Below are 144,179 nucleotides of genomic sequence, written 5' to 3'. Positions count from 1 at the left end.
CAGTGTCACAAAACGACCAGAAACTGTAGTTCGCATCACAACTGCTGTTAACTAAGCTAATATCTAGCTAGGATGCTAGAGAAATGAAAAATACAAGTAGGCCCCTAGGCTTACTTAATTTTATCCAAAATATTTTGAACTTCGTGGATTAGTCTGCAGGTCGCACAAAATTGTTCGGCGGGCCGCATGCGGCCCGTGGGCCGCGAGTTTGAGACCCCTGCAATATGGCATTGTGCTTCTTCAAAGCCAGCAAGGAAAAGAATTCTCACAGTTTGGGCCATATAATCTTATCTAATCTAACCATTCACAAATAACCTGATTGCACTGTCACCTTTGCCATACTCTGTGAGTTAGAAGTCAAGGATCCTGATCACACTCAAAGGGAAGAGTTTACACAAGGTCATGAATACCAGCAGGTAGGAATCATGGGACCACCACAGAATCTGCCTACTTCATATTACTAATACTCTTTCTTCTATCCCACAGTTTTAATCCCATAAGAATCATATTATTCTTTCTCTTAGGCCACCAGGAAGCCCAAAAACAACATTTTGACTCAGCTTTAGAAACTACATAAGGCCGCCTGACCAGTGGTGGCACAGTGGATAGAGCATCACTCTGGGACATTGAGGTCCCAGATTCAAAACCGTATGGTCGCTGACTTGAGCCCAAAAGACACTGGCTTGAAGCCCAAGGTCACTGGTTTGAGCCCAAGGTCACGGCCCTGAGTAAGGGGTCACTGGCTCAGCTGGAGCCCCTTAGTCAAGGCATATATGAGACAGCCATCAATGAATAACTAAAGCGATGCAACTATGAGTTGATACTTCTTACCTCTCTCCCTTCCTGTCTCTGTCTATCTCTCTCTCACTCGCTTAAAAAAAAAAAAAAAGGAAAGAAAAAGAAAAAAGAAAGAAACTATATAAGGCCAAAAAGTCTATGTATCTGCAGTGTCAACATCTCCCTCACTCAAATTGACCTTCCTTATAAAAATGTGTTAACTGTTGTCATTAATTTATTCCTTTTATCCATTTATTTTTAAGTATGTTCTTATAATTCCAGCAAATGCTCCACAAAATGAGACATGGAATCAATTATTGTACCAAAAGGACATTGTTAAAAAGAGTAGCTCAGCTCTGAAAAATCGTGAAGTCACACGCTGCTTCAGCTTTTCTGGTTTTCTCCATTAGAGTTGCAGATATCCCATAGGTGCAAACACATTCTGCCCCTCACGTTGATGCCATTACTGATCTCCTTAATTTTAGTAGAAGTCATGCCATTCAGTTACTAAACTTAGTACAACTTTCACTTAACAGAAACGTCCTTTCCCTTTTGACTTGTACAAGGTCTTTTCTGAAACCTATACTAAGAAAAATAATGCAAGAAATATGATCACATCGGGGATTAGAAATTGTAAGATAGTGCTTCAGCTTATAATATGCATTCTGTAAAAATGTGCATGATTTAAAGCAATGGAGGAAAGCATTACTTTGAACTGACATCAATAACATCAAAAACATTTTAGAAAACTATCCCTTAATTTTGATCAATATTGGTGCACAACTTTTAAAAGCCTTCTGTGTTAACAGTATCAAGCACATTTCCATCTCATGTTCCTCATGTGTTTTATTCAGATCACAGGACTAACACACCATTAGAATAATTAACATCTTTGAAGTCACCTATAATTTTTATGTCAGCTTCCTGTCAGCGGTTTGTATTTCCCAGGGAATAATAATTTTACACTAGGAGAAAACGAGAAAAATTTTAAAGTATGTTTTCATCTTGTATTTTTCTAACCTAAAAAAATAAATAAATAAGGCCCTGGCCGGTTGGCTCAATGGTAGAGCGTCGGTCTGGCATGCAGAAGTCCCAGGTTCGATTCCCAGCCAGGGCACACAGGAGAAGTGCCCATCTGCTTCTCCACCCCTCCCCCTCTCCTTTCTCTCTGTCTCTCTCTTCCCCTCCCGCGAGGCTCCATTGGAGCAAAGATAGCCCGGGCGCTGGGGATGGCTCCTTGGCCTCTGCCCCAGGCGCTAGAGTGGCTCTGGTCGCAACAGAGCGACGCCCTGGAGGGGCAGAGCGTCGCCCCCTGGTGGGCGTACTGGGTGGATCCCGGTCGGGCACATGCGGGAGTCTGTCTGACTGTCTCTCCCTGTTTCCAGCTTCAGAAAAATACAATAAATAAATAAATAATAAATAAATAAATAAATAAATAAGTGTACTAATTCTTATCTGTTGTTAACTTTACTCTCTCATGGAATTAAATGGTACTCCTTGACATTTCGTGCCAGAAAAGCTGTGTTTGCTAATGGTGACTACAATCTTCTCTTTGCAGATTCTTCTGTTGCGTGGGTTGTCCAACACCCTTTACATAGGAGCAGATTAAAAAAGATTTCAATTCTCTCTTTTTTTGGTTAATGACAGCTTCTTAATAGCCACTTCCTAGCACCATTTCTCCAGTGTGACACAAGTACCCTGATTTATATATAATAAGGTAGGTTGGTCGAACATTTAGTAATATGTATAGAGTGTTCTTTAGAATGTCCCTGTGATTTTAAGAGGCAAGAGTTATGTGCATGCTAAATCTAGATGTCTTTCAAAAAGGAAAAAGGACACCACAAACCTGCCTCCGAGGGCCAGTGTGCTGTGCAGGGGATGGGAGGGCGTGGTCCAATATAAACCCAGACGTGCCTGCTGTGGAAAGTTCATCTCACTGCCTGCACTTCACAAGGAACTATTTGTCAGCAGATTGCTTTCTGTTCATTATAACTCTCAGATTCAGGAAGGAGAACTGGCCAAACCAGTAATATAAATGCATTGTACACTCTACCCTCCCTCTTTATGATTAATTCTACCAGTGGTACAAATTTGCATGAATGAATGTCAGTGTGTTTTCTGCCCTGAACATTTCCTGCTGGCTTCAGTTCAGCCCTGCTGACATTTATTACAAATAATAGCTAAATATTCCTGATTTAAGAGCTGCAGTGGCCCCACATCTGAAGGTGATGTCTATAATAAAAGCAGACAGGACAAGCTTATAACAAATACTAATCAGATTGTGTTTGCACACACAATGTAAGCCTCACAGATATACCCGCAAAATGTAATGGTTGTTTTTAAAATGCAGCTACTAGAAGTCACAGTTCAAGAACATATTGTTCACTTTATTTCTTTTTCATTTCCCTTTTTCCTCCATCTCCCTAAAGTACTAAAGGTTTCTGTGCACAATCAAGATTGAATATTATCCTCTTTTTTATCTGGAAAAATGGGACACTAACCACAGAAGACTGGCTGTGTCCTTTTATTCATCTTTTGTTACTCCTTCTAAACAAAGGGCATTGTCCCCTGATAAATTCTATTTTCTCCCTCCTATTCGAAGATAGTTTACACACCAGCTATGGTGATTCTCACACAATGCAGTGACTGGCAAAGATACAAAATAACTTTCAAAGTTCTTTCAACCTGTTGACCCTGGTGTGCCTTCTGAAAGATATAAACTAGCCTTCAACACCTCTCACAATTGATAAAGGAGACCATAAAACCTGAGATTACAAAAAGAAGACACACAGTGCCTACTAAAGGCAGGTTTTAAAAGCCTTTGGGAATAAAAGGAGCTTTTCTCTTTATCCTACCCAAACTTGTACAAGCGTCTGTATTAAAATCGAAGGAGGTCAAGTTAGCCTTGTCTTTCCCTTGACATTTAAACTCTTGGGAGTTTTATTCACTTGGCATTAATTGTGAATAATTTTCTGAAAATATACCTTTTTTCTATTTTTGCAGTTTTCTTTCCAGAGTGGAACTGTGCAGAAAATTGTAATGAGAGGTGCAGCCAGCAGAATTTTAAAAAATATTCCATTGAGATATATTATTATTTGATTGGCATTACTGCAGTGCATAAATGGACTGTGCCACATTTGGAAGCAAAAGTCTTAATTACAAATTGTTGGAAAACCTTCCACAATGATAAATCCAAAAAATATACAACTTGAAGTTTAAGCATCATGGACTGAGGCATAAGCAAAGGGTTGAATACTTTTGTGTGAGGCCCAACATCATGTCCTACTCTACAGAACCACCTTGGGGTGTTTCCCAGTCATAGATTCTCAGTCCAGCCCTCCTCTGATTCCTCCAGCATTCCACTGGTCAAAAGGGCCGTGAACATGGGTTTGGGGCCTACTAGTGTTTTTTCCCAAACTCTGTATGTCTACCACTACTACCTGAATGCAGATTCAACAATTTTTTTTTAATCTTGAAAAGAAAGATATTTAAATTGTCCACCTCACTACATTGGTTTGGCACAGTTTCCCAAGCAAAATTTGTTTGTTGACTATGATCTTCAAAAGAACTAGAAAGTTAGGCAAATTGTATCTACTTTTGCCAAGAATGGAAATTATCCTCATTTTACAGATGAGAAAACTGAAGCCACAGAAGTGGAAGTGACTTGCTGAAAGTCACACAGTGAATTAGGGCAGAATATGTACTGTCCTGCCTTAAGTCCTGGGTCAGTGCCTCCTCCATCGCACTGTTCTCCATTCACCCCCATCTCACTTGTTCTCTTCTGATTCCTGAGAACCAATCACTCGTTTCATCTGTCCTGAGCTGCAAAGTTTAGTCTGTGAATTCACTGGATTCTCAATCTATAAGATTCATGTGTCATTTTATCTATGTGCTATGTGGCTACCCATCACTTGATAGTGCAATTGATTTTTTTAATATACTCTTTTTCCTTCTAGATGAGAAAGCTTGCTTAGAAGGACAAAGAAAGAGTTCATATGAACAACTTCATAGCTAAATGTAACCTTTTCGTGGCCTTTAGTAGTCAGGCGTTCAGGAACAAAATTGTTGAACTTTGTGTCTTTTTTCCTTATAGCACTATTTTTCTACCAATTTTTTCACTAACAGTTATGCCTCTTCCAGACATCCAGTTCATTTATCTAGTACATTGTGTTCAAATTTCTCTGTCTCCCAGCATTTGCCTTGACATATATTCTGCTTGACCTAAATATCTGTTATGGTTCTGGGTACAATCTGCTTTAACAACTGTGCCTTTCCTCTACCCCATTTCAGTTCTTTTCAGATACTGCTCCTTCTTTGAGCTTTGTCCTGACTCTCAGCCAGATGATATCTTTCTACTGAAAGCATGTAATGCCCTTCTTGTCACTTCTATTGTCAGAGCATTTAATACTGACCACGCTGTACTACAGCTACATACACTACATGCCCTCCAGGGGTCCCCAAACTACGGCCTGCAGGCCACAAGCGGCCCCCTGAGGCCATTTATCCGGCCCCCACCGCACTTCTGGAAGGGGCACCTCTTTCATTGGTGGTCAGTGAGAGGAGCATAGTTCCCTTTGAAATACTGGTCAGTTTGTTGATTTAAATTTACTTGTTCTTTATTTTAAATGTTATATTTGTTCCCGTTTTGTTTTTTTACTTTAAAATAAGATATGTGCAGTGTGAATAGGGATTTGTTCATAGTTTTTTTTATAGTCCGGCCCTCCAACGGTCTGAGGGACAGTGAACTGGCCCCCTGTGTAAAAGGTTTGGGGACCCCTGCCCTAGACCCTTGGTCAGCAAACTGTGGCTCGCGAGCCACATGCGGCTCTTTGGCCCCTTGAGTGTTTAGCAAAGGCCAGCTTAGGAGTACCCTAATTAAGTTAATAACATGTACCTACCTATATAGTTTAAGTTTAAAAAATTTGGCTCTCAAAAGAAATTTCAATCGTTGTACTGTTGATATTTGGCTCTGTTGACTAATGAGTTTGCCGACTACTACTCTAGACCATATCTTTTATGATCCATCCTATACTACATAGCACATACCTTACTCTTCATTGCAAAAAAAAATGTATATAGTTATAAAAATATATATAATGTTATTAAAATGTTATATATAAAGTTATGAAATATTAAATATAAAGTATATACATATACTTTAATCCTTAGCAAAATAAGTTTCTTCCATCATAAAAACAATATATCTTTACAACTCTGTGAAAGCTAAAATAAAATATAGGTTATTTCAATGTTCTAAGAGCTATATGAAAACTGAATAGAAAACAAAATGGATTTTATATTCTAGCACATTGCACCTAATATTGTATCTAGCTGTGTATCCAATACCAAAGGTTAAATAGGGAAACAGAAATCATTAACAGGCAATCAACCAAAAGACTAATCCATTTGGGGGCTGCAAGTCCCAATCTAAGCCCAAAAGCCCAAGAACCAGGAGCTGATGTCCAATCTCCCAGTGCAGGAGAAGAAGGACATCTCAGCTCAAACAGAGAAAGCAAACTAATTCTTTGTCTTTTTGTTCTATTTGGGCACTCAATAGATAGGATGATTCCCATTCAGAGTGGGAAGAGCCATCAGCTTTATTCAGTACAGTGATTCAAATACTAATCTCGTCTAAAAACACCATCACAGACACAGTCAAAAATAGTATTTACCACCTTGCTGGGCAATCCTTAGCCTAGTCAAGTCAATGCATAAAGTTAACCATCACAGAAGGAAAAGTATTAAGATATTTCAAAGCTTAGCATCTTTAGCCAGGGTCAGAATTCTAAAAAAATTATAAAGAGCTGAGAACATTCCAACAAAGGAATCAAAATAAATTCCACTGGGGTAATTTCTAAAGTCTGGGTACAGAAAACCATAACCTAGAACTAGAGGTCAAATATTGATAGGCAAATGGAAAAGAAAGAAAAGTACACAGCCATGAGACAAAAAGAAAGATTGTGTCAGCAAGGGCCCAAAGTCAAGCTGCACTGGGTACGGGGTCTGGCCCCACGCTCTGTGAGCATTTCCTTTCGTGGCTACACTGTGAGACGTCAGATGCTAGAAAAACCTCTGTAAAGTCCGTTTCTGTCCTCATACTTACCCAAGGAAATGCTACTGCTTTGAACCTAAAAAAAGTAACATGAATTTTTAAGAGGCAACCCACCTTACTATGGACAATCACTCAAACTTTAAAACATCTGGGAATCTCATTTAAATGCAGATTATCACTCAGTAAATTAGGGAATGGCCTGAACATCTTTATTTCTAGCCAAACAACCATGCTGCAGACTGTCTCCTAGGTCAAACTTTGAGTAAGAAAGCTCTCTGCAATACCTAAACTGAAGCTAAAAGCAGAGTAGTAGTGTTTTAAAATCACAATGTAATGTTTAAATTAAGTAATGTCCATATGTAACTTACAAATAGACTATATAATTTGTTATGCTATTTGTAATAACATGTTATAGCACTGCAGACCACAGAATATATATTGTTACATTCCCTTGCCAACATACAACAAAAATTTTAAAGCATTTGTTTTCTATATTTATCTCTTGCCTCTGTCTGCTTATATTCTTTTTAATAGGTTCCAAATGAGAAATGTTCATTTAACAGATTTTAATTACCTGAAATCCTTTTTTCCTTATTGATTACCAAGAACAAAGTAGCTTTTTGCATTAACCTTTAAAAATGTCCAATTTAATTTATGAATACAATATTTTTTCAGCTCAGTGTGTAGAGATGATGCATACAATTTCATACTGCCATTATAAAAAAGATCATTTTAATTACCCCACAGAAATGTGCCTGGGAAAGGAGAATTGTGAGAGTTCGTGAACAGAACTGCCCAACAATTTTTCAGAAGAACATCCGGCATCCACAAAGCAATTGTACCTGTGGTAGATAAAACACTCTCTCAACTGCTAGGGAAATTTGTTTTGACATCACATTAGGATTAAGTCAGTTATACAATATTCCATAATGGCTGCCTTTATTTTGTATTTTTGAAAACAAAAGCCTGATTTTCTGGATTCTTGCTAACAGACTAGACATTGGCATAAAGCCTGGAGACATCTCAGCAAGAGGAAGGGGGCTGCTGGTGATGAAGTCATCCTGAGCATTTGAATCCAGGGCTTCCATTATTCCAAATGTGGTAGCTATTCTGGGAAGCTTCGAGGTCACACAAACAACACTGGTTGATTGCAGTCACTTCTCTGGTGCCTTCAGCAAGTGTTTGCTCCTTTTTACATTTTCTGGGCTTTGAAATTCACATAACAACTTTCTCCCAAACCAATCAGAAGGCTTTCATGCAAGCCATTCTGCAAAGCACAAAATCAGGGGGAAAAGAAGCTAAATCAAACTCAGATGAAAAAGCAGTGATAAGAAGCCTTCAACAAAGTCCACATAGGGAATCAAACCTGCTTTTAAACAAAAATATTGACATAGCAATTTAAAATAAACACCAGCTTCATATGCTAAAACTTTATTACTGGCTCACAGGACTGTCAATGTAAGGAACACATTCTTCTCTGAAACACTGCCAAAGGCAAACCTCTTAAAAACCAAACATTGTAACATGTTCTTAAGTAGCTTGCCATCATGTCTATTGTTACATTTGGTATAACATAGCGTCTGCATGTTCATTAAACCTACATTTTGCTATTAAGGTACATATGTTTTGTTTCTTCAAATGTCTGAAAGCCAGGTGGAATGAGTCAATGGTTCTGGTGACATTGAGCATTTCTACAACAATGCTGAATTCTAGCTCAGTATTTTCCATAGTCTGCCTATTATATAGGAAATGGAATTGCCAATATGACCTTTTGTGTAAAGCTGTAAAAGCTCAGATCTTAGCGAATACTAGCTATGTCGCTGCTGTGGTACATGAAGCAGATGCCTACAATTATCCTGTTAAAAAGATTCATTGTAAAAGACCCTTCAAATAAAGCACTGCTACCGATAATTGCACATTAATTGGATTCACTCCTCTCTGAAGATCTAGCAGTGCATGGCCCTCTGATTTGCTGCCTCCCAGAACACACTGAATGCTAAAAATATTGAGGGGCCTCTTGTTCTTCCATTGCTTTTAAATCTTTAAGTAATGTGCCTATAGAAATAAGTCCAGTGATTCTGTCTTGACATTCAGTATTTCTTTAAATGTTTAAGAAGCTAAATAAAAATGAATTTCACTACAACTTGGGACTGCTAATACTTAAGGATAGGAAGCAGATACAGAGTAAGGAGGCTGACCTAAAGTTAAAATGGTAAGTTTCAGTTCACTGGAACCTTGAAATTGTAAGCACTTGGGTGACTGAAATGTTAGGTGTCAAGTAGCTGAGCAAAATATAGATTTTACAAATAAATCCCAAAAATGCTAGAGTTGTGTGACCTTCCCCAATTTCCGTCTCTCAGTAGAGCAACATACAACTCTCACTGTGATGTTAGGAAGAGCTAATTAGCTAAAAGCTACATCTGGGGTGAAAGGGCGATGGGAAGACAAAACAAGGATTGCTTTAAATTGCTCTATGTGTCTACTGGAGAGGGGTTTGGGAAGATTGCTTAAAGTGCAAAAGCTCTTTCTGATATTTCTGACAGTTAAAGTACCTTAAATTAGAATGCACTCCTATATAACACAATAAGGAAGAAAACAATTGCTGGGCAGCAGTGATGGTTATGGGACGGTTCGTCTTTGCTCTAAAAGTCCATGCAACTTGAATTTTTTTTTAAACTTAGAAAAATTAAAGACAGTATATGAACTCTTCATGTGTAACCAGTCCCTACCCACCTATATACCCAGTCTCCCACATAAACCACCACTAGCTCTGTTGCATCTTTCACTGCTTCTCTTCTCATTGTTTCAGGACAGTAAGGTTTAGCAGGATCTGTTTCTTTACGACTTACCCTAGAGAGAAGAAAGGGCAAGAATGAAGATGGAGAGGTGTGACTATTTGAGGAACTTATGATTCACCTCTCAGAACACTGAAGTCAAAAGGAGTCTGAGGACCTTTAGTCACTAACAAGTGTGCGTTTTGGACAACTTGCTTAATCTTTTTTTACTTCATTTCCTCACATGTAAAATGCTTGTCTGTGTCCAGTTTTGAATTCCCTATGGGAACTACAAGAGTCCCACTTCTGTGTCTCTTGTTGGTGTTTTTAAACACCAGAATTCCTCTTCTTTCCTCTGTAGTGTTCATTGACAAAAGGAAATTTGGGGTGTATTACATCTATCTTTCTAAGGTATGCTTTATTCAGAAATTTTCATCTGTAAGCCCATGAGTAATACTCAAAAAATAACTTTGCAGTTTCAATAAATCTAAAAAAGAAAAAAGAAAAAAATGAAGTATTTCCAAACATTGAAAGCATCTCCGATACCAGATGGAACCCCATAACACAAAATCTTCAAAGACGGCCAAAATCTGGGAAGACTTCAAAAGAACCGAGTAGAAGATCCAAAGTGATTTAAGTGATTCTAAGGAATTTATGTCTGAACCACAAGTCTTAATTTATGGTTAAACATCTTAACTATATGTCAAGTAAACAGAATAAAAGAATCTATAGGGATTGAAAAACCAAAACCAAGAGCCTGCTGGGTAAAAGTACTGTCCGAGATACTGAAAGATGGATAAACATAATGTGGGCGCTGCCAGCAGGATATGCCTGCTTTGTTAAAAACAAAAACCAGAAAACACCTCGAGCCCTGAGCTGCTTGCACACCACAGACACCCTGGTGCAATTAGGATTACAGTGATGTGAGCAAAATGAACTCAGTTAATCAAATCAGTTTACTGAAAGGACTAAATAGGATAGTCTGAGTTGAAAACCATCAATCCAGTCCAGACAAAAATCAGAAAAAAATGGTCAAGGTGTGAAAGCAAATCATTGGTTGGTTAATTTAACATTCCACTTTGAACCGAAGTGGGATCTGGCTTAATTGTATTTCTTTAAAAATATTAAGAGAGATGGGGGAAAATGAATGACAAAGATGAATATAGAAATTATATCAGGCCCTGGCCAGTTGGCTCAGTGGTAGAGCATCGGCCTGGCGTGCAGAAGTCCCAGGTTCGATTCCCGGCCAGGGAACACAGGAGAAGTGCCCATCTGCTTCTCCACCCCTCCCCCTCTCCTTCCTCTCTGTCTCTCTCTTCCCCTCCCGCAGCGAGGCTCCATTGGAGCAAGGATGGCCCGGGTGCTGGGGATGGCTCCTTGGCCTCTGCCCCAGGCGCTAGAATGGCTCTGGTCGCAACAGAGCGATGCCCCGGAGGGGCAGAGCATCGCCCCCTGGTGGGCAGAGCGTCGCCCCCTGGTAGGCGTGCCAGGTGGATCCCGGTCGGGCGCATGTGGGAGTCTGTCTGACTGTCTCTCCCCGTTTCCAGCTTCAGAAAAATAAAAAATAAAAATAAAAAATAAAAAATAGAAATTATATCAACTCTAAAGTAAAAGAAAAATAATTGAATTAATGATTTCTAAATGTCTTTTTTGCAGTAATTTAAATGTTTTTTTATTATATATCAAAAGATCAGAAACTAGAGAAAATGAGTTCAGATCATCCAAACACTACAAATAATTCCAGAATTATACATGAAATAACATATCTTGAAGTACATTTATCCAAAGTCCTATTTAAATTATTTCTATTCCAAAATTGTAAGAATTTAAATGCCAAATTTAGTGCAAGGTTTGAGAATGAATAAGACACGTTTATAGTTACATGAACATACGCATACTTCCACAAACTGACATTTCTTTCTTGTGATCACTTAGGTCACTAAGTGGTATTCAAAATATGTAAAACACAATGGTATTTTTCAACAGTTACATAATTGTATATTTTGGTACTTTCTTTAAAAATAGATTAAATTATATCTGATCCATATACTTGACCCCAAATTTCCAATTAACTTTATGTTGTATGTTAGGGGTGGGTCCAGGGAAAAATTGCTTTATGAAATATAAATTAAAGCCCTGGCCATCGGCTCAGTGGGTAGAGCACTGGCCCAGCATATGAACATCCTGGGTTTGATTCCCAGTCAGGGCACACAGAGGAAGTGACCATCTGCTTCTCTCCCCTTTCTCTCTCTCATCCTTTCTGCAGTCAGTGGCTCCACTGGTCCGCATGTGGCCCTGGGTGCTGAGGATAGCTCAGTTGGTTTAAGTGCATCAGCCTCAGGTGTTAAAAATAGCTCAGTACTTCAGCATCTGCCCCAGATGGGGTTGCCTGGTGGATCTTGGTCGGGGTGCACCTGGGAGTCTGCCTCACTAGCTCCTCTATTCTCACCTAAAATGTATTTCTTTTTAAAAAATACAAATTGAAGATGACCACAGTTGCATTGCAATTAAGTTTTCATGTTTAAAGTTTCATTAACTATAAATATCTCTAGATATTATCCCTATGTCTCACCCTTGTATTTCCTTTAACTGAGACAGCATCACTCACTTCTAAAAATTCCTATAGTAATTTGGAAAGGTTGTAGTTAAAATGCTTCATTTCCAGGTGTTCAAATAGTATTTCCTGTGGACTTATTATGAGGCAAAGCCAGTGAGTAAAACTGCAAGATTGTTTTAAACTAAACCCTAACTTAGGTGAAGTATATTCGTTGATGGTAACTTGAGTTTTCCATGGCAAAATATCAGTACTATTCCCACACGCTGCTTATATACACCTATCAAGTTGTACTTAGTGCATAATGTAAAAATACTATGAATAACATTTATATCACAGTACCTTTAGAATAAATGGTTTTGAGACGCTGATTCTCCAAAAACATACACAGAAATTAATGTTTTAGTATCTTATGAGTGCCTTTATTGCAAAGACTGTACATAACTGACTATTCCCAGTGATAAAACTGAGAACTGAAAACTGTCTTACACACTGTATAGTGCAAAACAGCAAAGACACAATGCACACATACTGCCATTCTTCTTTCCTAAATCCAAAGCAGTCAGCTTTTGTTTCTGCTGAGCCTAGGCGTGGTCTCCAGTGCTCACCCACAAAGTACTCCCAGATGTCCTGCCAACTGATCTCAGTTGGCACAAAAAATGAAGCATATTTGCTAACACTACTTCAGTCTAGCATCCCAATGAACAAATATAATAATAAAATAAAATAAACTGAAGTAAGGAGAACATAAGTAATTCCCTATTTTGCTATTTCATTAGTTTTGCAGTATAGCTAAGATTAAAACAGATTTCAAGCTCTTATAGCTATATCTTGTTGCCTTAGAGAAGGTTTTTAATATAAGAGATAGGAGACTTGAAATTAGAATATTTTTAATTTAAAAATCTCATTGCTTTATTTTCCTCACATTGCAGCTGCTGATTTTCATATACATAATGTGTTATTTTTTCTGCTGCCTCTCTTTGTAAGCCAAAAACACTTCTTAAGAAAAGCACGTCAGTCCTCATCTTTAGAAAAGAAAAACACGTTATTGAAGAAGTTATAGTTTGTGACAAACAGACTTCAAAAATTGATGGGGCCAGTCAGTCTTGAATATAATTTCTCCTACCCAGCACAGCTCAGGTTTGCTTTTCAACTGACCCAAAGATTCTGGGGCAGTCCGCCTCCACATGAAGATATCCTAATCAGTTGCTCTGATGTCTAATAAAGTCCATCACCCATCTTCATGCTACATAAATCAACCTCATTGTCACTCAGACAAGACCAGAATTCCCTTCCAAGGAGTTGGGTGCCAACCAGCTGACACTTGGGCTCTAGCTCCATTCTTTCTCCACACACATTCTTCTCCCCCTTCCAGCCCTGACACCCAAGCATGATAGAACTCAGACCTTACAACTTTTAAGCAAGATAAGAAGCTGCTTGTTTCCCTTACCATTGAGTCACCCACCCATTTAATAAATAGTTATTCAGTACCTACTATGTGACAAGTGGTATTCTAGGAGCTAAGATTAAGACTATAAAAACTGTGACATTACTCAACAAAGTCAAAACCCTGAATCAGTCAGTTTATTCTGTCATTTAAATTGTAGCATGTAAATATACAACATGTCAGGTGTTGTTTAGGGCTGAAGAGAAACATAAAGGAGGGGCGGGGTATAGGGAGTTATGGGGGAGGCTCACAGTTCTATATAGGCTGATGGGAAGGACTGACTGGAAACCCAATATTTGATCAAAGAACTCAAAAAAGTAAAATAGTAGCAAAACCAAGCTATCTATATATGGGTTAAAAAAAAAAGGCCTTGGCATAGACATAGTACTTACAGCCACAAGAATGAAAAGAACAACTGGGAATTATACTCCAAATTATAAAGATCGTGGCAGTGAAGAGAGACTAAGGAGGACTCTCTTAGTGATATGGGAGACCAAGATAAAGTGGCATCCTAGAAATCAGTTAAAAAAAAGTGTTACAGGAAATGAGAAAGTGTTTAACTGTGTAAAGTGACACTGAGAGCTGAGTGAGACAAGGTCTAAGAATTGATGATTCCATTTAGCCACATGAAAGTCAGGTATACTTTATGGGAGCTATTTCAAGGTCATCAAGTGGGCTCGACGATGAATGGAGACAAAGAGCATACAGTATGTAGAGGACAGCCATTTATAAGAATATTACTCTAAAGAAGAAAAAAGAAGTAGAGTAAAAGGAATTTTAGGGATTTTGTTATTGTTTATAAGATGGGAAGTTTATATGTCTACAAAAATTTATTAAATTATACTTGACCCCAAATTTCCAATTTATTTTATGTGGTATGTTGGGGGTGGGTCCAAGGAAGAATTGATCTAAGAAATACAAAATAATCTGGTAAAAAGCAAGACATGATGAAGCAAGACAGAAAGAACTGTTAGCGCAATGCCTTTGATTAACCAGAAAAGACTGAGTCCTAAGAGCAAATGGTGAGGGTAGGAGGGAGATGATGGATGTTGCCGTAACTAGTCAGACACATTTTCTCCATAGTGAAGGGTAAAAGGTAGAATTTATGGGTATAGATGCAGAGGTTTGAATGATGTAATGACAGAAGGATAGAGAAATGCTGTTCTGGTTACTTCTGTAACATAATACTTCTGTGAAATAAAATAAAAGCTATAGTTTAAAATGAGAAGGAAGGAATACTGAAGGTTAGAAAAGAAAAAAGAATTTCTCTTCTCTGCCTACTAAACAACTGGAACCAACCATCCCCTTGCCCACTTTAATAGAAAAATGTAGGGAACTATATCCACTCTCTGCTAATTATCCACACCACTGCTCCCTTACATAATCAAGCTGAGTGTGTGTTCCAGAAAGACAGGCAAAGGGTTAGCTTATTACTTTCACCTTGAAGATAGTTTTCAAAACTCACTCAGCTCACACTCATGTTATATACTCTTTCTCTGCCTTCCATCCTCTACCATGTCCTAATTGTAACTACATCATTCTAAGGCTTTCTCTGACTTCATTCAGGATATATGCATCTTTCTAAGACAAATACAAAGTTCCTCATACATGCATTCACTTGGAAATGGAGAGAGGGATGTTACTCACTGTCCTTTAGTCCTTCCAACTCATTTTCTTTAAACCTCATCTTTATCTCCTTAGTCCCCTAATCCCTTCTCATTGTAAGTTATGGTCTGATAACTATGCCATGGAATTTTAAAGACTGAGAATATCTTAAAAAGTGTAAATGATACCATAACATAAAATCTGCAGTAGTGAAATAAGCAATTGCTATTTTCATGGCATCATATTGAGACATAAAGGTAAAGCCCTTCACATCCAAAACTCTTTCCAACACATGGCCTCAGCATGTTTCATTTCTCTGGGAAAGAGGAGTGAACGAACAGGAGGACAGACGGAGCTGTCCTGGGATGCGTCTGGAACCTCTAAGTTCTCCCTACAACAGGTAAAATATCTGATGTACATACTACTAAAACCTTTTCTGACCAGGGTGTCCCAAGAATAGAAATCTAATGGAGTAGCAAGTTACACTTTGCTTAAGGTGTGAGAGTCACCAAATAGAAAGAGCACAAATTATTTCTGCCGAAATTCTGCTGACTTCCAATGCAGACAGAAAGCCAGGGCTTAGAGAGCTCAGAAAATGAGAGGGTTCTCTTTTCCTTAGACTGTCTTAGGAGGAGCCATACAACTCTGCGACTTATTTGACATTTATTATCGTAAATGACTTAGCCTGGTTGCCTAAATCCTAGCTGACACATTACTCAAGTGGTGAGAGAGAGCATTCAGGGGATGGTGGAGTGAAAGCAGAGGGCATTCACTGTAGGGCAGAGTTGGTATGTTTGACCCTTGGTGGCAGGATTTGAGGAAACATGAAAACAGAGGTACCAAGAGGAAATAAATACAAGTAGAAGGGAACCAAAAGAAAAGCAATAAGAGGAGCCACAGGAAGTGAAATAGAAGAACTAAAAAAAAAAGGTGGTGTTACAGTAACAGAAAAAATTAGCTTAGATCCTCCCCTACATTAAATGACAGAATAAATGTCTAATTGATTAGATAATTAAATGCAAAACAACCCTAGAAAAAAATTAATATATTTTTCAATATCTTTTTGGGCATCACATTTTAAAAATAAAAATGACATAATATATCACTAAAATGGGCTGAATTATTTACTTAAAGAAAATGTAAAATGTCTAACACCAGACATAAAATGAAAAGGCAAATAATTTTTTATCTGTGTCCTTCTCTCCTTCCCTTTTTATCCTGCAAAATGCTGTCCAAAAACTAAGACTTTCCAGGCAATGTAGGTAACAGAATAGGGGTACAGGTGGTCTATTGGGCCAGTGAAAAGCTAGAGCATTTTTGGCTGAGAAGGGCATCCTCTAGGAAGCAGGAAAGGAGAAAGCTCAAACAGGCTGCCTAGCAAAGCTGCCTGAACCCAAATGGGAAGAGAAGATAATGTCCTCATGAAGGTGCAGCCTGCCACAAGGTGTTCAAACCTGAGAAGAATTAGGAAGACATCCATATGGGTGGGAGGCAAAAATGATAAGGTGGGAGATTGATTACAGAGAGATTGACCTAATAAGCAAATATGTCCAGCATAAAGGGAATTATGTTTGTCATGGTGGAGAAAATAATAACAAATATAGAAAAAGAAACCCGGAATGAACTGTATGATGTGGGAGTATAATTAAATGTAACAGTGTGAACTCATTGATTTCATAATATACAGGTACATGAATGAACATAGATATGCTTTGTGCATGTATGTGTATGTGTATACTTACCTTTCTCCACTGAGAACACTGTGAATAGCAACAGCCCCAACACCAATCAGTACACTAAGTACCCAGATTTTGTTTTCTGAAGAGGCAAGCTAAAATATTTATAGCAACCACTTAGGATGTTAAAATGATGGACAATTTTTAATCTTTGCTTTCTTTCAAGTTTCTAATACTTTTATAATGATAGTTAATTGTTTTATGGGACCAGCAAAAGCAGTACTGAGAGGGAAGTTCATAGCATTACAGATATACATTAAGACGAAAAAGCTCAAATAAACAACTCTGCATCTAAAAGAACTAGAAAAAGACCAACAAATAAAGCCCAGAGGAAGTAGAAGGAAGGAAATAATAAAAATCAGAGTGGAAATAAATGACATATTGTCTAAAAAAAAAATAGATCAATGAAACCAAGAGATGGTTTTTTGAAAAGGTAAACAAGATTGATGAACCTTTAACCAGACTCATCAAGAGTAAAACAGATAGGACTCACATAAATAAAATTAGAAATGAAAGTGGAGAAGTAACAATTGACACAACAGAAATACAAAGGATTGTAAGAAAATACTATGAATATCTGTATGCCAAAAAATTGAAAAACCTAGGCAAAATGGATAAATTCCTAGAAACATATAATCTTCCAAAACTCAATTGTGAAGAATCAAGAAAACTTAAACAGATCGATTACAACAAATGAAATTGAAACAGTTATCAAAAAAACTCCCAGCAAACAAAAGTCCTGGACCAGACGGCTTCACAGGGGAATTTTACCAAATATTCAAAGAAGAACTATCACCTATCCTTCTCAAGCTATTTCAAAAAATTCAAGAGGAGGGAAGATTCCAAACTCATTTTATGAGGCAAGCATAATCCTCACTCCAAAACCAGGTAAAGACACCACAAAGAAAAAAAAAACTACAGACCAATATCCCTGATGAACTTCGATGCTAAAATTTTCAACAAAATATTAGCAAACTGGATCCAGCAATACATGAAAAAAATCATACATCATGATCAAGTGGGATTTATTCTGGGGAGGCAAGGCTGGTACAATATTCACAAATCAATCAATGTGATTCATCACATAAACAAAAGGAAAGAGAAAAATTACATGATAATATCAATAGATACAGAAAAAGCATTTGATAAAATGCAGCACTCATTTATGATCAAAACTCTCAGCAAAGTGGGAATACAGGGAACATACCTCAACATGATAAAGGCCATCTATGACAAACCCACAGCCAACCTCATACTCAATGGGCAAAAATTAAAAGCAATCCCCTTAAGATCAGGAACAAAGCAGAGATGTCCCCTTTCACAACTCTTTAAAAAATCTTTCACTAATTAAAAATGGAACTCTTATTCAACATAGTTTTGGAAGTCCTAGCTACAGCAATCAGACAAGAAGAAGAAATAAAAGGCATCCAAATTGGAAAAGAAGAAGTAAAACTATCATTATTTGCTGATGACATGATACTGTACATAGAAAACCCTAAAGTCTCGGTTAAAAAACTACTGACCTGATAAATGAATTTGGTAAGGTAGCAGGATATAAAATTAATATTCAGAAATCAGTCGCATTTTTAAACAACAGCCATTTTATTATGTCATGATATTTTTTTTATTTATTCATGTTTAGAGAGGAGAGACAGAGGGAGAGAGAGAAGGGGGTAGGAGCTGGAAGCATCAACTTCCATATGTGCCCTGACCAGGCAAGCCCAGGGTTTTGAACCGGCGACCTCAGCATTTCCAAGTTGACGCTTAATCCACTGCGCCACCACAGGTCAGGCAATCAGTCACATTTTTATACACCAACAATAAACTGTCTGAAAGAGAAATTAAGGACAAAATCCCCTTCACTACTGCAACAAAAAAAATAAAGTACCCAGGAGTAAATTTAACCAATGAGAAAAAGGATTTGTACACGAAAAATTATAAAACATTGATAAAAAGAAATCAAGGAAGATACAAACATGAGGAAGCATATACCATGTTCATGGATAAGAAGAATAAACATCATTAAAATGTCTATATTACTCAAAGCAATCTTTAAATTCAATGCAAGTCCTATTAAAATACCAATGGTATACTTCAAAGATATAGAACACATATTCCAAAAATTTATATGGAACCAAAAAAGAACACAAATAGCCTCAGCAATCTTGAAAATGAAGAATAAAGTGGGAAGTATCATATTTCCTGATATTAAGTTAGTTATACTACAAGGCCATTGTACTCAGAACATCTTGGTACAAGCATAAGAACAGGCATATAGATCAATGGAACAGAACAGAGAACCCAGAAATAAACCCACACCTTTATGGTCAATTGATATTTGACAAAGGAGGTAAGAGCATACAGTGGATTAAAGACAGTCTCTTTAATAAATGGTTTTGGGAAAATTGGACAGGTAAATGCAAAGAAATGAAACTAGAGCACCAACTTACACCATTCACAAAAATAAACTCAAAATGGATAAAAGACTTAAATGTAATTCATGAAAATATAAACATTTTGGAAGAAAACATAGGCTATAAACTCTCCGATATCTCTCATAGTAATATTTTTGCTGATTTATCTCTACGTGTAAGTGAAATAAAGAACAGGATGAACAAATGGGACTATATTAAACTAAAAAGCTTTCGCACAGCAAAAGACACCATGAACAAAATAAAAAGACAACCCACACAATGGGAGAACATATTTGCTAATACGTCTGATACGGGGTTAATAACCAAAATTTTTAAAGAATTTCTAAAACTCGGCCTGACCGAGGCAGTGGTGCAGTGGATAGAGCACTGAACTGGGATGTAGAGGACCCAGGTTCAAGACCCTGAGGTCACCAGCTTGAGCGTGGGCTCATCTGGTTTGAGCAAGGCTCACCAGCTTGAACTAAAGGTTGCTGGCTCGAACAAGGAGTCAGTCGGTCTGTTATAGCCCCCCGGTCAAGGCACATATGAGAAAGCAATCAATGAACAACTAAGGAGCCACAATGAAGAATTGATCTTTCTCATCTCTCTCCCTTCCTGTCTGTCTGTCCCTATCTGTCCCTCTCTCTGACTCTCTCTGTCTCTGCCACACACACACACACACACACACACACACACACACAAAGAATTTCTAAAACTAAACACCAGGAAGGTAAACAATCCAATTAAAAAATGGGCAAAAGAACTGAACAGACACTTCTCCAAAGAGGAAAAACAGCCTGACCAGGCAGTGGCGCAGTGGATAGAGCATCAGACTGGGACGCAGAGGACTCAGGTTTGAGACCCCAAGGTTGCAGGCTTGAGTGCGGGATCATCTGGTTTGAGCAAAGCTCACCAGCTTGGACCCAAGGTTGCTGGCTCAAGCAAGGGGTCACTCAGTCTGCTGTAGCCACCTCCCCCCCCCCCCCCGTGGTCAAGGCTCATATGAGAAAGCAATCAATGAACAACTAAGGTGCTGCAATGAAGAATTGATACTTCTCATCTCTCTCCTTTCCTGTCTGTCGGTCCCTATCTGTCCCTCTCTCTGACTCTCTCTGTCTCTGTCACAAAAATAAAATAAAAATAAAAAAGAGGACATACAAATGGCCAAAAGGCATATAAAAAAGTGTTCAACCTCACTAATCATCAGAGAAATGTAAATTAAAACCACAATGAGATGCCACCTCACATCTGTCAGAATTTCGCTCATTAACAAAACAACACACAATAAGTGCTGGCAAGGGTGTGGAGAAAAGGGAACCCTCCTGAATTGCTGGTGGGAATGCAGATTTGTGCAGCCTCTGTGGAGAACTGTATAGGGTTTCCTCAAAAATATAAAAATGGAATTGCCTTTTGACCCAGCTATCCCACTTTTAGGAATATATCCTAAGAATAAAAAATCACTGATTCAAAAGGAGAAATTCACCCCCATGTTTATGGCAGCATTGTTTACAATAGCCAAGATCTGGAAATAGCCCAAGGATCCGTCAGTGGACGAGTAGGTTAAAAAGCAGTGGTACATATACACAATGGAATACTACACAGCTGTGAAAAAGAAGGAAATCTTTCCTTTTGTGACAGCATGGATGAACCTGGAGATTATTATGTTAAGTGAAATAAGCCAGGCAGAAAAAGAAAAATATCATATGATCTCACATATATGTGGAATCTAATGAACAAAGTAAACTGAGGAATGGAATAGAGGCAGAGGTGGGGTCACAGGGAGCAGAGGGACAGCAGTCAGAGGGAAGGGGGAGGGAATGAGATCAGAGAAGGTGAAAGGATTAGTGAAACTATATGTACATAACACAGAGATACAGATAACAGGACAACAAATCCTAGAGGGAAGCAGGAGGGATTTAGTGGGAGGGGGGTAAAGTTGGTATAAAAAAGGACATAGGGGTGGGAGTGAGGGAGTTATATTCAGTGAGACACTTAAATTCATGTAAACGCAATAAATAAAAAATTATAAAAAATAAAATATTTAAAACAAATTTTTTAAGAAAAAAGAATAGGATGTAAAGGTTCTACGGCCTATTCTGTGGACTATGTCCCCTTCACAGGACTCCTTGTCCTTGTCCTCCCTACTGCTGCAGCTGGAAAGCAAAAACATCCCATTTGCCAGCTTGATTTGAGGTCAAGTAGGGCCGTGTCAGTTCAGGCCACAGAAGTAGACAGAAGTTCCTAGATGTTTTTAATATGAATGCAAAGCCTACTAGGAACTAGCCTACTAGTTCTTTTTTTTTTTTTTTTTTTTTTTTTTTTTTTTTTTTTTTTTTAATGTGCCTTGAACGCGGGCCTTCAGCAGACCGAGTAACCCGTTGCTTGAGCCAGTGACATTGGGCTCAAGCTGGCGAGCTTTTGCTCAAACCAGATGAGCCCTCGCTCAAGCTGGCGACCTCGGGGTCTCCAACCTGGGTCTTCCACATTCCAGTCCGACTCTCTATCCACTGCGCCACCGCCTGGTCAGGCTCTTTTTCTTTTTTTCTTTTTTTTCTTTTTTTTACTAGTTCTTTTGCTCACTGGCTTCTCTCCCTGTAGGTTCAGCTGCCAGCTTCTGAGCCTGAGTCTGTAAGCAAAAGCACAAAGGTCCACATGCTGAAGAGAGCCGCATGGGAAAACGGAAAGCAATGGCATCTCTGGAGTCCTTCTGAGCTGTGGTACCAGCTCCGGACATCTCACCCCTGAGTTTTCTTGTGTCATGAAACCAATAAGCTCTCATGGGTTTAAAATGCTGTTTAGGCCTGACCTGTGGTGGTGCAGTGGATAAAGCGTCGACCTGGAAATGCTGAGGTCGCCGGTTCAAAACCCTGGGCTTGCCTGGTCAAGGCACATATGGGAGTTGATGCTTCCAGCTCCTCCCTCCTTCTCTCTCTCTGTCTCTCTCTTCTCTCTCTCTCTCTCTCTCTCTCTGTCTCTTTCTCTCCCTCTCTCTCTCATCTCTAAAAATGAATAAATTTTAAAAAAGGCAAATGTATAAAAAAATAAAATAAAATGCTGTTTATGACAGAATAGGCACACTGATGCAGATATTTAAATAAAGAGCAAAGGAGAATAGTAGAAGAACTTACACTGTGTAAACAAAAGGTTTGGGCTATGGTATCACATGACCTTCATCGCTGAGCTGAGCATAACAATATTGATGCAGTCATTGCAGGATTATAGACTTTGCATGTGCCTTCTAGCAAACAGGACACAGTCTCTCAAACATCACTTCTTCCTTTCAGTGAGAACTATCTAAACCTCCTAAAATATGTCACTAAATTTAATAACACTTGCAACTCATCTCTTACAAACACAAATTTAACCTTCTGCTATCTATTAAATACAACTCAAAATTCTATGATTTTTTCCTGAGACTATGAAGTGAATTAGTAAACATTATGGACCTAGCCTTATTCATTGCTTCTTGAATCATTCAGGTTCTAACTAACCTCACATTAATTAGAACCTGGAAGGCCAGGACAGGACTAGGGAATATCAATCTGTATCCTTAGGTAGTAGTTGAACAAACATGTAAGTAAAATTTCATTCTTTGACTGGGGCATAACCCAAAGGGACCTCTTGTGAGCAAAAATTCATTCAAGTCTTATATTAACTAAAATTATATATATGTCAACACCTGGTCTGAGAGAAGATATTTGCAATAGTGGTAATTGGCAAAGAATATAGCCAAAGAATATTTAAAGAACTTATACAAATCAATAAGGAAAAAAAAAAAAACAGAAAAACCCAGTAAAAGGTGGACAAAAATAATGAACACTTAACCAAAAAGAGTATCTAAAGGAGAAGAAAACATTTAAAATTACAAAATTTTTTAAGGAAAAGTAAATTTAAAAACACAATAAAAAGTCACTTCATACTCACTAGAATGACTGAAATTAAAAAGATGGAAAATTCTGTTAAAAATCTGGAGCAACCAAAACTAATATAGTATTAATTCGAATATAAATTGCACAATCACTTTGGAAAACTGTATTTTCTACAGCTAAACATATATAAACCCTTGACCCAACAACTCGGCAGAATGTTCTGTCATATCACAATAATTTGTAATAGTCCAAAACTGTAAACTAGCCAAATGCTCTCAAAGAAAAGAATGTATAATATAAACAAATGAAGTATATTCACACAAAAACTATACAGCAAGGAGAATGAACAGTCTATACCAGGGGTCGGGAACGTTTTTGGCTGAGAGAGCCATGAACGCCACATATTTTAAAATGTAATTCCATGAGAGCCATACAACAACCCGTGTACGTTATGCATTATCCAATAAAAATTTGGTGCTTTCCTGGAGAACAGCTGTGATTGGCTCCAACCACCTACAACCATGAAAATGAGTGGTAGGAAATGAATGGATTGTAATACATGAGAATGTTTTATATTTTTAACGTTATTTTTTTTATTAAAGATTTGTCTGTGAGCCAGATGCAGCCATCAAAAGAGCCACATCTGGCTCACGAGCCATAGGTTCCTGACCCCTGGTCTATACCAATACACAAAAAAAATATTGTTTTCTTCCAAACATAATGCTGAGTGAAAGAAGCCAGACACAGCAGACTACATACTGTACAGTTTCATGTCTATAAAGTTTAGAAACAGGTGAAACTAATCTGTCCTGTAAGAAGTCAGGAGAGAGTGCTTACTCTTGGTGGAATGAGGTTGAGACTGGATCAGTGGCCTGGGAGGCTGGAGATGCTGCTAGTGTTTTATTTCTTGATGGGATGTTGGTTGCTATCAGAGAAAATTTACCAGCTCTACACTTACGTTCACTTTTCTCTACGTATATTTTACTTTAATACACAGATATAGAGTTAAAAATGAATATAGACTTTGAGTGCTTCTTTGTAATTTGTCTATGTTTAGTATTTTTTAATTTAGAATTTTTCCCCCTTTGGTTAATCAAGGAAAAGTTAGTATTATAGAGAGGACAGGTTTATACATCAGCCTTTGTTTCACTTAGCAGCAACCACCTGTTCTTTGAGGTGTCTGTTCTCCAGCTTGAGGAGCATGGAAAGCAGTTCCCATTCCTGTCACCATGAGATCAAAGCTCTTCAGCAAAACTCAGATCCCATTCTCCTCAGTCTTATTTTCGGTTACTCTTCCAGTTAATAGTCTATCCATCTCAAATAGTTGCATATCCCATTTCTTCAATTCCCCAATTCTTTACTTATCTCTATTACCTGGAACCTAAGACATAGTGAGTACTCAATAATAATATTTATTAAAATAAAAATATGGCATTTAATTGAATTTCAGCATTAGCAGCTACTGTATATAATAATCCTTCACCCTGGCTGGTTAACTCAGTGGTAGAGCATTGGCCCGGCGTGTGGAAATCCCAGGTTTGATTCCCAGTCAGAAGCACCCATTTTCTTCTCTACCCTTTCCGCTCTACTTTCTCTCTGTCTCTCTCTTCCCCTTCTGCAGCCAAGACTCCATTGGAGCAAAGTTGGCCTGGGCACTGAGGATGGCTCCATGGCCTCTGCCTCAGGCGCTAGAATGGCTCAGGTTGCAACAGAGCAACACCTCAGATGGGCAGACTATTGCCTTCTAGTGGGCATGCTGGGTGGATTCCAGTTGGGTACATGTGGGAGTTTGTCCCTCTGCCTCCTGGCTTCTTACTTCAGAAAAACACACACAAAATAAATAAATAAAAATTTTTAAATGATCCTTCTTTCAATCACAGAAGTTCCTAGGAGCAATTCTTTTGGGGGATCTGGTACACCACAAATGCCAAATGCTTTTCCACAACAATCAGAGAGCAAGAAGCACCCCCTACTATATCATGCTCTCAGATGTCAGCATTTAATGTGATACTGTGATGAACTAAGTTGGACAAAGCTTACTCACCAGCTATGACGGACACATTCTACACATCCCCAAACCTTTATACACATACACACACACACACACACACACACAAATGTATTCATTTTTTTTTTTTAAAGAAGTGATTAGCAGACATGAAAAGGCAAAATAGCTTACTGGTAGAATGTGCACTTTGAGGCCAGACATTTTTGAGATCACGTGCTGGTTCTACCTATCTATCCCCAGAATGGAAATTCTTTTGAGTTTGACATATTTTGTCTTCTGATTTCACTGCTGTATTTCCAGCATCTAGACTAGGTCATTAGGCACGTAATTGGCACTTAATGATTTTTGCTGAGTAACTATATCAGACTAGCAGCATCAAGAATTGACATTCATATAGTCTTGGTTGGGTAGCTCAGTTGGTTAGAGCATTGTCTCAATATACAAGGTTGTCAGTTTGATCCCTGGTCTGGGCACATACAAAGAATCAACCAATGAATGTATAAATAAGTGGAACAACAAGTTGATGTCTCTCTATCTATCTATCTATCTATCTATCTAAAATTAATAAATAACAAAAAATTAAAAATAAATTTAAAAATAATTGATAGTCATATCTCTCTTCCATGCACTGAGCCCTTGACATCCCCAGACCAATGATGTTAAAGGTGCTATGCAAATTGGCTCCCTTATGAAGACAGAACATACAGGAAAATATATAGCACTGTGTCACCAACAAAATGCAAATAGTGGTCACAAACTTCCACATACTATACAATTTCCAGATTAAAAGTGAAAAACTACTCAATAGATTAGGCAATATGGTTTTCAGAATAACCCTTCAAAGTTTACTAAAACTAAACACAACAAGGATTACATTTTCCTTTTTTACCAGAAACCTTCTCATTTGGAGACAATAATAAATGAAGTGATACTAATAGAAATATTTATCTAGTCACGCATATGTGGAGAGGAAACCAGAGCATTGGCTTTGGCATCAGATGGACCTAAATTTTAATCCAGCTCCAGCACTTAGTAGTATAAATGATCTTGGAAAAGTTTCACCTGCAAAAAAAAGAAGATAATTATGTACCTCATGTGTTTTATTATGAGGAGTAAAAAGAGATAATACCTTAAAGTTTTTAGTACAATGAATACATAGTAAAAAGTTCTTAATAAATGTCATCTGTTATTAAAATATCTTCTTGGTAAATATTATGTTGAAATTTTCACTTGGTTTAAATTTTTCTTCATATTTTTATAGAAATACGGCAGTACTTATACTTCCTGGAGTTTCTAAATCCTTTATTTTAAAAAATCAGAAGCTTATTTCATTTGCGGGTCAAACTTGCATATGAGGTCATCATCCAATCTTCATCTATTATGTAGAGCAAAATTGTTTTCCCAAAGTGATCTACCTTTAATCCAGTCATAAAGAGTTAGCTGTTCCCAGTTTTAATTGACAAATCTAATTACTGTGATGAGTTTATTTATAGTCACTATTCAATATCTATTGATAGTTTCTTGACCTTGAAGAATATCATCCAATTAACATGGCAATATGTGTTAATGGATTTTTAAATTACTTCACATGGGCTAAAAGGTAAAAGGAAAAAGGGAAATTCATTTTCAGAAAGAAGAATCGAAAGTTATGGAAACAAGCCTTATGTGTATGTCACTGAATATGCAATACTAAGAGTTTCCTTTGCATTCACTTGATATTATGGTAAGTGAAAGTTATTTTATTGATTGGTAGTATAAGTTTTGGAAATATTTTCAGGGACTCAGTCTCTAAACCAGGGGTCAAGAAACTAAGGCTCGTGAGCCAGATGTGGCTCTTCTGATGGCTGCATCTGGCTCGGACAAGTCTTTAATAAAAAAAATAATGTTAAAAATATAAAACATTCTCATGTATTACAATCCACTCATTTCCTACTGCTCATGTTCATGGTTGTGGGTGGCTGGAGCCAATCACAGCTGTCCTCCAGGACAACAAATTTTTATTGGATAATGCGTAATGTACATGGGTTGTTGTATGGCTTTCATGAAATTACATTTTAAAATATGTGGCATTCATGGCTCCCTCAGCCAAAAAGGTTCCCGACCCCTGCTCTAAACTCAGATAACAAAATGCCTGCTTTACTCCAAGAAGAGAGTTGTAGTGTTTTTTAAATTTGTTAACTTTTAGCTCATTCTTTCCTAATGTAAAGTTAGTGGGTGATTGATTAATAAGGTTCATCAATTCCCTGAAATACATGAAAAACAGGGAACCAACCATTCTTAGAAAACTGAAGGGGAATGATTGTGGTCACACTAGTGAGCCCTGGAGAAGAGCAGCTGCCATTCAGTCACGTGCCCTTCCCATTCTCCACATTTACTTCGTCCCGCGTTTCAGGCCTAATTTTAGACACAAAGTTGTAATCCTAGACCATCAGAACTGTCAGGAACCCTAGATACTGTTCTCCCAATTCATCATTTACAGGAAAAGTGCTGAGGAATTGAGAAATAAAGTGACTTATCCTTAGTCAAGTGATTCATGCTTTTTCTTTCTCTGTATTAATTACTCTATTACACCATCAGCCTCTCTGAAACAGGGGCCTTGTATCAGGGTGTCATATGGCCTGAATTTTGTCCCCTCCAAAATTCATATCTTGAAATCCCAAACTGCAGTAACTTAGAATGTGACTGTATTATGGGATAGGGGCTTTAGGAGTAGTTAAGAAGTTTAAACAAGTTTAGAAGGTTGGGGCGCTAATTCTATATGACTGGTGTCTTTATAAGAAGAGGAAGAGACTCCAGGGATGCGTATGCATAGAGGAAAACCCAGGTGAGAACACAGGGAGAAGACAGTCCATCTCCAAGCCGAGGAGAGAGTCCTCAGCAGAAACCTAACCTGCCAGCCCCTTGATCTTGGACTTCTAACCTCCAGAACTGTGAGAAAATAACTTTCTGTTGTTAAACCACCCAATCTGTGACGTTTTGTTCCGCAGCCCTAGCAGACCATACAGGGAGTTTGTCTTGGCACACGGCACAGTAACTGGCACAGAGTAGGTGTTCAACTTACAAAAAAGGAAAGAAGTCTTTTACGGATAGAAATTAGTGTCTAAGAAACAAAAACCAAAAATGTGTAGGCCTTTTCTTTTCCACTGTAGCAAATGTTATGACACTTCTCAATTCTAAAACCTGGTTACCACTTGGCTTTTTTATGTGCCTTGCACCTAAACCTTTCATGTTTATTTATTATTATACAACTGCAGGACACTAATTTTATGGTTCATGGTCTCAAATCTACATATTTGAAATCAGCAGTTAGATCTGAAGAGAGAAAAATAGACTTTAACACCTGTGAAATTCTTATTTGCTTCAAGCAGTTTATTAAGAAGTATTTTGTATATTGAACAAAAGTAGCTTAGCCAGGCTACATCTCAAGAATTTGCACAGTTACCACAAATTATTTTGCTTTGATAGCTTATCTTTTAAGGATAAGGAAGGGGAGGTATGAGAAAAAGACTTAACTATTTGCTTTTTCTTTGGAAATATATATTTACTTCCGAGCCAATACATAAGAAAGGAAATTGTGCCTCTGGAGTTTAAGAAATGCTCATTTTCTTGGCATAAGATAAATTGGAATGGACTATTGCATTGAGACCATCTCTAGTAGTGTAAAGTGTAGCAAACTGATACTCAGGGAGGCTCACTGTGCGTAAAGAGGCTTCAGTCAAATGCACTCAAGCACAATTCTAAAATTGTTCTTTATTATTCTGAAAGGTGCTAGGTAATAACCTATTTTAAACCATATATTTTAATACTTTACTATTTCCATCTGGAACAAGGGTTAGGGGAGGCTGCCTTCAGAGCTAGTGGAGATACAGATGACAAGAGAAGACCTTGCCAGGGAATCTGGAAAGGCAAGCCTTGGCTGGCTAGCAATCACATGGACATAGACTTGTCAAGTCTGTCTGAAAAGCATTCATGGCTCATCCCTTAATCCAGGGGTCTCAAACTCAACTCAGCATGTGGGCCGCAGAGCAAGATCACAGCTGTTTGGCAGGCCGCACTAGGTCTACAAAAGGCAACTGTTACGCAACACTTTTCTCACTGCAGTTGAAAACAAAAAAAAAAATCAGTACAACAAGCACAATCCGGGCCGCATGCGGCCCGCGGGCTGCGAGTTTGAGACCCCTGCCTTAATCCTTCCTGATTCTGTGACCCTGTGGATGCTATAAGTTCCTCGCTGAGGAAAAATAATATCTCTAATGCAGTTATCTGAATCTTTTGATGCAATTATGGTCAGTGATTCATTTATTGTGGCAGTTGTAGGAACATTATCTTATCCTGTCGCCTAATGCCATTGAACAATTCAAAGGGAAAAACAGTGTGTATACATGTGCACGTGTGTGTGCATATTTGTATGTTTGTGTGTATATCTGAGTATGTGTGTGTGCACATGTATCTATCTGTGTTGGAGATAATGGGTAAGGAGAAAGAGAGACGTGATTAATCCTGAAATTTAAATATTCTCAGATTTGTTTATGAATTTCATTCATTTCTACCTCAGAACTCAACATATTACATTCAACCTCAGAACATCACAAATTACTACAATTGATAATTGAGTAATGCTTGTTTTGTTACTGAATCTACTTGTATACCAATTATAGTTCAACTTTTACCCATTTAACTTTTTCCAACCTTCCTTAACATATTTTGTTCTACCTACAAAAATCCTATCTACATTCTGGCCCTGAGCTGGTTGGATCAATGGTAGAGTGTCAGCCCGGTGTATGGATGTCCCAGGTTTTATTCCCAGTAAGGCCACACAAGAAACGCAACCATTTGCTTATCCACCCTTCCTCCTCCCCTTCTCTGTCTTCCACTCCTGCATGCAGCCATGGCTCAATTGGTTCGAGCACATCAACCGGGGTGCTGAGGATGGCTCTGTGGAGCCTCCACCTCAGGTGCTAAAAATAGCTTAATTGCAAGCATGGCCCCAGATGGGCAGAGCATTGGCCCCAGATGGGGGTTGCTGGGTGGATCCTGGTCAGGGTGCATGTGGATGTCTGTCTCTCTGTCTCCCCTCCTCTCACTTAAAAAGGAAGAAAAAATAATCCTATCCTCTTTCTAAGACCCAAGTAAATTCTTTTTTTTTAAATCTTAAACAGAGTTTCTTATCCAAGGGAGTCTTTTGTTAGAGCCTGCACAGGTTACAATCTCAGGTTCACAAACCTGACAGGCAACATGAGTGAGTGAATAAGTATCAATGCTTGGTATCTATGTATGTTTCTCACTTTGCTCACAATTGATTTAGACATTAGTAAAATAATTTTCCTCCTAACTCCAACACAAGAAAAAAGTCATGAAGTAGGATGATAAAGAGCCCCTGACAGACAACATTTGTGTGGAAATAAAAGAGTGGGGAGACTGTGGCAAGAAGAGCGGTGCCACTTCTAAAGCGAGCAGCAGCTGCTCAGCTGCAAACGCTCTGTCCCCATAAGAAGGTGGGCATTAGATATGCAAATCTTCAAGGGAGCCAAAATCTAAATATTTATGTAAAACTCCTCAGTTTTTAAGTCCTGGCAATTAATTTTAAAAAAAATTTAGTACACAGAAACTTTTTTAAACAACATACAGGCAAAACAGTGTGTCCCAAATATCTAAGGGACAGATTTATCCCAAGCCACAATTTTGCCGCCTCTGGAATACATATTCATCTAACATGTACTACCTATGTCATGTCTTATTACTGTCTAAAATAGAAGAGTCGTGTAGTATACCATATTTCCCCATGTATAAGATGCAACCTTTTTGAAAATTTTGGGGTCTAAAAACTGGGTGCATCTTATACAGTGGTTGTAGTTTTTTACTTGCATTTCCCGCATTTTCGTGCTTGATGAGGAGTTGTATAAATTTTATGATGAATAAAACTTGAGTTCAATAACTTTAATATTTTATTTTGTGTGTGTGTGTGTTTGTGACAGAGACAGAGAGAGAGAGACAGAGAGAGGAACAGATTGGGACAGACAGGAAGGGAGAGGCACGAGAAACATCAATTCTTCATTGTGGCACCTTAGTTGTTCATTGATTGCTTTCTCATATGTGCCTTGACCAGGGGGCTACAGCAGACCAATTGACCCCTTGCTCAAGCCAGTGACCTTGGGTTCAAGTTGGTGACTGTGCTCAAACCAGATGAACCCGTGCTCAAGTCAGCGACCGTGGGGTTTTGAACCTGGGTCCTCTGCGTCCCAGGCCAATGCTCTATCCACTGCGCCACTGCCTGGTTAGGTTCAATAACTTTATGTAATAAATTATTTTTTTAAATTTCGGGCCCCAAAATTAAGGTGCGTCTAATACATGGGGAAATAAAATATAGTACATGATCTGTAGCCAAACTGTCCAGGTTTAAATTCTATTCCACCATTCACTCATTGTGTAGCCCTGGACAAGTTACCAAAACACTCTGTGCCTCAGTTTGCTTCTTTGTAAAATGCAGATAATAATAGGGTTGTTATCAAGATTAAATACGGTCCCACTGATATAGCAATTAGAAACCCTAAGTCACTCACTATGATTATTATTAAATATTATATTATAATTTGTTATATTTGTTTGACACCTCTCCCACTAAATTGTAAATGGCTTGAAGATATCTTTTTATGCCACATGAGACTTATTTTAGTGTTTCTTTTCTTTAGAGAAGCATCTCAGTATTTTTAAGTCAAAATGTAGTAGAAATTTCAAAAGAAATTAACTGGAAATCAAGGTTACTACTTGTCCTTGCTTTTGTTCTATATATTTAAATCTACTGTAAGGCCAGCACATAGCACCAGTCCATGTCAATTTGTTCCACGATCAGTTATGATGAATGTTTTCCAAATCCCAGACGTATAATTTTCTCTTTGATATATTCTACTCAGTCTGTAATACAACAGACAGGAACTATTCATGTCCTTTTCTTTTCACCTTTTGAAAAGACTAGGAGAGAGTTAGGGTGAGATAGAACAGTAGGAACATGTAGGGCAGCCTTGTATGGCTGGAGCCCCTGGGTCTTTCTCACCTGCCTTTACTGAAATTGACAGAGGTTACATCACAAAAACCTGACAGGGTGCTTGTAAAAATGGAATCATTATTATCCTCATTCTTTTCTTCCACTATAATCCTTGTTCTCTTTCAAAATAAAGAGTAGGTTCTAGAAAGAGAGTTACAAAATGGAACCCCCATATTTCACAGCATGAAATTCAGAATTCTGAGACGGATATCACAAATAGAGTTTTATACTATAAACTAAGATAATGGCTGTACCTCAGAACTTTAGGAGGTAGGCTTTAAGCACATAAAGTTAAAGGCATGTCTAAGTCCAATCTAAACTTCTCTCCTCCCCAAATTATACTTAAAATGTCAAACATAACCAACAGGAACCATGTGTCACTAAGCAATCAAAAACCTTCCCCTACTTCCTAATGGATTCAAAGTAGCTGCAGTGGAATAGAGCCAGAGAAAGTGAAATTATAAGCTGGTTTAAAATGTACTGATATTAATATCAAGGTGTTTCAGAGGAGATTTTGAATTAAAACAGTAGTCATGAGTCCTGGACCACTTCATTGTATAGGACACTTGGGTTATATGTAAATTTAGATAGAGGGTGGGTGGTGGGAAAGAATGTAGAAAATATGGATTTCAGAAGGAAATAAGGGTTCTATAAAAAGCCAAATGAATCATGAGAGTTTAATGAAGAATTGCATAAATCATGTAGCAAAACCTGTCTTGAAAATTTGACTTCAGCAAAGGTGAAATTTGAGGGAAATTAACCATACCAGACAGCACTCATCATTTTCTTCAAATACATATTCACTGACTGCTTACTCTGTTCCAGGCATTGGGCTTGGATTTAGAGAGAACAGTGCAAATGAGACATGGTATCTGCCCTTGAGGGTGTGTCCATGTGTTGGGGGTAAGCTTACAGAAAAGGAAACAGGGAAGGAGGAAAAGAAGGCAGCAACAAATGAACAAATAAGAAAAACAACCAGCCAAAAACTCACAGAGAACAGTATGGTGGTTACCAGAGGGAAGGGGGTGGGACGTGGTAAAGGGTAAAGGGCTCTTGGGCAAATATATATATGGTGATAGAAAATTTGACTTTACAAGGCAGGCACACAATGTAATATACAGATCATGTATCATAGATTTGTACATTTGAAATCTATATAATCTTATTAACCATATTCACACCAATTAATTTAATTAAAAAATAAAAATATAAAATTTATTTATAAAAGATTTAGATCCACTTAAAGATCATGTAGGGGTGTAAAGTGATGGGGCCCCTATGCTGACTACCTGGCATTAGGAGTTTCCAATGAAACAAAAATTTTGTCAACAAAAAAGGAAAAAATATAAAAGTCTAGTTAGAAGAGAAAAGGGGCATTGATGGAGAAATAATCAGAGACATTTATTTGTAGAATTTGTAGAGCGCTCACATCTCCTCTTTTCCCTTCACTCCTTTGAGAGAGTAGGTGGATATCTTACAGTCAGTTCACTATACAGCTAGCTGTTTGCTGAGCACCAGGGCCTGCAAGCTATTGAGAATAGGGCAAAGATTGCTCTCTTTACTTCTGCCTGAGCTGAGGCTCCTTGGCAGGGGCTCCGGGCTTTGTAAGGGTACAGAGCAGGCTGCAGAACTGGTCTCAGGCAAAGCTACATGGTCACCAGAGGAGCTCACAGAGAGACCATCCATGAGGGGGTTTGAGGGGGGAATAAGGTGGCACTGACCCCTTTGGATTTCTGAAGTTAAGGGGTTACAAAGAGAATGCCCTCTAGACAATGTCCACCTCAAGCGTCACATCAGGAAACCAGCATTTAGAGACCAGCTGTACCAAATCCTTCCAGGAAGCCAGTGTTAAACAGAGAAGAGGCAATGGCCAAACATAGAGATGCCCCAACTCCTCATGAAAAGCAGGCACATCCTCACATGAGCAGCCAGTCTTACCTATACCCCAAACTTCAGCAAACACAGGTGAAATGGAATGCAGGCCACTACCCTTCCATTGAAAGTAGACATTGACCATAATAAATATTGAATGTGACCTGAAAATTTTTTTCCTGAATATATAGAGATACTTCTGTAATGATCAAGCTTCTCTACTATCTAGCTTTATCAGTAGGTATAGAACAAAAAATAATGTTGACAAGATATTGGAAAAAATTTTACTACTACATATTTGTATGTTGCTGAGTTGGGACAGTTCAATGCACTGCTATTATAATTATTTCAAAGTAGTGTGTGGAGGGGGCTAGAAGGAAAAAGGGTGTGTGGAGGGAGCAGAATTAAAAACTGAAGCCAGTCAGCCATGACCAAGTTGAGTAAATCAGTGGTCCCCAACCCCCGGGCCGCAGACCGGTACCAGTCCGTGGGCCATTTGGTACCGGTCCGCAGAGAAAGAATAAATAACTTACATTATTTCTGTTTTATTTATATTTAAGTCTGAATGATGTTTTATTTTTAAAAAATGACTAAATTCTCTCTGTTACATCTGTCTAAAACTCACTCTTGACTCTTGTCTCGGTCACTTGATACATTTATCCATCCCACCCTAAAGGCCAGTCCGTGAAAATATTTTCTGACATTAAACCAGTCCATGGCCCAAAAAAGGTTGAGGACCACTGGAGTAAATCTTACCTAACAGAATAGATTTCATCTGGTACTTGAGTTATTTCAATTCCAATTAAAAAAATTTTAATAAAACATTTTTGTGAATCCTAAATAAATCTGTGGTTCAATGTTCTTCCTAGAAAAAAATTTTATTATACCTGAAACTTGTATCTATTTCAGTACAATCCTCATAACATTTAAACTAAATTTTTTAAGTGAGAGCTACTCAAATTTTGACTGGCATGTTGTGTATCCATGTACTGCTAATAATAATCATTAACTTTAATAACAGCAATAATTTCCAACACACAATGTGTCTTCCCTCTGAAAAACTCAAAATAATTTCACATTTACTATGTTATTTGTTCACAGGTATCCCTGTGAGGACTGGAAAGGAACAAGATGTATATTGATTGTGCTACAGAAAAAGACTTAGTGAGGTTAAGCATTAGATCAAGATCACTGAGCTAGTCTGTGGCAGACCCATGATAGATATTGCTAAGGGTAAATACATAAACTAGAGTTGAGCTCAACCCAGATTTGATTAAGCCCCACATCTCTGGAACAGATACACTGGACCTCCTTAACAGAGTCATGAAGTCTTTACCCCGAGTAGACTTCAATCTTTCTTTCTAAAGAAGCCTTAAATCATTCCATCAAGCCTTTTCATTTTCTTCTCTTTAAGCTTCTAGGGTTGTGGTGCCTTTCTGGTCTGCATCAAGCTAGATGTTTTGGCAAAGACATTGAGGAATTTTGCTCCCCGGGATCTCTAACTTTAAATAGCTGTCTGACAATAAATATTTCTAAAATTGAAAAAAAAATTTATTACACAACATTTGAAGATCACAAAGTTCCCATAATATGTGACCATTGTAAAATTACTGTTAACACTATTTTAGTCAAAAATATATCAAGTTGGCATTTGATTGACGAATATAAATTGATTTTGCCTTTTTTGTGACCCAAATTGCCCACATTGCACACTGGCCGCTTCAGATACCTGCTTTAGGCTAACATTATTGGTTTCTCGGAGCTATTACCAACACCTCCTACAGTATGTCTTCGCTTCCAGTTATTGCCCACTATTCACAAAATCTACACTTTCAACTCAATTATTTTGCCACTTGCCTCATTTTTATTTCTATGATTAAGTATGAACAATTTTAGCCAAGAGCTAAATTTTCTAAAATATAGCACAGATTCTTTGAATACAAATTTTAGCAAGAGTTTGGGTATGTTGGCAATGGAGTTTTCTACCAATTACAATGAGTTCTAAAAAAAAAAAGGAACATCTAGTTGGCTTTATTTACAGAAATAAACTCTTTCAAATCCTTGCCATAGAGTCAATGGGTTTCCTCAATAAAAAAATTAAGCTTGCCAAGTTTCCAAGAATTTTTAAGGCCACTCTCTCCAAACAACTGTTGTCTCCCTGTGGTGGCATCAGTGTAGGGTACAGGGGATAACTGAAGTCTGTGGAGCACCATCTTCCACTGATACAAAAGTAGGGGCCAGCAAAGAAGCTGGCCCCTATTTATAAGTTGTGATAATCAAGAATTTCACTGTCTCCACTGGGGTGAGCAACCAAGTTATCTTTGGTAACGTTAGACAGTCAAGAAGCAGTGTCACATTCTAACTTAATTTATGGGAAGCTGACTTTATCTCCTTATATATTATTCCTTACGAAATGTCCTCTATTTTTCTTCTAAAATGAATGTAAAGAAGTAGCATATAGGGAAGGTTATAAGAGTTCCACTTTCTAGTTCTTGTTCATCCTTCATTCAGTGAGAAGCAGTCTCTTTATCAGCACAATGGAGACAATATCTCTCTTGAGGAGCTGTAAAAATAAATAAAATAATGCAAAAGTGTTTGGTATACTATCAAGAACCACTCAAACAATTCACACATATAGGACTGATTTTTTTTTCAAAGCACTTTAGCTAGGAGTACATTTACTCTCTTTTCTCAAGGAGTGAACAGCACTTTTGAAACCTTAGTAAATGTCAAGGTTATAAAGGTACAATACCATTTGTAAAGTTCAGCTTAAAGGTAAACAGGGCAGCTTATTAGCATCCCCAAGAGCTGCAAGTTAATTTTAACCTAATAAATATTCTGGAAATAAGTATAAGATAGACCCTTATGCCAAAGAAACTTATCCTTTAAACTAATGTCATACTCCACTGGTTTCTAGGCTTGCTGTTAGTTTATTCTTTTTGCAAACTTTGATAGCACCACTATCTGCAGTGATAGCATTTATCTAGTATACAAGTGAGCTTTGAAGTCAGCTTAGATTCAAATTCCTCCTCCCCACATATTAGTTCTGTGATGGGAAAACTATATAACCTTCTATGCCTCAATTTCTTTAACTATAAGATAGAAAAATGATAATGCCTGCTTCATAGGACTGTTATGAAGACTAAATAAAATAAATATAAAACACTTAGCATTTGATATATAGCAACAAGCCACAAATTTTAGCTATTAATATTAGTAATTATTATTATTATTGCAAATAATCATTATCTATATTGTTAGAATATATTTATGCATTAGGAATCTTCTTAATTACTTTAATATTGAATGACTTAATATATAACCATGAGCTGCTCTGGAAGGGACTAAGATGTTTCAGTACAGAAAAATGTAAACAGAACAATTTTTCATCCCCAGTTTGCTTTGAATAAGCATAAGTTAGTTAGAATAATTTCTTATATGCCTTTTTCTTTTTCTATTGTCAAGTATAATTGTCCAGTGCAGTAGAATTTTCAGAAACTTTCATGCATTAAGGTAGGATTTTTGAGGTGCTTTGTATAAACAAGAAAGTTATAAAATATATAAAGTTTAGAAGAGCCAGGAATTGTAAACATGTTAACAATTGTATATGGACAAGTCACACAGGACTTTTGAACACAATGACTGCATTCTAAGTTACAAGTGACAGCAATCATAAGGCACCCATTTTCTATAATTTACAGGCTTCAAGTTATGTAAAAGCATGGTATCTCTTCCTAAGTGCAACACTCCCAAGTGCAATCACACACATCAGGTGGAATAATAAATAATCAATATGTTTGGAGAGAAGTATTCTGTTCCTTCTTCAGAAAATAAAAGGGAATCAAAATGGTTTCCTAAATTTCCAGGTCTAGAAATAGTACCCATTGGCTAAATAATGTGTGCCTTCTAGAGCACAAAGCTGAGTTCTGAAGAAGGAAAAAAAGAATAGATCTGAACATTATTTTTCCAGTTATATTTACTTTGTTGGGTTTTTTTGTGTATTATTATAAAGTAAAACAATAAAGAACATAAAAAGCAGATCTTTCTTGATAATTGTTTTGGACTGGCTCTTCCAGTAACTATTAATACATTGATCTTTTCCACTTCAGTGATATTCCATGATAAATGTGAGGAGTTCCACGTGTGGAGGGGAGTAGTGAAGTGAATTAGGAGACATCAGTGGAGCATCTGTGCTCTCCTCGGAGGGTTATCAGTTACACTGCAGAACCCTTAGGATCCAGAGCAATTTGCTTATTTGGAGGCAGTTTAGGAAGGACTGACACTATTGGAAGTTAGAAGACCTGATTTGGGAAGACACCTGAAAAGTAGCCCCTCATCAAAAAATCTGATCTACACAGGGACTAAAATTCCACCAAAATAAAGTTAGATAGTTGAGATAAGGGACTTAATTTCAGTGGAATTTCAGAATTTGGCAACACTCAAATGGAAGTGGAAAAGCCATATTTTAGCCATTTCCAACTATTACTATACCAACATAAATTAGTATATAAGATTCATTCACTTAGCAAAACTCAATTGATAAGGATAGCAAGTAATTAAGTTTGGAACAAGAGGGAGATGAAAGTGTGGGCGGGTGAGAGGGAGGGGTTAGCTCCAAAACAGAGTTGCCTACTGAGAAGGGAAAATCAAGGTTTGACTATCTGAGAAGGGGAATTAGAGCTAAAGCAGATAATGAGTACTGAAAGGATGAAATGCCTGCTTTCTAATTCTGGTAATGTTTGAAGAAATATAGTCGTCCCTTGCCATATCACAGTTCACTTTTTGCGGTCTCACTATATCGCTGATTTTTAAATTGTATGTATCTAATTTTGAATAGCAGATTTTTCACTATATTGTAAGATTTTGTGGTAAATGGGTATTTTTATATATTTAATTTTTAATTATTTTTACAGAAAATAAGCATTTTCTAGCCTTAAAAGTTAAAAACAATATAAAATACAAATAAAAACATATTTAAAATATTAAATTTGGAGAGGGAAGATGGCAGCAGAGTAGGCAGACAAACAGAATCCCAGCTCTCAGCACCAAACTGGAATACAAATCAATTTAGAAACAATCAGCATGAAAAACCAACTCTGGACTACAAGAACAGCTCTCAAAAATCAAGGAGCAAAGAAGAAGCCACAACAAACCTGGTAGGGAGTGCTTGAATCTCCCCTGCTAACAGGAACAGAGGGGGGTGGTGAGGCTAAGAGCGCAGAGGGGCTCTCACTCCAGGGAAAAGAGCAGAAAATACTGCTCACAGCCACTTGCCTGGCGACCAGAGAGAGAGGTGTGTTGAAAGGACTGGCTTGTATTCCAAGAGGAAAAGGGAGAAAGAGGGACAGAGGAATGCAAGGACGTGTGGAGGGCAGTAGTAAAGTGAGGGGCAGAGGGTGAGGGTAAGGGGCAGAGGAATGCAGAGGACAACCTAAGCAGCTGACGCACTCAGTGCTGGAGGCAGCCATAGCTGGGGGAGGAACTGATCCTTCCACATAACACGAGATAAAAATGCTTCTGGGTCATACATCTCCAGACATCTCTCCAGCTCCAATCAGTGCAACAAGACAAAGCTGAAAACAAGAAGTGGGGAGGAGGGGCAGTAATTCAGGTCTCCATGGAGATCTGAGATACACCTCCCCATACTGAAGCTGAGAAAAACCCTGCCCCCAGAGAGATTATCTGCTAGAAGAAGCCTTCAGAGTCTCAGGTTACACCCAGCCCATTCCTGGATATAGTTTCAAGGAAGCCCCCTGCTGAGATCAGAAAACAAGAGTATCACCAGTTAAAAAAACAAACAAATCAAGACTTCAAAGCAGCCCAAATCCGAAAGTAGATTACAAATAATAGCTGATGCAAACCCAAGAAGACCTAGAAAAATAACATAAGTGAAAACTGGAGGCAGACAACACCAAGCATAGACTCAATGAGCTCTACAAACAAAACACAGACATAATGAGAAGACAAAGAAGTACAATCCAAATGAAACCACAAGAGAAACCTTCAGGAGATGAACTGAGTGATATGGAAATAACCAAACTTCCAGATGCAGAGTTCAAAATAATGATTGTAAGAATGCTTAGGGATCTTAGAACAACAATGGATGGTCATTATGAACACCTAAATAAAAAAATAGCAAGTATAAAAAAGGATATTGAAATATTAAAAAAGAATCAGTCAGAGATGACAAATAAAATATCAGAAATGAAGACCACAATAGAAGGAATTAAAAACAGGATGGAGAGCTGAAGAGCTGAGGATCGAATCAGTGAGTTGGAGGACAACTCGAATGAAGACAAGAAAGCAGAGAATAAAAAAGAAAAGAGACTCAAAAAGTCTGAGGAAACTCTTAGAGAGCTCTGTGACAACATGAAGAGAAATAACATCCGCATCATAGAGGTTCCTGAAGAAGAAGAGAAAGAACAAGGGATAGAGACTTTGTTCAATCATATCATAGCTGAAAACTTCCCTAAATTAATGCAGGAGAAACTCTCACAAGTTCAAGGAGCACAGAGAACTCCATTAAAGAGAAACCCAAAGAAACCTACACCAAGACACATCATAATTAAAATACCAAAGCTAAGTGATAAAGAGAAAATATTAAAGGTGCAAGAGAAAAAAAAGCTATCACCTACAAAGGAGCCCTCATAAGGATGATGTCTGACTTCTCAACAGAAACACTTGAGGCCAGGAGGGAATGGTAAGAAATATTCAAAGTAAAGCAGAACACGAACCTACAGCCAAGACTATTTTATCCAACAAGGCTATCATTTAAAATTGAAGGAGAAATAAAAAGCTTCCCAGACAAAAAAAAACACTCAAGGAATTCATTACAACCTAACCAATGCTGCAGGAAATGTTAAGGGGCATGGTGTAAACAGATTAAAGTGAGAAAAGAATATAGCAAAAGAGGAATACAGCTTTAAAGAATAAAATGGCAATAAACAACTACATGTCAATAATAACCCTAAATGTAAATGGATTAAATGATCCAATCAAAAGACATAGGGTAGCTGCATGGATAAAAAAACAGGACCCATACATATGCTGTCTATAAGTGACACACCTTAAAACAAAAGATGCACATAGATTGAAGGCAAAAGGATGGAAAAAAAACATTTCAAGAAAATGGAAATGAAAAGAAAGCGAGGGTATCAATACTTATATCAGACAAAATGGACTTTAAAACAAAGGATATAGTAAGAGATAAAGAAGGCCACTACATTATGTTAAAGGGAGTAATTCAACAGGAAGATATAACTATTATAAATATCTATGCACCTAATATAGGAGCACCTAAATATATCATATAAAGCAGACTTTGATAGATATAAAGGGCGAGATCAACAGCAATACTATAATAGTAGGGGATTTCAATACCCCACTAACATCACTAGATAGATCCTCAAGAAAGAAAATTAACAAAGAAACAGCAGACTTAAAGGACACACTAGATCAATTCGATTTAATAGATATCTTTAGAACCTTTCACCCTAAAGCAGCAGAATATACATTCTTTTCACGTGCTCATGGTACATTCTCTAGGATAGACCACATGTTAGGGCACAAAAGTGCTCTCAACAAATTTAAGAAGATTGAAATCATATCAAGCACTTTCTCTGATCACAATGGCATGAAACTAGAAATGAACCAAAGCAGAAAAGCTCAAAAATTCTCAAACACATGGAAACTAAATAGCAGGTTCTTAAATAATGAATGAATTAAGAATCAAATCAAAGAAGAAATAAAAAAATTCCTAGAAACAAATGACAATGAGCATACAACTCAAAATTTATGGGACACAGCAAAAGCAGTCCTGAGAGGTAAGTTCATAGTACTACAGGCACACTTCAAAAAACTAGAAAAAGCTCAAATAAACAACTTAACCCTGCATCTAAAATAACTAGAAAAAGAACAGCAAGTAAAGTCCAAATGTAGTAGAAGGAAGGAAATATTAAAGATCAGAGCAGAAATAAATGATATAGAGGCTAAAGAAACAATACAGAGGATCAATGAAACTAGGAGCTGGTTCTTTAAAAAGGTAAACAAGATTGATGAACCTTTAAGTAGACTCACCAAGAAAAAGAGAGAGAGGACTCAAATAAATAAAATTAGAAATGAGAGAGGAGAAATAACAACTGACACAACAGAAATACAAAATATTGTAAAAAATACTACGAAGAACTGTATGTTAAAAAGCTAGACAACCTAGATGAAATGGACAAATTCCTTGAAACATACAATCTTCCAAAAATCAATCTGGAAGAATCAGAAAACCTAAACAGACCGATTACACCAAATGAGATAGAAACAGTTATCAAAAAACTCCGAATGAAGAAAAGTCCGGGGCCCGATGGCTTCACAACGAAATTCTACCAAATATTCAAAGAAGAACTAACTCCTATCCTTCTCAAACTATTTCAAAAAATTCAAGAGGAAGGAAGACTTCCAAGCTTCTTTTATGAGGCGAGCATAATTCTGATTCCAAAACCAGGCAAAGACAACACAAAGAAAGAAAATTATACGCCAATATCCCTGATGAATAGAGATGCTATAATCCTCAACATAATATTAGCAAACCTGATCCAACAATACATGGAAAAATCATACACCATAATCAAGTGGGATATATTCTGGGGAGGCAAGGCTGGTACAATATTTTCAAATCAATCAATGTGATTCAACACATAAACTAAAGGAAGGAGAAAAACCACATGATAATTTCAATAGATGCAGAAAAAGCATTTGATAAAATCCAGCACCCATTCATGATCAAAACTCTCAGCAAAGTGGGAATACAGGGAACATACCTCAACATGATAAAGGCCATCTATGACAAACCCACAACCAACATTATACTCAATGGGCAAAAATTAAAAGCAATACCCTTAAGATCAGGAATAAGGCAAGGGTGCTCCCTTTCACCACTCTTATTCAACACAGTCCTGGAAGTCCTAGCCACAGCAATCAGACAAGAAGAAGAAATAGAAGGCATTCAAGTTGGAAAAGAAGAAGAAGAAGTAAAACTATGATTATTTGTAGATGATATGATATTGTATATAGAAAACCCTAAAGTCTCAATCAAAAAACTACTGGACCTGATAAATGAATTTGACAAGGTGGCAGGATATAAAATTAATACTCAGAAATCAGAGGCATTTTTATATGCCAACAATGAACAGTCAGAAAGAGAAATTAAGAAAACAATCCCCTTCACTATTACAACCAAAAAAATAAAGTACCTAAGAGTAAATTTAACCAAGGAGACTAAAGACTTTTATTCAGAAAATTATAAAACATTGATAAAAGAAATCAGGGAAGATACAAACAAGTGGAAGCATATACCATGTTCATGGTTAGGAAGAATAAACATCATTAAAATGTCTATATTACCCAAAGCAATCTATAAATTCAATGCAATACCAATGACATACTTCAAAGATATAGAACACATATTACAAAAATTTATATGGAACCAAAAGAGAACACGAATAGCCTCAGCAATCTTAAAAAAGAAGAATAAAGTGGGAGGTATCATACTTCCTGATATCAAGTTATACTACAAGGCCATTGTACTAAAAATATCCTGGTACTGGCATAAGAACAGGCAATATAGATCAATGGAACAGAACAGAGAACCCAGAAATAAACCCACAGCTCTATGGACAACTGATATTTGACAAAGGAGGTAAGAAAATACAATGGAGTAAAGACAGCCTCTTTAATAAATGGTGTTGGGAAAATTGGACAGCTACCTGCAAAAAAATGAAACTAGATCACCAACTTACACCTTTCACAAAAATAAACTCAAAATGGATAAAAGACTTAAATGTAAGTCGTGAAACCATAAGCATCTTAAAAGAAAACATAGGCAGTAAGCTCTCTGACCTCTATTTGCTGATTTATCTCCAAGGGGAAGTGAAATAAAAGACAGGATAAACAAATGGCACTATATCAAACTAAAAAGCTTTTGCACAGCTAAAGACAATAAGAACAGAATAAAAAGACAAACTACACAATGGGAGAACATATTTATAAAGAACTTGTAAATCTCGATCCCAGGAAGACAATCAATCCAATCAAAAAATGAAAAAAAGAAATGAATAGACACTTCTCCAAAGAGGACATACAGATGACCAATAGGCATATGAAAAAATGCTCAACATCACTAATCGTTAGAGAAATGCAAATTAAAACTACAATGAGATATCATCTCACAGCGGTCAGAATGGTGTTCATCAACAAAATAACACAGAATAAGTGCTGGCGATGTGGAGAAATGGGAACCCTCCTGCACTGCTGGTGGGAATGCAGACTGATGCAGCCACTGTGAAAAACAGTATGGAGATTCCTCAAAAAATTTAAAATCAAACTGCCTTTTGACTCAGCTATCCCACTTTTAGGAATATACCCAAAGAACACCATAGAACGGCTCCAAAAGGAGAAATGCACCCCCATGTTTATGGCAGCATTGTTCACAATAGTGAAGATCTGGAAACAGTCCAAGTGTCCGTCAGTGGACGAGTGGATTAAAAAGCTTTGGTACATATATACTATGGAATAGTACTCAGTCGTAAGAAATGATGACATCAGATCATTTACAACAACATGGATAGACCTGGATAACATTATACTGAGCGAAATAAGTAAATCAGAAAAAAGTAAGAACTATATGATTCCATACATAGGTGGGACATAAAAATGAGACTCAGAGACATGAACAAGAGTATGGGGGTTAATTATAGGGTGGGGGGAGAAGAGGGAGGGGGTTGGGGGAGGGGAGGGGCACAAAGAAAATCAGTTAGAAGGTGATGGAAGACAATTGGACTTTGGGTGATGGGAATGCAGCATAATCAAATGTCAAAATAACCTAGAGATGTTTTCTCTGAACATATGTACCCTGATTTATCAATGTCACCCCATTAAAATTAATTTAAAAAAAAGCTTTGGTACATATATACTATGGAATACTACTCAGCCATACTAAATGATAACATGGGATCATTTACAATAACATGGTTGGACCTTGATAACATTATTTGGAGTGAAATAAGTAAATCAGAGAAAGCTAAGAACTATATGAATCCATACATAGATGGGACATAGAAATGAGACTCAGAGACACAGACAAGAATGTGATGGTAACAGGGATGGGGGGGGATGGGGCAGGGAAGGAGAGAGCAGCAGTGGGGGGCGAGGAGGAGCACAAAGAAAACCAGATAGAAGGTGACAGAAGACAATTTGACTTTGGGTGAGGGGTATGCAACGTAATCAAATGTCAAAATAATCTGGAGATGTTTTCTCTCAACATATGTACCCTGATTTATCAATGTCACTACATTAAATTTAATAAAAAAATATATTAAATTGAAACAAAACCTTAAAATATTCATAAATAATAAAATAATGTCGCTACTTCACGGATTTTCGCCTATTGCAGGAGGTTCTGGAACCTAACCTTCATGATAGACAAGGAACCACTGGAGTCTTGGCCTTAAATTAGCATTCCATGCATTCACTCACTCCACAATTTATTAAGTACCTAATTATGTTCCAGGCACTGTGGTGGGCACTTGGAATACCAGCATGTGTAGGAAATTGTGAGAAGGAGGTATACAATTTTCTTTCTTACTTGACTAGTTCTTTTAAAAGACTTAGCCATAAGAAAAGAATGTGTTCCTGGTTGTATTTTCAAAACTGAGAAAATTTTTGGCTCAAAATTAATATTTGAGGGAAAAAATAGTATTTTGCCAACTGATTTTTTTTTATTGTTTCCTTTGTGTCTGCCAACCATATCACATGGAGGCCCTGTAACAGGGTGGGGATGGGCGTAGAGGATATACAAAACAGCTCAGTCTATCTGATGCCACACAGCAGCAGAACAGGCTAAACAGAGATGACCAATGGACAGCCCTCTGAAGGCAGTAGCTATTGATCTGGTACAGTCCTATCCCATACTAAGTTATAAGTAGTACCTGTTTTCTCCTATATATTGCAGGTGAGAGTGCTGTCTTCTTAGTCCTGATATTTTCTCTGTGATATGGGAGAACAATTGGTGTGACATCAAATGGTGTGACATCTCTGGCTTTTTCCTGTCACTATTCCTAGAGACACAGATAGAATGATGCCTCTGAAATTGGTTAAATTTGCAAAGAAAAAACCAGAAAGCTCCTTTTCCTCCACTGGAAAAGCTTCTTCATGACAAACGTCTCTCTTGGTCCAGCTCCCATTGACCAGGCCTGATCTAACATTAACTGTGATGAGGTGGGAAATTCTCCTTAACACCGTGCTTCCATTAACAGGCCCACATCCTCCACCTCAGTTTTCATTTCTTTCTGCCCCATCTGAGACTCCTTTGTTTTATTTCTCAGTTTACTGGCTCCTTATTTTGGGCCTTACTGACACACACAAGTCTGCAGTTAAGCCTGTTAAACACAAGTGTTGAGTAAACTGTGCTTTAGGAAGTTAATGTCTCCATTTTGGAAAAGAAATGGCCAGCGCAGGCTGTAGAAATGTAAAGGATATCAGGTGGCCTAGGGTGAGCTGTGTGGAGGATCAAAGCAACAGTTCAACAAAAGAAATTCCTGGAGGTAGAGAAAATAACAAACTCTCCACGGGAATTTTCTGAAGTACATGGGGAAGAAATAGGACTTGACAACATGGGTTCAGATCATAAATGGAAGGTGGTTGGCCCTGTATAAGGGTAGAATTGGGGCTGACCTGGGTTAAATGGGCCTCATTTTCCTCCAGTGTCAGTATCTGGGACAATGGGTGTGTGCCAATGGTTAAATCTACTTATTGCCTCTTAGCTTCAAATCCACCTTTCCTTCTCTATTGGAAGATACTGAAGCCAGGCCCCTACAGACTGTGGTTCTCCTTTGCCCTCTGACCAACAGAGGGCACTGAGGGGCCTGGAACTGGAAGAGGAAGAAGCAACTAACTTGGTGCATTTTTGTTTTCTGTGTAGAGGTATCAGAGAGAAGACTGAAATAACGTGGGGACATTGTGATCCCCACAGCATTCTCTGCAGCATTTACCACGTCCAGGCTGGCCTCTGGGTTCTGTGAGGAAGCCCCAGGGTTCTTCTTCACGCCAGCAGCAGAAAGTATGTTGTTGGAGCAGCTATGCTTTCCATTCTAAGGTAGTAATCTCAGCCTTATGGAGGCAGCCCTCTAAATCCCTAAATTCCTTCCTGGTCCACTTACCCATACTTTTAAGTTTTCTTTACCCCTTACCACCTTTTACCTACTTAAGAATTATTAAATTTTCCCTGTTCAAAATATTAGTGTGATTTATAGTTTCTGACTCAATCTTAACTGATATAAAGTCACATTTATAGTAACAGTCCAAAGTTTTGAGTAACTTTTCTCCATTTATTTATATAGAATGTCCAGCCCTACCAATTCCACAACACTGCCACAATCACATAGTTCTGAGAGCTCACAGAGTGACTTCCACAGACTTATGAAAAAAGTACCCTCCAAGTGGCATTTCATTGGCATCAACATCGATAGATGCAGAGAGCATCACACAGCAGGGAACCATGGTTCCCCGGGGGCCACCACTGCGCCTTCATAGAACTAAGGCTTGAGTTCCACGGCAAAGCACAGAAAGAGTTCTGTTTCATTTCACTCAGGGAAAAGATTCACAAAACAATGATGGTGGGATCCTTGTGTTTTGCAAAGATTTTAGGGAAACTGTTCTTTATGATTTTTGTTTTACAGTGCTCTCATATTTAATCTCCATAGGAGACATTCACATACACAACAAGGAGCTGAACAAGTGATGGACGTATTAAGCTTGAAGTTGGCACTGATCTTCTGTGACTAAGAGGTGGCTAAGGTTCACTCATTATAACACACTTATCCTTTTTCCCTCAAGACAAATTCATCTAAAAGTTCTCACAATGCACAGGGAAAATGCCCGCCCCACCAGTTTTCCAGACAAATTACGTTATATTTACATCTCTCGTAGAATCCTTCCATATATAGAAAATGTACAGAGATGTAATGCAGAGTAGCATAGCTTAACAGTTCAGTATAAGTGGAATATAAAATGATAGAGGAGAGGAGAGGCAGTAGCACAAGATAAGGTCATTTAACTAAAAAGAGCTTGTTTATGAATGCTAAACAACTCACACTTACCTTGAGGACAAGGAGAAGCAATGTATATTTCCTATAAATAGAATCGGATTCAGAGGTAGATTGGGATAGGACAAAAGAGGTGGATTAATTTAAAAGAGGAGAATCCCTTACCTCTCATCTGTCTTTCTAAAGAACAGACTACCAATAGAATATGGGCCAATATTGATAAAATACATTAAATTCTTCTTAGAAAAACTGTCCTCTAACATAAAACATGATAGAGGAAGGAGCTATTCTTACTTAATCTGATTTTTAAAATATAACATTAAATACAACCTCTATGTTTACAAAGAACAATGAATTTGATTTTCAATAGATGCAATTCACAGGTTCCTCATCAATTTTTAAGAAAAATGACTAGACCTTCCAAAGATGACATATGAAAATTCAATATATAGAAAAATAAAAATAGGAAGCCATTGTTAAATATAATTGTATGAATTACTTTCATGAATGAAATTGAAATAATCTTTCTGGATATGCTAGTTCACTATATTTCCTAAGATGCATTAAATGACTGATGTCTTTTTTATAACAGTCACATGATCTGTCTTTCCTCCCCGCATCCTGGGGTGAGAATACACTGAGTTTGAAAGGGGGGGCCCTAATGCTTAAAGTTCATCTTAAATTCATTCCTAGAGTCAGGCATTATATATATATATATATATATATATATATATATATATATATATTTAGAGAATGACTTTAAAATTTCAAAATGATCATTTAAATGTATTTGAGGTATAAGGTTACAAACTCTAATAAGATATTATAAATATTATCTCTAAGTTACAGCTTTGTACAATTTGAACCACACATGCTGTTGAGTCTAAGAGGATATGATCAGACTTTGCATTAACCTCTGAAATCTATGAGAGAAATAATCAAGATCACTTTCCTTATTAATAAATGATCAGGGACAGCCTGACCTGTGGTGGCGCAGTGGATAAAGCTTCGACCTGGAATGCTGAGGTCGCTAGTTCAAAACCCTGGGCTTGCCTGGTCAAGGCACATATGGGAGTTGATGCTTCCTGCTCCTCCCTTCTCTCTCTCTCTCTCTCTCTCTTTCTCTCTCTCCTCTCTAAAAAAATGAATAAATAAATGTTTTTAAAAAATAAATAAATAAATAAATGATCAGGGACAATATTCATACCTCAACACGTATGTGCATATGTGCTTTAAATATAGCACTAGTTTTATATAACCCTAAATAAATATCAATCAGAATGCCTGAGTGCCAACTAGGGAAGAGCCCATTTCATATAATATTTTGCATATTTCAAAAAACTAATCTATATACCAGTGGTCCCCATCCTCCGGGCCATGGACCAGTAGCGGTCCATGGGCCATTTGGTACTGGTCCGCAGAGAAAGAATAAATAACTTACATTATTTCCGTTTTATTTATATTTAAGTCTGAATGACCAGATTCCCTCTGTTACATCCGTCTAAGACTCACTCTTGATGCTTGTCTCGGTCATGTGATACATTTATTCGTCCCACCATAAAGGCTGGTCTGTGAAAATATTTTCTGACATTAAACTGGTCCGTGGCCCAAAAAAGGTTGGAAATCACTGCTCTATATCATAAATCTGAACATACAGTAAAATAAATTTTTTGAGGATAACAAGATACCATTTAAAATGCTGTCTTACAATAGTCTACCTAAGCATATAAGGTACACACTGCAATTTCTCAGAATAAACTACTAATTTTGCTTTATATCTAAAAAAATAAAAAAGGAAATGGCATTTTTAAGACCCAGCTGCATAGACTTTATGATAAATATGCAACATATGAGAAATATGCAACATTTGTCTTTACTCCATCATTAAGCATTTCTGTGACAAGTTGGGTATTTCGGCCCATTACAGGTGTTTGTGTGTGTGTCTAATGCTTGCTCATGCCCTTTCTGACATCCAGAAAGACTAATCTTTTCTTTTCTTTTTCAAATTTCTCATTAACCATATTGTTAAAAACTCAAAACTCTTTTTAATGATAAGAAGACAAAACCTTGATCAAAACTCTCACTCCACCACCAGTAGCTCTTCCCTCAGCCTGCCTTAAAATAAGCGGGGAGGGGTCAGAATTAATATGTTTTTCATTGGCAAATATATAATCTTAATTACTTTTGCTCACCCCACCTTCTTTACACTTTCAAATCACTTCTAATTCAGGAAAAGATTACTCCTTATTTTATACCAGGGCTTACCACTTCAAAAACCTCATCTTCTCAAAGTGAACTATTCTCTTCATATACCTTTCATTGCTATATACAAGATAAAACATTTCATTGGGATGGCTTTATCCAGTTTCAGATCACTTGCTGAAAAGATATTCACCCAACAGCTCATTGAAATCAATGTCTCAAGTGGATTCCTAGTGTTTAGCTGTTAAATAACACAGGTAATAGGACCACACTCTGATCTCTAGACTCCCTAGTACATCACACTCACTGAGAAGCTTAGCATGACATTTTTCTGTAAACTGTTGAAGTCTGGCAAACCTGTTCACTAGAAGATTTCATGGTTCTTTTCCAAATATTTGACAAGAAATAATATTCTCTATGTAAAAAAAAAAAATCCATATGGAAGTACATCATCAATGTAACAGCAGAATTGTGGCTCCTTCATTCATTATGTATTCAGTGCTTTCTTTATGTATTTCACTGCCACTGAGATCATGACCAAGCATCAATACTTGTTAACACATTTTCAATATTTATAAGCTAAGGGCTTAAATCCAAGTGTTATTAATAATGGTCCTGCTACTCCATTCATACTCACCAGCATCTCAATTATACTACCAAGAGGCAGCCTTAGGAATTTATGCAAGCTAACAGTTTTTTTTTTTTAAAAATCTAACTTAAGTCTGCTTTAGAGTTAGGATTGCCATATGTCTCACTCATACTATTGTCTGTCTCCCTTGAAATATATACTTACTCTAGAAAGGGTTTTATTTGCCACATAACAGAATGTGTAAACAGGTGGCTGAGTTCAAAATTATACTTGGATAGTGATCACACCAAAGTTAAATAGAAAATAGTATTGCCAGCCAATATAAATAGCAGTGATTAGTAAATAAGATAAATGTCAAAAATCCATGCTTTTCTAAACAAAGATGAGTGAGAAATTGTACATATTTACTATAAATATTCAGCAATGTATTAGCCCATTTCACTGAACACTGAATAGAATTTATGTATTTTGTTAAAATAAATGTGATGACAAGTAAAAAAATGGTTGTTCAAATGATAATTTCCCATTAATAATGCATATACACAAAAAGACTAATATAAAAATTTATTTAAGAAGAAAGTGAATATTAGATGTATTTTTGTAAGTATGTCTAATCATGATTTGATTTGTAAGAATTTAAAAGATGGATACAGGCCTACTGTCCTGAAGGAGAAAAGATTTCTCCTTTAAATATGCTACTGCAAGAAAAGTTCAATTAATAATAACAGAAATGGAAGGATGAACCCTGGTTACCTGAGAGTTTACTAGAAAACATAAGTTTTAAATTTTTTCTACTTGTTCTTGAAGAATCTTTTAACAATAGTAAGCTGTTTTATTAATATAGAGTAGAAATCATTTTACTACGGAAGTCTAGTCGATTTATGTTCCTAATGTATTACTTAAGTTTTTACTGACTAAAGTTTAGATAGGCACTTGAATACTAGTTAGTCTTATGCCCAAATTGGAAGGGTTACTGTAGTTCATATGTATAGTTTTAATTATTCAATAATAACATATTGCTGTCATGACAGGTTCTCATTAACAAGCATCTGCCAAGTGAATTCTCTTTTTATGTTTGTTCTAGAAATTCAATTAAATAGTAGAATCAGAAGAACCACAGTTCCAATTGGATGTTTTTATGTTCTATTTCACCTTACCTTCATCCACATGCACAAGTCTTAGTTCATCCTGCAAACTAAATGTGTTCTCTAAATAATAGATACATAAGGAATATGTCCAAAACAAAACAAAGATGAAGGTGATATTGCTGCTTGCTTGACAATAGTGCTTAAATTGTGATGCAGATTAGTGAATATGCTAGAAATGAGTACCAAACAAGTACAGTACAAATATTGATCGACGTATGACCTATGTAACTTACGACCATTCAACTTTACAACCACAATCACTAGCCACAACTGCTCCGCGTCTGGCAGCACAAGCGTTGCCCAGCTGGGCATGCGACAGTGCGGACCAGCTTCCAGCAGCACTACCATCTCCGCGTGCACCATTTCAACTGTTATCCCAGACTTGGTACAGCAATTTGTGTTTTGTGTCTTGGATATTTTTCATCAAACCCCTCCCAAGATGTCTACCTAAAGGAAATTGTCTTTCAAATATTAAACCAGTTGTACTGGTAATGCAGTGTTTTACTTAAACCTGACAAATGTAAAAATAAGAAACAAAATGGTGTAGAGATGATACAAATGAACAAAGAAAATTATGATATATAATAATAATGAAAGAAAATTATGATAAAATATGACTTAAAGATTTTTATAACATCATTTCATAGTACTATACATATAGCCTACTCAACTTACGACCATATCGTGTTATGACCGGCCTGTCGGAACCAATCGTGGCCGTAAGTCGAGCACTAGCTGTAGTACCTTAAGATACAAGTTTAATTTATTCTGTAACCGAGTTCATAAGTCAGTCAACTCATATATCAAACAAATTTCTCCCATTTAAAATAACTGAAATAGACTTAATCTGTACCAGTCCTGTGAGACATCCCCAAAACATCCTAAATTATGAAAAAAGACAAGTTTTTAATTAAGAAACACATGTATACATTACCAATGCATAACAAAATATATTAAATAAAAGAAAAACATGTTATTTAGTACTGTATTCTTACCTTGGAGACAGACGAGTGCCGCTAGCTAACGGAAGTGAATAGCAGAGGAGGAGGGAGGGAGGAGGGGATGCAGGCACTGTATACATGTAAACTAAAATTGCACCTCCTTAACATTAAATGTAAACTAAAACCACATTTTCTTTACACAAAACTAAAACTGCACTTTCTTTACTTAAAATGAAACCACAAAAACTTAATTGTAAAAAAAAAATGCACTTTTTTTAAATTAAATTTAATGCAGTGCCATTGATAAATCAGGATACATATGTTGAGAGAAAACATTTCCAGATTATTTTGACATTTGATTGTGCTGTATACCCCTCACCCAAAGTCAAATTGTCTTTTGTCATCTTCTATCTGGTTTTCTTTGTGCCCCTCCCCTCCCCCACCACTTAACTGTAAACTTAACCTAAGCTTAACATTACATATTTTTCATGTAATCATCACGTATTTTCGCCTTTTTGGCTGCACTTTTGGCACTTTCACTTGCAGGACTTTTGAATAAAAATCTATCCAAAGAGGTTTGCTTTTGCCTGCCTTTTAAAATGTTACGGGAATGTGACAAACAAGTGTCATTAAAAAGTGCTGAAGCACTACCAGTTGAAACTTTTTCTGGGTGTTTCTTTTCAATGAAACTTGAAAGCTTCTCCCCCCTTGCCAGCATGTCTTTAATTTCACTTGTAGAAATCACTTCCTCTGACTCTACCTCCTCCTCACTACTAATCTCTTGCAGAAGCTCCACATGTTGCATCATCTGTAGCTCCTGCAACTCCTCGGTTGAGAGTTCCTCCTCATGTTCCTCAATGAGCTCATTTACGTCACCCTCATCTACCTCCAGACCCATCGACTTTCCGAGGGACACAATCTCCTCCAACGCTTCTACCTCGGTCTCAGTCTCTGGTTCGAATCCTTCGAAGTCCCTGTCTGCAACAACATCAGGCCATAACATTTTCCATGCCAAGTTCAAGGTTCTTCTTGTAACCTCTTGCCATGCCAAGTCAATAATGCATAAACATATCATGAAGTTGTAGTGATCTTTCCAAAATTCTCAAAGGGTTAGATTTGTATTCTCAGTCACCTCAAAGCAGCGGTGGAATAAGTGCTTTGTGTAAAGCTTTTTAAAGTTGGAAATGACCTGCTGATCCATAGGTTGTAAGATTGAAGTCGTGTTGGGTGGGAGGTAGAGGACTTTCATGAATTTGAACTCATCGAGAATGTCATCCTCAAGACCACGTGGGTGGGCTGAAGCATTTTCAAGGATTAGTAATGCTTTCATCGGGAGTTTATTTTCTTGAAGATATTTCTTCACTGCAGGACCAAAAACGAGATTTACCCATTCAATAAAAAACTGCCGCAGCCCTGGCCAGTTGGCTCAGCAGTAGAGCGTCGGCCTGGCATGTGGGGGACCCGGGTTCGATTCCCGGGCAGGGCACATAGGAGAAGCGCCCATTTGCTTCTCCAATCCCCCCCCCTCCTTCCTCTCTGTCTCTCTCTTCCCCTCCCACAGCCAAGGCTCCATTGGAGCAAAGATGGCCCGGGTGCTGGGGATGGCTCCTTGGCCTCTGCCCCAGGTGCTAGAGTGGCTCTAGTCACAGCAGAGCGACACCCCAGAGGGGCAGAGCATCGCCCCTTGGTGGGCAGAGTGTCGCCCGTGGTGGGCGTGCCAGGTGGATCCCGGTCGGGCGCATGCGGGAGTCTGTCTGTCTCTCCCCGTTTCCAGCTTCAGAAAAATACAAAAAAAAAAAAAAAGAAAGAAAAACTGCCGCATAACCCATGCCCTAGCATTGGCGCACCACATAACGTACAGTTTTTTTTTAAGAATCTTGTGAATCTTAAAGGCTTCAAGATTTTCGGAATGATATACTAGCAGTGGTTTTACTTTATAGTCATAGCAGTGGCTTTACTTTGTAGTCACCACTAGCATTTGCACACAATGCAAGTGTTAGATGGTCCTTCATGGGTTTATGGCCTCGCAGCTTCTTCTCTGTGGTGATGAAAGTCCTCAGGGGCACTTTTTTCCAAAATAATCCTGTTTCATCACAGTTGAACACTTGTTGTGGGATGTAGCCTTCCTTTGTGATAAGCACAGCAAAACAAATGATGTACTCCTTAGTTGCCTTAACGTCAGCACTCGCAGCTTCACCATGCCTCACCACCGAGTGGATGCCAGATCTCTTCTTGAAATTTTCAGACCAGCCCTGACTTGCCTTAAACGTATCTTCTGCTGCCTCTTTTGAGGTTGATGGTTTTTTCTTCTTCTAGTTGCTATAAATTATACATGCCTTTTTGCATATTACAGTCTCCGTCACTGTATATCCTGCCAGCTCTTTCTCTTTCACCCACACCAGCAGAAGTTTCTCCATTTCTTCATGGATATTTGTCCTTAATTGGGACAGAATTGTAGTTCCTTTCACTAGATTTGCACTGTAGATGTATTGTGGTCATACAGCCTTTCCAGTTCAATCACTCATACATCATGCTCATGTTTTTCTTTTATTTCTTGCTTTAATTCTATCGACATCATTCTCTTCTTTTTCTCACCACTGTCCTTTACACTCACTTTCTTCAGCCTAATGATAGCACACAAAAAAAGTTAGTAAAAAATGCAAAAATGATGCAAGAACAAGTACAGCACACAAGATTCAACTTGATTCTGTGGGTAACACGTGAGAAAGAACGAGATGCTGGTGTTGTGCTGCTGATACTGGACCCCTGTGCCCATGCGCCAACTAGCAGCAGCTTCCAGAATCATGACTCATATCTCAGAATTTCGCTTGGATCTCGAACAAAAATATGGACTGAGTCACAGCTCATATGTTAAAAAATTCGTATGTTGGTCTGCTCATATCTCAAGGTACCTCAGTATTAAGCCACCCTTTTTTGCTCAATTTATGGTCTCTCTCTCTCTCTCTCTCTCTCTCAGACATACACAGAGTGTGATTATCATATAGCAAATGATTGCAGATAGGGTATATTTAATCCTCACATTTTGATAGTTAATATACTTATTACTATTGCTTAGAAACAGCCAAATATTTCAACACCACACCCCAAAACCTCAAATCTACAGTCCTCATAACAATCAGGAAATACAGTGTTTTACTGAAAAGCTGAAGGCAACAAAAATAGAGGTAAAAAGCTGTGTACAAAAGATCATACACTTTTTTTTTTAATTTACTGAGAGGAGGGGAGACAGAGACAGACTCCTATATGCACCCTGAATGGGATCTACCTGTCAAGCCCATGAGGGGGCAATGCTCTGCCCATTTGGGGCCCTTGCTCCGGTACAACTAGAGCTATTATTTTTTAGTGCTTGAGGGGAGGCCTGAGAGCCATCCTCAGCGCCTGGGGCCAACTCACTCTAATTGAGTCATGGTTGCAGGAGAGGAGGTGAGGAGAAGAGAGGGAGAGAGAGGGAGAGAGAAAGGGAAGTGAGAGGAGGATGGGTGGAGAAGCAGATGGGTGCTTCTCCTGTGTGCCCTGACCAGGAATCGAACTGGGGACATCCACACACTGGGCTGACACACTAGCACTGAGCCAACCGGCCAGGGCTAAAAATCATACTCTTATATTTTAAAATTCATGTTTTTAAATATCACCAATTGAGTACTAATTCTTACTTCAGGAAAAATTCTGCTAAGTATAGATATGTTTCTTCTATTCCATAGTAGATTAAAAGAAGAGAATGAGAGAAGAGGGAAAGCATACATTTAACACAGTCAGTAAAACAAGCTGATTAAACACACACACACACACACACACATGTATAGTGGAGTATCAAAAAATCACTATATATCAATATATTAAGTGCAATAATAAAGAATTCCAGTGGTGGTTTAGCCAAAGGAGATAATAACCCAAAGTCTCCAAAACTCCTAAGAATATCTCTTATACAGCATACACTAATGTTCTGTCACCTGTAAGTGACTTAATTTGGCTTATTATCTTTAATGGAGTTAGAGAAATGAGTGATTTTTAGAGAAACTCTTCTGAACAACATGATTTAAAAATAAAATCTGAAAATAGAGCCTCGCTACAAAATTCATTTATGAAGAATACTGCATTCACTGATGATCACTATTCATTAATTGCTGTATAAACTCAATAAACTTTAATATCACATATAAATACAAGAGGACCTAAAACCTTATGTACACACTTTGCATCAGAGACTATTCTCTAGAAACTAAGAAAACAAAAGGATATATTAATATCTTTGGGCCTATCTAGAATAGGAAAGAGATCTATGCTAAGCAAATAATCAGCCTGATTAATGAACACCAAACTAATGAGGTTGGGTTGTTTTTGAAGTAAAAAAATGGAGCATGAGGAAAACAAATTACAAGAAAAGAGAAGATGAAATAACTGGCATCAAAATGTGGCATAAAAAAGCAATGAAATAGAGAAAAAGAAGACCCATATTACATGAAATTCATTTTACATAAAAGAAAATAACTGAAGGTTAGGTAGAAAGAAGGGGCTAAGATCCCATATCTTAGGAGGACAGGAAACAATCAGAAATCAGGCTCTTCCTAATTAGAAGGCTGCAGGGCTCCAGGAAATCTGAACTAAGAAGAAAGGACTGCTATCACTCTGACCTAAAGATCAGTCTTCAGACCTTATCTGAGAAACAGAAAATTACCGCCAATAAATACTCCAGCCAAAGTAAAAATGTTCTGCATATCTGTTGAAAACCATATAACCCTAAGTCTGACTAGTATGATTTTTGGAACAGTCAAAAAAATTAAACTGCTGTAAAATAATGGACTCATCAATAACCTTGTCCTAAGTATTAGAAATCGGACTGTAAAACTGGAAGATGATTAAAGTATTCTCCTTAATCTTTCTCCCAACTATAATCATTTCTTTCCTTTCCTTTTGTCCTTTGTGTGGAGGACAAAGCCTGTCAAAATTCATGCCTGGAACACAAACACAACCATCTTTCCTCCAGGTCTCAACCCAACTATAGATCCATCATTTCAAATGACAATTCCATAGAAAATCAATATCCTGAAAGGAAGATTGCTTCCACTACTGCTGTGTGGACTGTGGGTACAGTGGTGAATTCAAGAAAGCAGACCCATTTGTAGCTAGTGCTCATTCCAGCAGGATTGATTGCAGGTAACTTCCTCAGAGAGGAAGTGGAAGAGCTATTCATTTTTTCTTCTCTTTTCAACTTACTCCTCTCTTCCGGATCAAATGACAACGGACCTAAATTATACATAGCAGCAGGACATAAACACCCTGGCCCACTCAAAATGCTAAATAATAACTCAACTTGTTTAAAGATTGATGTTCTTACCGTTCAACATCTTTTTTCATATTGCACATTACTAACAGTGGATGCAGCTCACTGATGCTACATCTCAGGATATTCTATCAAAAAAAGTGTACAGATGCCCCAACTCACAAAGCTTCTTTGAGCATTGCAATCAAGCACAACCAAAAAACCTTAAAAGTTTAAAACTTCAGATTATTTTTCCCACTTCCAACATTTTAAACTGATTTTTAAAATATTTTTTAATTATTTATTTTATTTTTTCCTAACTATGGGTAATGCATGATAATTGAAGATAGAATTGAGATTCAGAAGGGAAAAAGAAAAAATACAGGTACTATAAGTCCATCTCCCAAAGATAATCATGTTTATATACTAATCTATTTCCTTTTAATCTTTTTTCTATACAATTGTTTTACATAGTTAATCTCACACTGAGGATGCAACTTTGTCATTTATAAAACCTTTTAAAACAAACATCCCGCTTGACCAGGCAGTGGCACAGTGTATAGAGCATCAGGCTGGGATGTGGAGGACCCAGGTTCAAAACACTGAGGTCACCAACTTGAACGTGGGTTCATCTGGTTTGAGCAAACTCAACCAGCTTGGACCCAAGGTCGCTGGCTTGAGCAAGGGGTCACTCAGTCTGCTGTAGCCCCACGGTCAAGGTATATATGAGAAAGCAATCAATGAACAACTAAAGTGCTGCAATGAAAAACTGATGCTTCTCATCTCTCTCCCTTCCTGTCTGTCTGTCCCTCCCTCTGACTCTGTTTCTGTCAAAAAGAAAAAATCCCCCATTATAAGGGACAATGATCATATCATATTTCAGGGTTGTATAACTTGTTTTGCACAACCACCACAATCTATGTAAGTTTATCCAATATAGTATTTTGTTATTAGACATAACTCTGAGGTAAACACTAGGATGTATTTCAAAGATCTTAGACACACAGGATAAATCATTTTCTAAAAGGATTGCTGATGTGCTTTTTAAGGTACATATTTCCAATTTTAGCTTTTTTTTTTTTTTTTTTTTTTTTTTTTACATAGGCAGAGATAGACAGGGACAGACAGATAGGAATGAAGAGAGAGATGAGAAGCATCAATCATTAGTTTTTCGTTGCGCGTTGCGACTTCTTAGTTGTTCATTGATTGCTTTCTCATATGTGCCTTGACTGTGGGCCTTCAGCAGACCGAGTAACCCCTTGCTGGGGCCAGCGACCTTGGGTCCAAGCTCGTGAGCTTTTTGCTCAAGCCAGATGAGCCCGCGCTCAAGCTGGTTGACCTCGGGGTCTCGAACCTGGGTCCTTCCGCATCCCAGTCCGATGCTCTATCCACTGCGCCACCACCTGGTCAGGCTCCAATTTTAGCTTTTAATGTTTGTTATATTGATTTCAGGGAGAGTAAGGGAGCGAACAAGAGAGAGACAGGAACATCTGTATGTGTCCTGACCAGGGATCGAACTAGCAACCTCTGTGCTTGAGACAATGTCCTAACCAACTGAGCTATCTGACCAGGGCGATACATATTTTTTAAATGAACCTATTTTTGCTGGTCCCTGGTGTAGATCATCAAAACTGTCCACATATCTTTATGTCAGTGCATGAATTGTTTTTTCTAAGAAGAGTTAAAATGGAGGATGGTTCTGTATTACTGAGTAAATTGGCCAAAGAGCAAAGTGACCAGCAGTTGAAGTCTGTCTTATGGAAGATGAATCATCAGGCTCCCTAATACTAAGGATATTAATATTAAGTGCATGGTACACATCAGCCACAAAGACATGTTTGTACTTTATATGTACTTTCATTTAAACAATTTTTATATTTGAAAAAGAGGCTGAATAGGGTTAAGTATTAATGATGACACAACAGCCAAGAGCCATGGATTTGAGTTTTGGCTCTAACAAGCTCCATGGCCTTAGACAAGTCAGAACATCCCTCTGAATAGTAACATCCTCTGTGAACAACTTAGTTGGGAAAATTAATCTAACTTTCTGTGACATGTAAAAATTCTGTCATTCTCTGTCCTGATTTATATGTACCAGGATAAAATTTGTAAATTCTTCCCCTTGTTTTTCTTACTGTTCTCTGCCCATATAACCAAGATATTCATTGTCAAAGGTGGAAAGTAGAATATAGATCAAAGCAAATAATTCAAGTGGATTTTTATGCACATTGCATAGATATTGGTCTGAAAGTCAAAGTTCTTTCCATTTGCAAGCCCAGCCACTCACAAAGTGAAAATATCTGCTACAATTCTAAACCTCTGGCTTTGCTCATCAGAAGCAAAGAGGGACCTACAACAAAGGTTTGTAGCATTGCTTTTCAAAGTGCCCTCAAAGGCCCACAGGTAGGTCATGAAATCAATTTCCTGGGCCTAGACTAGTAGTGCCCTCGCCCCAATTAAATAGAATGCAGTGCGCTGCAGAGTAATTTCTGCGGTTGATATGAAAATGGGTTTATCACAATAGCTTTCTATCACATAACTTAAAAAAACATCAGTTTAGAGTATAAACCACCTGGGGGGGGACGAATATGCTTATGTACCATATTTTTCACTCCATAAGATGCACCTGACCATAAGACACTTTTAGGGTTTTAAGGAGGAAAATAAGAAAAAAAAAATGTTCTGAACCAAATGGTGTGTTAAAAATACTTAATAAAATACCGTATTTTTCGTTCTGTAAGATGCACAGGCATTCTCCCCTCCACATTGGGGGGGGGGTGCATCTGATGAAGTGAAAAATACGGTAAATCCAGTCTTCCAGAACATCTGTGTGTGTGTGTGTGTGTGAAAGAACGCAGGGAGGCTTGGGGAGGGAAGCTAAGTGCAGCTGCTGCGGCCGGTTCTTCCTTCTCCCACAGAAGGCTTAAAACCCATAGAAGGGAAGTCTATAAAAACAACAAACTTCTCAGAACAGGAAGGTGAAAAATCTGCACTTCTTGTCTGAATTTTAGTTAGATGCAGCCTGGCAATGTGACACTTGCAAAAGTGAAGCTGCCGCTTTTGAGATAATTGACAGGACAGTAGACACAGAACTATCTTGAATAGCATGTGCACTTCACCGCCCTCTGTTAAATCCTGGAGGATACAGAGAGAATTTGAAAAGCCTCTCCTGCCCAATGGAGGCACAGAGGCAAGGTGAAAATAACAGATGGCACATTATTCCAGGACTGAACACAGCAGACAGGAACTCAGCCCCCAGGCCCTGCCTCCGATGGCAGGAAGATGTGAGGGCCCCTAAGAACCTAGAACATCTGGAAAGACGGCAGGAGAGAAGGCTTAAAGCGCCTGAGCTCATCCAGAAGGAACAGCTTTAAACTGGAAGTTTCCTTGATTTGGCAAAATTGCTTCCATCAAGTGGAAATGAGGGCTTAGAATACATGTAAAATTTATTCAAACAAAATAAGAAAATTTACATTTGTAATTTTTTCTCATTACGTATCCCTATTACATTAGATTTTAAACACTTTTCAAAGCATAAAATATCCTGTTGTTTTTAAATCACTTTTAATCCTTGGGCCAGTGTCTTTCACATAAGTGTTGTTCATTCAATGCTGCTTTCAGGGTTTCCCAACATTTTTATTGGAATGGCATATATAAAAACGAATTACTATTGTGTGCTGGCTGAAGTGGGAGAGGGGGACCTGCTCAGAGTCTGGCCATCACAGGGCCCACCAGTGCATCTGAAGATGAAGGGAACCAATCAATAATTGCACGATCATTTCAACTCAACTCCTATTGCTTTACTAAATACAATTTGCACAGTGGGTTAAACTGCTTTGTGTGAGACCTACCATGCTACCATATGTATAATGCTGAATTTACAAAGCACACACAAACACTGTTAGCAATATCTACAGGTTCTTGTTTATTGAGGCAGTCAGGCCTTTCAATGTCTTGTAAACATTTAGAAAACTTCACAAGTTTCTGCAGTGATCCCTGTGTATCAGCGTATCAGGTCCATAATACCACATAGAATACCCATGCTGAAGAGGTTAACTCAGTATGAACCATTATTTCTTCAATGTTTCATAAATAATCAATACTTCCGTTCTCAGCAGTGGCTCTATGAACAAGCCCCTGGTATACGGAAATGCTAAAGGCCCTGTTGCAAATAGCTTATATATTATTTTTTCTATTGCTTCTAAATACCATGATGATTCTTCCTGTTTTGAAGTGTGCTTTTATTGCACTCACGATTGTTTTATTACTCTAAAAAGCCACTTGAGTCATTTCTAAGTCTTAAAAGTTTATTTTAGAAGTGACCACATTGATTCTCTTGATCTCTGGTAAATAAATAATGTTCATTTTTAATGACCTATTATTTTTCCAGGAGGTCAGCAAAATTTTCAAATAACTCTTCTTGTTGAAATTCATGTTGATCAACTACAAATAAAAATACAATATAGAACTTTATCTACACATAATAAAACTATGCCACCATGAATTAGATAGTAGAATAATTTTATTGTAGAAGTTGTCTTCTCCAATTGCCACAGCAGGAGATAAGATCAAAGAGGGCATGAGTTTCTTTCAAAAATTAGTCAAGAATTCAGCCATATAGATTTACTGATTTCAACTGTATATTTAAAATACTGTGAAAATAATTTTAGTTATTTTTTTGGAGGTGAATCTTTTACTGGACACATATAATTTACAAGGTCTAATTCCAGCATCACCTTCTCCACAAAGCCTTCCCTGAACCTTCCCAAGAAATTGACTTGTCCCTTCTTGACTCCAGCAGCACAGTATCAGGACAGCTAGCATCAATAACATGTGTACTTATAAAATAATTCAAGAAAAGAGAGCATTCACATCCAAACAGAAGAAATATCAAAATATCTTGCATTATTCAATGAAAGTCATGGATATATTTATAGGCTCCTTTTTTTATCATTTATATATTTTTAAATCTGTTCCAAAGAGAATCAGAAAAGTAATATTGTTCAAATTAATAGAAACAGCAAAGTGCTTTAGCCACCATGGTGTTAAATCTCTCATTTTAAGACCTTACTTCATAAATATTTTATTTATTAATATATACACCAACGCAGTAATCTATATATGCATGTGTGAATTCATAGCAATGAGGCATGTTCTTTTGTACAAAGTAGAATTGCACTTTACTTGTCAACATTAAAATGCCTGTTCTAAACAATAAAGTCATTCGTAATGAAAAGTGTATTTCTACAAAACAAGAAATACATTGACAATGCATGACAGCATTTTTATAACCCTTGAGTAAATACATCAGTTCCACACGAGGTTATTTATTTTTATTTCTCCTCCCCTCTCTTTTCCATAACAATGAGTTTAATTTTCATTGCCACCAATGTACAAGGCTGGATAATCCCAATGCATAAATTATAAAATGTATGTTAAGGGCTTAGCATAGTGGCTAGCTCCCTCTAAGGGATCAATAAAGAAGTCTTACTTTGGTTGCATGTGTCAGAAATCTATTTAAAACTGCCTAAAAAAAAAAAATTAATTATCCAAAGGAATTAGTTTATTTTGTGGAAACCAAAGACTTGTTAGACAACTAGGTTATGGGAAAAACAAAGGAGAACCTGAATTTAAGGGGATAACGGTAACACAAGCTTAACATATCAGGCCACTCAGCTCTTTCTCTCGGCTCTCATCAGCCTCATTCTGCCTAGGTGTACAGGCCTTTCCAACATACATTTATCATGTCAACCAGCAATCCCGCACCTGCATATATGCTCAAGTGAAATTAAAACTTAGATCACAGCCTGACCAGGCAGTGGCACAGTGGATAGAGCATTGGACTAGGATGCAGAGGACCCAGGTTTGAAACCCCATGGTATCTGGCTTAAAGCACAAGGTCACCTGCTTGAGCATGTGCTCATCTGCTTTGAGCAAAGCTCACTAGCTTGAGCCCAAGGTCGCTGGCTTAAGCAAGGGGTCACTCGGTCTGCTGAAACCCCTCAGTCAAGGCACATACAAGAAAGCAATAAATGAACAACTAATGTGCCACAATGAAGAATTAATGGTTCTCATCCCCCTCCCTTCCTGTTTGTCCCTATCTGTTCCTCTCTCTGCCTCTCTCTGTCTCTGTCACAAAAAATAAATAAAACTGAGATCACAGAAAAACTTCATAAGTGGATTATAAGAGATTTAGTCATAATTAACTAAAACTGCAAAAAATGTCTCTCAACTGAAGAATAAAGAAATAAACTGTGGTACATACACATGCTGGAATATTATTCAGTAATCAACAATAAAGGAAAAACTATAATAAATGCAATAGCATGTATGCATTTTAAATATATTTCACTAAATGAGAGAACTCAGACTCAAAAGGCTACATACTCTATGGTTCATTTATATGAAGTTCTATAAATGCAAACTATAGAAACAAAATAAATCGGTGGTTAGCAAGGATTGGTGTGGAGGAAATTATTAACTACAATGGAGTATAGAGGAATTTTGGTGATGGAAGTGCTGGAACTGTTTCCATATCCTGATTGTGGTGATATTTACAAGATTTTATGCATTACTTAAAATCCATAAGATTGCACACTAAAATGGGGGAATTTTACTTTATGTAAATTATACCTTAGAAATTTTTTAAAAAGAAATTACAAAAATGGCTTAGAAGGAAGAAAATGATAGGTATTGAAGAGATAAAATACTGAAGATATTGTTGCAAAGAAAATCTAAAATATAGATTACAGGGGTCCCTGAAATAAAAAACCAAAGCAAGGGGACAGAAAAATATTCAACTCTGGCCCTGGCTGGCTTACTCAGTGGATAGTGCATTGGCCCCATGTGCAAACGTCCCATCCCCTGTCAGGGCACACAGAGACGTGACCATCTGTTTCTCTCCCCCCTCACTCTCTTCCTTCTCTCCCTCTTCACCTCATCAGTGGCTCGATTGGTTCAAGCATCAGCCCTGGACGCTGAGGATAGCTTGTTGGTCAGTGTGTCAGCCTCAGGTACTAAAACTGGGATTGCTGGGTGGATACCCATCGGGGCATATGCAAGAGTCTGTCTCACTATCTCCCTCTTCTCATCTAAAAAATAATCTAAAATCTAATTTTCAAAAACACCTTTTTGAATCAAAGATTTGGAACTATACTAAAGAAGACACATATACTTGACAATTTAGACTCAGAACTATTATTAAGCACTCTAGAAAAATTACTAATTTTTTTTATACTTTTATTGATTTCAGAGAGGAAGGGGGAGACAGAGAGAGAGAGAGACAAATATTGATTTGTTGTTCCACTCGTTCATGCCATCTTTGGTTGATTCTTGTATGTGCCCTGACCCAGGATCAAACTTGCAACCTCAGAATGATGCTCTAATGAGCTACCCAGCTAGGGCTATAAAATTACTAGATTTGAAAGAAAAAAATGTTGGGCCAATAAAAAAAACATTTATTTATTTAAAAATTTTACTTATTGATTTTTAGAGAGAAGAGAGAGAGAGAGACGGGAGGAGGAGCAGGAAGCATCAACTCATAGTTGCTTCTCGTATGTGCCTTGACTGGGCAAGCCTGAGGTTTTGAACCAGCGACATCAGCATTCCAAGTCGGTGCACTATCTACTATGCAACCACAGGTCAGGCAAAAAAGAAAAAGCAAGTTATTTTTTAAGAAAAATAAAATTAGCCTGACCAGGAGGTGGCACAGTGGATAGAGCATCAGACTGGGACGCAGAGGACCCAGGTTCGAAACCCCAAGGTCACCAGATTGAGTGCGGGCTTATCTGGTTTGAGCAAGGCTCACCAGCTTGAGCCCATGGTCACTGGCTTGAGCAAGGGGTCACTCATTCTGCTGTAGTACCCCACTCCCAGGATCAAGGCACATATGAGAAAGCAATCAATGAGCAACTAAGTACCGCAACAAAGAACTGATGCTTCTCATTTCTTTCCCTTTCTGTCTGTCTCTATCTGTCCCTCTCTCTGTCTTTCTCTGTCTCTGTCACACAAAAAAAGAAGAAAATTAGATTATCATCAAACTTTGACCGCAATGCTTTATGCCAGAAGAAAATGTAATAATATATTTAAGAATCTCAATGACAGAATATGTGAGTCAAGGATTTCCTATCCAATAAAACTGGGTTTCAAATATAAAGGGCATGAAACAAATCATTATCAGCATTTAAGAATTCAGAAATGCTCTCAAGCACTTCCTAAGGAATCTACTAAGGAAACATTCTGGCAATTAAAATAGTTATAGAAATATTGACTTAAGCACTGATGGTGAGCATTGTGTTTATAATTACACTTAGAACTAAAACTAAATGAATTAAAAGGAAAATAACATAGTATGCATTGTTATACAGTCAGACCTTACAAATATAGTTCACTAAAAAATGAGCAAGGAATGAGGATCAAAAAAATCACTTTTACAGTCTTCCATAAATATATCAATATTGGTCATACTAGTATTATTCTGAGACTGTTAAATGTATAATTCAGTTTGAACGAAATAAATTATGGCATAATTTTTTCATCTCCTATGCTCTTGAGAAAAAGTTAAATAAAAACCCTAGGGCACTTAAATTACTTTGAAAATATTGATATAAACTCAAAAAGCATATTATCTTTGGAAAAATATATATTTAATGATACATATATATATTTCTGTGTGTTTCTCATTTCTGTCTACATATTTAATTTTATTAAAATGCCTTGGCCCTGGCCAGTTGGCTCAGTGGTAGAGCGTCAGCCCAGTGTGTGGAAGTCCTGGATTTGATTCCCGGTCAGAACACACAGGAGAAGTACCCATCTGCTTTTCCACCCTTCCACCTCTCCTTTCTCTCTATCTCTCTCTTCCCCTCCTGCAGCCAACGCTCCACTGAAGCAAAGTTGGCCTGGGCGCTGAGAATGGCTCTCCGCCTCAGGTACTACAATGGCTCCAGCTGCAACAGAGCAATGCCCCAGATGGGCAGAGCATCACCCCCTGGTGGGCATGACAGGTGGATCCCAGTCAGGCACATGCAGGAGTCTGTCTCTCTTTCTCCCTGCTTCTCACTTCAGAAAAAAAAAGATGCCTAGAAACAATGACCAACCCAAAATAAATAAGCATCCCTAACATCCAGATTTTAGTCTTGTAATCCAACTTTCCATTAAATAATCCAGTTTGATTTCTTGGAAAAAGGGTGAGTCAGGAAATATATACAAGATCAGCCTGGAAGACCTTGTCAAATCACATAGAAAGTAAGTAATCAAAAACTACTAGAGTCCTGTCAAATCACTCATGAGCCAAATGGGAGAGGCTCCCACTGGCTAAAAATAAAACAATTTGAGCTCTAATTAGATAATAATGCCAATGGATTAAAACACATTTAAATCTATAAATTCACAATGATAGGGAAAAAAGCCAACAGGTTTCAAAAAATGAATGAAAATCAACTCAATGTCTTAGAAACTGGTAAATTAAGAGAAATAATTAATCATCTATTCTGATCTCCTTATATGAATTGTACCACTAAGTAATCACATACTAGATGAGGATAACCATTTCTTCATAAGATTATTCCAGCTGATAAATGAAATAAAATACAAGAATTAGAAAAGCACCATTTTCACACCACTAATGAAAAGGCATTCATTCACATGATAAGGCTGCTGACAGTGTAATAAAAACAGAGAGCAGGAGAAAGTGAGAGAAGAGAAATTGAGAGAAAACCAGGCATTATGTGTCGCCTCATGAAAAACCACCACAACCAATAGATTTGCAAAAGATATCAAATCCATTATGCCTTTGGAACCAACTGCCGATTTGTAAGAAGTTAGAGGGCAGAGAAATATGTTAAATGGTATAGCACTCTATGAAATTACCAATCCAGACTGAGAAACTGTAAATTAAGTCATCTAGATTCCATATCTTCTTTATCCAATTCTCTATACAGGGACACTTAGGTTGTTTCCATGTCCTGGCCACTGTGAATAATGCTGCAATGAACGTGGGGGTGCATGTGTGTTTACATAACAGTGTTTTTGAGTTTTGGGGGTAAATACCCTGTAAAGGGATTGCTGAGTCATATGGTAATTCTATTCTTAATTTTTTGAGGAACCACCATACTTTATTCCATAATGGTTGTACCAATTTGCATTCCCTTCAACAGTGAATGAGGGTTCCTTTTTCCTCCACAGCCTCTCCAATACTTGTTATTACCTGTCTTGTTGATAACAGCCAATCTAACAGGTATGAGGTGGTATCTCATTGTAGTTCTGATTACCATTTCTCAAGTAGCTAGTGAAGATGAGCATCTTTTCATATAGCTGTTGGTTATTTGAATGTCCTCTTAGGAGAAGTGTCTGTTCAGGTCCTCTCCCCATTTTTTAATTGAATTGTTTGCCTGTTTGTTGCTGAGCTTTGTGAGTTCTTTATATATTTTGGATATTAACCCCTTATTGGAGCTGTTGCCTATAAATATCATCTCCCATTTAATTGGCTGCCTATTTGTTTGGTTGTCAGTTTCTTTTGCTGTGCAGAAGCTTTTCAGTTTGATATAGTCTCATTCATTAATTTTTGCCTTTACTTCCCTTGCCTTTGGGGTCAAATTCATAAATTGTTCTTTATGGTCAAGGTCCATGAGTTTAGTACCTATGTTTTCTTCTATGTAATTTATTGTTTGGATCTTATATTGGTATTTGATCCATTTTGAATTAATTTTTGTGCAAAGGGGATAGACTGTAGTCAAGTTTCCTTCTTTTGCATGTGGCTTTTCAATTTTCCTAGCACCATTTATTGAAGAGGTTTTCTTATCTCCATTGTGTGTTTTTGGCTCCTTTTTCAAAGATGACTGAAATCTATGTACTCTTATTAATATATGTCACCATGTTAAAATTTATCTTCTAAATAAAATTTAACAATTTAAAAGAAAAGTCATCTAGGTTCTTCAACAAAATAATTCCAAATTAAAAAGATATGGAGAGAAATTCTATACAGTATTGAAAAATATAAAAGGCATAGCCAATATATAAACAATGTGCACAACTGTGGTTTAAGAATGCACACTTGAGTAATAAATTGGTGAAGAAATTCAATGAAGTGATTAGCATAAAAAATTGAATATCTAATTCATATGGTAAAACTGAAAAAAAGACTATAAAACAGTTAAATAAGATATAGCTTACATTGGGGGTTAAGCAAAAAGGAACACTTATTAAGATAGTCATAAAATCCATAAAACACGAAAGAAAATATTGACATATATGTTAATAAAAGGGAAAAAATCTTGAAGACAAAATATACCATAACTAATTTTTTAAATGACAGACTAAGTAATGTATTTGCATTTTACTTACATGGCAAAGTATTATTACCCCTTACATACAAAGGTTTATATACCAAAATAAAACACAATTCATTTAATAGAAAAAAAACAGTAAAAATCATGAATAACATGAATAGGTGACAGAAATATATATATATTCCATATAGAAAATAATGCTCAACCTTACTAGATATCATAAAAATGCAAATTTAATAACATTCACAATTTTTAACATAGTGGATTCATAAAAACTTAGAAAAATGAATAGTCAATGTTTGAGAGTATGCAGGTATACAGGTACTGTCATAGAATGTGTTTTCTTCCTGAAAATCTTCTAAATGAATATAACAATTTGTGAACCTACATGAAATATTTCCTTCACAATTTTCAGCTTTTCATAGGTGAACTCATTGGTTCAGTCTTCTTAATTGTTAATTAAATATTCATCTATGATTATTCTACTATTCAGCCCATTTATTGAATTTTTTATTTTGGTGATCTCTAATTAGATGTTTGATTTTTCTTTAATAGTCTATTATTTCTCCTGGCTACATTAGCTTCTTTTATCTGTTTAAGGATTATCCATTATACCTGTTCTTTAGTTCTGTTTTCTCTGTTGTTATTCTTACAGATTCATGAATCTGGCTATCATTAAATGCTTGGTAATATTCAGTTGATGCCTAATCTTGTTATAGCTGTGTTGTGGTCTGAGGCTTCTCATACTTAATGACCTCCTTTCTATCTTTCTTTTGCAACAAACAATACTGGAATAAACAACCTTACACATCCTCACACACCTTTCCTCTTGTAGAATGGATTCGCATAAGTGGGTAAAATTAAATTTTAAGTGTAATAGATAATTGTCAGATTATATTACTTGCAAGTTGGCATAATTTGCACACACCCTGGCTATCTTAGGTAGCCTCATTTCCCAATATCAGTGCCACCTTTAATGATATTTTTTTCAAAGTACATTTTGGATCTAAGTACTGCTGGTGCAGTATGAATTAGATATTATCTTGTTCATAGCTGTACTTAGTAAATACTCGTTATTTAGCTGAATAAATAAGTTGAGCTTCTGAGTCCCTGTTACCCTGCTCTACTTTTTGCCACACAGTAATATTTGCCTTCTAGCATACTATGTAATATACTTCTTTACTATATTTATTATTTAAAATCTGTCCTCCCCACTGAAACAAGCTCCTCAGGAGCTGGAATCTATTTTGTTCACTGATATCACAAAATGCCTAGAACACTGGCATTTAATTGGCAACCAATAAATATTCATTGAATGACTATATGAATGACCATATAGAATAGTCAGTTAGTATCTTAGTTAGGACTTTAAAATATTTTTCCTTATAAAATATTTTGAAAAGTACTTTTTATAGAGGTATGCTCTTCCTCTAACAAATATTAATTCCTATAATTATGTATACTTGCCAAGCTGATTAAACAACAACCCACTATGGAAAGAAAATCAATAGAACATAATTTCTTCTTGGAATCCATTCAGGAAGTACCATATAAACCACCAGCAGAAACAAGAGAACATGTGCTCTTCTAAAATTGGCTTTTGAGTGCGAACCCTGAGGACACTGTCTTAGAGAAAGGCTCCACTTTAGTCATAATCAATTTATCAAGCCTATTAGGTGATCTGGAAGTAATAACAGGATAACATTAACTTAGATAAATTAAATATTGTTTGACATTTTAATATACCAAACATCAAATAATATAATTTTAAATAAAGTTAACTTAATGTTTGCCAATAAGATACTTTCTTATTTTTAAAAACAGTATCTGCACTCCACAGAGCACTTGAAGTCTTCATTGGAGCCTCAAAGACCCTGGGAATGAGGAGGAAAAAATATTATCACACTCATTTCAAGAACCAGAAAACTGAGTCTAAGAACAGTTAAGTGACTGATAGGAAAAAAAGGAAGTGAGCACTTGAATACATACGACTATGAACTCAGAGTTTTCTGAAAAAGCAATATATTCAACAAAAAGCAAATATTGGGAATTAAGAGTAGATTTCTATTCTGACTCTAATTATTAGCTATGGAAATACCAATGACTAAATTATTTTCTCTAAGCCTCAATTCAACATCTTTTTGTTTGCCAGGAGGCAGAAAAAGATAAGGAAATAGTCATGCATCAAAGAAAATCTATTATCCAATTACCTATAGGTTGAATATATACTAAGGTTTGTAATTTATATTGTTAGTTCATGAGGTTTCTCTGGAAAAAGACACTGTTCTCTATTTTCCTTCTGTTAGCAAGATGCCCCTAAGTCTAAGAATTCACCGTTATGTAATTTATCCTTCTGCCACCATCCAACAGGACTGTTAAAGCTGGGCCAACCACTTGGCACTGAGCTGTGAAACTGCTAGCAGGATACGTCTGTTGTTCTATCTTTATTATCTTTCCTCTCTTCGAATGCATCTGTGGCCAATGATAGAACTTTCATGTGGCCTGACCAGGTGGTGGAGCAGTGGATAGAGCATCAGACTGGGACGCGGAGGATCCAAGTTCGAAACCCCGAGGTTGCCAGCTTGAGCGTAGACTCATCCAGATTGAGCAGGGGCTCACCAGCTTAAACACAGGGTCACTGGCTTGAGTTTGGGATTATAAACATGACCTCGTGGTCACTGGCTTGAAGCCTGAGGTTACTGGCTTGAGCAAGGGGTCACTCGCTATGCTGTAGCCCCCCAGTCAAGGCACATATGAGAAAGCAATGAATGAACAACTAAGAAGCCTAAGGAGCTACACCAAAGAATTGGTGCTTCTCATCTCCCTTCCTGCCTGTCTGTCCCTATATGTCCCTCTCTGTCTCTGTCACACATACAAAAAAAAAAACTTTCATGTCATTCCTCTTCTACCCCTACACATACCTCCAGTCTCTAAGCATTCAATTTTTTTTGAGTTATATAAGGATTAATCTTGGTAATTAATCAGGCTAGAAAACAAACTCTTTTTCTTCCTATATTCCCCTTCTGCCCTCTATGGATAGTAGGTTTCTTAACATTCTGTTATTCCCTAAAGATCATTGGCTCTGATCAGTTTAGCAAACACTGCCTAAGTGCCTTCTATGGTGGCAACACTAAGGTGGCAGAAATAGAAAGATAAGTAGAGCATAATCTCTATCCTTAGGAAATTATAGTTTATTAGGGAGAGAGATAATTAAAGGAATCATATTGATATGATTTGATGTATACAGCAGTTAAAGATCAGCTCAAGGTTTTATGGAAACAGAGAAGAGGAGCAATTAACCACTCTAAAGATGGAAATCATGTTAATAAAAGGCTACAAGAAAAATAAAATTTGATCAGGCAGCACGAGTAGGAATTAGCAGGTGAAGAAGAGTGTTACAGGTGTGGGAATAATATGAGTAATTGCATCGAAGCAGGATGCCAAGGATTCTGCTCAGGATACAAGCAGTTGGTTATTTCTAGGGCATAAAATATGCTTGAGTTTTGGACATGTGCATTCAAGGTGCTCCAGGAAAGATTAAGTAGAAATGTTTATCAGAAAGCTTAGGAGAAAAGTCCTGAATAAATATTTGATAGCCATCAATAGTATAATAAGATGAAGACAAGCATAATGGAGAAAATCAAATAAGGTAAGGAGGAGAGAGAGCATTGTTATTTTATATAACCTGGTCAGGAAGTGCTTCACTTTTCAGGTGATTTGTGAGCAGAGATCTAAAGTAAGTCAGAAATAAGTCATATAAATATCTCATGATAGAGCTTTCGGGGAAGAAACAGTAAGTGGAAAGGCCCTAAATTAAGAATGTGCTTGGATAGTTTGAGGAACAAGAGAGTCAGTAGGAATGAAGAATATTAGAGGTCGAGATGGTGAAAAAAAAGCAATGTTAGAGAGACAGCAAGAGAAAGCCATAGTGACCATTACATAGACTTCATTACATGGATTTCATTCTGAATGTTAGAAGTCAGAAGTTTAGATTGGAAAGTAATATGATTTATGCTTTAATAAACCTCTGTATGTTGTCTATGGAATCTACTATATGGAGCAAGAGCAAAAACAGACTGTTTTTCTTCTGGGGGGACTGTATCATTAATTCATGAGAAAATAATGATAATTTAAAGAGGTATTAAGAAAAGGTAGGATTCTGGGTATGTTTTGAAAGTAAAACTCACAGGATATTTTGAGTTTTGATATATGGAAAAGGATAAAGGTTCAAAATATAATGAAAAGTCTCATATAAGAAGGATCAATCAATGAGAAATGAAAATAAGGTAAGAATGATGACACAGAGCAAAGGAAGTATACTTGTTTAAAGAAAGTTGAGAGAAGAAGACTAGCAATATTGTCTTAAGCAATAGAGTCAAAAAAAGATTAAAATATCTATTGAACTTAACAATTTTGAAAATGTTACTCTTTGCTAAATCAGTTTCAATGAAGTGGAAAAGGAGAAATCAGATTGGAACAAGTTGGAAGGTAAATAGAGCCCAAGGAACGAGAGATAGCATTAAATGTTATCATTTCAAAATTTGACAGAGGGGAAAGAACAGGGTTATAGTTGCTGGGTATCTGAGTGAAAAGAAGATTTAATCAGTCATGTGACATGATTCAGAACCAGGAAGATCCAAGATAATCTCTTCTAATCCAGAGTTTCAAGGACATTGCAGTGGAATGGGTCATTTCTACTTCCCAATCATCAAGATTTAAATTTTCCTTGAAAGGTGTGTCAAGGAGAGAACTCCAGAAGAACAACAACTCTTCAGCAGTCAACCAGACAGAGCATAATGGATCCAGGAAGTCACCAAAGCATCAGCTAAACTGTCCCTGAGAAAATGACACATTCATTAAACTTGTATGGCATTTTATTCAGTTATTCAGTTGTACTAATACTGGTTTAATAACTTCACCTGATAAATCATTGGCTTCAATTTTTGCTAAGCAGATAAAAATGTTAAATTCTATTAACATCTAATAAGCACACATCTTACTTTTCACTTATTTAAATGAAATTTATACAGATTAAAATATTGAATTATAGTGGTCTCCAGAAGAAGTTAATATTTTTCAACTTTTAATGAAGTACAACCCCCTAAAGTTCCACATATTAACTTGGATTTTAAAAATTCCTTTTCACTAAGAACAAACAGAATAGTCATAAAACTTTGAAATTGGAAGAAGTTTTTGAGACATCAAGTTCATACACTTTCACTTATAAATAAGAAAACAGCACAGGAAATTGTCTTGGTCAAGCTAAGATTACATAAATACCAATAAAAACAAGATGAAAATCTCGATTTCTGGATTTCAGTACAGTTTTCTTTTTACTACTGGAACCAATAATTGAGTTGTTGCTGAAAAAAGTACTGAGATATCATCACCAAAATTAAATATCTAAACTGTAGTGATTCTCTATAGCCATTGTTCTAAGTCTCGACATAAATTATTTCATTCAATCCTCATAGCAACTCTAAGAGACAGGTATTATTATTATCACATTTTATAGGTGGAGAAACTAAGCATTAAAGAGACTGCGTGACTTTTCCAAAGCCACTCAGGTAGCAAGTGGCAAAGCTGGAATAGAATACCAAGCACTTAGCAGTCTGCTTATTTCCTGATGCAAGCTAATTTGTTCTCACGATTTAATTCAAAAAGCATTGATTAAATGCTACTATCAGCAAGACACTATATTAGGAATTGAATAAGATATATAAAAGAGAGAGCTTAAAGACCTATTGAAAAAGAGAGATGAATACACCATTAACTGTAATGCAGAAAGAGGGGTGGTGGGTGGTAAAAAGAAAAGTGTATAGTAGAAAAAGCAATTTCAGGACTGGGAGTGGACATGCAAATGGCCAAATACTACCTTAGAACCTGTTAAGATCTGCTTTAAACAAATCTATTACCAGCAGGGCCCAATGGATACAGAAACATTTCCTTTTAATATTCTTATATGCTTGTCATCCAATGCAGCTTTTCTACCCTACCATACTCAACATGGCCACTTCTAGCTGTAGTTAACATGCAAGGCATTTTTTGAATGCCCATGGTGCAGAGGGTAAAGAGCATACAGAAAATAAATCATCTGTGCAAAAGCTCTCTTAATATATCAAAGAATCTTTACAGAAAGTTAGAGTCTCCATAAAATAATCCACTTACATTTACTGTCCACTTAAGTGGCAACTTCTAAATTTATGAGTTAGCTGCTTGCTGAAAAGTCATATAACTTGCTAAGTGTTAATTTCTTAGATGACCCTGGTCTGGTAAGAAAACTACAAACAGACTAAGACACTAACTCCTGCCAAATATATCCCATTTCTGGATTCTTACACAGCCAACCCAGACCACTCAAGAATCATTTGACTCCTCCATGGAATTCTTTAACAAATGATTAAATTATGATTTATTGAAGATAAGAAAACATATCTATGATTTTTCTTTCAGACTTCAATTTTTAGCTGTATTTTCCTCCCATTGAATGTGTTTTATTTTTAAATATCCAACCTGTTTTTAAAAAGTCTAAAGAAAAACTGTTTTCTCCACGTTTTTATTATAAACATTACTATTGTAAGCTAATTTGTACGGACGTGAAGTATGACTGTCTGGGCGGTAAAAATACTATTAAGTTTTCTTTTTATTTCAGGTGTGACCTATTAGCATCCACTTAAACAATTTGACTGTTTTTCTTAGTATAGGACAAGGGGATTTTGCATCCCTTCCCAGTGAACAGAGTTCTGACTACTAGAAAGAAAAGAACACAGGAAAATTGTGGGCATATGCTGCTTGGCCAAACAGCTCCGAAATCTCTCAGAAATACAAGAGGGCCTGAAGCACCAACATTACTGTTGGTCGAACTGTCCTCATTTGCATACGGTGGTCATGACTTGTGTCTTATCTATATAACACCTGGCTCAGATACTTAATGCTTTAATGAAATTATTATTTTCTTAAATTTAGTTTTAAAAACATCCTACCTCTATTGCAAATTAAAAAATCAATATTATGTGCTGTAAAAAAAATGTCATAAACATCTAGCCAGATGAAGTTGCTTGCCAAGGCCTGCTTTCCAAGTATTAAATAGGGAGATCAGTAAGTGTTAGTAAGCTATTAAGGACACATTAGAACCACGGTGAGGGTTTTTTCTCCTTATTCTAATTAGAAAAAATAATTTCAAAGATGGTACCTCTCTTTCTGTGGCTCAGTGTTCTTAATGTAGTGCCTGTGTAGCTTCTAAAATCATCTCAAGTACCTCCAAGCAGCCAAGTAGCACTCTGAGAAACACTGTTGTAAATAATCCAGAATTTCATCAACACAAACCCTGTCACTTCTAATTGATCCTGAATTTAGTATCGCTGTTGTCATTCACAATCTTATCCAAGCTCTCTCTTCCCTCTCCTCCCACACACAAAGTCTACATTGAGTTTGTCTCAGAGCAGGACTAGTTCCATAGTCTGGAAACTGTTCAATGGCTCCACCACAGACTAGCAGTGAGCATTACCTAGCAATTTTCTGGCTCAATTTCCATATTAAAAAAATAACTGTGGGCCTCATAATACTCACAGCTCCTCTAGATTTACTTTTTTACTTTAGTTGCTTTCAAATACTTAGTCATTTCTTACAAATAATGAAATGCCTAAAAAGCCTGTCTTCTTTGAATTTATGCTATCTTGAATTTCATTAATTCCTAAAAATGTTTTTAATGTTTATTTTATTGATTTTAGAGAGAAAAAAGGGAGAGAGAGAGAAGACAGGGACATGGATCTGTTCCTGTATGTGCCCTGACCAGGGATCAAACTGGCCACTTCTGCACTTTGGGACGATTCTCTAATCAACCAAGCTATCTGTCCAGGGGTGAACCTTATCACTTCTAAATAAGTTGTTCTCCTTCATTTTTTACATTAGTAACTCTACAATTTTACTTAGAAACATGTTCACATTCTAAGCTCAGGAACAACTAAATGATTCATTATAATTTCTATAAATGCTAACTTTGAATACAATATTTTTCTTATCCATAATATTCTCAAATTATAAATATAAATTTCCCACATGGTATATTTTCTACTAAAAATAGTCAAACAATACCAGCAAAATACATTCTTCCTTTTTGAAACACATAGCAAGAAGAGCTATGTGACCTTATAAAGAAATGTTAGCAGTTAGATTAAGATGTTATGTTCTATCTTTATTGTTATCCCTTTCCCAATTCTCCTAGTTTTTAAAAAATCAAATTTAGCATCATTGAAAATTAGAACTAATCAGCATCAATATAAAAAAATGAGTCAGTGGCCAGGGTTAGTTGTGGTGCATGCACTTGTAATTTTTCACACAACAAAACTTCTGCCAGAGTATTTTCTAAACACTGCACGTGATCAAATGGTTTTTCACTCATTTTATGGGCTTTTAACAGCTTACCATGATTTAACTTACAGCTATTGTTTCTAATACAGTTGGGCACTGACCTTGATGACCCACCAGATCATCCAGAATACAAAACAAAGGACAGATACTGGTCAACTGCTAGCTGGAAAGTCCCTGAGTGACCAGGTCATAAGTGACCTAAAAGTCCTTGGCAAAAATAAAGTAAAAGATTAATGGGAAGACAAAGAAAATCTTCAGTGAATGCCACAATAAAACTAGCTGTTTTACAGAGATATTAAACACAACACTCAGCCACATTGGCACAGAGCTCTACACTGGGGTCTCAACAACTTTCAGGCAACTTAGATATTCTTACACTAATTAATAAATGGTGCCTATAGCTGACTGAGACAATGATTTGAATTGGACATCAAATATACATTGTAGTGAGATGACCTGCATATTGGTAATTTATTAAAATGTTCTCAAACTGAGATGTTTTTACATAGGGAAAAACTGTAAGCAAGAGGCAATTAGATGATTAATATGGCATTCTTATAGTGAACCATTGCAGCAACTCATGGTATTCACCCAGGTATCTCTTTAAGGTCTTATTTGTGAAAGGTTGTGATAAAACTTTAATCTATTTAATCTTGAAAGCTTTTTGCATTTTCTTATGCCTTTGTTTGCTTTCAAGAATTTATTTTCATTTTAACTTTAGTCTGGTTATATCTCCTGCCTCTTCTTTGATCCACAAGGTTCAACCTTTCTTATTATTATTAATCTGCAGTGTCTACAACAGTAGTAGTCAACCTGGTCCCTACCACCCACTAGTGGGCATTCCAGCTTTCATGGTGAGCGGTAGTGGAGCAACCAAAGTATAAATAAAAAGATAAATTTAATTGTAGTAAGTTGTTTTATAAAGATTTATTCTGCCAAACTTAGCCAAAATTCAACACAAAGTACTTGGTAAGTAATTATTATTATATGCTTTAACTTGCTGTAACTCTGCTTTATAAATTTTATAAAGTAAAGTTACTTCCCTACTTTATAAATCACCATTACTGTGGAACCTGGTTTATAGTGTGTGTGTGGGGGGGGAGGAATAAAAGGGATTCTGTCTCCTTTTTATCAAAATATATAATATAGTCATCTTAAAAAGGTTATACATGAATAAACATAATGAAAATACAGCTTACTGGGGAAGAAAAAGTTATACATACATATGTGTGTATGATTACCCAATGATCATTTTATTTGTTAGACTGAAAAACTGGTACCTGCGTAAGAGTTGTTCCATATTAAGCAGCAGTTTCACCTGGGATTTAGAACATTGATTCTGTCAGTTACACTACCCTACAGGTGACAGCATTTTGTCTCAAGAAGCCCAAGCATTTCAACATTACTTCTTACAAAAGTGGAGGCAAACATTTTCAACTTTGCTGTAAGAACTATAAACTAACTTTGCAATGGCTGTCTTAGAACTCTGTATAGAATTACAATAGTTTAGACCAGCTTTGTACAATCACGGGCATTTCTTATAGTAGGTATTGCAAACACAAACACCCAGGATCTATTTGTGCTTTCGAAGGGCCCCCCCAAATTATTTATCATTGGCTCCAAAACCATAAATAAATAAATATTTAAATAATGTCCACACAAAAGTATGTCAACTGCTATTCAACGCATATACAAATTTAAAATTTTAAATCTTAAGAGCAGTAAAAACAACTGTTTTAAAATAAAATTATCTTAAAATTTTACCTCAAAAAATCAATTTAATGAGATGCATTCAAGTAGGTACATTAAAATCAGAATGTGATATAATAAGGAATAGAGTCTCCCTAAGTAAGCATGCCTACGACATATGCTGTGATCACTACAGATCTTCATTTAATATCAGCAAGGCAGTAATTAGAGATTGTAAAACACAGAGAATTTTGTAAAGCAAGAAAAAGTTTGAATCAGAATGAGTTGTAAGCTGGAAATTATTTTCTCACAGAGATTAAATCAGATAAATTAGGATTTCCCAAAAATCTTAACCTGTGGGGGAAAAAATCTCAGGAGCCTTGAGTCTTATTATAATTGGTCTTATCTCATTTCTGAAAAAATGCAAGTAGAACTACTATAGTCTAATAATTAAATATGGTTTATACTGTCACAAAATTATCATAGGTATCAATATATACGTGATAGTTTTTTCTTTTCATTGTCAACAATTTAAACATGCCAAAAATATATCATCGCAGAGACACTCAGAAAACGTTCCCATACACTAGCAATTATTTTATATTTGGTTTATTTAACAATTTGGAATGTATAGCAATGACCCCACATCTGAGAATATTCAGAGCAGAGAATTCTCAGTAAAATGTTATGGACTTTCAAGGATCAGACTTATACACTACCTTATCTCAAACCACCACATCCTATTACAGTTCCACACCTTGTTAAAGGCCCCAAACAAACTTGAATTTGAAATCAAGCACCCCAGTGTTACAAGCTAGCCTGTTTGTTCACAATAAAAATTCCATGGAGAGAAACTGCTCTCACTTTCTCACTCTGAAATGTGACTGCGTCTGCTCGGTAATTTTCCATCAAATGTGCAAGCTACATCTTGAGAGTGAAACACCGTTTCTCATTTACCTCTTCAATAAATTGAAAATATTCCATCTATATAACTGGGCATTCATTTTACTTAAATAAAACCAGGGCTGATCTCTGTGGTTTTGTTTCTGTATCTAAACATTTCCTCATAAAACACACACACACATAACAACAACAACAAAACATTGATTTCTTAGCTCACAGGTCTTTATAGGAAAATTTTTTACATGCTACCTGTATCTAAAAGTGATATGCTACCTGTGGTGGCGCAGTGGATAAAGCGTCAACCTGGAAACACTGAGGTTGCTGGTTCGAAACCCTGGGCTTGCCTGGTCAAGGCACATATGGGAGTTGATGCTTCCAGCTTCTCTCCCCTTCTCTCTCTCTCTCTCTCCTCTCTATAATGAATAAATAAAAGTGATATGCTGGTAATATGTTACATACTATTTGAGTTACACTAAGCCAAGTCACATTTAGTGGCTAGCTTTCTTGGTGACCAGTGATCTTATTTGAGTTACACTAAGCCAAGTCACATTTAGTGGCTAGCTTTCTTGGTGACCAGTGATCTTATTTGAGTTACACTAAGCCAGTCACATTTAGTGGCTAGCTTTCTTGGTGACCAGTGATCCGCTTGTTGAGAATACAAGTTGTAATAATGGACACAATTTAAAGCCATGAACTGAGTATGAGGATTAGTGAATCAATGCTTTTGAGGTCTGCTGGGGACTTAAAGTTTTTTTGTTTGTTTGTTTTTGTATTTTTGCTGAAGTGATAAGCAGGGAGGCAGAGAGACAGACTCCCACATGTGCCCAAACGGGATCTACCCAGCATGCCCACCAGGGGGTTATGCTCTGCCCATCTGGGGCATTACTCCATTGTAACTGGAGCCATTCTAGCACCTGAGGCAGAGGCCATGGAGCCATCCTCAGTGCCTGGGCCAACCCAATGGATCCTTGGCTGAGGGAGGGGAAGAAAGAGATAGAGAGAAAGAAGAGGGGGAGGGGTGGAGATGCAGATGGATGCTTCTCCTGAGTACCCGGGCCAGGAATCGAACCTGAAACTTCCACATGCCAGGCCGATGCTCTACCACTGAGCCAACCAGCCAGGGTGGGACTGAAAGTTTTTCATTAAAGTAAAACATGCCTATTAGTAAAAATGGAAATGAATAATTTAAAGGTTTAAATCACCACAATGACTTATGTCACAAAGTTTTCAAAACTGAGGCTACCATCATCCCCTCCATATGAGTTACTGTGGTGCATTATGAATGCAAAGCTCATCCTACTTATAAGTCAATTAGAAGTAGTATTAGGGGTAAAGTTCACTCTGAACTGAAAGTCCTTGTACATGGAATTTTTCTTTGTCAAACAATCAGTGGCTCCAATTTCCCCAACTGCTAATACCTTGCTCTAGTACAACAGCAGGTTGGATGATAATTAATAACAAAGGCATTTAATCTTCAAGGCTTCCACATAATAAACTTCAGTTAACTGTAAATGGTCCTAATGACCTAAAATCTTCCAAAACCTCTTGGAAAAAAGATAAAAAGGAATATATAAAGTTTAACAAAGTTTACATACAAAAAAGAAGAATCTAGATGTTATCATTTCCTGGCTAGATCTCACTACTTAGAAACAGGTAAAAAGAAGTCCCATATGAAAGAATAAAAGATCATAATTATTCTGTTTATTTATAAAGAAACATTAATACTTTCAAACTGCAGAAGTGCTGGAAGTGAAAGTAATACGGCAGGTTTGCACTCAGGGGCCACAAGAGCCCTGCTCTCCCACCTGCATAAGGTACTTGGATTCTCTGTTACTCAGGTTTCCCGTCTGTAAAAGGGAGCAAGATAAAGTAGACAACAATTATAAAATTTTTGCACTGTGCAACCTGAAATTTTGTGGGTGCTCATAAACATTCATTACTTTACATCTCACAATAATTATACAAGATTAATAAAACATTTTCAATAACTATTTGACAATTCTACTTGAATAACATAAAACAATCTCATATAACTTAAAATAATTTTGGTTTTTGGAAGTCAATTTTATGTGACTAAGCATTTCTGATGGTCTAGAAATTGCTTGCTGTCAAAATAGATTAAATAAATTTTCTTCCTTATATCAAAATGTTCAAATTCAGCATGGCAGGATATCCTTTGCAGTCAGAAACAGCTATGTTCAAACCCTCGTTTTGCACTAAAAACATGCTCAAGTCATTTAAGGGGTTTGAACTCCAGTTTCTTCATCTGTTAAACTGAAGTGATACAGCTTTTTAAAGTAAGTAAATAAATAAAAATTGTGTGTATGTGTGTGAAAAATTATATATATATATACACACACGCGTATATAAATCGGGCAAGTTCTCTCACAAATAATTCAACCTTATTTTAATTATTATTCAAAAATAATAATTATTTATTTTGAAAGGGTGAGAGAGTGAGAGAGACAGGAACTTTGAGCTGCTTCTGTAGGTGCTCTGGCCGAGGATCAAACTTGTGATACCTGTGCTTCTTGACGATGCTCTAACCAACCAAGCTCTCCGGCCAGGGCATCAGTTCTTAAATGTCACCTCCTCAAAGAGGCTTTCCCTGGCCAGTCTATCCTAGTGATCACCTAAATCTGACTTACATCATTTTTTATTTAAATGTACTAGGGTGACATTGGTTAATAAGATTACATATATAGGTTTCAAGTGTACAGTCCTATGATACATCATCTGTATATTGACTGCATTTTGTGTTCTCACAGCACTTTTTATCCTTTTATTTTGTTTTGTTTTATTTTGCTGTTATTATCTTTTTCAAGTACATAGTCACTAGTTTAATAAACTTATTTAGTTTGGAATACATCACTGCACTACTAACAGCTAAAATACTACCTGACCTATAACAAATGCTCATTAACTGATTACCAAAAGGATGACTCCTGATGCCCATTACATATAATAAAAATGCTGCCATGGCCAGCTTGCTCAGTGGGTAGAGCATCCACCTGGCATATGGACATCCCAGGTTTGATTCCCAGTCAGGGCACACAGGAGAAGCGATTATCTGCTTCTCTACCCTTCCCTCTCCCCCTCCCCCCCCCCTTTTCCCCTCCATGGCTCAACTGAATTGAGCATTGGCCTCAGGTGCTAAGGATAGCTTGTTGGTCCAAGCATCAGCATCAGGCACTAAAAATAGCTTAGGTGATTCGAGTATTGACCACAGACAGGGGTTGCTGGGTGGATCCCAGTTGGGGTACATGTGGGAGTCTGTCTCATTATCTCCCCTTCTCTCACTTAAAAAGAAAAGAAAGGGAAAGAAAATGAAGGAAAGGAAAGGGAAGGGAAGGGAAGGGAAGGGAAGGGAAGGGAAGGGAAGGGAAAGAAAAGAAAAGGCTAAGCACTTTCAAAAACATATACTGCTTATCTAAACATTCTTCAGCAAGATATGGTTCCATGTTTCTTTACAAACTGCATTAACCTCAAAAGAACACAGTTAATGAGGTACTTACCTTTGGCCCAGCCCACCTAAGGCCATCAGAGAAAGTAAAGGGAGCCACTTATCTAGGAAGATAATAACAAGAACAGATTCCTGTTAGAATTGAAAATACACATAAGCCTCATAAAGTGAAAGTCTGAAAGGACAATGCCAGATAGTAAATCTATGTTTTAGCAGATCTGACAGATAACAAGCTTTTGTTAGATGCTAGAAGTAGACGACAATATCATCATGTAGTTCTTAGTGATCCAGTATGATGAGAAGCTGGAGAGTACCACTTCTGAACTAGTTAAAAAAAAAAAAGAAAAAAGAGAAAGAAAGAAAGAAAGAAAGAAAGAAAGAAAGAGAATTTTGACACTATAGTACAGTTTGCACTTCAAGAATTTATTTTTCTATATAGAAAAATAACTTATTATGTATCCAAATAACCATATATCCCCAATATTTTTGTAGTTATTTCTGAGTCATACATCTGTCACAGCCTCTTCATATGCACCTAGAACATTGTATGCCTACATTTTCTGGGAGCACACAAAAAGCTAGGCGAGGCCATTTGATTCTGACATCCAGAATTAATGTCCATTTTTCTCCCATTTCTATTATCTGTTTTTTTGTTTTCTAACCCCCAATTGACTATTTAAACTTGCCTCAAGCCTTACCTTTATTTCACTTTCTTTGGACACCATTTTATTTTTTCATATTTAGTATGTCTGGTTCTCTCCCACAAAAGACAAACTTTCCTGATTTCTAACACATTGAAGGAGAGGGAAACTTCAGATTTCTTTAATAGACATCAAAGAAATGTAAATCACACAGCGTTTTGTGGGGTATCAGATATGTAACACTGCTTCCTTTGGCCATTGATAGCCTTTCTATAATAACTGTAACAATTCTCAGTTAACCTGAGAATTTCCTTCTGTGATGATATTCTTTGTTTTATCTCACCTTTCACATGGCCAGCTTTCTGAGGACAAGAACCATGTTTTACTCAACTTGAAAGCTTTTGCAACACTTAACACATGATACTTTTAAATGACATCAAATTAACTGAATTGAATTAAATTCTGGATAAATGAGAATTTTTTGTAGCATATTAATGTCAAGTTTTAACTTTAAGACTCCTATTTTATAGATGTTTTGTTTTAATTAGTCTTATACTTTATTTAATAGCTGTTGCCTAGCTGGGAAAACCAAACCTGAATACTAATATATGCAAAATAACAAAATGTTGCATCCAAGTTGATCCTGGTGGTACATGCTAGAATCAGGAAGATTAGAAAAGGCAACGGGGCCAATTCCCAGACCTACTTCCTGAATAACAATTCCAGCGGTTTAGACATACATCCCTGATAAAAAAAAAAACCTCTGGTAGATGTACAGACAATTATAAACAAAGGAGTTTGGGAAATGAAGATACCATATAGAGACATTGTGAGACTCACATGTTCTTTGTTTTGAGAAAGAACATCATAAACTGGAAAGGGCCGTCAATTGTTCATTGTCGTCATCACCATCACTGTCAGTAAGAACTGTCTGGTAGCTGCTGAGGGAGAAAGATTTCGAGGTCAGCCTCCAGGGATGCACTGGACCTAGGACAGGTCTGATTTATAAAACACCTCATGACTCTTCACTTACTCACTTTGATTTATCTTCAGTTGTTTACCAATTTTTTTCAACTCAGTCCAGTTTTTAAAAATCACCACTCTTGACCTGATTTATAAAATCCTCCTCTTTAAATCTCATTTCAATTTTAAATCCATTCAGTTGCTTCTAACTTGAATTACTCTTGTTAATTTAAAAATTCATAAAAGAGGACATATACATCTATTACACTATCCATATGGTAGATTAATGTGGGGCTGGTATGATTCAAGCCCTCAGAGTACATTAAATAGTATCACTCACAGTTTAATCTGAAAATATAAAAATGTTTATTATATTCAAAATACTTTGATAACTGTTATTTTGCTACAATATGAAACTTCACAAGATTCTATTTGGCCTTATGCCATAATTCTTAATTAATACGCTTAGGTTCCACAACATGGTTCAGAAACAATGGTAAGTCATTATGCTACACAGTGATTTCTGAATTAATTTCTAAGCACCAGCAGCAATTCTGCTATTACGAGCTGCATTTAGATCATAAATTATTCTGTGGGCCCTGTTGCCTGTGCCAAATAAATGTGAAGTCACTAATATGCATAAAGATGTCAATTTGGCAGTAATATTTAGAGCACAAAGAACAAAATTATTACCTCCTCTTGGTCAGAACCCTTCTGTAGCTGAAAATGAGGATGAAAAACTAGCCAAATGGTCCCTGAAACACATTTGTTGAAAACCTGCTTCATCTTTAGCAGACACCTGAGAAGAAACTAGTTAACAGCTTGACAGATCCGAGACAGGGACAAGCATCTTTCTTTGGCACTATTTTAAATTGCTGCATGGGAGGGTGAATCAGTGAAACTGGGGTCAGGAGGGAAAACGGGAATAATTGCTTGTTAGAAAAGAAGAGAAGGACAATAGAAATACTAAAGAAAATGTTTGACTTCCAAATATATATTTAAAGTAAACCTTTATTGAATTCACATACTTAATAACTTTATTTTGTAAAAAAGAAAAAAAAACCTTCTAGGAAATAAATATATGTGGCATATATGTGTCTAGAAATCAAAATAAAGCATTTTAAAAGTGATGTTAAGCATTAGGAGTCTGTTCAAGAAATAGCTTAATCCACAACTCTTGAGATAATAGGGTTTTAAGGAACAGGAAATGTTTTCTGAATATCAGTTTGATATAAAATAGCCAGACCTTAAGTAAATATGGTGACAGCAACCCTGTAGCATAGGGGTCAGCAAACATGTTTGGTAAAGGCCCAGATAGTAAATATTTTAGGCTTTGGTGACCCCAAAGTCTCTGTCACACTCACCTCTGCTGTTGTAATGCAAAAGCGGACACAGACAATATATAAACAAGTGGGTATGGTTTTATTCCAATAAAATTTATTTACAAAAACAGGCAGCCTATTAGAATGGTCAATGTTTATAACACTGACATCACCATATGCTGGAGAGGATGTGCAGCAGTAGAAACTCCCATTCATTGCTGGTGGGAACGCATATTGATACAGCCACGTTGGAGAACAGATTGGTAGTGTTTTATAAAACTAAACATACTGCTGCCTTATAATCCAACAATCATGCTCCTTAGTATTTACCCAAAGGAGTTGAAAACCTATGTCTACACAGTAACCTGCATACAGATGTTTACAGCAACTTTATTCATAATCACCAAAATTTAGAAGCAATAATATATTCTTCAGTAGTGAAGGATAAATAAACTGTGGTACATTCAGACAATGGAAAAATATATAGTGTTAAAAAGAACTGAGCTATCAAGCCATGAAAAGACATGGAGGAACCTTAAAGGCATACTACTAAGTGAAAGAAGCCAGTCTAAAAGGGCACCATCTATAGTACATGATTCCAACTATACGACGATACGGAAAAGGCTAGATGATGGAGACAGAAACAAGACCAGCGGCTGCTGGGGTGGGGCCATGAGAGATGAGCAGGCAAAGCACAAAAGGATTTTAGGGAACTGTACAATACTATAGTGGTGGATACATGTCATTATGCGTTGGACAGAATCCACAGGATGTACAACAAACACCAAGAGTAAACCCTAATGTCAACTACAGAGCCTGGGCAGTAACGCTACGTCACCATAAGCTGCTGTTTGATTGTAACAAACCTAACTCTGTGGCGTGGGCGGGTTGATACCGGAGGGGACTGCTGCCTGTGCGGGTGTAGGGGGCACGGGGGAAACCTCTACCTTATGCACCACAGTGCTATAAACCAGAAACTATTCGAAAACATAGTCTGGTAAGTTAAAAAGAAAAAAGAAGAAAAGGCAGTTAACTGGACCTGGCCCGCAAGTTTGATGATCCTGCTTTTGTATATTAATCTTGGATCAGGAAACAGAAGACAAGTTCTTGCTGCTTCTGGGAACCACAGATATCTCTCTTCTTCCAGTTTGGGGACTTTCACTTTAGTCACAAGAAAATCTTCCTCTGTCTTATTATTTTGCTTTTAGAGACACTCCATTTCTCTTCTATTGCCAAGACACCGATTTTAACCCTCCATGGTGACTTCAGCTTTGGAAATCCTCCCTAGACTGGAAAGTGCTACGGGGCAGTTCTGCTCTGCATCAGACGATTATTATTATTTTTTTTTTTTTGGTATTTTTCTGAAGCTGGAAACGGGGAGAGACAGACAGACTCCCGCATGCGCCCGACCGGGATCCACCCGGCACGCCCACCAGGGGAGATGCTCTGCCCACCAGGGGGCGATGCTCTGCCCCTCCTGGGCGTCGCTCTGCCGCGACCAGAGCCACTCTAGTGCCTGGCGCAGTGGCCAAGGAGCCATCCCCAGCGCCCGGGCCATCTTTGCTCCAATGGAGCCTTGGCTGCGGGAGGGGAAGAGAGAGACAGAGAGGAAGGAGGGGAGGAAGGAGGGGGGGTGGAGAAGCAAATGGGCGCTTCTCCTATGTGCCCTGGCCGGGAATCGAACCCGGGTCCCCTGCACGCCAGGCCGATGCTCTACCGCTGAGCCAACCGGCCAGAGCCGCATCAGACGATTATTAAGTAGTCACTGCAGCTCTCTGTTCTTATCTGCACCACAGCAATCATGGTAATACCCATCACAAAGGGGTGCTATGTGAATTAAAGGAACTACCACCTAAAGTGTCTAGTAAAGTCCCAAAGATAATCAAATATTTTTAGCTAATATTTTTATACATTTGCTGTTCTAGAAACCCTCTCTAAGCAAAGGAAGCACCTAATATTTTACCTGCATTTTAAAAAGGAGAAAATACAGGGAGAGGAAAAACAAAAACCTCAAAAGATTATCCTGCCACACAGAGTTGACCTAACATGGCACTGACCAAGATCATTACCAGAAAGTAATCTCCTTAAGAAAGTTGAGGGGGGAAAATTTGTTTGATTCACTCTAACAAAAGGGCAAAATCACACCAACTCTAAGCAATTCATCAAAACTCTCACATTTGCCTGTGGACAGAGAGATAGAGCAATATGGCAATAACAAGGAAAGACTTGATAATAAGGCAGTTACTTCAGCCCCAGCATCTCCTGGGAGTAAGCTTAACACAACTCTCCAGGTAACCACCAGGAGAACACAACCAAGCAGAGGCGAGTGAATATAATTTTGACCATCAACCCCTGCTGCTGCTGCTAATACAGAACCACACAGCTAAGAACCGAATCCCACCCAGAGAGGCTGTTCATCTGGAAACAAAGGTCTACTTCAACACAAAATGAGCAGGTATATAATCCTGACTTTTCCTATTTGTTCCACTGAGGAGCAAACTCTAATTTCCTGACCTAGGAAAGCAAGTATATAGCATTGCGTATTAAAATCCTAGTTTTCCGCATTTTGCCTACTCATCCTGTGGACTTTGAAAATATTGATATTCATGGTTATTTTTATGCACACTAAGTGTTAGCAGTTCTGAATACAATAGAGTAATTTATATAATGTTCCAAATTAATATTATCCTGACCTTTTAAAATTTGTTTAATTATATATATTTAAGCTACTATTAATTAGATGATTTTAATTACAAATAATTTACTTACTTTGTATCCCAAGATATCTTTACATGTACATTTCATATCCAAAAACTTGGCCATATATACTTAAGAGCAAGTTCAAATCATGAAAATAAAATCCATGTTTATATTATTACTAAGATATAATCAAATATATTTTAACTCACTAAACAACTTAAGATTGTTTTTAGTTAACATTTTTTTAAATACCTAAATTAAAACCTTTCTGATTTACCCCTTTTTTCATTAACAAAGCATTTGGGGGATACTTACTCGATAGCAATAGTGAAAATCCCTGTTTCCTTCCTGCCTAGTATCACTCAAATTTTCAGGTTTTGGAACATTAACTTTACAACTATAAATTCAGTCTTACATCAGATGCAGAAACTAATTTCATACCATAAACTCATAGTCCCAAAGTTTATCATAAAGTCAGCCAACAGACGACTGTTCATAGTAACAACTAGACTGTTCTTTTTACCTGAACACATTCTTGGTTTCTTAAATCCCAAATATAATCATTAGCTCCATATCTTTAGCTCACACATCTAAATTAGGATCTTAATTCCCTTCCAAAAATCCTTTTTCCGTGTCCTGTCTACCTTACTAAGATTTCTATTTTGTCTTTAACTCAGCTTCATGTTTGTCCCTAAGATCTACTACTTCACCTGTTCAGCCTTCTCTTCTCCTGCCCCTATCACATCCTAATTGACACTGTTGCTCCTGGCTAAGATTCAGCTTTGATGAGTTGTGGGATACAGGTCAGACTTTCATACAAGGCATAGCTGTGAAAATTGCCAAGGGTAGAAAATAAGGCACATATTAATTAGTGATTTACTTTAACTTGTTTTCAAAAATAAATGTTGAAGTTAAAATGCTTTTTTAAGAGCATTCATAATATTAAAAGAATAAAAATACCTTTGAATTTTTTCAAATTTGCAAGTTAAGATATAAACTTTCACATAAACTAGCCCAAATTATAATCAATATCAATGATCTTGAATGCATATAATCTTTATTTAATGCATCTAAGATAACTATCGAAATTGTTGATGACATCTATGCTACCCATACCATTTTATTTGTTGATATTCCCCTTCATTACTAGCTATCACTTACCTCACTCAGTTTCATGTGAATGCACTGACCCATTTATGCCCCCAGGGTGATATTCAAAGCATTCTAAAATAGGACCAGTACTAACCAATTAGAATGGGTGCTGGACATAACTTTGGGACCCAATATAATTTTACCTCCTCACATCCTATCCAATTGGGTATTCTAAGAACATCTTTCCACACTGTGATTCAGAAAGTCAGTTTCCTTCTATTTCTTTTCCTCATCTGCATCCATTCAGAAGATTAAGAAAACAAAACATAAGGAAAGAATACCTGCTCTTAATCACGTTGGCCTGGAGGTGACACATATCATTTCCACACACATTTCATTAGAAAGAATAAGTTATACACCCCACCAAATGCCAGAGGTATAGCCTAGTTGTGTACTCAATGAGACAAATTACTGTTTGCACCACATATAAAATATACTACAAAATAAAAAGTGCAGTGAAAAAAAGCAAAAGTAAAGGGCATTTGGAGTGCTGGAAGAAGGGTCATAAATGTAAACGACTTCTTCAAAGTAAGCTTCTTTGAACAGGTGACCACTGAGCAAAAGCTGTAAGGTTAAATCCATAAATGTATATGGCAAAAGAGCAGTTCAGGAAGAGTCCACTGAAAAGCCATGATGTGGGTTAGTGCCCAATAGGTTTAAGTAAAAGTAAGAAGAGGATCATGGTTACAGCAGAGTATTGTAGGGAAACCCTATGCACTAAAGGGCGCTAGTAGATTTTTATAAAGCTGACTAAATATGTGTATCCCCTAAAACCCACATGCTGGAGCTCTATCCCCCAAAGTGGTGGTATTTGAAGGTGTAGTCTTTGGGAGGGAATTAGGTTTAGATGAGATCATAAAGGGAGAGTCCACAACAGCATTAGTGCTCTCATAAGAAGGGGAAAAGTCACCAGAGATGCTTCTCTCTACCATGTGAGCATACAGCAAGAAAGTAGTGGTCTACAAGCTAGAAAGAGAGCCCTCATTAACAACTAAATGTGCTGGCATCTTAAGCTTGGACTTCACAGCCTCCTGAACTGTGACAAACAAATGTCTATTGTTAAGTCACTTAGCCTATCATATCTTATTATAGGAGCCTGAGCTGACTGATACAGAACACAATGTAAGGTGTTTTGCTTTCACTCTGAAGAGAATAGAAGGTCCTTGGTGGGTTTGAGTTGAAAGTGATATGATGGTTCACATTTTAACAAGACTATCCACACTATTATTTGAGAATACACGGGGGTACGGCAGCTATGAAACATAAGAGACCAGTTAGAAAACTACTAAAACAATCTCAATGAAGGAAGTTAGGAGGTTGGACCCAGTTAGTAGCAAAGGAAATTACGAGCAGTGGCAAACTTCTGAATTTATTTTGAAGGTAGAGTTTATGTCTATTCTAACAGATTGAACACAAGTTGTGAGAGAAGGAAGAGTCAAAGATGACTCCAAGGTTTTTGGGCTGAGCAATTAGAAAATGGGAGTTATCATTAACCAATATGGGGAAACTGTGAGTGAAGCAAATTTGAAGGAGGAAAAGAGTAGGAATTTATCTTGAAATGTTGATTAGACATCTAAATGTAACTGTCTAATAATTAACTGGATATATGATTCTAGAATAATAAAAGAGGTCCTGGGCAAAGATATAAACTTAGTCATTGTCAACATATGGATGAGATTTAAGTCATGAGGCAGATGAGATAACATAATAAGCACAGAGAAAGAACAGCTAGGCCCAAGATCCAAGGCCTAGAAATGTTAAAAGGTAAGGATAAATAAGACAAACCAAAAAAGAGGGGAGAGAGAAGATACAGTAGCAATTTAAAAAGATATCCAGGAGAGTGTGGTGTCCTGGGATTAAGTGAAGAAAGAGTTTTCAGGGAAAAGGAATTACCGAATGTGTAAAATGCTACGAATATGTCAAGTAAGATGAGGGCTGAGAATTGTTGACCTTGAGGAGTGCAATTTTGGTGGGATGTGGATTGGCAAAAACCTGAGAGGAGTGAGTGCAAGAGAGATACAAGAGAGAGATTGGGGCTGGAATGCAGGAGACTCTTTTGAGGACTTTTGCTGCAAAGGGAAGCAAAGAAATTGGGCTGGAAAGTTTTGTTAATGATAGATTTTTGTGTTAAGATGCGCTAATACCATGTTGTTTCCAATACATTATCAATGGTAAGCTTCTTTAGGCTCAAATATAATCACAGACATATCTTACATATTTCTTTAGAAGCTGGTTATAATGGCACAATTCTCAGTTCTACTCCTAGTCAAGAGTATAATTATTTTGTTTTCTCTACAATGATTAACATAGAAAAATGCTTTTACTACCCAGCTAACAATGTATTACATTTTAAACATATTCCACCAACTAATGTCTTCTCCCAGCTCAACTTACAGTTACCACATTGGGAAAATGTGAAAGGTGTATTTATCTTTTTTGTGCCTTGCTGTCAAAATATGTCACACACTAGTGCCTTTCCATTTTTAATTTCAGTCATCAAATTGTTTCTCTCCTCCAGTCTTTTTGCTTAAAAGTAAAAAAAAATACATCCCCCAAAACTAGAAGACACACACGACTTCAGGACATGGATCTAGATCTAAAATTTCAGGTCGCCCCTCACACGTGATATCATTCTCACCACCACATCTCTACCTGCAGACTTAAGACAACAGAGGACCAGTTGCTGTTTAGCAGCAAGATGCTCCTTGAAAAAAAGTCTAACTGGACCACAGTCTCCCACCCTTAAGAAGAGAGCACGGCAACACTGCAATGTAATGTTTTAGTTTTTTTGTTTGTTTTATTTTAAAGCATTTTAATTTTATTTATTTATTTTGTGACAGAGACAGAGAGAGGGACAGACAGGAAGGGAGAGAGATAAGAAGCATCAATTCTTCATTGCGGCACCTTAGCTGTTCATTGATTGCTTTCTCATATGTGCCTTGACAGGGGGCTACAGCAGACTGAGTGACTCCTTGCTTGAGCCAGCGATCTTAGACTCAAGCTGGTGAGCCTTGCTCAAACCAGATGAGCCCACGCTCAAGCTGATGACCTCAAGGTCTCTAACCTGGGTCCTCTGCATCCCAGTCCGACACTCTATCCACTGTGCCACGGCCCGGTCTGGCTGCAAAGTACTGTTTACAAGTTTCCATTGCACAGCATGGGGTTGAAGCTTTCAAGAACTGATATTAGTAAGACCAGGGAAATGCTAGAATTCAATTAGTATTTACCTTTTTACCCAAAATAAACAAAGTAGAACTTTCTGAGCCATCTGTTGGATCTAGCAAAGCATGCCAGTCACCAGAAAGGGTAGAATTGTCTCTCTTGAGAATGCATCACAGCCCAACTCCTCCCTTCACTTCCTTCACTGCTCTTCCAGAAGTGTTGATCCCAATACACTCCCTCTATGCAAATCTCCTGCGCACAGTTTGTGTACGTAGGAAGCTAATCTCTAACCTCTCTAAGTACAGTAGGATCCAGGTGTTCAAATGCTATTATCAGGAATCTTTTTCTTTCAGCTGTACATTAAATTCATTTTAACAAGCCTCTACTGCAGGGGTCCCCAAACTACGGCCCACGGGCCACATGCGGCCCCCTGAGGCCATTTATCCGGCCCCCACCACACTTCCGGAAAGGGCACCTCTTTCATTGGTGGTCAGTGAAAGGAGCACATTGACCATCTCATTAGCCAAAAGCAAGCCCATAGTTCCCATTGAAATATTGGTCAGTTTGTTGATTTAAATTTACTCATTCTTTATTTTAAATATTGTATTTGTTCCCGTTTTGTTTTTTACTTTAAAATAAGATATGTGCAGTGTGCATAGGGATTTGTTTATAGTTTTTTTTTTATAGTCCAGCCCTCCAACGGTCTGAGGGACAGTGAACTGGCCCCCTGTGTAAAATGTTTGAGGACCCCTGCTCTACTGTATAGTAGAAAGAGGATTTTAGGTCATTTCATGAAAAACATTTTCCTGGTATTAGATTTGTGAAAATAAATTTCTCTAACAACAATTTCTTTGCTGAAATTTTGTAAGTAATTGCTAGAAAAAAAGTATGCTCATAAACCAGCTGAGGAATTGGTACAAGAAAGCTAAAAATGTCATATGTAGGGAGAATATGACATAAAAAGAACTGATTCAAGACAAATGAAAAGTTGTGGTTTCTCACAATACATAATTGAATATATAAACTTGGAAATGACTAAGAGATTTTATTTAAAATGATAATATTCAAAAAATATTAGGAAAATTAGAATAACCAGAAACAATTATTGTTATTACTGTAACATACTATATAATTCCTATGTCACATGTGGCATACACGATACAAAAATACAAAAAATTGAAGGCTCAAAATAAAAATTGGCTAAAAATCCCAAAAATTATGTTGAAAATAGAAAATTAACTAGAAAACAACAGGAAAAATCATAACAAATACTAAATTTTACTATCACATTTTAGAAATAAACCAAGGTTTAAATGCCATATGTAAGATTGGCAAAGGACTCAACAATACTAAGATATTGATGACATAAAAATATGATATTGAAAAATCTGAAGTAAAAAGAAATTGAAAATTTCACATAAAATACTAACAGTTATTGATGAAGTATTTTTTTCTAAATATATATATTATAAAAAGAATCCTTAGAACTCACCAACTATAACATTCTTTAAAATGTTTATATAGGCCCTGGCCAGTGGCTACATGGATAGAGTATCAGCCCAGCGTATGAACATCCTGGGTTCAATTCCCAGTCCGGGCACACAGGAGAAGCGACCATTTGCTTTTTTTCTCTCTCCCTCTCCCCTTTCTCTTCCTCTTCCCCTCCTGCAGGCAGTAGCTCCACTGGTTTGAGCCTGGCCCTGGGACTGAGGATAGCTCGGTTTGTCAGAGTGCATCAGCCTCAGGTGCTAAAAACAGCTCAACTGACTAGAACATTGGCACTTGCTGGGGCTACCAGGTGGATCCTGTTTAGGGAACATGTAGGAGTCTGCCTCACTATCTCCCCTCCTCCCACCTAAAACTAACTAACTAAATAAATAAATAAGTAAATAAAGTTTATATAAAAAAAATTAAAACCAAGAATCTTCAAAAGCTCTTAAAAGCACTCCACCAAGAATAATTTATCATAATCTTTGTAAATTGTTAACAGGAATAAGATTTTGGTAAAACAGATTTGTCAAACAGCAAATTTTCATTTGGGAAATTTAATCTCAGAAAATTACTTTTTGTAGAATTGATTTTCTGGGAGTTTGCCTACATTCAGCAAGATGGACCCTGGCAACAACAGTTTTATATTCTACCAAGCCAATCAACAACAACTAAAATGCATACTTTGATCCAAGAATTCCAACTAAAGTCCTGGCATTGACATTGACCAAGACTGCTTGGATCATAAGCTTATCCTTGTATCAGTGACAGTGGTCAGTGATACAGAATATGGTGATCATTCAAGCCTGATCATTCTGATACCATCTGGACCTGGAAGAGCAATCAGGCCCTTCTGAAGTACGTGGACTAGAAGTAGGAGAGAGAAAACTCCTGAAAAAAAAACCTGGGTCTGTTATCAGAACGATGAAACAGTAGGTACCTGTTGAAGCTTTCATTCTGAGACTGACTTCAAATAAACTTATCTCTTATTTAGCAGCATTTCTCTAACCATTGCTAGTAAAATCAAATATCACCATGGCTTTCAAAAGAGGATACCTTATTATGCTTTCACTTTTCCAATCCACTTGAATTCAGAAAGAGTACAAAAGAAAATTTTTTCAAAATAAATTTGTTGTAAAGGCAAAACATATCCTTTTTCTCTACTTTATGATTTCTTTAACTACTCTACTTTTTTGCTTGAACTTCAACATTCAAATTAGTATTCTACACTTCTAATTGACAACAGAAAAGAATGTTCCCAAGTTGACATAGACACAATTTAATTCATATTTCATATATTTTATAGATGTTAGTATAACATACATCCATTAAATAAAACAAAAGAAAAATTGACCCTTTTGGTATACAGAACAAAATTTTTGTTACAGACCAAAATTTTAAATTATTTTAATTGTTTAACATATGAACTATCTATTATTAATTTTTACCACGTTCAGTCTCCAAATCAATGAACTCTACCCTGGATAATTGAGAGTTGGCCTATTTTAATAAAGCAAAATAAGATAACAAGTGTCTACACTGAATCTTCAGATGATACTTAAAATATTCTTACATTCTGTCCTTCATTAACCATTCAATAAATATACATTGTGAGCCACGCCCTATTCCAGGCACCAGGAAAATAGCTAAAACAAATACCTCCCTTCATGGAGATTACATTGAGCAGAGGAAACAGAGCAAATAAATAAATACATTATATCAAGCAGTGGTAATTGTTAAGAAGAAAAACAAAGCAGAACAAGGGAGCAGAGTGTGAAAGGGGCTATTTTAGATCAGAGTTGGAGGCATTAAATAAATTATACACTCAAGTTCTGTTTCAATTGAGAAAGATAGATGGCAAAAAAGCAAATAGGAAATAAATGTCAATGTTTTTGTTAACAACACTGATTTTGAAAAATGTGTCTGATGTCTGTGGGCAAAGGAACTTCCTAATATAGAAGTCCACAATTAAATAAATCAGCCAACCTAATTTTAGTCAACGTTGAAAATGCAAGTTCTCCCATAGGGTCAGACCCCTCTCACAGCAGACAGCACAGAGCAGGGCAACTCACACTTCCTGCCAGCAGCCAGATCCCAAGGAGGACAAGGTAGATGCTCCCAAGTCCCCCTTTCAATCTCCCACGTAGATAAATTCACATCTCTTCTACGTATTGCAAAGGGAATGAGAGGACAGAGACAGGACAGGTATGTTTTTAAACCCTCCACATGGAAGGAAATAGGAGGGAGATAATAAGGACCTTACTAACATGTTTTTTTCTCCAACCACATTCCCTTGGTAGAGTTCAAGCAGGGTCATGCTATTAAAAGCAAGTTTGGGGAGGAAGACGGCAAGAAGGGTGTTGAGCGAGGGAGTAATTGTAGTAAAGGGCTACAGGCTATTAATTGGATGAAGTAAAAAGCAAGTCCATTAAGACAGTAATAGATAATGAATAAATAGCATAGTAAATGGATTAGATCCAAATGCAATCAAATAATGTTGGAGACAGGGAATCAGTAAGTGACCCAGAAATATAAAATTTGGAAGAGAAAATAATAGTGCACTAAAGATGTCTATATCCTAACCCCCTGAACCTATAATTATGCTACTTTATACGGCAAAAGGGACTCTTTAGAAGTGATGAAGTTAAAGATCTTGAAATGGGAAGATTTTCCTGGATTATCCAGGTGGGCCTAAGATAATCACAAGGGCCTTTATAAGGGGAAGGCAGGAATATCAGAAACAGAGAAAGGAAGCATGGTGATAGAAACAGATTCATTTCAGAGAGCAATTTGAAGATTTCTAAGCTTCTAGTTTCAAAGAAGAAGAAAGGGGTCACAAGCTAAAGAAAGTAGGTGGCTTCTAAAATCTGGAAAAGGCAATGGAAACATATTCTTCCCTAGAACCCTCAGAAGGAATACTGCTCTGCTGATTTTAGCCTGTAAGACCTATTCTTGACTTCTTACCTCCAGAATTTCAAAATAAAACAATTGTGTTGTTTAAGCCATTAAAATCATTACAGCAGTGATTGGAAGCTAATACAGCTGATTAAAGAATAGAATGCTGGAAGTCTGTGTTTTGAAGGTGGGGTGCCATTCATAAGTCTAGAATATGGCATGGACTACAGTGTGGCCAGGAAAAGTGATGTCAGGGAGCTCAGAGGTATTGAGTGTGATCATCCACAAAAATAAAGATAGTGATCTAGATGTTCAAATATTTATTACATGAGGGTGGAGCTTCATTACCGGAATGGGATATACTTCAGAGGACCTTGTCTTTTGGAGGAAGGAGTAAGATAGAGTGGTCTAGAAGGGACAATAAAACATACCTCATTATCAGGCTCCACTATAGAGGGGATGTGAGATTTAAAAATAGCCACCAGTAGAGAGAACTAGAAGATAATCAATATCCTCAAGAATGACCAACTTTCGGTTAGAGAAAAACAGCAAAAGGCATGATGAGGATAGAGCTGAAGATATCCAGGGTTGTAAATTTCTATGACAACCTGTGAGAGCACAGTGAAAGAGCTTGGAGTGGGAGGTGGTCATAGTAGGGGATATGTAAGGCTAGTGGAGCACAGCCCACGTGATAATCTATGAACTGAGATGTGGGGGCTTCTGGAGGTGACTTAAAGAAATCAGAGTGTAAAGCATAATGCAATATGTTGAGACACATTTTTTTTTTTTTAATAAATTTTTATTAATGGTAATGGGATGACATTAATAAATCAGGGTACATATATTCAAAGAAAACATGTCTAGGTTATTTTGTCATCAAATTATGTTGCAAACCCCTCGCCCAAAGTCAGATTGTCCTCCGTCACCCTCCATCTAGTTCTCTGTGCCCCTCCCCCTCCCCCTAACTCTCTCCCTCCCTCCCTCCCATGTCCTCCCTCCCCCCCCACCCTTGGTAACCACCACACTCTTGTCCATGTCTCTTAGTCTCATTTTTATGTTCCACCAATGTATGGAATCATGTAGTTCTTGTTTTTTTCTGATTTGCTTATTTCACTCCTTATAATGTTATCAAGATCCCACCATTTTGCTGTAAATGATCTGATGTCATCATTTCTTATGGCTGAGTAGTATTCCATAGTGTATATGTGCCACATCTTCTTTATCCAGTCTTCTATTGAAGGGCTTTTTGGTTGTTTCCATGTCTTGGCCACTGTGAACAGTGCTGCAATGAACATGGGGCTACATGGAGACACATTTTTTAAAAAGGGTAAGCAATTATAAATATAGCATTTTTGGAGGATTTCTGCTTGGATAGTTGTGATGATGAAGGAAATAAAGAGCAAGGGAATAACCAGCCAGGAGCCTGAGCTCTCCAGCTGTCTTCCCTTGCCTACCTTAGGAATGCAGGCTTGTCAGGAACACACAGAGCCTTGCTGAAATCCAGGAGTGCAGGGCGCTCTCCAGCTCTCCTGTGCAAATTCCAGAGAATGGCCCATGGCTGTGGACAGGTCCTGCAGCTGTGGACTTCTCACCAGTCTGCTGTGGAACCCGTTGGCATCCTGGTGGGGAGAGGCGGAAGTACAGGAAATTAACCTTACCCAGAGGCAGATTAAGGGCAGTTGAGGCCCTGGGTGCAGAAGAAAATATTAGGCTCCTTACATTAAAAAAAAAGTGTAAAGTTGGGGTTTTGCGGGGCCCTTCAGAAGTCGAGGCTCAGGGCTCGGCCTGGTGCGCCCGCTGTTAAATCCACCTCTGGCCCAGGCCGGTTGGCTCAGCGGTAGAGCGTCGGCCTGGAGTGCGGGGACCCGGGTTCGATTCCCGGCCAGGACACATAGGAGAAGCGCTTATTTGCTTCTCCACACCTCCCCCCCTTCCTCTCTGTCTCTCTCTTCTTCCCCTCCTGCAGCCAAGGCTCCATTGGAGCAAAAATGGCCCGGGCGCTGGGGATGGCTCCTTGGCCTCTGCCCCAAGCGCTAGAGGGGCTCTGGTCGCGGCAGAGCGACGCCCCGGAGGAGCAGAGCATCGCCCCCTGGTGGGCAGAGCGTTGCCCCTGGTGGGCATGCCGGGTGGATCCCGGTCGGGCGCATGTGGGAGTCTGTCTGACTGTCTCTCCCCGTTTCCAGCTTCAGAAAAATACAAAAAAAAAAAAAAAAAAATCCACCTTTGGTCTTACCATATTAAGGATTTTCTTGGCCAGCAATCATATTATTCCCATAAATCCAAGTATCTTAGCAGTAAATATTATTCTTTTTAGAAACATAATTTCATATTTGAAGGACTAATTTATAAGAATAATGGAATAGATTTTTAAAAATTAGAACAGTGAAAGGGAAAAAGAGAAAAAAACTGCAAATGAGAAACAGCAGAGACTGAAATGGCTTCCACTAGACAGAATGAGAACCACATTTGACAAACTAGGAGTGTTTGGGAGATCTGAAGAACACAAACCTCTGGTAGAATAATCCCCAGACACCAGAGGGGAAAAAAATACGTTCATAAAATTTGTTTTAAAATTGAATTCTGTTTCTTTTCAAGTAGAGCTTTCTTTCTATTAATTTTGTTTTCCCAGCTAGGAGGAAGTGTCAACTTTTAGTTTCTGCTCATTAATATTAGATAATACTAAAAGAAATTTACTCAGCCCTTTATTCCATGTGGTACAAAGAACTATATAGGAATTGTTCTCTCTGTAGCATGGCTTCAGAGTGCCCATAAAACCAGTGAAGTCTACTTAAAACTAAGCAATAGGATCGATGTCAGTGATTACAGGATAAGGGTCTTTAGTCCCTTTCCAATCTTCAAAATAGTTTCATCTTAAAAAGAAACAACAACAAAAAAACACTTTCCTACGAGTTTATGATATAGAACAAATTTTTATTGTTACTAGTATAAACAGATAAATTATAAAACAATGTGTTAAAATATTAAACTTTCATTCTCAGATTAGTAAATGAAGAAGAGTAGGAGATCAATTGTTGCCTGAGGGGAGGGAAAGGCAGAAATGACTCAGCACAGAGGAGTTTCAGGGTGGTAAAACTATTCTGTATGATACTCTAACGGTGGATACATGTCATTATACATTCACCAAGACCCATGGAATGTACAAGATGAAGAGTGAACCCTATTATAAAATATGAACTTTAGTTATTAATACTGTATCAATTATGGCTCACCAGTTGTAAGAAGTTTAATACAAAAATGCAAGATGTTAAGGAAACTGCTGGGGTCAGGGAGGTACATGGATATTCTGCACTTTGCACTCAATTTTTCTGTAAATGTAAAACTGCTTTAAAAATAAACCTGTTAATTGAAAAACAAAATGATGCTGACCACTGTGAATAAAATGAATTAGAACAGAGCTAGTATGGAAATAGAAGACTTCTAAAATCACCAAGTCAAGAGATGATGGACAATCGGAATAGGGTTGCTATAAATAAAATGGTCAAAATCAAAATATATTTGAGTATTGGGATAAGAATTGGTGATGGTTTGAATATAGGTAAGAGAGAGCAGGATGTACCAATAAATGACATACATTTTAGGCTGTAAAATAAGAAGCAGGCAAATTCCAAAGTACAAATTTTAAGGAAAGGATACTTCCTGAAGCCACCAGGATGGGCCTGTGGCAGCAAGAGATTCATTAAAGGAAGCAAGAAGGTTCAATAGAACATTTCATAAAAAAATATAATAGATACTAATCTTACATCTTAGAATCATTTTGATATCCTCATCCTGTCTTGGTCAACTCAGGCTGCAATAACTAAATACCACAAACTGGGTGGCTTAAATAACAGGCACGTAATTCATAAAGTTCTAGAGGTTTAATCTAAGAGGTCCATAATCAAGGTGTTGGCAGATTTGGTTCCGGATAAGAGCTCTCGCTCTGGCTTATAGAGAGCTGCCTTCTTTCTCAGTTCTCTCACGCAGCTGAGAGAAAGAGCTCTGGTCTCTCTTTCTCTCTTTGTCTTACAAAGACACTAATCCCATCATAAAAGCCCCACCCTCATGACCTTATCAAAACTTAATTAGCTCCCATGGGCCCCACTTCCAAATACCATCACATTCATTTGAATTCTGAGGAGTTGCTAACATTCAGTCTATAACACAACTCTAAACCTAAGACAGAATAATTATTTATAAAATAAATTTAACTCCATACAACTTAAATACAAATTATACATGCAAAATAATATGGAGATTTAAAAACAACCAGTTATTTTAAATAATTTAAATATTTAACATTTTAAAATAAAACCTCCTCTCTCCAAGGAAGCCCAATGTCAAAAAACGCTGACTATAATATTTTTTAGTTCACCTCATCCTTTCCTCATCCCCCTATAAAAAAGCCACATCCCTAAACAAGGATTCATGCATCTCTAACACAAGTTTTATTCTCCAATACCTATCAATGTATGTAATCTGAAAATTAGCAGTAAGAATGCCCCAGAAGTCTAAATTTACAACACATCACATTAGGGGAGAATAAAGTAACCAATATTCAGATAATTTTGGACTTAATAATCTGTAGTCAACACCTAAATTTCATCTGGAATCAGAGCAGATCACAGAACACCGATGTAATATCAATCAAAACATTATCACAGCTCGAATATGAAGTAATATGATGCATTTCTCATGTTAGTTTCATTAAAATAGCATCAAACTGCCTGACCTGTGGTGGCGCAGTGGATAAAGCGTCGACCTGGAAAGCTGAGTCACCGGTTCAAAACCCTGGGTTTGCCTGGTCAAGGCACATGTGGGAATTGATGCTTCCTGCTCCGACCCCCTTCTCTCTCTCTCTCTCTCTCTCTCTCTCTCTCCTTCCTTCTTTCTCTCTCAAATTAATAAATTTTTTAAAATTAATTAAAATAGCATCAAATCCACAATACTTTTGCACAGACCTTCTCTGAAGAGAGTAGTTCAAAATTATCATCTTAAAATGTAACTCCTGCTTTGGTTGCTTTTTCTTGTTTCCTTTACAGCACCAGACTATGGTGTGTGTGGTCAGGGGAACAGAGATTATCCTGAAACCTAACAAAGCATGGCCTTAATAATTACACAGAGGGCAAGAGTCTATTTTCCATGCTTCTTCTTTGAAATGTATTCCCTTCACCCACCACCTGTCCACCCTACCCCAGGGCATCAGTCTCTGAGTTGGAGTTGAGATGAATACTTCATATTTCAGTTCTAACCCAACCTCATTTATTTTAAGTCAGCTTTTTTTTTTTTAATCTTCCCTTTTCTGTCACTAAGCCTCAGAGAGTTCTGCACCTGAATGTCATGACTCGAAACGACCTAAGCTGTGTTCTCTGACAGGTGCTTGGGAGAAAATGAGCTGGAAGAAATAGATGTGACCGAGAAAGTAAGAAAGAAAGCTATCAAAATTAAAAAAAAGTGAAAGAAAAGGAAGATATTCAGGAGTTTCTCTCAACCTCTCATTTTCCCAAAATTACATACATTGCTTGACAGCTGTTCTTGATCTCCTTTCATTTTACATTCACAGGATCACAATGATTTCAGGCAGAACACAGGCAATGTTAAGGCCGTGAGAGGTCATTCATCTTCCCTATGAGGAAGAAAAAAATGTGCAGTCATCCCCTCATTCTCAGAGCTACCCATTGTAAATGATGACTTTTATGTCAAACTGGACTTTTCTTCATTCTTTCTTGTATAAATGTATGAGGACTATTCCACATTGAGATAGGTCACCAAGGTAGCATATAGATTTTCCTTCCCTTGAGAACTTTAAAGAAGATAGATATCAAACTGTCTTTGAAGGATGGCAAGAGTCCTTGCCACAGGTTGAGAAATGTATTTAAAAAAAAAACACCTGCTGTCCCTGGTGCTTTATGAGTAAAGGAAGAACAAAACAAAATATTAGCTATGGTCACAGTATAAAACAATTCCTTTCTAATACTAATTCTTTGTTTCCAATGTGGTCATTTTTTTTAATATAATTCTCTACCACCTGACATTAAATGTCAAAGTTAGTACCAACTGGGTTCAGTTGAGCTATAAAACTAATTGACTATTGTTAAAATATCAATGTAGTTTAATGAGCCACAAAACACTAAATTAGAAGACACAACTGCCTTTAATAACTCAGATATACCCAAGTCTGTAGTGTCCAGAAATTACTACAGGATTACTGAGATGTTTATTAAAAGTACTGAATATCTACTGTCTCCTGAGTAGACATGGAATCTAAGATAAAAATAAATTTCTCTGTTTAGAACTTCAAGTACTAACAAGCAATTGGTTTTAAAATAGCACAGGTTGACCAATGCCTGGCATATAATAACAGATGTTGAATAAAAACACTAGAACTAAATTGTTTATTTCTTCTGTCCGTTTTGAGTTGACTGCCTCTTACAATATGCTCAGACTGCTCTCTCCTTCAAGTATGAAATCTAGATCAATAGGTTTGTTTTCTTTTTCATCCAAAGTATAATTGTTTATGTTTAGAATCTTATTGGCTCAATTATTTTATTTTTTTTATTGATTGATTGATTTTAAAGAGATGAGGGCGCAGAGAGAGAGAACAGCATTCATTCGTTGTTCTACTTAGTTGTGCATTCACTGGTTGCTTCACATCTGTGCCCTGACTTGGCTCATTTTATACAACCGAAGTTTATGCTTTCTTTTGTTAATTACTAAGATGGGTATGAATCTTAGAAAATCTTACTAATCATTGCTGAAATAATTTTTATTTTTTTACAATTCAGCAAGACCATTAATTTTCTTCTCTAAATTTACCTCCTCAATCTCAACTAGAAACTGGAAGGGTACAGTAAAAACTAGATTAGCCCCAGACATCAATAATACCTAACATTTATACATAAGTCTCTGACAGTCAGTGATTGTTATCACCCCCAAAATTTGTTATATAATTTATGTGTAATAAAAATTTGCAGAGGTATAAACAAAGATATTGCTACTATCATCTAGATAGAAGAAAGATAGTAATTTTTAGGGGCTTCCTGTGGTTTTAAGATCTTGATGATAAAAAAAACAAGGAATGCTCTGAGCTTTGGGGCATCTCTTAGTAGGTGACATCCTACAACAAAAAAATGTTTCTACTGACTTAACATCTCCTGTGAGATTTTACTTCAAAAGTTGATTTTATTTTGAAAAGCTAACATGAAATCAACAAAGAGATTATTTCTAAAGCAGTTCTTTCAGACACAGCCTTAGAACTAAATGCCCCAAATCATTTATTTTTACTTCCTCTCACTTACAATTAATAGGAAATAGAAGTCTTAAATTTTTCTAAGGTTATCACAAAACAAACAGAAGATATTATTTTGAAAAGAAAATTGATCTCATCTAATTGTCCACCTATGCCCATACAATGAAAATTTATTAAAACCACTGCACTGTAAGAGACACCTTGCTTGTTCCTTCTGTCAGTTAACCTATTAATAGTTAAATTAATTTTAGGTTAGGTGTTTTATTTAGGTTGGGTTTGTTTATTAAAATTTGCAAAGGAACAAATACTCCATTAGAGTCAGCCCCACGTAATTACATCACCTAAAACAGAAAATAATTTTTAGACACAAATTAACAAATACATAGAAACTTTGTTTTGTATTTAGAAGACATTTTATGGCCTTTTTTGTCTCTTTTTTCAAATTTCCTCAAAGCCTCTTATTCTAAGAATTAATTTCCTCTCCCTAGTCAAAAGTTCCTCTTATAACTAAAGTATAAAACTTAGGATCTAGATTTTTCTAAAATTATAGGTTATGACTTAAAACCTAGATTCAGTTGTTTGAAGAGCAGCAACTATAATTAAAACCCTTTTTAAACACTGATTTACCAATTTGATCCTATTTAAACTTTTTAAGAATCAACACACTGACAACTTGCTCATTCAGAAAATAAGCAAGAAAAGTAGGATTATATTCAGATGAGCATACACTCAGTCATGCTCAACAAAAATACTCTGCAAGCTCTGACTGTTTCTGAAATGTCAAATATTTCAGGTTACAAAGATAGACTTTTCTCTAAGTTACTTCTCAATGATAGGAATTGGGTTTGTTCATTTCTACAATGCCTTTGCACCCTCTTATGGCCATTTTAGGATCTACTTCATTGGGAGCAATTTATTCAAGGCTATTCAAAGGTTTCATCTTGTAAATTTGAATTTTTATTAGAATAATGACATTTACACTCTCTACACCTTTAAATTTATGATTTTATAATCCCACATGTTCATTGAAGCTCATACTTCTTCACACTGTTGAGAAACAGAAGTATATAGAGCTGAGGTTACTAGGATAATAATTAGGGAGCAATCCATACTTTCCAATTATGTCTGACATATTAACAAGCTAATAAGGATTTGAGATTCTGCCCTCTCGGCACAAAACAATTCAACAGTAAGGCCGTTAATAGGTATCACAGTTCGTATTTCCTGATACTGAGATGATGAAGTCAACTTAGAATCTATTTGGGCCTGGTTATACGAAGCGTGGAAACTATTAGAACAATATCCTAAACAGAATAGCAGAAATGTGGCTGCCCTCATTAATAAGTAGCAATAGCAAGGTTAAACACACACACACACACACACACTCACACACACACACACACACTTCATAGCTTAAATGACTCACACTATCTCGGAAACATTAAATTCCTTTAAAACTAGAGATCTTAAAAAAAACACCTAAAACCTAATGATCAATTGTCATCTTTCTATTACATTTAATTTGACACCAATTATAAAGACTACCCATTCCTTTCCTGACCTAAAAATCTCTTTGCATTAGCTACATATTTAGAAAACATTTAGAAAAATGTGCAAAGTTTTAATAATAAGCTTTATTTCCAAGTTTATGCTGCTGCCAGTGATAAAGATACCTACTTTGTGGTGAAGAGAAACAACATTCAAACTGCACATTTGTCAGAAGAACTGTAGAAAGTATTTATGAGTAGAACTGTTACATTTCCATATATTTTTTTTTCTTTCCAGGGCAACTACACATTTTAAGATCTTTTTTAACTTGAAGAGAAGTGTAACTTGAGTGTTCTATGGTTCTAAATTCCAATCTATATTACATTCATATTTGTGTCAGAAAAGTACCATATTTCCTCATGTACAAGACGCTCCCATGTATAAGACGCACCTTAATTTGGGAGTCAGAAATTTGAAAAAAAAAGTATTATATAAAGTTATTGAACTCAGGTTTTATTCATCATAAAATTCATACAACTCCTCATCACTGTCTCGGATTGATTTCTCAGTTAGAAGAGGACCAAACTTACTTCAGCAGCGTGATTTCTATTAACTTTTTGCAAACTGTATTACTTTTAACTTGAATTCAACACTACAAAAATCTTTTCTGAGCCAATTTCTGGGAAGAAGGTGGCATAATGTAACCTAATATACTGGTAACAAGTGCAAAACAATGAGCACAAAGACAATAAGTGCAAAAAAGCAGACAATGCAAGTAAAAAAATCTGCAACAATGAGCACAAAAGCAAGCGCGAAACAGCGGGAAATGCAAGTAAACAATCTACAACCACTGTATAAAACGCACCCAATTTTTAGACCCCAAATATTTCGGGTAAAGGTGCGTCTTATACATGGGGAAATATGGCACTTCAGAACCTATACATATACATAAATCAGTAATGTAGGTTTCAAAATATAACTATGCTATTGATGGCACAAGAGAAAGCACTAAGCAAATGTGCAAGAAATCCCGTTCTGAATAACACTTCAGGAGACAGAAAATACAATTTCACCAACCTGATGTCACTTAGTATACAGGATGATGCTCCAAATTTGTAAAGCACCTACCTAATTACAAATAAAATTTTAAAATAAAATTCTGAGTGGTCCATCTGAAAAATGTAATTATCTCTCACCAGTGCCTGCAAGGTATCACTCTTTAGGTTACCAGTGTATAATTCAGTGTGTCAGATGTGCTGACAGCAAATTTATACTTCAGAACAGTAACGTTATTGCCAGTTCCAAAATATTCTTTCTCTACAATTATACTTTCAAAAAATCCTATAAGTCATCTCTCTTACAATGCAACCACATATATTGTCTAAAATACCTTGTTCATATTTCATAAAAACTGAAAAATCTGATAGGAAGTTGACATGTGAAAAACTACCAGCACCTCCTCTCGTATGTGCTCTCTCACAATAACAATGTTGATGACTGGAATCTCTTTTATAACTAAGTGTAGTGTTTAAAAATAAACAGGATACGCTGTGTTAATGGGCATTGCAAATATTCATGATAAAATATACTTGTTCTACAAAAGTCTGATGTGTCCTATAGAAGTCTGAAAATTTAAGTGGATATCCAAAATATAAAACAATTAGATCCATTTGCACGAACACCATTTAGGAAATAGTAACAAGGGTTGTTTGAAAGCAGAGTGACCAAGTACTCACCCTGAACGCGCCTGATCTCGTCTGATCTCGGAAGCTAAGCAGGGCCGGGCCTGGTTAGTACTTGGATGGGAAAGCAGAGTGACCGAGGGGTCTTAAACTACATAGCGTAAAATTCCAGGTCCTTCAAAACCAACCACAAGGCACTACTTTTTTATTTCTTCAGTACTACACATTTCCACATTTAACTCCCTCTACCAGCAATAATTCCCTCTCTTATATTGAGACTTATTATATGGTTACATAAATTATTTCTTTGAATGGCTCTCTCTCCTGATAGATGACCTGATAGAATATGAATTTCTTGAAGGTAGGAACTGAGTTTATTTCACTTTTATATCCCCAATACCTGAAAACTAGTAAGTGAAAAAAGCAGCATGATGCTTCTGAAATCCAAATCATCGTTCTGGAGAACTGTGTTTTAATCTTAGGTTCAATCACTTCACTTTCCAGTTTTCTTATGTAAATAAGTAATAAAACACCTTCCAGGACTGTTGCGAACCGAAAGGACACTTACAAAATGACTAAGCCAGTGTCGGGTAAACAGAGGCTCTGTTACCTGTGCTCAATAAATGTTAGTTGAACTGATCTTTTCATATGACTCGTTCCATCTGTATATTAACTCAGTGTTTCCAGAATTCTCAAAATTTAAACCACTATCTTGTTCCTTTATAATCTTTCTCATATATCATAACTTAAACATAACCAGCTATAAAAATAAAGAATTTTACTGTATATTCAGGCAATTTAAGCATTTGAGGGCAGTAAGTTCAATTTTTTTCCTAAAATAAAATACCCTTTAAAAATATAACTAAAGTTCAGGGTATTCAGCATTATTTTTCTCTTCTGTTTCTCACCAAACAAGAAAAAAAAGTACTTGAATATTTATAAAACTAAGAAAAATGGATGTGCATAATTTTGCCTTAACATATATTTCTGCCTTTTAAACCCAGTTTAAACTCAGAGAAAGGCCAAGAACATAGACTCAATTATTCAGAAAAAAGAAAAGATGCTTTAACTGCAGTGCACATTCAATAGACAAAATCCAAAGAAAGCATTCCTGTCTGAAGTATTTACAAATCAATTCAATATTGATTCGAAATGAGTTGTGCTATAATTTAAAACATAGATTACCCAAGGCCAAACTTGATAAAGTTCTATTTTTAAGGCACTGTCACTTGGCTATACACTTGACCTGAGAATTTTCAAGAAACACTGATTTGCCTAACCTTAAAAAAAAAACACTAATGTATATAAATAATGGATTTAAAGGGGTAATAATTAAGCATGTAATCCTAATAAAATTTCAAAAGTAAAGCCCTGGCCAGTTGCCTCAGCGGTACAGCGTGGCAACTGGCATGTAGAAGTCCCGAGTTCAATTCCTGGTCAGGGCACACAGAAGAAGTGCCCATCTGTTTCTCCACCCTTCCCCCTCTCCTTTCTCTCTATCTCTTGCCCTCCCGCAGCCAGGGCTCCGTTGGAGCAAAGTTGGCCCAGGCACTGAGGATGGCTCCATGGCCTCCACCTCAGGCGCTAGAATGGCTCCAGCCACAACGCAGCAATGCCCCAGATGGGCAGAGCATCGCCCCCTGGTGGGCATGCCAGGTGGATCCCGGTTGGGCGCATGCAGGAGTCTGTCTGGCTGCCTACTCACTTCTAACTTCAAAAAAATACAGAAAAAAATTTTTTTTAAGTACAAAAATCTGTGTTTTGGAGTTAATAATTTAATATCACTGATATCACCTGAAAACAGGTGATGTAGTTCTATTGAAAATAATTTATCCCACATACAATGTATAGAATATGTGTATTTCCATGTCATCTCCTAGTTTTAATGAAATCTTGGAAGAAAATTTTAAGATTTAGTTTTGTTTTGTTTTTCATGGAAAAAACTGTTCCTTGGAGAATCAGTAAATATATTTAAGATTCCTTTTCATTCTATTCAAGTCTCCTGATGACTTACTGCTTTATACTAATACAACTTAAATATTTTTCCATTTTTGTCATTTAGGAGTTTTAAAATGTAGAGATAATAATAACTGTCACTATATAGGTTATTATTTAAAAAGCACCAAAACTAGGGATTCAGAAAGATTCACTTCATTTTAATTACACATCAAGCAAATGGGGTCATGAAGTCAACTATTCAGTTTATTAAGTGGCTAAAATATGTGATTCTTGGAAAAGATAGAATATTTGTTACAATCATTTTGTTCATGATAAAATATAGGACTGAGAGATTGACACTCCCTACCCCCTACCCAATCCTGTTCTCCTCCCCCCAAACTGCAGAAGTCCAGAGAATACAGATGTAGGGAATCACCCGTCTAACCTTGGACCCTCTATGCCCTGGATTGGAGAACTTTAGTGAAAAGCCCTGAGTGAATGTCTCTTGGATGAAAACAGCAAGAAACTGCGTGAGTGACCTTTGTGCAGACACAAAGGAATGCATGTGAATGGGCTTTAGAAAATTAGCCTAGGTTCTAGATTGTCCCTTCCTTTGTGCTTGTTAACTGGCAAAAGAAAAAGAATGAGCTGACCCAAGTTAGCCCTTACTCCATGTCAGCAAAATGGATATTAGTCATTCCTTCCCTTTATCACCTGGCCTCCCTGCCTTGTAATCCTGTTACCTCCGTTCTGCTTCTGATCAATAAAAGCTAAGGGAGAAGGAAATTCAGGCTTCCCTGGGCAGGCCTCCCCCTCTTCCTCTTGACATAAGTTTGTATCTTGAGTAGGTTTCTCCCACATGACACTGGTCGTTCCCTGCAGGCTGGGGTACTACATATGGTAAATAAAATAATAAGTTGCAACTGAGTCTTTTCCTGAGTCTGCCTGAGAAGCAGACCCAATGTAAGTTCTTTTCATACCATTGTCTCCTTCAATAAAATCTCTCCTGGGGCTCAGTTTCTTCTTCTGAGCAATGACCACATGATGTCTCAATTCTATTATAATTTTAAGTGCTCTGACTCTTAATAACCTAAATTAGATTAATAACAGAAATTTCTGCTGTTAGCTAATGTCAGATGACACATGGACATATTAACATGAATATTTAAATAAGCAATATTTAAATATTTCAAGCATTTACATGTATAGATCTACTAAAATCCAAGAAAAACAGTAAACAGTTTTTGACATAACATCCTCAAAAGTTTTCATTGTTTCTAGCAAAATGACACAAAAATTTAAAAAACAAAATGGATTATCTCAATGAAAACAAAATAATTTTCTTTTCCAAGTTCCTTTTCTTTAAAACAAAATAAGAGAAATGCAACAAAATTATGGTCTATGAAACAAATTGTAATTAAAAAGGATATTCTAAATTATTTCCACAAATGTCCATAGCAATTTAAGCCTTCTAAAATGTGTTATCCTGCTGAATCAGAGTACCTTAGCTTATAAAAGTTCTCAAAGTTTGCCAAAAATTTCAAAATAACCACCTTTTTTCAATAAAAGTAAATGATGCTGCTATTACATTTTCTCCTGCAAATTTTAACAGGATCCAAGCTACTAATCTTTCTAATGTAAGTATTCGGTTATAGTATAAATATAAAAGCAAGGATGAAACAAGCTAGCTTTTCTCAGTTAAAACAAAATTCAGTCTCTAAATGAGCATTTTTATTTAAAATAAAATATCTTAACAATTTTAAAATGATTACTCAAATAATTCTTGAAATAAAATTAATTGGCAATAAATGTAGGTCTCTATTTAAAGATTCCTTACTAATTGTGTTATCTGTGTAGAGTTGAAAGAAGCATTCTATTCCAAGCCTATTATATACCTAAAGTCACAACCTTTGCTAGCACTGCCACCTGCTGTTGACTCCTAATTCATTTTCCAGCATATAGAAATACAAATACAAATAGAATTAGAAGGAATAGCATAGACAAATTGGTCTGGAAAACAAGCAGTGACACAGATTTTAAAGACAATTTGTGTGCAAGACACAGACAAAATTTTTTCTGGCAATAGATTAATAAGCCTCTTACTATAAAAGAGGAGTATAATAGGTAACTGAGAAGACCCATAAGACTTTTTGTTTATTCACATTTGATTGAGTCATTTTCACAAGAGCATTATTTATGTGAAAAAAAAGTAGCAGCAATAACCCCCCCGAAAATTGGAATTAATAAAGTTCTTCCAGGAGGAATTCAGTAATTACCTTTTGATTGAGTAAACCATATCTAATAAGTGAGAGAGGATATAAGCATATATGTAGGAAAATAATAAGCAAATGTGGAAAAATTTGTCAATCCAGCTAAAGGATATATGGGAAATCATTTTCAATCTTTTTAACCCTCTTTAGGTTTACAAATTTTCTAAATAAAACCTCAGAGGGAAAAATATAATACACTTATATTTTCAATTTGCTGTACCAGGGTAGCTAAATTTCACAGAAATTATATGATACAAATTTAAGATGTATTTTAAAGTCTGAGAAAAACTGAAATACTTTTTAAAACAATGCTGAGGTTTTCTTTTTCCTCCCATTTTACTGGAACATGATCTACAGCAGCTATGGGTCTTCAGGAAGATGGCTAGTCATGTAGTTGAGGCACAGGGACTATGCTTCTTGGGTAAGGCAAGAACAGAGTGTATAAAAGAACATGAGTATACCCAACAGTTTTATCTTTTACAGTTTAATAGCTTCAAAACTGACCTGTTAGGGCCACATGCTAAACAATGAAACCAGACCATTATCATACACTATACAAAATAATTAATCAGAATGAATTCAAGACTTGAGTGTCAGACCTGAAACCATAAAATACATAGAAGAAAACATAGGCACTAAGTTTCTGGATCGGTCTTAGTTATGTTTTTGTGGATTTGACACCAATGGCAAGGAAAACAGAGACAAACAAATGGGACTACATCACACTAAAATGCATCTGTACAGCAAAGGCAACCATCAACAATAAACAAACAAAACAATCAACCAAATGGGAGAAGATATTTGCAAATGCTATTTCTAATAAGGGGTGAATATCCAAAATATATATATAAAGAAGTCATACAACTCAACAACAAAAAACAAACATTAAAAAATGCAATCAATGAACAACTAAGGTGTCCAAACGAAAAGCTGATGATTGATGCTTCTCATCTCTCCGTTCCTGTCTGTCTGTCCCTATTTATCTCTCTCTCTGACTCTGTCTCTGTAAAAAAAAAAAAAAAAAATGCACAGAGAATCTGACTAGACATATTTTTCAAAAAAGATATACAGATGGTCAACAGACATGTGAAATGATGTGCAACATCACCAATTATTAGGAAAATGCAGATCAAAACCACAGTGAAGTATCACCTCACAGCTGTTAGAAGGCTATTAAAAAGACAAGAAATATGTGTGGAAAGATTGTGGAGAAAAGAAAACTTGTGTAAACTGTTGGAATTATAAATTAGTGCAGCCACCAATAAAAAAAAGTGTGGTAATTCCTCAAAAAATTAAGAATAAAACTACCATATGAATCAGCAATTCATGTTCTGGGTATTTAATTTGAATAATATGAAAAGACTAATTCAAAAAGTTATATTCACCCCTATGTTCACTAAAACAATATTTACAAAGCCAAGGTATGGAAACAGCGAACGTGTCCATTGGTAAATGAATGGATAAAGAACACGTATACATAGACATGCAATACAACTCAGTCACAAACAAAGATGAAATATTGCCACATACGGCAACATGAATGGATCTTGAAGGTATTATGCTAAATGAAATAAGTCAGACCAAAAAGGAAATCATATTTCACTCATATGTGGAATACAAACAGAAAAATAAAACAAAAACAAATTCATAGATACAAACAACAGATCAGTGGAGGGAAAAAGCTATGGCAAGAAGACAAAATTGGTAAAAGGGGGTCAAATATACAATGATTAATGAAAACTAGAATTTTGGTGGTCAGCAAGCTACAGTGTGTACAGATATCAAACTATAATGTTATATACCTGAAACATAATACAGAAATAATCCTGTTAATTTTATTAATATTAAATTATATTTCATTATAAATATTTACTAATATTTATATAAAACAGGATGGGGCAAGAGTAGGTTTACAGTTTTCCATATGGAAAATATAGTAATTAATAAATAACAATATCAGAATAAATTGTTTTAGATACAACTGTAAACCTACTTTTGCCCCACCCTGTATGTAAATGTTAATAACCAATGTTACCTCAATTTTAAAAAATGACCTGTTAGTTGCCTTGAAAGCTCTATCAGTGTGCTTTTATTTCCCTGTTTATCAAATATTTAGAAACCACTGCTGAGAACTTCTTTAAAATGTATTCACGAGGATTTTATTACTGTCATAAAGAAAAAATTCATTTCAAAGATGCTTAATTTTTACCAAGAAACAGACAGTTTTGGGGTTGTCTAAGCCTCTCTCTTGAGTTTTCCTTCTCATCTTCCCTATCCACACAGATTTAAATTCCATGGACCTAGCTGGTCATAGCCTACCAGACAATGCTTTTCTCTTCTGGGAGTTCAGAATGGGATTCAGAAAGGATAGTTCAGTCTCTGTTAGTGATGATAGGTAAACACAAGAGCTATAAGGTTGCCACTGAGAACAAAATGCATAGAAAAGTAGAGAGAAGTGCCAAAAGGCAAAGAAAAAATAAGGAATGATATGCACAGGGAAAAAAAAGAAGGAAAGAAGACAATACAAAAAGAGAGATGGAATAATGCCTAACAGCCACATGAGCCCAGCATGGTTCCACGGTTTTCCAGAGTATCCATAACCCTCCTCCCGATCATGCTCACCCTAGTTTGCTGAGGTATTGTTTCTTGAAGGTAAAAAAGCCTTAACTCCAACAATTCGTTGACACAAGAGATACAGAGACAATTTAATACAACAAAAATATTTAAACCACATCTAATAATAAAAACACTGAAAGATGTAGATATGCCTTTGAAATACAATTTTAGAAATAAGCACCCTCCACAGAAAACTGCAATATGTTTCTTGAACAGAGTTTATACCTAGGAATCACCATGGTACCTATGGTAGATTGTATTATGTATTCAAAACATTTGCTCTTCCTTCTTATAAATGTACTTTCTAGTGACTCTCCCTATGAAAGAAATATATTTTCTACTGCTACTATCTCAGGCTTGGCCACATGAATTTAGCCAATTCAAAGAAAGTCCAAGTGACTTGTGTCGTTGCCAAACAGGAACTTGAATGCTATCTTGTAGTTTCACAGAGGCATTCTTTTCTCTCTGACTACAGGAGAAAGAACAATGTGAGGTTGTGTTACATGTCAACCCACAATGGACTTGTAACATTAACCAAAAATAACCCGTTCTGTTGCAAGTCACTGAAATTTAGGAGTTGGTTGGTAACATGGTATAACCTGACAAAAACATGTCTCAAATAGATTTTCATTATAAATAAAATAATGGGTAAAAAAGTGAATATTTAATTCTGGAGTTCATTTAAATATTTCCAATAAACTTATATTTTAAGTAAGTCCTTTCAGTTTTCAAGCCATCCTACTGTTGATTTTAAGGATCTTTATATATAATACTTACCAAAGGATAGTTTTAATACTTCCTCCATGTTTCTAAGAATTTCTAACAAATTCACCTAAACTAAGTATTTTTAATATATTTCAAAGATATTCTTATTTTAGCATCTGTACTTTACTAAAAAAAACAGTGACCATATAAGATTTTAAAAATAATACAGGGGGTCCTTGGGTTAGGACAATCTTGGCATACAATGTTTCAAGTTTATGACACTCACTTCCATAGAAGCTTAAAAAAATTGAGACTTGAGTGTTTCAGCTTACACCATTAGCATGATACTTACTGACTAGGTCAGAGAACTAGTTTTGTTGCATGTGGCAGAAGAATATGCAGTAACTCGGCATATGAATGGGGAGTTGGTGTCTCCCAGCACGCTTACCTACGCCATTTTGGACTGTTAAAAGCACAAGTATTCTGTTTGTGTTAGGCTACGGTGTGTTTCGACTTACACCAAAATTTGGGCTACATCACTGCTGTAGGAATGGAATTGTGTCATAACCCGAGGACCTGCTGTATATGGTTTGACAAAAGTTCATAATAAATTTTATATTCTCGTTCTATATTATAAAAACAACTTGATATCAATTCTTCCACCTGATCAATGGTGGTGCAGTGGATAAAGCATCAACCCAGAACTCCAAGTCACTGTGGCTCAAAACCCTGAGGGTGCTGGCTTTGAGGGTGGGCTTGTTAAAGCAGGGTCACTGGCTTGAGCAGGGTATTATCCACATGACCCCAAAGCTCACCAGCTTGAGCCCCAAAGGTTGCTGACATGAAAAGCCCAAGGTCATTGGCAAGGGGACCCAGTCATATGTAAGCTCAATGTATAATTAAAGTGAGAGCAACTTTTTTTGTGTCTGTATGACAGAGACAGAGAGAGGAACAGGAAGGAAGAGATGAGAAGCATCAATTCTTCAGCAGTACCTTAGTTGTTCATTGATTGCTTTCTCACATGTGCCTTGGAGGGGGGAAGCACAACAGAATGAGTGACACCTTGCTCAAGCCAGTGACCTTTGGCTCAAGCCAGAGACCATGGGGTCATGTCTATGATCCCACACTCAAGCCAGCAACCCCGTGCTCAAGCCAGATGAGTCCGTGCTCAAACTGGCAACCTCAGGTTTTGAACCTGGGTCCTCTGAGTCCCAATCCAATGCTCTATCCACTGTGCCACTGCTTGGTTAGGTAAAGTGAGAGCAACTTGATGATCCTCACCCTTCTCTTGCTCCCTATCTATCTCACTCTCTAAAAACAATAAAAAATCAAATTAAATTCTTCCAAGTGGTACAAACCAAAAGCAATTGTTAAAACCACTCCTCATCTCTTGGTCATTTTATAACATCAATGGTCTTAAGTCTTATATGTTCCAGGTATAAAATTTGCTTTTGTCTAAGTCTCTTTTCCTGAGAAAAATATGTCATATTTCATAGAGTTATGATAATTAGAAAATATAATTAAATCTGAGGCTAATTCTATTCATCTGTCACTAAGATTAGTTTTGTGACCTTAGGGAAGTCATTCAACTTCTCTGAGTAAAGAGGCGTAGAAAATCAAGGATAATAATCTACGCCTACTGCATAGAATACGAATCAACTAACACTATAACTCCTTCCCAGACCCCCAGAAAAGGGAGGGGGCCACATGGCCACAATAGAAAAAGCAGAATAGATGATTACATATAGTTTCCACAAACTTCAGTATGAAGATTAAATGGTTGAAGAATCAAGTAGTGTTAGAGATGATTATTATTTCTCTATTAACCCCATCATTATAACCACAATAAACTATATTAATGACATAATTTTTTCATGCAATTCACTATTTTATTCTAGGTGATTATTTCATAAAACTTTCCATTTCAAGGAGAAAATACTGTAGTTTAATGGCCTTAACAATAAAGATATTAAGAATTAATCCCAATTGTTTTAAATTATATATGGAAATGTTTTTCTAAGCTCTTTACATGTATTTACTCATTTATTCCTTTAACAATTCTGTCACTATGTATTAATTATTCTAATATTCAGATAAGAAAATAGACATAGACTAAAGGAACTGGCCCAAAGTCACAGCTTTTAAGTAGCAGGGTCAGGTTTTGAACCCAAGCAGGCAGTATTAAAATCCATGTCAACCAAATGTTATCATACTCACATGAGTAAAGCAAAAAGAATTTGGAGAAGAAATGAAATGTAGTTTTGCCAAGAAAATAATAAACTATTGTTTCATACATATATACATATCAAGTATGTCTTTTAAGTAATTCCATTTATTAAATTACTGAAGTTTCAAATTGGTAGAAATCATGTGAATGTATCTACTAATATAAATGCTGTTGGTCTAAATCCATTACTTTCATTGCAATAATTTATTTCTTTCATTGTTATTGACAAATCAACTTTGAAAAGCCCATTTTTATTTCAATAAAGCTGAGAAATTTTATTCTGTGAGCTAGATGTGTCCTTAGTCATGAAAAGATAAAATCAGAAAAAGTTAGGTAAAGATGACAAAAAAAAAAGTCCCAAGGAATGACCCTGTATAATAAATAGTTCACAGCAAATACTTAGTGGAAAAAAACAACAACAACAACAACACATCTTAGATTAAGATTTGAATGTTAATGATAATTTCTTGCAAGCTATTACTTTTATAAAGATGCACCATTTAAACAGAGAAATTTCAACTCTTGACTTGAAAAATTACTCAATAGCTGAAAAATATTTTCCCAAATTTGAATTATATTCAAAATCATCAAGAAAGAATCACAAGATTCAATTTAATTTAAATAACTTTATTTTGACATGTTCAAATAACTGAGTCTTTAAAGAAATAAGAAAGAAAATAACCTAGCCCTGGTATCAGAGAAAGGTGACTAAAATGCATTACTTTCAGGAGAAAAGAGTCGATCATTTCCAAGCAGACCATTTGACTCATTAAAAGAACTAATTTGCCCAAAATGAGCCAAGATTTTATGATTGGTCCATTATGAAAAGGGAGATCTTAGGCATTTTATTCTAATTTTTCAAATTAAAAAACTTAAATAGATTGAATACAAAAAGAACTCCTACACTTTTACATCTAAATTTGTTCAAAGACAAATTATCAACAGAACAGAAATTTGGCTATATCTTATTGTCACTGAATAATAATTACTAGAGTGAGTCAAATAGATAAAAATCAGTTTCTGTAAATTCTCAAAACAACTTTTCTTGGTAGTATAAACTACATAGAACTAAAACAACTGGGAAATGACTACATTGTAGCTTTTAAGAGGCTTGGTGAGGATCATATATAGTTTTCTAGAATATATCTGTTGCTTTTCTAACAATATCAATAAGCCTAAGAGGGGATCTACACACATTTCCAAGTTTCAATAACAGACAAGTATTAAATAACTAAGCCAGTACAATGCACTATTCCCAAATAGAATGTTAGGCAAATATCTTCAGAGAGATAACATGATTGTCTCACTCTATTGTCAATGAATGATCTATAATAAAAGTTGTTTTTTAGGCTTAACCTAGAACTGTGCCCTATGGGAAATAAATAGTCTTTGTAAAATATGTTACAGTATACTAATAAGGATGAAGAAGAAACACAACTGATGAACCAGCAAATCTGCTCTGACTTATTTGGTCTTTGCTGAATGAATTTGAATATCATCAAAATACATTATCCTTATATATAACCTGCTTTCTATGATCTGCTCTGTCCTCACACTCATTCCAAAAGGTACTTTAAGCACTTCAATATTTTACGTACTTGTGCTGGTCCTATGGCATTATGTAAAACAATATTATTTTCTAAAGGAGAAAAATGAAGCGTTCCATAAAAAAAAAAGGTTATCAGGTGAGTATTTAGGACCTAAAGAAAAACAGACAACATTTACATAGTAGTATTTATATTTGATACTGATATATACCGTATTTCCCCATGTATAAGATGATCCCAAGTAGAAGACGCATCTTAATTTTGGGGCCCGAAATTTGAAGAAAAAATGTATTACATGAAGTTATGTATCATAAAATTCATACAGCTCCTCATCTCTGTGAAAACTCCCATCCATTAGCTTGTCCTCATCTGTGTTTGATGACAAATCACTGTCTTCAACAATGAGCTCAAAAACAAGTGCAAAAAAGCAGGAAATGCAAGTAAAAAAATCCACAACCACTGTATAAGATGCACTCAGTTTTTAGACCCAAATTTTTTCGAAAACATATGTGTCTTATACATGGGGAAATACAGTAATAAACAGCACTTCTCATTTAAAAATAATGCAGAATATCTTCTCAGAATATTTACCAATTGACCATTAAGGAACCATGGAGACCTGGGTTAAAATTCTCCTTATACCAATAACAGATTTTTATCTTGAATGCACCTGTTAATTCCTCTCTCCCTTTGGCTTTAACAAAATTAGATATATTTTGCGTAACTGACCTCCATTAAGTTTAAATTCAGGAAAAGAAAAAGATTTGACAATGGAATTCGGCTAATTCAAGTACTATTCTCCATTAACATTTTAAGAACTCCTTACCCATTTTTGGATGAATGAATGAATGAATGAATGAATGAATGAATGAATGAGTTCAAATTTTGTGTCAGACCAAAGTACTTGGTCCTACATAAAAAGTATCACATTGATAGTCCTGTTGCCAGAAAACTTCCATCTGATTTAAATTTGAAATGTTTTCATCCACAGCAGGTAACTTTTTAACAAGGACAAAATGGAATATTACATGAGATGTCCCTGATGGCATTCTGTAATAGTTCCTCATCTTGGCTTTCTAAGTACTTCACATGGCCTTCAGTGGCATAGCTCCTCTCTTAAATTACTCTAGCTTTCTCACAATTCTATCAGATTTATATTGAAACTGGCTAGACAGCATAGTGACACTAAATGGATTCTCAAAGATATTTTACAAGAACTTAAAATACACATGGCATTTTTAACAATAATGTTAACAATCATCACATATAATGTTAAAAATCAGGCTTTTATTCTCAAAATATATAAATACCTTTTGGAAGGGAAAAGAGATAGAATAGTCTTGTAATTTTTCAAAATAAAAATGTATTAGATGCAGACGGACAGTTCAGTTCAGAGACTAAGAACAAAATTCCAGCCAAGTTTCAAAAAGTGTTTATTAGTCATTCTAAATTTCATTCCTCTTTTAATGTATTCTGAGACTATCACAGCAATCAGCATTATATTATTGTGTAGTGACAGCTTAGGAGGCAACAGAAATCCTCTCTGGGATATTGAAATCAGACAAGTTGGGGACAGCTGACAGAGCACTGTTAGGGCATTTTGTTTAGAAATAGCAGGTAAGGTGCCCTCTAATATAGTAAAACTATCTCAGTTTTTCACTCCAAATTTTTAGATTTAGTTCTGAACTAAACCTACATGGGACTCAAAAACAGACTGTATTCACCTCCAATAGTAAATTAACTGACATGTGGGCACATAACATGCGGCTTTAAATATAGTACTAAATTACCCCATCCTCCGTAGAAATAGAATGGACTCTGACTCATAGAGCGGGTAACAAACCTAAGATTCTCAATCACAGTTGAAGGAATTTACGTGCTCTGCAGACATTCACTCTCGTAGAAGGTCATAGCTGCACAGCCTCAGAAATAATCCCTGCTGACCGCCTGGCAAAGTGCCTGAGGCATCACTCCTGAGAGGCATAACTCCACTTCTTTCAAGGCTAGAGGTCAAAGCTATGATCACAGCTCGGTCAAATTTAAAGGAAAAAAGTATCTGGGGTCAAAAATATCCTAAGGAAAAATACAAAACTGAAACTGAAATATATATATTTCAGCTAAAGCATGGTGATGAAAAACCTGTTACAGAATATTAAATTTAGATTTCTTTTCATCTGATAGCTTCAAAATAACTAAACTAAAACTATTGAATAGAGAATCTGATGGTTGTCACGCTGCAGTTTTGAGGACATTTTTAAATGCTACGAATCCATTTAAATTTTCATCAGCCTAGACATTTTAAGTAAGAAAAAAAAAAAACAAGCTTGAGCGACTTAAACATGAAATGTGAACAGCAGCTCATGAGTAAATTATTGCATCAATTAAGTTGAGTACACAGAAAGAATACTGCTCTTTCAAGCGACGTCATGCTGCCTCTGAGCAGACAGACTCACATCATGGTTGCTGCTTCATAAAACACAACTCATACAGCAAAAGGGCAAGACAATTTGTAAATAAGTATAAACTGCTATTTGGTAGTACTATATAAAATACAGAAATTGATGTTTGTGTGAAAAATACAGTCATTTCATAGATTTCTAAAGGTGAAAAACTCTGAAAATTGATTTTGAAAATCATAAAACAGATGAAATTGCCATTAAAATCAGCAAAAGCAGCTTGGTACCCATAAAAATCATAAATGAGCATATTAAAAGATTAAAGGTATATCTGGATGTACATGTGTAAAGGGTAAAGTGTTTTATTTTGGTCATTTCTGCCAGGGGCTATTACATGCTATCATTTTCAGCAAGGGGAAATGAATTTGCAAAAGAGTGAGCACAGCAGGCCTTAAATCAGACAAGATGGGGACTGCTGACAGGGCACTGTCCACAATCTGCCTACCAGGCCCCTGGACTATCAGGATTTTATGGTATGTTTTTTCTGACACATCTGTAGCTTAGTAGAATATACGACCTCTTCATCTGCTAATATACTTTTATCTCTAAGTTTGGTCCTCCTCTTTTAAGGGACAAGGTTTTACCCTGGCAAGAAGAAAAGGAAAAGCCCCAATTTTGTCAAGCCATGCTAAGGTGCTAAAAATTTTGTTATAGCCATCCTCAGCACCTGGGGCCAACACATTCAAATCACTGAAGCCATGGGTGCAGGCAGGAAGAGATAGAGAGAAGGTGGGGGGGTTGTCAAAACTCAGTCCAGAGGTTACCTCCTTATTGTTTTCTGTATTATTCTGTATAGATTAGGTCATGGCAAGGTAGCAACTTACCCCTAAAATCTCAGTGGTGTACACCAAAAGGTTCACTTCTCACTCATTCAAAGTCCACTGCAACTTTGGCAGCTCCCCATGGCAGCTCCCTCCCAAGGAGAAATGCCAATCCCATCTCCTTGTGACTTGGTCATCTTCTTCTTTTATTTTTTTATTTAAGTGAGATAAGGGGAGATAGACTCCTGCATGTGCCCCAGCCAGGTGGCAACCCCCATCTGAGGTCAATGTTCTGCCCATCTGGGGCCATGCTTATAACCTAGCTATTTTTAGCACCTGAGGCAGAGGCTCCACATAGCCATCCTCAGCACCTGGGGCCAACACGCTCAAATCACTTGAGCCATGGGTGCAGGGGAGGAAGAGAGAGAGAGAAGGGGGAGGGAGGAGAAGCAGATGGTTGCTTCTCGTGCATACTCTGACTAGGAATTGAACCTGGGACTTTCACACACCAGGTCAATGTTCTACCACTGAGCCAACCGGTCATGACTTGGTCATCTTAACATGCCACACTCAGACTGCCATAACACTGTAATAAAGATCTAGATGGCAATTTACTGTCTTATAGCTGCTTTGGCCCAGAGGGGCAGCCCTTCTGTCCACAGTGTACTGCTTAATTCTAAAGAGCCTGGACCACATCCTGTTCCTAGATCTGGAAGGAGCAAAAATATAAATAGGAAAGCATAAGAGTTCTCCTAGGTAATAAGCCAGTCTTTCTAAATCAGTGAGACAGTTTTTATTGCATACTCTTGGGGGGAATATGGCTAAAAATATATGTTGGGGCCATAGATAGCTTAAGAAAGATATCTAATGCTAGGCTAAAGAGTTTTAACTTTTTCTTGTGGATATTGAGGAAACTTTAAGTTTCTGAATGGGAGTGTAATGAACTGAAAACATTAAGACATTAACATCTATGATGGCACCATTAATATCCTTGGAAAGTGAACTCCTATAGTATAGGATCTGTATGTTTGGATTCTCCAGAAAAGGACTGCATGCATAGAATTATTCAGTCACCCATTTGGAATGGAATCATCAGTACAAAAACTGTGGTATCTAAAGAGCATTTCTTACTAAAAGGAATCGAGGCTCCATGGAGAAAGGGCTGGTTTCAAGTCTGTGCAGAATATTTACAAGATGAGTCTAAACCATTTTTTCATGCCAGAAAGGAAGTAAACTATCAAACAGTACAGTGGCTTGGTCAAAAGAACTCAGGAGCTCACTTGAGAGGGTTCCCACTAGCCATTTTGCAACTCTAAATGAAATAATGGACCTATGCAATAATCATCAATGGCTGCCAAAACTACTATTAGCTGAAAAGTTAATGAGAAAATTTATGTTGTTTATCACAAATCTTATCAAATTGACAACACCTGAACCCAATAACCAATTATAGCATGACAAAAAGAGAGACAAGACAGTGTGTACCTTTTAATATAATGCAATAGGAAGTGAATATGAAATCTTTTTGCCAAAAAAAAAAAAAAAGCTTAACCTAGATAATCCTGTAGCTTTAACTACTAATTTATAAAACATGCAGGAGAAAGGAAACCATAGGAATACAATTTGCAAAATTCAGAATGTGGTAAATTTTATACAGCAAATGATCACTATTCTTTAACAAATAAACTGCAAGAAAAAAATAGAGGTGAATCTATAGATAAAAAAATCAAATGTAAAGTGGAAACTTTGTTTAGGTCCTAATTCAAGTAAATAAATACAAAATAAAATATATATGATGATTCAATTTGATGTCGATTGTCTTATAATACTACAGAATTATTTTAAAATGTAAGTTGCACTAATGTTATTGTAGTAACGTTCTTTTTAAAAACCATTTTATATTGTAGCCTCAGTTGTGTTTCAGCTCCAGGCTCCTAAAAGTAGCAAAAACCAGATGAAGTAGTGCCCTGGCTGACATCAGGATCAGCAGCAATGATTAATAACTCCCTAGTTTAGCACCAGCCAATCAGTAGAGACCAAGACCCTAAAAGGACACAGCTGTAAAGCTGATGAATATCCACTGAGATTCTCCCCTGAGAACTCCAAGAGGAAGGATCCTCCAAAAACCCCTAAAACAAAGGATCCAGGGTGTGTTCTTTTACACACTTCCGTGCCTCTTCTTCCCCCTTTCTTCTCTCAAAACTATATACCTTTGCTTTCTTTCTCCTAAGCTCCCAGGGCCCTTACTTTGCCTCTAATTTGCTGCTACCTGAATCCACAGAGCCCAGATAGCTCACTTCTTCCATGGCTCATTTCTTCCACTTCTGTGACTCTCTAATAAATTTTTGTTTATATTTGAGTTCCTTGGCTATGAATTATTTTCTTAGCCAAACTCAAATACTGAGGTCTAACATCTGGTGCAATTTCCCATTAACATAATGACTAAAATCCAGGCAGGAAGCAACAGTCAACCTTAAGAGATTCCTTAATTGTTGCTGATTTCCCAAGAGCCAATTTAGTAAACAAGAAACCTGTAAGTTTAAAAACTGCCAACTCCTACCTTTGTAATTGCGGACTCAGGTAACTTCTGTAGGTTTCGGAGCATGAAAGGGGAGGAACTAAAATAATAACAGCAACAATAATAATTGTGTTGAGGGTACTACTAGCTCTAGACTTAGCACTGTCCTGATAGTAAGGTAACCAACTTTTTTACAATGAAAAGAACAAAAATAAATTCAAGAAAACAATATCATAAATAAAAGAAACATTGTATTCATTGCAACAATACACTATAATATGATAAATGCATAACAAAAACATTCGTAATATTTTATATTGTAATTATGCTTACATGCCTATTAATTTTTAATAATAATTAGAAAAAAGTACTCATTTAGATACAAATACATCACATCACACGCAATGGATCGACTCTGCATCGATCGAATACAGACATTTACAGATTAGTCTTCCAATATCAAAAAGGAGAACATGTAGGAGGACACTTTTCAAGAGAGGACGGAACTTACAAAAGGACTGTCCTCCCTAAAGGAGGACAATTGATCACCTTACTAATAACTCCACGCATTATACTATTTATACCTTAGAACAACCCAAGAAAATGTGGGCACTTGGTACGTACTTTCTAAAGGACTATGGGAATGAGGTGGGCATTAACATAAGGTGCCATTTTACATATGAGGAGATTCAGGTTCAGAGGTCAACACCTTGTTTAAGGTTACATACTGTAATGTCTTGGTCCAGTTCTGATTCCAGTTTTGCTTAACATAAAAGAATGCTTAGAACACTCCATTGCATTGAATATTATCAGCTGGATGCAAAATATTGTAAAACTTTAAACCGGTTCCACAGAGCTAGAGTTATACATTGCCAGCACCATACTCTACACAGCTCATTCTCACCCGGAAGAATAACCAACCCTTCACTCACCTCCAGGAAGCCTATTGTCCTAGCCCAGAACTCGCGCCGGACTGGACATTCCGGAATGTTTTCCTGCCAAAACCCCGCCCCTTCTCCGATCGCGCAAAGCCTTTGGCCGTCAAACTACATCTCCCATAAAGCCCTGCGAGGACATCGGCCCTCTACCGGAAGTCAGGAAAGCTCTAGCCGGAGCCGGGAAGACTGTCAGGTTTTACCGCTCCTTCTACTACATCACGGTGTCCAACGTTCTGGTCATCTTTTGGTTAGTAGCCGCAGCGGCGTGTTAATCGGCCCTAGCCCGGGTCTGGTGACCAGTTCTCTGTGCTCTTTCGTCCCTGCGCTGTCCGGCGGGCCCTGTTTGAGCGTGCGGTGCAGCCTCGTTGCGAGGCCGGGTGCAGTCGCGGGAGCTGTGGCTCCGCAGCTGGGATCCCGGGAGGGAGCGGGCGCGCGGCGGGCCCGGCGGCTGGTGGCATTTGAAGTCGGGGAAAGGAAATGCCACGTCGAGTGTGGTGTCCCATTAAAAGAAGGAATCTCATGGTAGTGGCAAGAAAATAAACTGTCTTAAGGTGCTCGACCGTTTGAGGAAACCGCGCGTGGGTAGCGCTTGATTGGCTTGAGTGCCCGAGGAAGGGGAATTCGTTAAAGTAATTACTGGTCGGTGACTCAAGTGACGGAGCCAAATGTGAGGCCCACGTTATCTATGGAGCCTTGGGCAAGTCATGGGCCCCAGTTACACATAAGTCAAAGTAGATGTTGGTTTTGATCAAATCTAAGACCCTTAAAACCTAAGACTCTTCCATGATCTCAGAATAGCCCATTGCCCTCTTGGGAAGCGAGGGCAGCGTGTAGGTAACTGATCGTTGGTCCTCCCTTCAAATCCTTACCCCCGGGGGACCTGTCAATGTGCGAGGAAAAGGTAAAGCAAACAGGAGAGTGGACTTCAGACTCGGCGTGCTTATCTGGAATGAGTAATGGTTCTCTTTCTAGATGGCTTTTCCACTGCAAAGGCTAACGGGGAGCGTGTACATTTCCGCTTTCTCCTGAAAATACTGTATGCATAAGCATCGCACTGGGGCTACTGAAGAGTACTGTATTTTTGGAAGAAAGTTTTGCAGTCCCTGGAGTGACCTGTGGAGAGGGTGTAACATTGACCATGACTTCAGAACATGAGGCAGTGAAATGCTGCTTAAAGTGAACCTAACTAAAGCACCAGCATGATGAGAGTTTTATAGAAAATAAATTTAAGGGAAAGACAACTTATAAGGGAGACTCCACGTGAGTCAGTATATAGCATTGCTTCAAAAGTCCTGAAAAGTATCTTTTGTTATTATAATATTTTTAAAGCATTTGAAAATCTCAGTATGAAGAGACTGGTTGGACAAATTCTAGAGTTAATGAAAAGAATTTTAAAAATTGTTTTTTTAAAATAGAAGTAATTTTTTCTAAGTTATAAACAGATTTTCATTACAAGATTTAATCCAAATGCTTACATTCCTGTGAGTATATGTCACTCATTTATACTTTTCACCTATTTATCTGAAAGTAGGAGAAAAATACAAACACAAAAAGGTGAATAGACAAAATAAAGTTAATCTCCCATTTTTCCCCCTAAATTTTGTTCATACCACTCCTGCTATAAAATTGGTCTGCCAAATTGTAGTATCAGAACCCTGGAGAAAAAAGCTTTTAAAAATTGTGAATTATAACCTTTCCTTCTTTTTAGCCTAAATATCTTATTGCTTAGATTGGTATAAACCTACTTGGAACTCCAAATCTTTTCCTAACAGCATTTCATAGAGAAAAAAAAATGTACACCTTAAAAAAGGTACTTTAAAGAGTTCATACACAATTGAAATATGAACCATTCCTACCAAAAATAGTTCAGTTTATGCCCTTCCACATTTAGGCAACATTTATTACGAGATATGACACAATTATTTTCTGTATTTTTTTTCTTACTGAAACAACAGTGACAAAACAAAGTTAAGGATTTTAAAAGATTTTGTGATTCATAAATAGACAAAGTGACCAATAGAACAGTGTCCAATAGTAGATCTAAAATATGTGGTCATCTGATTTATGACAAAGATAATACTGCAGTGAAACACAGGAACAAAGGTGATAATTCCAATAATGATGCCAAGGCAAATGGATTACTCAATGAGATAAAAATGTCTCTTGACCTCTACCTCATATCATGAACAAAAGTCAATTCCAGACAGATTGCATAATTGTGCAAGGAAAAGCAGTAAGTTGTTTTTATGAAAAATTTACCTTTTTGAATAATTTGCTATAGGGTCACAATTTCTCTGAGGGCAGGAACCTGTTTCATGTACTCAAGAATCTAAGAGAATACTATTGGTCATCTGCTGAAAACTTCTGCCTTTACTTCTATCTGTTTTAAACCCTCCTCCCACTGAAGTCCCTTGGGTCTAATTCAAATACCTACTTATCTTTGTAAAGCTGGTACCTGACCCTCTCCTAAGGATATGGCCCCCTCATCTATATACATTATTCTACATATCCTTTGTGTTGAATTATATTTGAAACTCAATTCATGACAATTTTGAAAGGTATGCTCTGATAACAGTTGATTACTAGTTATCTTTTGAAGAGTAGTTTTTTTTAGAAACCATCACTGTTATTCTAATTATATTAGCACTTAGATACTGTTCAGTCATTGATTTAAAAAGCAATTGCAAGTGTTTATTCTATTTTTTTAAAGGAAAAAATGTCTTCTATAAAGAGAAGCCCAAAGCAAGAACTAATTTCCCAGTTTCACTGTTCAGCCGCAGAAGGAGATATTGCCAGATTAACAGCAATACTCAGCCATTCTCCATCTCTTCTCAATGAAACTTCTGAAAATGGCTGGACTGCTTTAATGTATGCTGCAAGGAATGGGCACCCAGATGTTGTCCAATTTCTACTCGAGAAAGGGTAAACATTTTAGGTTATACTACCTGAAGGAGTATGTGGTTTAATTTCTGGGTTACATCTTTTCAGTTTTTCTTGTAGCCATATTAATGTCATTGGACTTGTAAATAACTCATTAACTAGTTTAATTATATGAAAATGTAGCATAATTTCTCATTAAAAGCTTGTAACATTTTTATTGAGGAATTTTTATATTAATAGCAAAGCAAATTTATAAAATTTCTAAAATTTGCTTTGCTATTAAAGCAAATATTATTAAAATATAGAGTTAATCTAATATTTTTCCCAAATAGAATATGTAAATCTACCCACTATGACTACCATGAATCCCTTGTAAATTTTTAATATCTTATAGCACATACTGCTTTTTAATTTTTAATTTTCCAGAAAATTTAAATATTCACTAACTTCTCACCACTTATGATTATTTCCTTTGACCTTCCCTCTTGTAAATAATGTACTAAAAAAAAATCTATGTAATCATTAATTAGAGGGACTATAATATACATCTGGAAGTATTTTATTTTGATAAATCCTAAAGAAAATGCTTATTCCCTATTATTTCTTTTTACCTGTAGGTGTAACAGGTCCATTGTCAACAAATCAAGGCAAACTGCACTGGATATTGCTAAATTTTGGGGTTACAAGCATGTAGTTAACTTACTAGCTAATGCTAAAGGTGGGACAAAGCCTTGGTTCCTAACCAGTGAAACGGAAGAGTGTGAAAATTATTTTAGCAAAACACTGTTGGACCGGAAAAGTGAAAAAAGAAATAACTCCGACTGGCTACTAGCTAAAGAAAGCCATCCAGCTACAGTTTATATCCTTTTCTCAGATTTAAACCCCTTGGTTACTCTAGGCGGCAATAAAGAAAGTTCCCAGCAACCAGAAGTCAGGCTTTGTCAGCTGAACTACACAGATATAAAGGACTATTTGGCGCAGCCTGAAAAGATCACCTTGATTTTCCTTGGAGTAGAACTTGAAATGAAAAAAGAGTTACTTAATTATGCTGGGGAAGTCCCAAGAGAGGAAGACGATGGATTGGTTGCCTGGTTTGCTCTCGGTATAGATCCTGTTGCTGCCGAAGAATTCAAGCAAAGACATGAAAACTGCTACTTTCTTCATCCTCCAATGCCAGCTCTTCTGCAGTTGAAAGAAAATGAAGCTGGTAAGAAGTGAGCACTCAGTACTAGTACTGGTAATAACCTGGTTTTTGGAACTGTATTGGAGTTGTATGTATCCACAGTTTCTAGGGGGCATGCTTTTCCCAGTAAGTAATGGAATTCAGTGATATCTTCATTAGAAACTTTGTCAAGTTCTCACCCTAGGGGACTGTTCTCCTGGGAAGTTATAGCAGTCTTAATCAGCCAAGATTAATTTCCCCAGAACTAACCCTAATGCATGATGGCTTCATCTGATTCTTCAGTGAATAATTATCAAGTACCTGCTGTACACTGAGCCTGATGGCAAAGACTTTGTTCTGTTCTGTTTTCTGTTGCTGGGCGTGCCAGTTCGTGTGGGGCTTTTTATGCCATGGTAAGAAACTGGAGGGTTTTAGTGTAAATTCCATTAAATGTTATAACCTGACCTATGCTTAAGAAAAAAACAAAAACCTTTACTTTGGCTGCTCTGTAGATCATGAATTGTAATTAAGTATGGAAGCCAGGTGCGATGAGAGGTGATTAGAAATTATTGCATCCCAGGTAAGAGATTTCAGTGGCTTGGATTAATGGATGGATGGAAAGAGAGAGTTTGAGGTAGAACTGATAGAGCTTGATCAGTAGGTTGAAACTATTATAAGTGAAAGGGAGGGAGTAGTGACCTGGACTATGACCTGAGTTAAGATGATAATAGTAAAGATGGAGAAAATGAGGTATAGTCAAGAAATAACTTTTGAAAGAAAACTGACAATACTTGATGGAATGAGTATAGACTGTATAATAATGAAATAAAAGATCAGGCATGATTGCTAGGTTTGAGACTTTAGTAATTAGGCAGATAGTGATACTAATTTTTGATAAACTAATGAAGGGTGATGAGTAGAGCAAGAGAAGCAGGGCAGCTTGAAGTAAGTAAATCAGGATATTAGTTTGGGGCAGGCTACGTTTTAGAGAATATTAGAAGATGGAGAGAGGGGAGGAGAGGAGAGGAGAAGAGAGGAGAGGAGAGGTCAGGTCTGAACTACAGATACCATATGGGAGTCATCAACACAAAGATGGCATTTAATCCCAGGAAGCTACTGATATTAGAGAGTTGAGAGAAAGTAAGAAAGAGAATCACAGAATCATACCTAAATCTCTCTCAGTTTAAAAGTCAGGCAGGAAGAAGAGCCATCAAAGTTAATGCTGACAGTGTAGCCATAAGGTAGGAGGAGGACTGGAAACACAGAAACTGTGAGAGCAGAGTATTTTTTGGAGGTACTGGTCAAATGTGCTGAATGCTAGAGAGAATTGGAGGAAGATGACCTTTTTTCTTTAAGCATCTTTGGTTTTGCTAGAATGGAGGTGTTGACTTAGACAAGAGGTGTGTCGGTGGACTGGGAGGGAGGGAAGCTAGATTAGGATAGGTTGAGGAGGTACTGGGAGGTGAGGAAGTGGTCACTTATCAATGCTCACCTTCCCTTAGGTGATGTGGAAGGCCCTTCCAGAGCCATGAATGTTGTAAACACAGTATTTTTTTATACCCTCTGCACAGTTTCCAGTTGTAAACAGGATATATTTTACAGTGACATGGATCAGTAGTGGCTTAATCGCCAAGGCAGAGATGAGTTCCAACACATTCCTAATTGCCTCTTATAGTTCAAGTCCAAGTTAGAAATTGACCTTGTAGTGTATTTTTATAAAAGTCAGTATTTTTAAAGGCAGTGTTTATAAAAATCACTATACACTAGAATCTTGAATATCCAAAATCTCACATTCACCCAAAGTAAAAGCCTGAGCTAATATAACAGGTAAGATGTATGTTAGTACATCTATCTTATGTGAGAGTTATATTTTATTAGTTCAAGTTAAAGTTAAATCTAATTTTCATTTGTCATATGTAGAATTAAATCTTCTACTTTAAAAGAAATGTACACATCATGAAAATGGGAACACCTCCCTGGCCGGGTAGCTTGGTTGGTTAGAGCATCATCCTGAAGGGCAGAGGTGGCTGCTTTGATCCCTGGTCCGGACACGTACAGGAGCAGATCAGTGTTCCTGTCGCTCTTGCTCTCTTCTTGCTTCTTTCTAAAATCAATAAAATAAACTTTTTTGAAAATGGGAATACTGAAATCCTTGATCACACACCTATTCAAAAGTATATGTCTTATGACTTAAGAACATTTTATACAATATATGTCTTTATTAATGATTTGAGAACATTTTATTATATGTTAGTTTGTTTATAATTTGGCGACAATAAAATTCTCTGAGGGGCCGAGTGGAGGGAACAGGCCCTCTCAGCAGACCTAAGGACTGAAGCCCCGTCCCCAGCCTTACTCACATATTTATTAGCCAGTACAGATAACTCAAGGAAACAGACAGCAGAAGTTTTCAGAGGTGAAGTAAAGGACAAGGAACATGCTGACTTCTAGTCTCTGTTCTGAGAACCTAAACACTTTCTGTTACTGAATCTCATCCTGCTGTTTTGCTGTTTCCAGCACTCACTGTTTCCAGTATGGGTCAGAGAGGCCCCTGGACTCTCATCCACTCGGGAATTTTGCCCTAGGGTGCCTCACTGTCTCTAATTGTCATCTTAACTCTGCATATTTTCATAGCATATTCCTACATGTTTCTCTTAAAGGGGTTGTAGCTCAAGCAAGATCTGTTCTCGCCTGGCACAGTCGATACAAGTTCTGTCCAACCTGTGGAAGTGCAACTAAAATCGAAGAAGGTGGCTACAAAAGAGTATGCTTAAAAGAAGACTGTCCTAGCCTCCACGGTGTTCACAATACATCATACCCAAGAGTTGGTAAGCCTTTTCTTCTACAGTGAAATCTCAACCATCTGGAATCTTAGGGAGTAAGACATTTTAAAGATAAGATTTTCAGTTGCTAAAGGGTTGACCTTTTTTATTAAGATCATGTTAAATTTAACCATTAAGACCATATATATGAAGTTATATACTTTCATGACTTTTAAATAAGGGACATTGTACATTATTAGTCATTTCTTAACTCTGGCTAAGTTATAAATTTTATGTGTTAATATACATGATTTTAAAAGCCTACCAATGTGGATTCACCTTAGTTCAGAGACAAAAGTAAAAGGACCACAATTCAGTGCCTGTTTGAGGCATCACCAAAGGAATACAGCCTAGAAATAGCAGCTTATAACTGCTGGTATCTGCCTGTACCCTCTCTCCTTCTAAGTGCTGTTCTGTCTGCTGTGGATTTGAAAATCTTATAACCCATCCGTTTAAAACTTTAAAGAGAATAGACAGACTAGGTAACACCTGAGGAGGTCTCCTGGGAGTAAGTGAAGCTCAATCTGTTTTTATTGTCAGGAGCCTGTTACATTTGATTTCTGGATCTCAGCCATGACATAGGGAGGATAATTCACTAAATTAGTGACTTCCAGAGAGATAAACTGTATTTAATTTATATGTATATTTTTTAATAGCTTGATCATAGAACCACCTTACCTTTTTAAAACATTCTGTTAAAGATTGGGATGGAAGGTAAAAGGAAATTCACTACATTTATTGTGGTAGAATTTTAATTTTCTTCATGTCATGTATTATCTACTTACACTATTTTTTTATAAAAAGTAAGTACAGCCTGACCAGGCTGTGGCATAGTGTATAAAGCGTTAGACTGGGATGCGGAGGACCCAAGTTTGAAACCCTGAGGTCGCCAGCTTGAGTGCAGGCTCATCTGGTTTGAACAAGGCTCAGAAGCTTGATCTCAAGGTCGCTGGCTTGAGCAAGGGGTCACTCAGTCTGCTGTAGCCCCCCAGTCAAGGCACATATGAAAAAGCAATCAATGAACAACTAAGGTGCTGCAACAAAGAATTGATGATTCTCATCTCTCTCCATTCCAGCTGTCCCTATCTGTCCCTCTCTCTCTCTCTCTCTCTCTCTCTCTGTCTCTGTCACACACACAAACACACAAAAATAAGTATATATGCTTAGCACACCCTAAGTATACAAGAAATGTTGCTATTAAGATGAGGACAAAAATGATAGCTTACTGACAGTCTTCTATACAACATCCCTGAAATAGTGTCCTTAGGCAGAAAAACACAATCTCTTGTAACTAGACAAGTCTTGTTCTCACAGTAGATACACCTTTTAATTACCTTACTAGTCAGTGACTCTACATACACAATGAGTCTAAATTATTTTTCCCTGTCATTCATATATCTGATGTGTTCTTTAATAGATCCAGTAGTAATCATGCAAGTTATTCATCCAGATGGGACCAAATGTCTTTTAGGCAGGCAGAAAAGATATCCCCCAGGCATGTTTACCTGCCTTGCTGGATTTATTGAACCTGGTAAGCCTTTTAAAAATATATTTTTTAATAATTTTTATTTAACTTATAATTTCCAAATAAAAATTTTAGACATTTGATAAATAATCTTTGATTAATTATGTTATAAGATATTTTTAAATACACTGCTCACAAAAATTAGGGTCTCAGGGAATGTGCAGATACTCCAATACTTTCAGCCTTCTGTACAGTGCATTTTCACCAATGAAATAAAAGTTGGGTTTGCATCTCATTTGCATAATTGAACAACTTGCTTTGATTGTTTGCTTTTCTGATATTCTTGTTTAATAAAACAATAAAATGCTTTTTTAATCACTTCATATTCATTTTTAAATATCCCCTAATTTTTGAGAGCAGTATATTTTCTGTGTATGTTAAATGATAGAATTTTATTTTTACTAGTGGAATAATTTTATATGTTTTAAAAATTCAGTACTTGCACTTTCATATAGCTTTCCTATATTGCTGTTCCCCAAGGTATTGGAATGATTTATACCTCACTTACTTCTGTACTAGGCTCAGCTGTCACCTTTGCCTGCCCTGAGAACCCCAAATACATTAGTTAGTCTCATACCCTGCGTTCACAATCCCTGTTATCTATCCTGCGAGTTTGTTTTGCTTCCGCACTCATCACCACCAACATGGTATGCAGGTATGAATGTATATCTGTCTGTCTCTCTGGTTATCTGCTCATACCAGAAAATAAATTCCATAAAGGCAGGGTCTTTGTGTTATTCATCAGTGTATCACAAAACCTTAGCGCAGTGCCTCTTATATAGTAGTAGTTCAATAAATATTTGTGGAATAAATGAATGAATATATTAATTAATACATGTTTAATCTCAACTTTCAATATTGATCTGCATTGCTAGATAATATATAATAGTAATAAAAACATGTAGAGTTACATTCTGTACCAAAGGCCTTCCATATATTAAATCACATGATCCTCATCAGTTTTGCATTTGGAGCACTAAGACACAGGAGCTATTGATAAGTAACTTGCCTAAAATCAAGCAGCTGGTAAGTGATAGGACAGGGATTCAAACCTGGGTGGTTTGGCTCTGAGTCCTTGCTTTTAATCACTACACTGCCTCTAGTAGCTCTGGGTTATTTTTTTGTTTTAACCACTACATAGCATTCCATTTATGAATATTCTGCAGTTCATTTATCCATTCCACTGATGGACATTTAGCTTATTTCAAAGCTCTTGCTATTACAAACAACAGTGCAATGAATATTTTTACACTAATCCTTGTACACATTTTCAAGTTATGCAGTGTTTTTCAACCACCAGTCCACAGATCTGTACACCAGAAAGTTCGTGCTGGTTCACGAAAGAGTTAACCAACCACCCTGATATTGAATGAAGATTGTAGACCCAGTGATCTTATTCAAATTTGCTGATGCTCAGAGTGATTTCTGCCTTAGTGGTTCCCAAAATAATTCTATGTTCACTGGTTTCCAAGTGTAAAAAGGTTGGAAACCACTAATCTAGGTTATTTCCTGAGAGTAGAATTGCTAGATCATAGAATATGTATGCATCTTAACCTTTTCTAGTTATTACCGCATTGCTCTCTAGTGTCCCTGCCAATTTACATTCCTTCTAGCAGAACATGAAATGTTCTATTATTCCACATCTTCAAGTTAGAATTTTCAGACTTTTTAATTTGCCATTCTGATGGATATGAAATAGTAGGTCAGTGTAGTTTTCATTTTCATTTTGCTGCTGATGGAGTATCTTTTCAGATGTGTATTAATTTTTTAGTTTCGTTATCCCTGAGTTTTACAATGTTATATTCTTTGCCTATTTGTGTTTAGTTGTTTATCCTTTTTTCTTATTGATTTTAGGAGTTTTTAAATATGGATTATATTATAATCTTTAGTTATGGTCTTGCAAATGTCTTATGCTAGTTTATGACTTGTCTTTTCACTGTTTTTTATGAACATCACTTCTTAATTTTAATATAAGAAATGTATCTATTTGAAAAAAGAAGCTATATTTAAATAGCAAAATGTTTCTAAATTTTAGCTAAACTTAATTTAGAAACTATTCCCTCTATTCTGATTCTCAATTCCAATAAATCAAAATATAAAGTACATATATAGGCATCATTTTTATTTTCTTATAGCTGAATCAACAGTCATCTAAAGCAGCAATTTTCAGCCTTTTTCACCTCGTGGTACATATAAACTAATTACTAATATTCTGTGGCACACCAAAATATATTTTTTGATGATCTGACAAAAAAAATAGGTATAATTTTGATTTATTCACACCAGGCAGCTATTGTTATTTTGACTGTTTCATCCTTTTATTTGGCAGTCTAAGGGAAAAGAGGTCAGTGCCCCTAACTAAAATAGGTATTGCGTGTTCTAAAAATTCTTGTGACTGATCTAGAGAACAGTAATCATTGAGAAAGTAAAGTTCTCAGTTTTATTTAACGTGGTTTTTAAACTTTTAGTGTTATGTGCTTTCTAACTATTTTGAAGTGTCATCTGCAGTAATTAGCACCACAAAGAGTTTGAAGATTTTAGTGAGGAAAAGACTAGCTAGCTATTTATAAAAACCATGTAATGATAATTTATAACTATTTAGTGATACTATATAAATTAAATACTATATAAAGTATTTATATAGTGTTTAGCCAATAGTAGGTATAAATAGTTGTAGATGTTATTTTTTAAATGTAACAAAAATTTGAACCTTTAAGAAATAAAAACTTTGTTGCTATTTTGATTCTGTATGGGATTATATACTTTAAAAAATAATGTTTGCTTAAATTCCAATCTGGCTTTAGGCTTCTGCGTTCTGATTTGAATTGGGTTTCTGCCCAAAGTGATTTCCAAATGTTTGAACCACTCAGAGTACAATATGTCCAGAGTCGGCAGCTCCTTGTTCTTTTGCCCCATTTGATTAGGGGAGACAGTAGAAGATGCTGTTCGGAGAGAAGTAGAAGAAGAAAGTGGAGTCAAAGTTGGCCGTGTTCAGTATGTCTCTTGTCAACCATGGCCAATGCCCTCCTCCTTAATGATTGGTTGCTTAGCTGTGGCAGTCTCTACAGAAATTAAAGTTGACAAGAATGAAATAGAGGATGCCCGCTGGTTCACTAGAGAACAGGTAAACTGCAGTTTAATTCCTTCTTCTATTGATTGTTCTCTGACTATATTGGTTTAGGCATGCAGTAAGGATACTTATTTTCAAGGTGAATGAATGCTATGGCCCTCTCATCATGCATGGATTACAATGTAATTGATGTGTCCTATGATACCTCATTCTGTGAGATTGTTCTAATAATGATGATTTTGTGCATTTTCTCATTTCAAATGCCACTCTTTCAGATAAATGCTTTAATCCAAATGGACTTAAAATAACCAACCATTATTTCAGAGATGAGAAACAGGAATTTTATTTTTAGACATTTTATTTTAATATATAGCTTTAAAACAGTCATCTCAAAAAATATCAGCAAAAATGCTTATAATTTGTGAAGTTTTTGTTTAAAGACAAGAACAACAAACTGTATAACAAAGATACACTCACAAGAACTTTTTAAAACATCATTAAGTATTATGAGAGATAAACTACATATCTTTGTTTTGCATGACCTAAAGAATTTGTATAGAAAACAAATGAATATACTACAGTACTGAACACCTGAAGTCCTTTCTGACTTTGTCTAAATAAAATTAATTTTATTTTATGCTGAACCTCCAAAAGTAGAAATGTGATTTTTTTTCCAGAATTTTGTAAAATGGAACCTGTTACAAAGTGAACTCCACTCTGACAGTGTGTAGAGCATACTTTCCTTTTCCATGACCTTATATTCATAAGAAAATATGACTTTCTCAAATATTTTAAAAATGGAATCACCAACTCATTGAAGCAACTAAGGATGCTCTACTAAATTTTGCATGCCGATTATGTATATTATTGCATTCTGCTGTTATTCATTGTAAAAGTCATCACATTTTAGTTGAATCATATAAGCATAGAAATAGTATTTAAGTATGACAGTGTTGAAATCCTAATATATTTTATTGTGCTGTATTTTAGGTTGTGGATGTTCTGACCAAAGGGAAACAGCAGGCGTTCTTTGTGCCACCAAGCCGAGCTATTGCTCATCAGTTGATTAAACACTGGATTGGAATGAACCCCAATCTCTAAATCAAATAACTAGACTTTGACCCAGTACTAATTGATTTGTAATACCACTTTTTCCTCAAGTGAGATTTGAAATCCTCAGTGATCTTTAGAATATCACAACACAAAATACATTGGGTTTTTGAAATATTTTCAAAGTGTACTTTTCACCTTAACCAAAGAATACTTGTTTTTATAAATTACAAGATCGTCTCAAGTTTTGTAAAATCTGGATCAGCCTTCTGTGAACTCGTTTTGTTGTTGTTGTTTTTGGTTGTGCTCAACATACTTATCTCAAAAAACCATATTCCTATTAATAAAAATCATGTTGTAAAGAAGTTTGTTATAAAAATGAAAGTAAACCAAAATTCCAACACCTCTTATAAGCATTAGACCAGTCATTAAGGACTCATCTGTGATATTAAACATTTGAAAGGAATTTCCTCAAAGATCAGCTATTGAATCTCAGATAGATTTACATATTTAACAAAAACACTAGCTTTATGTCATACCTTTTTTGAAAAATGTTACAAAATCATTTGAGTCAATTTTGAGCTTGATTTTTCAGTTGTTTTTATTACCGTAAAGTTTCTTTCACTTGTTAGTAGCTGATTATTGCTCATCTTCCTATTGAAATTCACTTTTTTCTCCTGGTTCCATTATTTTAGCAGTAGCGCAGTTACTGTGTTGCTATTAGTCTACTTTCATCAGTGTTATGAATTTTCTATTTTGACAACTCTACTAGTGATCAGAATCAACTTATCTGTTTATCTGTTAGTTCTACTCAAAGTCTCAAGACAATTAGGATTCTCTGCTTTTCACTGAAATTAAATGTATTTGAAAGGAATTCTCTTCAAAGGTCAGGTATTATGTAAATTGCAGATAGATTTAAATATTAAAAAAAAACACTAGCTTTGTCATCTTGTGATAAGGGATGTATCTGCACTAGCAAAAATATATATATAATCATTACTAATAACATTTATTAAACTCAAATGTAAATTTTTTTTTTGACCTTAAATAAACACATTCTAAGAAGTCTTTATAAAATAAGTATATCAGCCTAACCTGTGGTATTTCAACGGATAGAGGATTGACCTGGAAGGCTGAAGTCACCAGTTCAAAACGCTGAGTTTACCCAGTCAAGGAACATATAAGAAGCAACTACTGCCTGACCAGGTGGTGGCGCAGTGGATAGAGCATCAGACTGGGATGCAGAGGACCCAGGTTCGAGACCCCGAGGTCGCCAGCTTGAGCACGGGCTCATTTGGTTTGAGCAAAAGCTCACCAGCTTCAACTCAAGATTGCTGGCTCAAGCAAGGGGGTTACTCAGTCTGCTGAAGACCTGCGGTCAAGGCACATATGAGAAAGCAATCAATGAACAACTAAGGTGTTGCAACACGTAAGGAAAAACTAATGATTGACGCTTCTCATCTCTCCGTTCCTGTCTGTCTGTTCCTGTCTATCCCTCTCTCTGACTCTCTCTTGGTCTCTGTAAAAAAAAAAAAAAATTTAAAAAAAAAGAAGCAACTACTATAAGTTGATACTTCCCACTCCTCCCCCCTTCTCTCTCTCTAATCAATAAATTAAAAAATCTTAAAACAAAATTTTAGTTATATCTTAAAAATTAATCAGAAATGAAGAGAAAGTAAATTATAGTAGTTCACAATTTTACAACATAGAACTGTCATATTTTCCAAGGCTGTTTTGATTGTTTTAAAGGGTAATGTTTAACTATATATATAACTTGACTCTATACTATAGTATGTTAGAGCTGGAAGACACGTTAAGGATAATATATATAGTTCATTGCCCTTCTTTTATAGGTAAAATAAAGGTAATCCTGAAAGATGAATTTAATTAAGTCATTAAAGATGAATTAATTACCATATTTACCCATGTATAAGATGCAACTTAATTGGAGGCCTGAAATTTGAAAAAAATTGTATTACATAAAGTTATTGAATTCAAGTTTTATTCATCATAAAATTCATACAACTCATCACTATCAAAACTATCCATTAGCTTGTCCTCATCTGTGTCTGATGACAAATTGCTGTCTTCAACAATGAGTGCAACAACAAGCGTGAAAAAGCAGAAAATACAAATAAAAAAACAACAACTAGATAAGACGCACCCAGTCTTTAGACCTCAAATTTTTGGGGAAAATGTGCATCTTATACTTGGGGAAATACAGTAATTGATATAAGTTACACAATTACAACTTAAAAATTTTAATACAATTAAGTGTAATTACAATTAAGTAATAGTTATAAGAGTCTATACTGTCTGAACCAGTACACCATACTTCCTCTAGAAACTATTACTAAACGTATATGTAGGATAAATCAAAATAACAGATAAGAATAAATTCAGTTCATTTACCAAATATTAATTAAAATGTTAGATACTTAAATTTATTTAACTTAAATAAGATTTTATTAGCTACAACTTTGTTTTACTAATAAACATTTTTTTTAGTAATTGATGAAGGCTTATTGATATCAGTACTTTAAACAAAATTAAGACATTTAGATACATGATAAAATTTGAACTACATAGGTATGTAGAAAATGATGTGCCTTGATTAATAATGATTTAAGGTTCAGTTTTATTTTAAATGTACTCTTAATACTTACAGATCCATGATTACTTTAAAATAAGTCAAATTTGCATAATGTTAGGATAGCAAAGTAAAATACAAAGTATCAGCAAAATATACTTACAAATTTAGTTTTCCCTATTTAATCCTGTACTCAGGGAAAATCAGTATCTAAGAAAATTATTGTTTTAATAATTATTCTTAAATTTCTAACCTCTGAGAGGTTAGTCGTTACATGTAAAAGAAAGAATAGCCAAAAAAAAGATTCACATGCCATGAATGTATTTTAATGAAAATGAAGTAACAATACATTAAAAAAATTATTTTCTGTTTGTGTGTTATGTGTCTTTTTAATTGTTTTGATAAACATCTTCTGAACAAATGGAAAAAGACAAATTTCAGTCATCTTCTGTTTAGTATTAATGATGTGTAAATAAAAAGCACAAAAACCTTTTTAAAAGTTGTCATAGTGAAAGACAATTTTTTTTGTTTGAATCTTTTTAATGTTATTGTTTTGGGTTATATATATACACATAGACGTATGTACTGTATGTGAGTGTGTATAGATATATATTTGTATACACCATGACCTACATATACATATATGTGGCAGTAATTTTTTACCTTCAGATTTAAAGATATATCTAGTCTAATGTCTATTTTTACTGTTTATCAAATATTGCCAGTCTTTACATTTTGAAGTTCTCATTTGTTTACTTTTCATGGACAGAAATATAAGCCTACATATTTTATTTAGCTGGACAAATGACTGAGTAACTTTTTTTTTTTAAAGCTTATTCTTTTTTTTTTTTTAATTTTTTATTTATTCATTTTAGAGAGGAGAGGGAGAGAGAGGAGAGACAGAGAGAGAGAAGGGGGGGAGGAGCTGGAAGCATCAACTCCCATATGTGCCTTGACCAGGCAAGCCCAGGGTTTCGAACCGGCGACCTCACCATTTCCAGGTCGACGCTTTATCCACTGCGCCACCACAGGTCTGAGTAACTTTTCTTATATAAATTTTTATTAATTTTAATGGGGTGACATCAATAAATCAGGGTACATATGTTCAAAGAAAACATCTCCATGTTATTTTGTCACTCAATTATGTTGCATACCCATCACCCAAAATCAGATTGTCCTCCGTCACCTTCTATCTGGTTTTCTTTGTGCCCCTCCCCCTCCCCCTTCCCCTCTCCCTCCCTCTCCTCCCCCCCCATAACCACCACACTCTTGTCCATGTCTCTTCTTCTCGTTTTTATGTCCCACCTATGTATGGAATCATGCAGTTCTTAGTTTTTTTCTGATTTACTTATTTCACTCCCAATAATGTTATCAAGATCCAACCATTTTGTTGTAAGTGATCCGATGTCATCATTTCTTATGGCTGAGTAGTATTCCATAGTGTATATGTGCCACATCTTCTTTATCCAGTCATCTATTGATGGGCTTTTTGGTTGTTTCCATGTCTTGGCCACTGTGAACAATGCTGCGATGAACATGGGGCTACATGTGTCTTTACGTATCAATGTTTCTGAGTTTTGGGTGTATATACCCAGTAGAGGGATTGCTGGGTCATATGGTAGTTCTATTTTCAGATTTTTGAGGAACCACCATACTTTATTCCATAATGATTGTACTACTTTACATTCCCACCAACAGTGAATGAGTGTTCCTTTTTCTCCACAGCCTCTCCAACACTTGCTATTACCTGTCTTGTTGATAATAGCTAATCTAACAGATGTGAGGTGGTATCTCATTGCAGTTTTGATTTGCATTTCTCTAATAACTAATGAAGATGAGCATCTTTTCATATATCTGTTGGCCATTTGTATTTCTTCCTGGGAGAAGTGTCTGTTCATGTCCTCTTCCCATTTTTTTATTGGATTGTTTGTTTGTTTGTTTGTTGTTGAGTTTTATGAGTTCTTTGTATATTTTGGATATTAGGCCCTTATCTGAGCTGTTGTTTGAAAATATCATTTCCCATTTAGTTGGCTGTCTGTTTATTTTGTTGTCAGTTTCTCTTGCTGAGCAAAAACTTCTTAGCCTGATGTAGTCCCATTCATTTATCTTTGCCTTCACTTCTCTGCCTTTGGAGTCAAATTCATAAAATGCTCTTTAAAACCAAGGTTCATGAGTTTAGTACCTATGTTTTCTTCTATGTACTTTATTGTTTCAGGTCTTATATTTAGGGACTGAGTAACTTTTAAAGATCGGG

At 36.5% G+C, this 144,179-nt stretch overlaps 1 protein-coding gene and 1 long non-coding RNA gene across 2 annotated transcripts; one reads left to right on the top strand and one right to left on the bottom strand.

Annotated features, from left to right (window-relative positions):
- Positions 1-54,935: 54,935 nt before the first annotated feature.
- LOC136336291 (uncharacterized) lies at positions 54,936-126,882 on the bottom strand. Its single transcript, XR_010731406.1, has 5 exons — positions 126,821-126,882; positions 99,889-100,053; positions 85,593-85,693; positions 84,164-84,215; positions 54,936-55,744 (listed from the first exon to the last, which is right to left on the bottom strand). It is a non-coding gene; the product is annotated as an uncharacterized lncRNA (long non-coding RNA).
- Positions 126,883-126,965: 83 nt separating this feature from the next.
- NUDT12 (nudix hydrolase 12) lies at positions 126,966-142,427 on the top strand. The gene is made up of 7 exons (XM_066273958.1): positions 126,966-127,073; positions 129,537-129,748; positions 130,324-130,913; positions 133,529-133,696; positions 135,108-135,221; positions 138,140-138,339; positions 139,276-142,427. Exons 2-7 carry the CDS (start codon positions 129,543-129,545, stop codon positions 139,384-139,386), a joined length of 1,389 nt encoding a protein of 462 aa, XP_066130055.1. The 5' UTR covers positions 126,966-127,073; positions 129,537-129,542; the 3' UTR covers positions 139,387-142,427.
- Positions 142,428-144,179: the final 1,752 nt, after the last annotated feature.

The sequence above is a fragment of the Saccopteryx bilineata genome, chromosome 4 (assembly GCF_036850765.1).
Source record: "Saccopteryx bilineata isolate mSacBil1 chromosome 4, mSacBil1_pri_phased_curated, whole genome shotgun sequence".
NCBI classification, from domain to species: Eukaryota; Metazoa; Chordata; class Mammalia; order Chiroptera; family Emballonuridae; genus Saccopteryx; species Saccopteryx bilineata.
Note: the sequence above shows the minus strand (reverse complement) of the source record. Positions and strands in the feature narration are given on the sequence as shown.

Excerpts from the sequence above, each read along its gene's own strand:
- NUDT12 (XM_066273958.1), top strand. The coding sequence starts at position 129,543 with ATGTCTTCTATAAAGAGAAGCCCAAAGCAAGAACTAATTTCCCAGTTT. Across the intron at positions 130,914-133,528 it reads GTTGAAAGAAAATGAAGCTG|GGGTTGTAGCTCAAGCAAGA; the intron begins GTAAGAAGTGAG and ends TTTCTCTTAAAG. Across the intron at positions 138,340-139,275 it reads GCTGGTTCACTAGAGAACAG|GTTGTGGATGTTCTGACCAA; the intron begins GTAAACTGCAGT and ends GCTGTATTTTAG.